The sequence below is a fragment of the Cavia porcellus genome, unplaced genomic scaffold, assembly GCF_034190915.1.
Source record: "Cavia porcellus strain 051 isolate PalLab524CR breed Dunkin Hartley unplaced genomic scaffold, mCavPor4.1 scaffold_2, whole genome shotgun sequence".
Taxonomy (NCBI): Eukaryota; Metazoa; Chordata; class Mammalia; order Rodentia; family Caviidae; genus Cavia; species Cavia porcellus.
This window is the reverse complement of record NW_026947485.1, coordinates 95,811,839-95,942,128: the sequence shown is the minus strand read 5'-3', so window position 1 is coordinate 95,942,128 and position 130,290 is coordinate 95,811,839. Positions and strand designations below refer to the sequence as shown.

The window sequence follows — 130,290 nt, the reverse complement described above, 5'->3', positions numbered from 1 at the left end:
TATTACTGGTGTTTATCTGAATTTTTATGTCTAACTATTTACTAGGAACTAGCACCACATCTGAATGAAAAAGATATAAAAACCATGAATTTATCTATTACTTCTGAAATTTGATTTCAAGGTGGTTACCCCCAGATCTGGATTTCAGCAGAATTTATTGTGGATAAATAGATAAGTTCATATGTCTAACTATTTACTATGAAATAGCACCACATCTGAATGAAAAAGATATAAAAACCATGAATAATTCATTATTAGTCAATAAAATTGAAGAAGTAATTGAAAAACTTCGAAAAGCCCTGGTCCCAACAGAGTTACTGCCATATTCTATAAGATCTCTAAAGAAGATCTAACACCAACAATCTTCAATTTCTTTAATGAAATCAAAAGGGAAGCAGTACTTCCAAAGTTATTTCTAGGAATCAACCATTACTCTGAGCAAAACCAGAAAAGGAGCTAACAAAAAAAGAGAACTATAGGTCAATCTCTTTAATGAACATAGATGCAAAAATCCTTGATCAAATACTGGCCAACCAAATGCAGCAAATCAAAAATATCAGACACCCAAAACAAGTAGCTTTATCTCAAGGATGCAGGGATGACTCAACATATAGAAATCAATAAATATACCACATAAATAGAGGGCAGGTAAAAAATTACATAATCATCTCAATAGATATAAAGAATCCTTTGATAAAATCCAACCTCCATTTATGATAAAACCCTGAAAAATAAGCATAAAAGGTTTTTATTTCAATCTGACAAAAAGCACCTATAACAAATTAACAGTCAAAATCATATTTTTTTGTTTGCTCTTTTTTTTTCTTTTTAACTTTTTATCGGTATTAGGGATCAAACGACCGCCTGCTTGCAAGGCAGGTGCTTATGCCGCTGAGCTAAATCCCCAGCCCCTGAGTCAAAATCATATTAAGTGGAAAGAAGATGAAAGCTTTTTCTTTAAAACCAGGAATAAGACAAAAGGTGTCGCTATCACCACTGCTGTTTGATATAGTTCTCCAAATATTAGCCAGAGCAATCAGGCAAAAGAAAGAAATAAAAGGGGTATTTATAGGAAAAGAAGAATTTAAATTATTATATTCAGATGATGATTATCTCTATAGAAGACCCCAAAAAGGCTACCATAAGACTCCTAGAATTAACAACCAAATTTAGTAGCACAGCAGGATACAATCAACACTTGAACATCAGTGGTGTTCTGTACACCAATAATAAACTTACTAAGATAGCAGTTATGGAAATAGTACCTTTCACAATTGAATCAAGTAAAATTAAATACTTAGGAATCAACTTGCCCAAATGAAAGGCCTCTACAGTGAAAACCATAGTATTCTGAAAAAAGGAGGGTAAAGACAGAAAATGCAGAAAGTGGGAAGTAAGGTTAGGGATACAGCTCAGTGACACAGCGCCTGCCTAACAAGCATGAGGTCCTGAGTTTCACTGCTATTCCAGAAAAAAAAAAACAAAGGAAAGATATCTCTTGTTCCTGGATAGGCAGAAATAACATAGTCAAAATATCTATATTTCTAAAACTGTTATACAGATTCAACATGATCCTAATCAAAACACCAAGAGCATTCTTCATGAAACCAGGGAAAACAATTGTAAAATTCACGTGGAACCAGAGGATACTTAGAATAGCAAAAATAATTCTGGGCAACAAGGGAAAGACAGGAGATATTACAGTTCAAGATAGACTACAAAGCTACAGTGATAAAAAACTGCAGGTATTGTAAAAAATGAAACAAAACAAAACAAAACAAAAATCCACACCAGATTTGAGGATCTATGAAACAGGATAGAGAATGCAGAAACAATTCCAGGCATACTTGGCTACCTTATCTTTGATGAACTGTCCAAATATTTTCATTGAGGAAAGATAGCTTCTTTAAAAAATGGTGCTGGGCAAACTGGCTCTCTATATGCTGAAGATTGAATCTAGACTCATGCTTCTCACCATTCAATAAACTAAAATAAAAAATGATCAAAGATCTGAATGTTAAAAAAGAAACAATTTTCTGTATGACAAAGTAGGGAAAAGTCTTGAAGATATAGGCATAAGCAAAGACTTTTCAGACAGACCCTAGTTGCACAAGTAATAATACCAAGAATCAACAAACAGGATTGCATGAAGTTAAAAAACTCACAGTCTAATCCTAGTGCTCACAAGGCTGAGACAAGAGGATTGCCACAAGTTCAAGGTCAGCCTGGACTACATAGTGAGACCCTGTTTTAAAAAACCAAAGCAATCAAAAAACCAAAACCAAAACAAAACCTAAGAAACCTCTGCACAGCAAAGGAAACCACCAACAGGAGGCAACCCACAGGATGGGAAAAATTTTTTCCAGCTACTCATTAGACAAAAGACTCCTATCTAGAATATATAAAGAACTCAAAAAAATTAGGCCCACCTGATGTAGAGACCCAATCAAAAATGGGCATCTGAAAGGAAGAGACACTTCTCAGATTAAGAAGGACAAATGACCAATTAATATGTGAAAAAAGTTTGACACTGAGGGCCATTTGAGAAATGCAAGTTTAACAACACTGAGATCCCATTTCACTTAAAAAATTGGCTAAATGCAAGAAATTTTTAAAAAATCAAATAATAACCCAGGTGTGGTGGCTCACACCTGTAATACCAAGATTTGGGAGGTTGAGGCAGGAGGATCATTGTGAGTTCAAGACCAGCCTGGGCTACAAAGTGAGCTCAAGGCCTGCCTGAACTGCATAGAGACCCCGTCTCAAAAAGACCAAAAAAAAAAAAAAAAATCAGATGATAACATGCTGATCAGGCTGAGGGAGGGGAGGAATGCTTCCTGATAGTTGATGGGAGTGTAAACTGGTACATAGTATGAAGGAGGTGTGTATTAAAGTCTCAGATAAGAAAAATGAATTGTATATGTCTAGGGAGTCTGCATGGTAACCCTTCTCAAGGCAGGGTCACAGACTGGGAAGTGCCACACCAAAAACTGTTTCTAAAACAAAGACTGTTGAAGCTGGCCATGGTGGCACATGCTTTTGTAATGCCAGCAATTGGGAGGATGAAGCAGGAGGATTGCCAAGAATTCAAAGCCAGCCTTGCCTACAAAAGGAGAGCCTGTATCAAACACACACATGCTGTTAAAAATAAAAATAATTTGTCAGGTGCTTCACTGACCAATTTGGAGCCCATCACTCATCTACAGATGTGAATAGCCAATGGGCAAAGGATTGTCCAGAAGTTTAACATTTCTCACAGGATAATAATCCATGTCAAAGACTTCACTGAAAAATACTGCAGATCTTACAGACATGCTTCCTTCTCCCTGCAACAGCCCTTGCTTTTCTCAGACTGTCAGATGAAACACTCACTGTGGAAGAAGCACATTTACAAAATTCTATAACCATTCAGAGACTAAAAAAAAACCTGCCAAAACTTTTAAAGCACTTTTACAATATTTAAAACATTAATTTAATTGGTACATGTTAGATATACATAGCAACTTTCATCACCTCAAATTTGTACCTGTACATGATATATCTTTCTTTTTCCTTTCCCTTTCTCTTCCCTCTATTCAATCCATCTTCCTTTCTTTATTTACAAATGCTTTGTTTCAATTTTTTCTTTTGGTTATCCTTTTTCCTTTACCCTTCCTTCCCTTCTCTCTCCTCCCTCTCTCGTTCCCCTTCCAGTTTGAACATCATAATATTGAGCAAATGGAAACTTCGCAGAAAAACTTAGCAGAAAAAGTGATAGTTGAGAACTGACCTGCAAAAATGGGAGAAACAAGTCAGATTTGCTGAACATTTGATTAATTCTTTCCTGATTAAGAGACTTTTAATTATTACAAGTTAGGAAGGTAACATGACTGAATGCTGTAGTCAACATTTTTTTCCAAGACTAAGCAGAAGAAAAGATACATTTATTGTTAAGAACCAATTAATCAACATAAAACATTAAAAAGGTGTTTCTTTAAAAATCTTAATTTAATAGCTGTATCCTGTAGAATCTCAGCACTTGGGAGGCTGAGGCAGGAGGATTACTGTAAGTTTGAGGCCAGCATGGCCTACATAGTGACTTCAAGGACACTCAGAACTACATAGTGAGACTTTGTCTCAAACAAGCAAACAAAATATTAATATGGAGTAAATTAACAAAGAATGTTTGGGCTAGCTTGAACAACAAGAAATGGGAAGACCCTATTTATGAGTAATATTACTTCCAAAACATAAAAAAATTGAGTAAGAAAAATGACATTGTATTTTTTTCTCTGCAGGTACCTCTACTGTCTGACTTAGAGTACAATTAGAATTTTTATCTGCTTCTGCATTGATTGTGTTGTGATGTCACATGTCATGTAGCCCCTGGAAGACCATTAAACTACATTCAAGATGGAACAAAAAAGGAACATGTTAATACTTAGCATACTATGAAAAAGGTTTGACATCACAAATCCCCTGATTGGGTCTCAGGGGCCTGCTCTCAATCTGTAAAGCATTGAGCAGATCACAGTGATGCTTCAGCCTGCCTCAGTGTAAGAATTACTTCGGGAACCTCAAAATGTTCTAATTCACTGTACCCGGAATGGGTTCCACAACACTGCATTTGATTGTTAGGGATGTGGTAGAAGTACCACTTCTCAGGAAATCCTGTACCAATACACTTCTACCCCAAGAAAATGAAGGTTGTTTGATCAGTCATGGTCAACAGAAGGCACCACCGAAGTGGGGTTGCTACGGCTAAGTTTTATCCTTGTTCCCCCAGTTTCCCTTGGCTTATCTTTTCTTAACTTGCACTAATCATGACATAGCCCGTGCGCTGTCTACAGCACAGGTGAGACAGGGTTGTGATGTTGGAATCAGGTTTTTACCAACGGCTCAGGAATCACAAAGGGAGCTCTGTACATAACTAGCTGACCTACTACCACCCCTCCAGACTACTTTAAGGTTGCCTCCTTGCCCCCCTCCCATCTTTCTACATGGAAGATTGAGAAGAGAGGGAGAGGCCTTCTCCTTTTGTCCTTTACCCTAGGAAAGGAGCAGATACATCATAGAAAATACTTACTGTTAACATTTACACAGCAGTGTCAGGGCCCTTTGTTGAAACAGAAATAGTGACATTCTTTAAAAATGGGAAGATGACAAAAATCAATGAATTTATCTTTCAGCTGCATAAAACAGCTGGTGATGATTATGAATATATCTTCAGGAATCTAAAAAAATTCATATGTACCTATCATGAAGCATTTAAATTTCATAATTATAAACACTATATGATTCGCCGTATATTTAACAGATTTCTCTTGTGAGAATGTTTCTGATATACTGAGAGAAAAGCCTCCTTTGCAGATTTTCCAGTTTCTAATGAGCCAGAAGATGCAATGAAGACTTTTCGGGTCCATGCAAAATACATCCCACTGAGAGAAAATGAGAAAGACCTATCTGCAGAATGATCTCCATTTTTTCAACTGTGCAAACTTTTGTAAGTGTAAATAATATTCTCAAAAGTTTGCAAAAAGGATAATCATCTGATAAAAGCTGTCTCTTTGAAAGTTTAAAACATGTTAATTAAATGTGTAGAATACTTAGTCAATACATGTTGACTTTGGCAAACATGAACAGAATTTGTGAAGGAGAAGAAAATTTGAAAATAAGCAAACATTTTAGATGTGGAATAAAATTTTCCCGAAGCAGTTGCTTCAAGACTTTCCTAGGTTTCTTATCTAATTAGGGTAGAAGTATAGATTACATTTCTAATTTTATTTTTTTTGCTACATTTCTTATTTTAGAAATTCTGATTTACTGGTTAAATTACTATGAATTATCAAAGAAAAAGATAACCATATTTTTCTTATTCAGTATATTTTTCATGATGCTTCAGTGTATTGATAATGCATTTATTTCTGTGCCTTAGTCTGAATGCAATATTTTGTTAATGGTTGAGAGATTCTCTTATAGATGAGAATCTGTGAAATAATTATAAAAGGGTTACATGTGGGAAAAAAATCCTAAAAATAGAAATTCTGCCCAAATCAGCTCTTCCTCTACAAAGTATCTTCCTGGAAGAGTTAAAGACATCATATTACTATAATACATGCATATCTATGTCTAGAGTAACACAACCCATAATAGTTAAATCCTAGAAAGAATCACAATGTCCATTAACAGATGACTAGTAAATAAAATGTGAGATTTAAATGAAGTACTACTCTGCCATAAAGAAAGATAAACTTGAGTCATTTGTAGGAAAATGGATGCAGCTTGAGATTATAAATTTAAATGAAGTAAGTCATACACAGAAGCTTAAATAACACATGGCTTCTCTTATATGAAAACTGCAATTTATAACTAAAGTACAGAATAAAGAATATACAGCAAAGGGGAGAACATGGTGGACAGATAGCAGCAGCTACAGAGGCTCTCTGAAAGACCCAGCTTAGAATTCAGGAATGGTGCTGAGTAAGGAATGATAAGCAAGAGGAGATATGCCCTGCTGACCCAAGAACGAACTGGGCTGAGAGAAACCAACTGGGAATGCAATCCTGGTGCTATAACAGGAACAGATAAAGCTTCAGCGTGGAAGCTGGAGCCTGCGCCATTGGAAGGCGCGATTTGGGTTTCCCGCCGCTGTGGCTGCGTCTGCATCGGCTCGGCAGGGAGAGAGACGCACGGAAGCTCTGAGAACGGGAATCGGTGAACGGAGTTGAGAGCGGGACAGGTGGGGAGCCGTGCATCCACCTCTGGTGAGTGAGGGAAAACTGGGACTCTTCCACGGTCTAGGAGACTCTAACAGAGGACATTCTGGGATCGGGCAGACTTGCGGGAACAGGGCGCTGCAGTGACTTCAGTCACCAATCCCCCTCTCAAGCCGGATTGGTGAGCAGTGCCTAGCCCACATGACGCTGCTGGCTGAAACCCAGTAGGCTAGCACAGCCCAGGTCCCAGCTCCTGAAGGTGACCTGGAGGGGCGGGCCCCGCATAGGCTGCCTGGTCTGCAACTTCCTGGTGTGCTGCAGTGGGCGGGAACACCTAGCTGGGGCAATTCAATCAGACTGTGACTGACAGGGAAGGAAGCTGGGCCTCCTATATATGCTTGCATATATAAGGAACAAAGAATATGGGAAGAGGCAGCAACAAGAAAGGGTCCTCGGCCCCCAATCCTGAGAAAGAGGCAACAGCAGACACAGCACCAAAAGACATAAAGCGCTATCTCGAGAGCCTCATAGACAAGTTCAGGAATGAAGTTATTAATGACCTGAAGCTAGACATAAGCAGAATAGTTAGAGAAATGCTAAGCACCACCCCCAAAAAAAAACAGATGGTGGAATGCAAGAACAGAAAAAGAGGGGAGAATTGTTTAATGGAGAAAATAGAGAAAACATAGAATACGTGAAGCAGGTTCAAAGAGATTACCAAGAAACTAAAAAAGTCTATCGAAAACTGGCATAACAGCTTGAAAGAAACTAAGGACAGATTATCTGAACTGGAGGGCAGATTTGTAATATGGGAGCATGAAATGAAAAACTTCTTAAAAATAACAAAGAAACAAACAGCAATAATACAAAGACTAGAAGATGATAAGAGGGTCTGTAACTTAAGAATTAAGAACATAAAAGAAGAAGTAGGGACACAAACAAATGAACTACAAAAGCTACTCACAGAAATAATCCAGGAGAATTTTCCTAATTTAGCAAAAGGTAAAGATACTCAGTTGTATGAAGCATACAGGACACCCAGGCATATAATAATTAAAATTCCAGAAATCCAATACAAGAACAGAATACTAAAAGCCGTCAGAGACAAGAAACAGATCACTTACAAGGGAACACCCATCAGAATTACAGCAGACTTCTCGGCACAAACCATCAAATCATGAAGAGAGTGGGGGGAAATAATTCAAGCTTTGAAAAATAATCATCTCCAGCCAAGATTGATATATCCTGCACAACTATCCCTGAAAATTGATGGAAAAACAAGGTGCTTCCAGGATAAAGAGGAACTAGGGGAATTTGCAACCACCAATTCAACTCTACAGAGAATACTGCAAGATATTCTAAAAAAGAAAAATACAAAGAATCCAGAAGTAGCGGCAGAGAGGCCACAATGAATGGAGCAGAAAACAAAATGAAGAAGACAAACTGACAACTAATGACAGAAAAAAGAGCTCAACAGAAATGAGGCAGAGAAGATTGGATGATAGGAACAGCTATTTTGGAGAAAATGACGTCTTAAGAGGTAATACTGATTTAGTATCATCTTGTTTTGAAGTCTCATCAAGCTTTTGTTCTTCTGTCTCCATTGGTCTAAACAGGTGGTATCTTATTGGATTTTATTATATATGATACTATAAGCAAAACCTTTTATAGACAAGGAGATTATACAGAAACCATTGTTCATTTTCTGTTAGTCGATTCTAAATACCCTGTAATACTGTCATTCTCTTAAATGGTTTTACATTGTTTTGATATATTTGATGCTACAGTATACGAAGTTATACTCAAAGATTTCAAGGAAAGAGACAATATGGTAACTACTTTTATGTCGGGATAATCTTGTGGTGAAACACTATTTTGCTTAAATTGTTATGTTTTGATCTGCGCTGATTTGCTGTTATGCCCTCTTTTATCTCAATCTCCATTTTATTATTTACTTTTTTTATCCTTTTAATTAAGGGAAAAATAAATTTAAAAATAGCAGGATATATTATAGTAACCCATTTTGACTTTCCATTATCTTGATTTAAAGCCCTGTATTGCTCTCACCATCTTGTTTTGACTGATGTTCCTCTATTGTGTTTTGCTTGATAGTACCAGGTTCGAAAGTTTAGGCAACAGCTGTGAAGATAGTGGGATTCATTATGACGCCCATTCTGGTTGACTATTATCTACTTTTGAAGACCTATAATGTCTCCAATGTTTTGGTTTTGTTGGTTTTGTTCTTTACTGTTTTGTTCAATTTTATTATAACTAATGATATAGGCAATTCTATTAGAGATAGCGGGAGGCATTATGGTAACCATTGTTGATCACCTAGTATTACGCTTTTACATTGTTTATTACGTCCACCCTTTTGATTTGACTGACTGTTCTGTTATGTCACATTTGGTTTTACTCTCTTTCAAAAAAGTAATAAGAACTGTGGGAGCAACAAAACCCAAAATGTGTAATTGTCATTGTACAAAAGAGAGGAAAAGAAAGTGCTCTAAACGGTATAACTGCATGTATATTTAAGTGTATAAGATAGATAATGATATTACTGAGTTTTGTTGAATCATTGAACAGAACTGTTTGCAGTCTCACTGTTGGAATGTCCACTTTATAAGCTTTAATTTTGTAACTTGAACAATTATTTCTAAGATGACAAAATGTAATCCATTAACTAGTGATTTCCTACTGTTTATTTCTTTCTGTAAATCTGTATAACTTATACCCTTTCTCTGATTTTTTTTTTCTTTTTCTCCTTAAATAAAATTTAAAAAAAAGAATATACAGCAAGAAATAGCATCTTTGGCAAATGGGAAAGGAGCTGAGAGAAGGGAGGGTAGGGAAAGCAGATTAATAGAAAAAAGGGGGATTGTGAAGTCTGTGTACATGTATTAAGTTCCTACAAGGAATATCGTCATGATGTACTACAAACATATCTTTCTATCTGTATATCTATCTTTATATATCTGATCTCTGGCTCAAGATTAATATCTATGAAGGTGCTCAAGAGGTGCAGGGAAGTGGGAGAAGGGGAACAGATTTTAAAAAGAGATTAAGAAATGTCACATACAAGTACCAACTCCCCACAATGAATGTAATTATACTTCACTACAAACAAGTACCAATCAAAAAGAAAGACACAGATTGGCAGACTGGAACCTCACATATGGGGCATCCAAAAGAAATTTGTAGAGTAAAATCACAGGATGGGAAACAAGATTCTGTGCAATGTGAGCATGAAAGCAAAAAGTAGATAACCTTATTTTTAGATAATAAACTTAAGGCCAAAAGTGGTCAGAAGAATCAAAGACATTTACAACATATTGGTTAAAGAAACAATTCAACAGGAAGAAATACATGTAAGCATGTTTCACTGAACATCAGAGCACCCAGCTTCACAAAACAGCACTACTGGACATGAAAGATAAGATAAAAATCAACAGAATTACAGCGGGAGACCTCAATATTCCACTACTACAAATAGGTCAAGTAGACGGCATGAAAATCAAGTATCTGGGAGTGGTGGTGCATGCCTCTAATCCCAGCACTCAGGGGCTGAGGAAGGAGGATCACTGTGACTCTGAGGCTGGCCTGGTCTACTAAATGAGTTCAAGAACAGCCTGAGATTCTACAAAGTGAGATTCTGTTTTTTTAAAAAAGCATCAACATATAAATATTAGGGTTTATTTTTATTTTATTTTATTTTATGGAAGAAAGATAAAACAAAATTTCATAACAAGATGATAAGAGAATAACAAGTAATACATTGCACATTATCTTTAAAATAGTTACTCAGAGTACAAGATACAGGCATAAACAATTCTGCAATAAATATTATTGCAGACTTTCCTTTCTATGAACTAAGAAACACTAATAGTATAACTAACTTACATTTTTCCTCTTTTTCCCCTTCCTTCCCTTGCTCCTTCTCCCATCCTAGTTCCCTTTCCTTTTTTTTTTTTTTAACAATTTCTTCCCATTTCACAATAATGATTGTACATTTTAGACATTAATTTACTCTTTCAGTTTCTCATATCAGGCAGACAATATGATGTTTATACATGTAAGTCTGATTTGTTTTACTGATTAGTATGGTCCCAAGTTGCATCCATTTACGTGTAAGTCTCCAGTTTATCTTTCTTCATGGCTGAGATGTACTCCACTGTATAAAAATATCGCTTCTTCTTTTGTGCATTCCTTTTTTGATAGGCATTTGTGTTGTTTCCAAGATTTAGTTATTACAAATTGTGCTGCAATCAACATGGGTGTACCATATGTCACTGTGGTATGATGTTTCTAATACTTCTGGGAGGATACCCACGAGGTGAATAGCTGCATCAAAGGGAACCTCTAATCCTAGCTTTCTGAGGAGTCTCCATAACAATTTCCACAGTGGTTGTACCAATTTGCACTCCCATCAGCAGTGGAGAAGAGTTCCCTTTTCCCCATAGTCCCTCCAGCATTTGTTACTGGTTGATATCTTGGTGATAGCCATTCTTTCTGGGGTGAGATGGACCTTCAGTGTTTTAATTTGCATCTCTCAATTGACCAAGGATGTTAAACATTTTTTCATATATTTATTTGACATCTGTATTTCTTCCTCTGAGAAGTGTGTATTCATCTCAGACACACATTTTTAGATTGCATCATTGAATTTGGGGAGTTTGAGTTTTTTTTCAATTGTTTATGTGCTCTAAACAGAAGCCTTTCATCTGAGGGACAATTGACTAAAATTTTATCCCACTCTGTGGGTTGTCTTTTCACTCTGTTGGTGATTTCTTTTGATGTTTAATAAGATGAGGCCCTAGTTGTTGATTCTTGAAAGTATTTCTCATGCAGTTTGGATTTTGTTCATGGATTTTTTTTTTGCCTACACGACAAGATTTCTACCTGCTTTCTCTTCTAGTGGATTGAGTGTTTCTGTTTTAATATTTAGATCTTTGATCCATTTTGACTTTAGTTTAATGCATGGTGGTAGACATGGGTCTTCAGCCTGTAGAGAGCTAGTTTTTCCAGTGAACATGTTTGGCCCTTTTGTTAAAGATAAGGTGACTGAGTATGTTTGTAATTGTGTTTGCATCTTCTAATCTGGCCCACTGATCCTTGAGTCTATTTTTTTTTTTCATTACCATGCTGATTTTCTTACAGTAGCTTAGTAGTATAATTTCAGATCAGAAACCATGATGTTTTCTACCTTGCTTTTGTTGCTCAAAATTGCTTTTGCTATTCTAGATCTCTTTCAGTTCCAAATGAATTTTAGAAATGTTTTCTCTAGTTTTGTAAGACATGTTAATGATATTTTGATTGGGATTGCACTAAATGTGTATAGAAATTTTGGCAGTATGGCCATTTTCACTATGTTGGTTTTTTCTATGTATGACCAAAGGCTATCTTTCCATTTTCTGGTATTCTCATCAATCTCCTTTTTCAGAATACTATAATTTTCAGTATATAGGTCTTTTACTTCTTTTGTTAGATTGAGTCCTAATATTTCACTTTATTGGATGATATTATGAAGTGTGTGGCTTCCCTATTTTTCTCTCAGTGAGTTTGTTTTTTGTGTACAGGAATGCTATTGATTTTTGAGTATTGACTTTGTGTCCATGTATGAATTTGTTTATTCTAGAAGTCTTTTGGTGGAATGTTTGGAGTCTACTATGTAGAGTATCATATAATCTGCAAACAATGATAATTTAACTTCATCCTTTTCTATTCTTAATCTTTTTCTTTCTTTCTCTTGTCTAATTGCTTTGGCTAATGTTTCCAGAATTATACTGAATTGGTACGGTGATACTGGGCCTCCTTGTCTTGTACTTGATTTAGAGTAAAAGCTTTCAGTTTTTGTCCATTTAGTATAATGTTGGTTGTGGATCTGTCAAAAATTGATTTTATCAGATTCAGATAAATATCATCTATTGTGATTTTCTGTAGGGTTTTTCTTAAGTCATAGTTCAGTGTTGAACTTTGTCAAAATATTTTTCTGCATCTTTTGAGATCATCATGTGATTTTGTCTTTGGCTCACTTGATAAGGTGAGTTACATTTATTGATTTGTGTTTGTTGAACCATCTCTGCATTCCTGGAATGAATCCCACTTGGTCATGATGTATTATCTTCTTGATGGTTTGCTGCATTCTATTTGCTAGTATTATGAGAAGTATTATCATTAAATCTGCTTTAAATTTCCTATAGAATTCAGCAGTGAATCCTTCAAGACATAGGCTTTCTTTGTTGGTAAGTTTTAATTAGATTTTCAATTTCATTACCTAATATTGGGTTATTCAAAATTTTTATATCTTCTTGATTCAGCTTTGGTACTTCACATGTATCTATTTCTTCTGTGTTTTTCATCCTATGAAAGTAATGATTTTTAAAGTAAGTATTGATGATCTGAATTTCCACAGGCTCTGTAATGATTTGACCCTTTTCATTCCTCAATGCATGTATTTGAGTCTTTCCTTTCCTTTTTTTGATAAGCCTTGATTAAGGGTTTATCAATATTATTTATTATTTCAAAAAAACAACTTCTATTCATTAATACTCTGTATTGTTTCCTTGGTCAATTGCATTACTTTCTGCTCTCACCTTTATAATTTCATCTCTTGTATGAACTTTGTGCTTGGCTTGCTCTTCTTTTTCTAAAAGCTTCAGGTGCAACATTAGGTTATTTGGTTCGTTCTGTCTTCATGATGTAGGAATTCACTGCTATAAACTTTCCTCTGACGACTACTTTCATTGCATCCTGCTGGTTCCAGTATGTTGTATCTGCATTTTTGTTTAATTGTAGATATTGTTTATTTTCTTCTTTACTTTCATCTGTAACCCATTGGTTGTTCAGGATAGTGTCATTTAATTTCCATTTGTTTATGGAGTTTTTGTGATTTCTTTTTTCCATTAATTTTCAATTTCATTGCATTATGGTCAATAATATGGATTGGATAATTTTAATTCCTTTGCATTTATTTAAATATATTCTGTGGGCATGTAGATGGTCTATTTTAGAGGATGTCCATGTGGAATTGAGAAGAATGTGTATACTGAAGTTTTTGGGTGGAACACTGTAAATATCTAGTAAGTCCATTTGTTCACGGGTTTAGTTCTGTTTTGATATTACTTTGTTAAATTATTTGGCCTAATTGATCTACCTCTTTGTGACAATGGGAAATTAAGCTCCCCCATAATAGCTGTCTTATCACTTATTTGATTTTTCATGTCTATTACTATTTGTCTGTATAATTGGGTGCTCCTGTATTTGGTGCACATATATTTATGACTGTTATTTCTTCCTCTTGAGGTTTCCCCTAACAAGTATGTAGTGACCATTTTTATCTTTTCTGATTATTCTTTGTTTGAAGTTAATGTTGTCTGCAAACAGAATAACTACTCCTGCTTTTTTTCTAGGTTTCTGTAACATGGAATATTGTTTTCCATCTTTTGGCTTTCAGTCTGTGAATTTTTTTTAGAATTAAATGTGTTTCTTTTTCTTTTTCTTTTTTTTTTTGTACTGGAGATCAAACTCATGACCTCGTGCTTGCCAGGCAGGTGCTTATGCTGCTGAGCTATAGACACAGGCCTAAGTGTGTTTTTTGCATAGATCATATAGTTGGATTTTGTTTTGTGATTCATTATGCCTGCCTGTTTCTTTTGATTGGTGAATTGAAGTCGTTTACATTGATGGTTATAACTGATGAGTTTTGGCCTATCTTTTCCATGCTATTTTCCTGATGTTGGCTCCCTCCTTTCCCTCCCTGTTTAATAGCTTGCCCTGACTGGTGATTCCTTTCTGTTGGTTATTCTTGGAGTTGTAGTCATTTTTATCTCTGTCTAGAATATCTTTCATTAACATATATACTGGTTTGGTGGTCATGAATTTTGTTATTCTTTGTGAGGGAAGTATTTTATTACTCCATTAATTTCAAAAGGTAGTTTTTCAGGGTACATTAATCTGGGTTGGAAGTTGTTTTCTTTCAGGATTTGGAATACTTCACTCCAAGCTTTTATTGATTTGAGGGTCCATCCTGAGAACTCTGCCATGATTCTGATGGGCTCTCCTTTATTGGTGATTTATTTTCTCTAACAGCTTTGAATATTCTGTTCTTGTATTGAGTTTCTGAGATCTTGATTATTATATGTCTGAGTGTAGATTTATTTTGGTCTTGGCTAATTGGAGTCCTACATGTTCACTTATCTGTATGTCAATTGTGTTTGGGAAATTTTTCTGCTATTACTTCTGTAAATAATCTTTTTGTGTCATTTGTGTTGACTACTGTTTTTTCACTGACACCAATCAGTGTAATATTGTTTTTCCTTGTATTATCTTGCAGGTATTGAGTTGTTATTTCTTGATCCCTCGTTATTTTTAAGAGATCTTTCCTTTTACTTTACTACTATAAGTCAGTTTCTATGGTTTCTTTAGTTATGATGAAATATGAGGGTTTCTGCCCTGCTTACCTCAAACTGCTCCTTAGTAACAAAATATTCCACATCTCACCTTTCAGTCTTTTTTTTTTTTTTTTTGAAGTACGGGAAAATGACTTTGGCATACATGGCAAATCTCTCCTTCACTATCTAAGTAATAAAATGCCTGTATACAATCAGTAATGAACTGGTTGTATCTTAACCAGTAGAATCCTTGCTTTGTTTGTGCTTGACAGAGCTATGCTACCCACCTTCTCCCATGTCAACCTTTCAACCCACTCATATATGTGCATATCTTCTTATATATGCATTCTTGGAGGAGCTGCAGAGAAGGTTTAAAAAACCAGAAATGCCACCCTATTTATTTATATTATGAATAAATAAGTCAAAACCTGCTGTTATAAATTCTACAGTAGTTACTTAGTGTCAACCATGCTTAGGTGTTGAAGTCCCAGAAGAGCTTTAGTTGTGACACCTGTTAGCCTTCTGTGGTGAGTAAAGAGAGCACTCACTCTTTGGGTTTGCTGATAGTAAACTGGCTACAAAGCTTCTATGTTCTCACACAGGTTTTTGGAGGGCTTGAATTGATATGCTTCCATGGACACCAGCAGGAGGCTTATTCACAAGGTGATTATGAGAGGCTAAACAAGTAGTACTCAAAACTCCCCTGACATTTTCTAAAATAAAGGCTATCAAAAGTCCTGAACCTTTGTCCCTTTTAATTTTACCTTGTTCTGCAATTAAATTGATCAAGGCTGAAGGGAAAAGGTAAAGCCAAGTTTTCAGTGACATTAGTTAAGTCCTTCTAAATATTTGGAAAAAAGAAACAGGCTGGTGGTGGGATGCCTGTTTATCTTATGTAAGGACCGAGGTTCAATTCCCAACACCACATAAAACAGTGGGTAACATTTTAGGGCTGGGGTGTAGCTCAGCGGTAGAAGTGCTGGCCTAGCATATGTAATGTCCTGGGATTAATTCCCCATTCCACAAAAACAACCAGTCACCACATGCATGCCCCACACACTCACTACACACAGCCACAAACCAGTTTTGGACATAATATGGAGAAATGTTTGATTTTATAGACTCTTACTAGAAGATGATATAACACAAGTACCACATGTATTTTGGTACTGTTTGGTCTATCTATCTATCTATCTATCTATAGATAGATATACATATATATCTATATTATATGTAATTTTGTCTGATAACTCAAATTTGACTAATAATTCTATATTGAGAATTTATTCTAATAACGTGCAAACATTGAAAAGCGGTTATGATATGCTTATAGTAGTAAGATATTAGAGAGGACTCATATTTCACAAGTTATATAAATTATGGTGTGATATGCTTATAATAGTAATATATTAGGACACACATTTCCACAGGTTATATATTGTGGTAAACCTGTGCAAAAAAATACCTTTAGTTACTTTTTCAAATGAGGTATAGCTATAGAAAGATACCTATGATATAAATATGAAGAAAATCTCTTCAAAGGATGCAAAGTATGATCCTACTTAAATGTATACAGTATATGCAAATATTTTGAAACTCTAAAAGGACAGATAGTAGAGGAAAATGTTTATACATGAAATTGTTGCTGGGTATGGTGGCACATACCTTTAATCCCAGCACTGAGGCAGGAGTATCACTGTGAATTCAAAGCCAGTCTAGGCTATACAGTGAGCTTAAGGCCAACCTGAACTACATAGCAAGGCCTTGTTTCAAAAAAAATTGTTAAAAATGTCTGTGAGTGGATGGATGTATTTAAAAAATTTTGAACTGTCTTAGTGTTCTGGTTTTTCTGTGACATATATTACTCTTATTATAAGTGATTTTAAGTAAGCTGATAAATAATTAAGGCCCTTTACTTAGGGCATCACTCTTCATTTTATATATACAAGTGCTTTTAGATATCTGTATCCCCATATTATTATTTTTAAATTGAATCCTACTTTTTTGTTTTGTTTTGTTTTTTATCTTTTTGAGACAAGGTCTCACTATACAGCTCAGGCTGGCCTTGAGCTCACTTTGTAGCTCAGGCTGGCCTTGAACTTGTAGCAATCCTCCTTGCCTCAGTCTCCCGAGTGCTGGGATTATAGGTGTGTACCACCATGCCTGGCATTTGTTTTTTTTGAGACAGAGTCTTGGCTATGTAGCTCAGGCTGATCTTGAACTTGCTATGTAGTTCAGACTCCTCAAAATTGTGGAGCTCCTCCTACCTCTTCCTCCCAAATGCAGAGACTACAGGCTTGGTCCACCTTGCCCAACTGCGTATTTGCTTTCAATGAGCAGTCATACCATATGTTTCTCTGAAGGAAACAAAATCTAAAAAAGAGAGACAATGAATTACATGATTTAAGGTAATATTCAGGCACTACTGTTTCCATTGGTGCTACAATATATCTGAGCATGGACTAGAACTCAGAACTCTGAAGGAGAGCTGCTGTGGAAAGAGCTGATGTCATAAAGCGTGGGTATTGACTGAGGTAGGTGTTGGCAGTCACAGTGGCTTTTCGCTCTGCCTCTCTGATGGAAGAAGACTGCGCTTCTGAAGTGAGCTCTTCAGTTTGGGTCTTCAAAGCTGGAATTCTCTTTCTCTAATTAAAGGGAGGAGAAATTTCTGGTAAGATGTTCTGTTTTCCTAAACTTTATTTTAATTGTATTTTAAAAAAAACTATTGGCCTTCATCCACCCAGCAAGAGTTAGAAGGCAGTGATTATGCCTTGGCACTCAGACTGTTTTTTCTACTTTTCTTACTCAAATTTTCCCAGTTTTCGGAGAGACAGATTAAGCAAATTGGTTATTAAAGATTGGGTTTACTATGAGGGATTAAGATTTAGGATTTAGAAGCATAACAACAGCTTTTAGTAGAAGAATTCAAAAACTTTTCTCTCCCAAAACATACAAACTTTACAAAATGATTTTTGGAATCGCTGGAGCAATAACATTTTGGAGAAGTTTATCCTCACAGGAGACCTCTGAGTCTGATATATAACGAATAGTCATTTCTGAGTGTGAATACAGTTTGGAAGGTTCAGGTATCCGTGAGTAAAACTACTGGCTCCAATGTAGGGCTTTTTTTTTTTAAACATAAAGTCACATAACTTACTACTTGTGAAAGGTAAAGATTCTTTAAATTGTCTGTTGCATACAGAAATAACCCATCTTACCTATACAGGGGCTCTAAGTGCCCCTGTTGGAAAGAGGAGTCTTTGGTTGTAGTTGGGAGGAGTCTTTGGAGGTTTAGATACATAACGATCTGTGTTTGGATTCCATTCCTTCTCTAGGTTACTCATTCCTGTATGGGGAGGGAAGTGACCTTACTTCTTGTCTGAACTTCTTTGACCAGGAATGTCTGTATCTTTTGATCTCCGGACAATGATTCTAATCATCATTTGCAGTGCGATCTTGCTGGCCATGTTAGTGCTAACAGGCGTTGTCATCTGTCTTTATTCCAAACTGTCCAAGGCACTGAAGTGAGTCATGGGGAAAACAATGAACAATACCCCTCAAATGGGACACCAGGGGTTGTCTTGTTGAGCAGGGTCTATTCTTTGCTACTGGTCATGCCCTTAGTGAGGTCAAGAACCACATACTGGTTTATAAAGGCAAGATTGGGTGGCTACAGAATCTTGGTGATTTTTCTTTCTGGTTGGGGTTGTAAGTAAGTAGAATGCTCTTAACATGGAAGGAGTATGTAACAGTAAATGGTATTCTTCTGGGGAAATGATTCGAAAGATGGGACAGAGTGGTTGCCAGAAGCAATGGTGTCCCCATTTTAGGGAGTTAGATGGTAGACCCTGGGGCCCTGGACACAGCAAGCTTCAGCCTCTTCCTTTTCCTTCCTGCATCTCCAAAGTCTGCAAAAACTAGCTGGGTCATGCCCACTTGCAAGTTACTCTCCCTTACGTGTACAGCAGTTGTAAGAGAGGAAGGGATAAGAGAGGAACTCGGCACAAGGGCATACAGCTTTAATCCAGTGCTGGTGTCACATGTGTGGTTGGCTGCAGCCCTGAGCTTCCCAAAGAGCCCTGACAATTGCCAAAAATACACTGAAAAGAAAACTTCTAAGCCTGTGCTTTGTATACATCTTTTCTTAAGGGCTGCAAAGGAATGTGAGCTTGAAGCTAATTTAGCCAACACCAGGGACAAGATCATCCTGGCTCAAACCACCGGCATGGAGCCTTGTTCTGCTCTTCAATTCTGTGATGAATGCAAAATGTATGCGGATTATGATTCCCTGCCACCTTGCTTTTGTGATACAAATGAGGGACTCTAAGATGGGAATGAAGGATACAATAATCTTCATGATTTTCAACATTTTTCTTAGTAGATTATACTGATATTCAGATTAAGTTTTGTTTTTTTGTTTTTTTTAATTGGTACCAGGCACCGAACTCACAACTACCTGCTTGCAAGGCAGGTGATTATGCCGCTGAGCTAAATCCCCAGCCCCTGATTAAGTTCTATAATTTTATATTATATACTTTAAAATGTTATTTTATGTAGTTTTAAATAAACATGGAATATTGAAATGATTGCTTAGTATTTTTTTCTTAGTTATTTATAACATACCCACACACATATGTATTACCTACTTTGAGACTTAGGGAACTAGCTTATAATATCATATGGCAATAGATACTAAAGGAATAAGGTAGAAAAGAAGAGTGGCCAGCAATTTTCCAACCCAGAAAGAAAGGGTACATTGACCTTAGGGCATTTTCAAGTTCAGCATCGTTGAAAGTGCCACATTGGAGTGTGATCAGCAGTCCTACAGAGCTTTCTTTCTCATTCATCTCCTACAGTAGGGTCAGTGATGTCACTTGAAGCCTGAGGAGGATGCCATTCTTCAAAAGAGTGAGGACAACTAGGTGGGCCATTTCTAGATGGAAGTTGTCTGACCTGAGTAAGGAAAAAATTGAGCTCAGAGGCTTCAAGAGGAAAACAGAAAAGCTAAGAGTCCCTTTGCTGGCTTCCCCCATGTTCAGAGCCAAGTGGCTTCATCCTGAGATTGTTTCCACATTGAAATGCTGATTGAAGCTTCAGTGTCTTTAACTGTGACAGGAAACTCTAGCCCAAAGCCAAAGCCTGGAGTCCCTTTACCAAAGCACGGAAATGTACCCCCATTGTCTCTCCCTCTCCCAAGCCCCTAAAACAGTGGTGGCAAATCTAAGGCACACGTGTTACTATGCTTTCCTTTTAAGAGAAAAGACATTTTAAAAAAGAAAAGATATTAATGTAGAGTTGCTTTTTTTCTAAACTGAAACTTCAATATTTAGATTTAATTGCAGTGTTGGCCCCCATTAAGAATGGATCTCCTGGGGAACTTGAATTCTAGTTTGTCACTTTGTTTTTGAAAGGTTTAACTCACTGGCCTAGAAACTCTTCTGAAGTGCAGATGTTCCACTTTAATCACAGGCTACTTCCCGTTAAACAACACCTTCACTGGTGAGGGTCCTAGATGTACTTCATACAAAGTTAACCATTAACTGGTTGCAAGAAGAGCAAGAAGAACAAAGGAGCAGGAACAGGAAATGAAAGAAGCCACCATTACCTCTAGGCCACTGAATGACAACTCTGGTACTGAGCTCTAGAAGAGGGCACAGGTGTGACTGAATTTGGTCCAGGAGTGCGACTGTCTCAGAACACAGAGGATATCAGTGTTGGATAAAAGTGAAAAGTGAGTGGGGGCTTCACTGTGAGGTAGGACCCCCCCCTCTTGGGTGACTGAGCAGTAGCCCAAGCCCCAGCCTCAGCAGGCTTTAAAAGTTGAATCAAGGCTCCTCCCTGGAGGCTACACTGAAACTCTAGCTGGAAATAACCTGCCCATTTTGAGTTTTCAGCCTACTGTTTTCATTCCTTACCTGGCTTTTATTTTTCTCTTTTCCCCAGCAAACTCCAGCAGATGGAGCATGAGGTTCCTTCTGACCTCATGCAGTGGGCGCTTGAATGTTAGCTCAGCTCTAGGAAGCCAGTGGCAGTGTGCCCCCTACACAGGCTGGTCCAGGAATGGCAGGGAAAATGAGGCAGGTGGGACAAGAGGTCTCCAGGAAACCCGATGGTGGAGAGGAAGGAAGAGTCTCTGCAGCAGCTTTAGAGTGCCATGGACTCAGTTCACCTCTCAACTCTACCTTCACTTGGGGAAGTCCCTCAACTCTCCCAGGCTTCTTTTCATTGAGGTACTTGGGGACTGAAGGATCAGTGACTGGCTATAACACTCCCTGTTCTGTGACTACTGGCCTGAAACTGACTTCTCTCTTTTCAAATCCAAACTTCCTTCCCTTCCTGCTAGGCAGTCTCCAGGGTGACCATCAGATTCTTGAATGTTGTTGTCATTAATTGTGATATGTTAACTTGCCTCAAATAAGAACCATCTAGCAGATTTGTAAAGATTTGGGTGTATCTGTGGATGACTGGCATGTATGCCAGCAAAATAAGGAGGGAAGACCCCTCCTGGAAAGAAGAGAAAGTCCGCCCTTTCTTCTTCTGGTTGCCTATGCCTTTGAATGTTGGTCTCTAGTTATCTCAGGTTTCCAGCACACTCTTCAGCCTCCAACATAGATCCTTTGGATTTCTGACTCAGAATCTTCCTGGTCTCATTAATGCGCTCCAGTACTATGACCTTCAGCAGAATCCCCTGGCCTTACACAGGTAGGTGGCCATTTTTCATTCTTTGTACCTCTGATCTAGACGATGGCCATTGGGCATCTTTTTGCTTTTGATCCTGTAAGCATACCTAGCAAATCCTTTGTGTCATCAAGCATATATTTTATATTAACTCTGTCCCTTTAGAGAACACTAATATATACGTAGCAAGGATGAAGGATCAAGGAGTTGGGAGATCCCAGCTACAGGATGGGAGTGGGGTTCAGGGACAAAGCTCAGGGAGGGGGTGTGTTTCAGAATACAACTGAGAGCAAGCAATCCTTATTAATCAGAAAGATGTCACTCTACGCCCACATTCCCAGCTTACTCTTGTTCTGGGACATCCAATCCCTGCCTCTTCAGCTCTCTTGAGACAGAGCTGTGTAGGGACATTGGCAGGTGCCTAAATTCCTCATAAGCACCACTTCCTCTTGTCATTCATAAGGCCTTGGTGCTGCAACACTGAGTGTGGGGCCAACACCTGACCCGGGAGCCCCATTAAGAATGGATCTCCTGGGGAACTGTGCTGTCCCCCAGGAAGTTCATTCTCCTGTGGGTTTATGAGGGGTCCTGGGCTGCAGAGCAGTAACAACAACAACAACACTGGAAAGTGATCAGGAAGATTCCAACCTGAAAGACTCAGTCTGTACTCACATCACTCTCACAAAACTGCTCAGATGATGCTTAAAAAACCTGCCAACTGTATCATGCTTAACTGAAAAATTTCATGTGAACCTGTAATAAATTTAAATTTTTTCTATTGTCTTAAAACAGCCTTTCCATCCTCCATCCTCTGTTTTCTCTTTCATCTTCACCTCCATTTTCCTTCCTTTTGACTCACAACCACACTTTCTCCCTTTTCTTGTACTGAAGAGCTGCCTGGCTAGTTCCCACCACAGATCCTTCACATTTATCCTTTCATCTCAGGTCCAGCCCTACACCCAAGCCAGACCACACACGAATGCCTTCTTTTTTGTCTTTGCACTGATTTCATCTTCTCAAGGTGTCTTCTTTCTACCCAGATATTGCATCCTTCCCATACTCTCAAGGCAGCCATTCTCTATCCAATCCCCTTTGCAATAATCAAGAGCTTTTCCCTAATTTGAATTTCAGTTTTTCACCTCAGTGTTATCCTCACTTACAGTGCAACTTCCATGACAGTAATGGCTATATATTCCCAGCTCTGTATTCCCAGACCCTGGAATAGTGAGAAATGACCATTTGCCAAATGAAGGAAGGAAGTAAGGAAGACAGGAAGGAAGGAAGGAAGGAAGGAAGGAAGGAAGGAAGGAAGGAAGGAAAGAAGGAAGGAAGGAAGGCTGGCTTTCTCCACATGCACATTTGCTCTTCCTCACTTACCTTGGATGCCAAGATTCCTTTCTCTGAGCCACTAATCCAGTACTAAAGGGACTCTAATTCACCTGCTTCAGCCTCCACAAACATGAATGCTTAGAACTCTACGCAGAGGGGTCTCACTTGCACTTTTCCTCACATCCTCTGCCTCCTCTTCCCACTCAGGGTCAGGCCCCTGCAGGCATCTGAATGGCCCAGCTGGGCCTAGAGTGTGCATCCCTCACTACTCCTCTGGGCCTTCTTTTTAGAAATTTCTGAAGCAGAAGAGCGAAGACCTCAGGTGTCACTGACGCTACCCCATTTGTGATCTGCACAGACAGGGCCAAGGCTCATGCTCAGGTTTGTTCCCCCAAGTTTTACTTGTGGCTGCTGTGCCAGCTGTTGAGATGGTACGGAGAGGGCACTCGAGGCAGGCACTGCCCACAGCCCTTCCAGGAGTGAGGGGAAATGAACTTACTGCTGGGCTTGCTGGTAATGACGCAGCTACACACCTGGTTATTTTCTCACATGCAACTCCCCTTGTGTGGCCAAACTGACACATTTCCCTAGATTTGGCTGGGAAGTGTGAACTCAAATAGTTACGAAACCCAGGGAAGTATAAAAGCCTACTATCCCTGCGGGGTGTCAGCCCCTTTCAAGGATGGAAGACCAAAGAAGGCTCATTTTCTTGGTCCTTGTAATCATCTCATGTCTGGTAGAGCTGAATGTGTCTGAGGCTGAAGGTAAGAAAATTTAAGTGGATTTCCCCCCACCGTTAGAGAAGACCTTATTTCATCAGGCCTCTTTCAAAATTTCAAGATTTCCTGCTGTTGGCCCTATTGAGTCTGAGTGGTCACTGCTGCTTTGCTGGAATCAGCACTAGCAATGAGTTAATGAGATGGAGCTTTCAAAAACAAAGATACTTTATTTGTAAGGAGGAAAAAGAAGATAGAAAGGTACTCTGGAGAGGAGGACAGGGGGCTCTGGAAAGATGGATATCCTTGGGACTTTGTCCCCAGCTTCTTTTATCAGGGTTTGGGAGACCCTACCTCCCCGAAACTTGCCACAACTTGACTCTTTGGCATGTCTTGGGTGGATCAAAGGCCACAAGACCCTAATCAGGGTGCCATTCCTTTTGGTGGACTTCGTTTGACATCTTCTTGTCCTCCTGAGGGCCTTGTGTCTAGGATTTCTAGGTTGGTTAGGAGGAGCCTTTTAGGAAGGCAGAGTTAGGGATTTAATTAAGGGGTGATGTATGTGTCTAGTGCAGTAATACAGTGACTAGAGTGAAATACATATGCACAATATATATGTGTACATATGCATAGATGTGAATATAGATTTTTATATACTAAGAGTTTTCTTTAGGTAAGCCCTTTCCCTCTTGTCTTCTTTGTGCTTTATTGGAGGTGGGGAGGGGGTGCTATCCTGGTTTCATGCAGCTGGCTTCCTCTGTTCCCTGCCTGCCAGCCCTCCCTCTAGCCCATTAGGTAGGTTCCAATGCCATTTGGTGCCTTTCTTCATCTGTTTTTATTTTTTCTTTCTTATCTTTGTCCTTTTAATTGTTCCCTCTAGTAAAGTTTTTAGTCAGGATTAACCAGAAAACTTAATGAACACTGATTCTATGGCTCCAACACAGATAAAATTTTAATGCTCTTGGTGTGATTTTGGCTTGGTGTTAATTTCTTTTAGTCTTATTTTATACATTGAAATATACGAAGCACATAGAGTTTTACTGGATAATTTCATTACTAAGAACTTATTTTAGGAAAATAATAATAAAATACACAAAGTTAATGTGAAAGTATGTGCTTTTACATAACCATAAAAAGAATATAAATTTCCACCAGTGATTTTGTTACTGTGAGTTCATAACCAAGAAACACTTTTATATGTGTTTTAAAAAATGACATTGATTAATTGCTGGAATTGTAAATTTAGCATGAGTAATGAGTTAGTGAGATGGAGAAAAAAACTGCCTGAAACTTATGATAGTTTTTATGGTAAGGTTATGCATTATGACCTGTATGAAATCTGTAAAGTGAAGGAAAAATGGAGGAAGGAAAACAATCTGGGTGTATTCACACCAAGGCTTTATGATGATTGGTATTCCATAGTTGGGTTTGTACAATTATACTTTTCTTCTTTAATTATGTTTGCTTTTTGAGTTTTTCTAATAAAGATCATATTTAGAATTAGATAAAAATAAAAGGTTTGGTATAAGGATATTTCTACTCATTGGAGATGAAAAAATGAGCAAGTTTGCTACTATATAAGTTTTTAATCACCAGCTCTATTTTGGAAAAAAAATCTATTTACTTTGTCCATTTGTAATTGTGCTCTTTGTCTTTTAAAGATGGAATTGTAAGGATTTGTTTCATGGTCTAGATGTAAAGCTCCCTTTTGAAACTGTCTTTTTTCAGGCCCTACTATATTCTTTTTTGATGGACCATATGTAGAAAATCTCAAGGGCTCTAAGAAGGAAAAATCTATTGCTCGTGACTTGATAGGGAATGACCAAAATAGCATTTGTGATTAGGCACATGCCTGTCTGGGTATGGCATGTGGGAGACAGCTGCAGGAGGGGGGTGGGGCTGGGACTCTCCTCAGTGACACCTGTGTTCTGTCCCAGGCATATCAAGCTGCACTGCCAGCCTGGGAGGGGCCAATCTGGCAGACACACACAGTGCCGTAATCCTGCAACTCAATGCCGCTGAGAACTGCACATGGACAATAGAAAGACCAGAAGACAAGAGTGTCAGAATCATCTTTTCCCACGTCCAGTAAGTAGAGTCTTCAGCTTTCCAAGGTGGGAGCTCAGCTCTCCTGCTGCTAGAGGTGGTAGAGATGGTAGTAATTTGCATGGTATTGATAGTGATGATAATTTTGACAGTCATCAGTATTGATGATGATGATGGTGATGGTGGTGGTGGTAGTGAGTAGTAGCCAGTGCTGATAACTGCATGCCTCACTGGCTTACAGAGCTCCTATGAAGTCATTACTAGGATTACGGATCCAGAAATTTCAAAATGCTGAGGTCACCACAAACAGTGAGTAGAATGATTAGGGTTAGTAACCAGCTAGTCTAATTTCAGATTCTATATCTTAATAAAATTCTAATTCTTAATTATACAACAGTCTCTGGAGATAGGACCCAAGCATCAGTATTTTTTACTTAAATCATAAGTGATTTTTATAAGCATCCAGACAACACAGTGCGAGGCCAATGTGAGGACACAGGGCTACACTGTAACTCAGTACTTCTAGAGATCTGTGTCAGATAATCTTACCAACCATCTTATGGGCTGCACTTTAGTGCCATTAACTAGCTAACAATGCCTAGAGAATGTACTCGGTGGTCCCAAAGTCACAAAGTAATAAGTAGGAATGAGATTCCAGCACCCGCAGCTATTACTTTTACCCCATCTCAGTGCCTTACTCAGCACTCAGGACTCAGTGCTCAGTATCTCACCCCACCTCAAGGAGGTCCCCAAACAGGGGCTTCACCAACTTATTCCAATGGGGAGGGATACCTGAGAATTTGCACAGGATACAAATTCCCAGATGACCATTCATGCTGTTGGTCACTTTGTGAACTTTATCACTGAAGTTGGATTCACCTGACACTGAAGGAATCAACAAAGAAGAGGACTTTTAAACTTCCTGGACTGGTAGAGTTATAAAAATATACATTACTTTTGATATGTAAAGAGAAAAAACATAAAAGTGGGAAGAACAAAGGTAAGTAAAAATTAACATTTAACATATATTGGGTGCTTTCTATGTGGCAGGCCTGTGGTAAGTGCTTTACGTTATGAATGGTATAAACTTGACAAAAAGTAAAAAGTATGCTATGCACTCTCCATTTTCTAGAAGAGAAAGCTGAAGTTAAGGATATCTAAATCACTCCTCCAATGTTACATAGCAGGTAAATGACTAAGATAGGAAGGGAACTCAGACTTTTAAACCCTTGTGATATTTGCCTTATGCCATCCTGGACATGCATCCTATGTGGACATTTGGAGAGAACCTGTTGGACTGGGCAGGAAACAGAAACCCTACGCTTCCTGTCCACACTATGAAACTAGCCATCCTCCAGAATGAGGAGGCATTGATACAGGGAAGGAGGGCGCATCTAGGGAGATGCTAAGCTTCTATTTACCCCGAGAGAGGTGGCTGCGGGAGAAGAGGGACTTCTCCAATCAGCAGCCTTGGATATCAAAATGTCTATGGAATCAATTCTAACTAAGAAGGTTTTCCCTAGAGTTTCCTGGGCAGGAGGAAAAGGAGTGATGGAAATAGGGTGAAGGAACAGAATCCTGGCTTTTAGGCTCATCTCCAACACTTACTTCGTATGAGATGTAGGTAAAACAATTCAGCTTCCTGATCTCACAAAGGTTGACGGTATATGGTTTGATCCTGAAGGTGGTAAGGATTCTGGTAAATCTTTGAGAAGTTTAAATAAAACAGATCTGCCACTGTTGCATACATCATCTTGCTAATACGAGTAGTTGACTTTGCTCTGTGAAGCCACTTGGCTAGTGGCTCTTCTCCTGCCTCCAGTATGTTCTGTCCACAGGCTGGATCCAGAGGGAACATGTGAAAGTGAAAACATTAAAGTCTTTGATGGACACTCTACTGATGGGCCTCTTCTAGGGGAAGTCTGCAGTAAAAATGACTTCGTTCCTATGTTTGAGTCATCATCAAATACACTAACATTTCAAATAATCACAGACTCTGCAAATATCCAAAGAAGTGTCTTTATCTTCTACTACTACTACTCTTCTGACACCAGTAAGTTGCTGTCTACACATCCTTTTCCTGTGGTCCTGCAAACACAAGTGACACCTGCTTTGGCTCTGAGGTTTTCAATCTTAGTTTGACCTATTCCCTCAGAGACTTCCCTGCTTGGGAGAGGTGCAGTTCTCTACCTCCACTATGCACACAATAATCTGGAGAACTTGTTAAAGCACAAATGTGGGGCTCACCATGAAGATTCTGATTCCTTGCTTCTGTGGGAGCATCTAGCTGGGGATGATCAGGTAGCAATAGAGTCCCCACACTCAGCCTATTCATCAATTCTGTTAAGATTTTTGCAATCATGATTTAGATCATTGGATGTAGATTGGGGCTGTGGGCCCTTCATGCTTATCAAGTCCCCCAGATGATCTAACAAGAAAACTGCAGAGTGCTGCACATAGAGTTGGCTTAAATTTTTAAAGATAGTTTTATTTTATAGAGTTCTACATTTGCAGTATTTAAGTTCCATTTTTACTCATTGCAGAATGCCATGAATTTGAGGGAGTGAGTCTGTGGGAAATATTCCACTATGGCTCTCTTTCCAAGGTGCAAAGCAGGTCTTGATAGTCTTCTGCTTAAACCACTGATTTATTGGTGCCACAAAAGTTTTAGAGTAGAACGGTTAAGATTTTCTTAAGCTAGACCCAGATCACTGTTTCAAACCTGGTGTCCAGCCCTTACCTGACATGCATGCTCTGATTTGACCAATGTAGACCACTTTACGTCCCTGAAAAGAGCCTTCAGTATTGCTTGTTTTATTTGTCCTGCTGCTTCCTTATGTACTTAATAGGGCAGAGAAGGATGAAAAGCCTTTTTATGAAGGATGCTACTGAGCTGAGCTTTGAACAGTAGCATGATTAGGGAAGGGAGAGGCAGAAGTATCCGGAAAGGAATAGATAGTAGAGCTAGTAGCTCTGAGCAGATCTGGGAAGAAAGAAGACACTGGGGCAGCAGGCCACTTTCTAGTGGCCAATGGGCCTAGAGAGATAGGCTGCAGCTAAGGAAGGACACGACTCCATTGCTGGTCCTAGCAATGTGACTTTATTCTCTACGACTCAATCCAGGTGATGGAGAATCTCTACACCTGTGATAGATTTAGTATTATTCATTTGGAGCAGGATAAAGATCTGCTCTCTGCCCTGAACCAAGGGGCAGAAATTCCATTGATAAAGAAAAATCAGAACCTAAATATGCAGCCCTTGGGAAAGACAGAGATGAAATTATACCCAGGGGAGGACATCCACCATACATGAAATGAAAAACATCTATTTTGATTTGCATTATTGACCACCTTCATATTTCTTTCAGTTATTCCAAATTGTGGTGGTTACCTGAACACTTTGGAAGGATCCTTTACCAGTCCCAATTACCCACGGCCACATCCTGAGCTGGCTTATTGTGTGTGGCACATACAGGTGGAAAAAGGTTACAAAATAAGATTAAACTTCAAAGAGATTTTGTAAGTACTGGGGCCCACTCCTGGAGGAGCAAATGCAGTAAACCCACTTGGCAACTTGGGGGGCCCAGGGAAGAGAAGTAATCATACCCAGCCTCTATATATGAAAACTTTTCAAGGAATTGACATAAAAACAAAGATACTCATCTATACTATTGCACTGAACTAGTTGACTATTTTTCTGAAGATTCAGAGGTACCATCAGGTGGCAAAATCCCAGACTTGTCATTATAAACCTGAGATGTCATTGCAAGGAAAAATCCCGAATCTCTTAAGAATGTGATGATATCTGATAGATTTGAATAGATTTTAAGATCCTTTTCACCAGGGGCTCTTTTCCTTAGCCTAGAAATAGATGACTACTGCAGATTTGATTTTATTGCCGTCTATGATGGCTCCTCCACCGAATCTGGCCTGATGGGACAAGTCTGTGGCCGTGTGACACCTACCTTCGACTCTTCTTCAAATGCTTTGACTGTTGTGTTATCTACAGATTATGCCAATTCCTATCGAGGCTTTTCTGCTTCCTACACTTCAATTTATGCAGAAAATATCGACACTAGTAAGTTATATTTTATATTTTTTTAGCAATTTTGAGCTGTCTACATAAAAAGTGCCTACCTGTGGTTATCACTTATGTGCAAACCTGTTAAGGATACTTGGAAACTCTGTCATAACCTAAAGCTGGATAATAATTTCTGTGCATTGTTAATAGAAAAAGAAACAATATTATTCACCTAAAAAAGATTTCTGTAGAGAAGAGGGGCTAGTCCTCTTAACATTGCCTGAAAAGATATAAAAATCTTAGATAGATTCTTGTCTCAAATAAGGTGAAAATGAATATTGTAAAAAGCACATCAATTGCTTAGTTGTCTCAGGCTTCAAACTACACTAGAATTTTGGCTGTTCATAGACTCACCTGCATATGGAAGTCTAAGTTTCAGAGTACCTAATCCTCACAAACATGATAATCCTTTTCCCTCTTTGTTTCCCCGGCAGCATCTTTAATTTGTGACTCTGATAAGATGAGAGTTATCATAAGCAAAACCTATCTGGAGTCATTTAACTATAATGAGAACAACTTACAACTAAATGACCCAACTTGCAGACCAGAAGTATCAAATGTCGTGGAATTTACTATCCCTCTGGATGAATGTGGTACAATCAAAAAGGTAAAGCAAAACCCTGTGGACACACAGTGCTCACAGCCACTTATGCATAAATGCCAAACTATCGCATCCATTCTCAGGGTGACTGGAGGGTGTTTTTTCTTCCTCAGAAGGTAAAGATCACTGAAAATGTATGTGTGAGACACAGTTTGAATATCTATGTGCTATGGAACACTTGCGCAGAAACCTTTTACTTCTCATATTTAGTAAAAATCAAGCTGAATTTTAAAGATCCTCTTCCCTTATAAAGCGAAGTTGGCAAAACCATTGCCCTTATTTTAAATATCAAAGATTTTTATTGGAACTCAGTGATTTGTTCTGCATGTTTTAGAACTTGGAGTCAAGATTTTAGGCATTTTCAGCCTGTCGGTCCCTTTAGGATGTACATTGTAAACTTTTTACTCAGGATGCTAAGCACCAGTCTAACTGAAAAGAATGAGGGCCTCACAAGAGGAATTGACAAGGACAGAAGTGAATATTTTTTTTGTGCCCAAAATGAGCACAGGTTCTACTACACTAAAGAGACAGTTGAGGGAACTCTGCAGAGCTCCTGTCTGTGCACGCTTGGGAAACTGCCTGGTTGGCTACATTTAGTGCTCTTTATGTAAAGAACATGTTGTAGGATTTAAAGTCTTTGTAGGGCTGTAAATTTGCATTCAAATTTGATCTTTTCTTATTTTGATTTTTATATTTTTTATGTAGTTCAGGCTGATCTCGAGTCTGTGGCAATCCTCCTGCCTCAGCCTGCTGAGTGCTGGGATTACAGACGTGTATCACCACACCTGGCCCAAAGTTGATTTTCATGTAACTGAAAAACGTCCTGTTCAATTCTGTTTCCAAGCTGTGTCTCTCTTCTCACATTGTCATTGCTCATGTCCCAAAATACTCTCGTCAGTAAGACATTTAGAGTATATAGTATTTTGACACAAAAGCAGTTATCTTGCAGTTTAAAAAAATTATTTCTCTATCTGCAAGAGTCATTCCCATGTATTCTCTAAAGTATTACTGGACTAAAATATGTAATTTGAATTCCATCTTGTTCTGCAGGTAGAGGACCATACAATTTCTTACACCAACGTAGTTAGTTTTGTGGTTTCCCCGATGTCTGCGGTGATCACCCGTCAGAAACATCTAGAGATTGTTGTGAAATGTGAAATGGAATATAATTCCACTGTGGAGATAATGTACATCACAGAAGACGATGTCATAAAAAACCAAAATGCACTGGGAAAATACAATACGAGCATGGCGTTTTTTGAATCGGATTCATTTGAAAACCCTATATTGGAGTCTCCGTATTATGTGGATTTGAACCAGACTCTTTTTGTGCAAGTCAGTCTACATACCTCAGATCCAAACCTGGTGGTATTTCTCGATGCCTGTATAGCCTCTCCCACTTCTGACTTTGGTTCTCCAACTTACGACTTAATCAAGAGTGGGTATGTAGCAAAGCAGCTGATGTCTGATGTTCCTTCCCAAGAGTAATAATGATTTTAATAAAATAATATAATTTTTGGTACCAGGGATTTAGTTTTCTTTGTGCCATTACCATGGAATTAAATTAAATATCTTATCTCTTCAATTTCATTAAATTTATCTGAGTCATTTTAGGGAATACAGTTTTTGTGTACATGTCACAAAATTTTAAGTTAAACCATTTTGTGGACATAGCCCATATGTAGCATTTAAAAGGTAATTACAAGATATTAAAACATTTATTTTATGTCAAGCGGGACCTATTTATGTTTTTGATGTTGGTTGTTTTTAACAAAAAAGGGATATTACTTAAAGATGTATGTCATCTTTAGAACATAATATCATCAGGAAAATGTATGGAGCATTCTTAAAAGTATAAAATTTTTATTTGAAAGGAAATGTTTCCCTTTTCCTTTCTAGAAGCTGATTTTACCAGATCAGCCAGGCTGATATATTAATAACAAGCATGAGAGGATGTATTTGACTTTCCATATGCAAATGTCAGTTTTTTTATTAGTTCACATGGACAGGAACTTTAAAGGCAGAAAAAACCTTAGTATGTTATCCAGGAATCAGATCCCTAGTTTTAGCTCTCTATAGTGTGAGCCACAGCTGTCTTCCTAGAGAAACTTCTGGATTTGCAAATTAGTTTTTTGAAAACTTCGTATCATCTCTTCCTGGTATGGGGAAGATGAATCACTGTGTATCTTCTGAGTGTGTTTGCGAATTCTGTTTCAGATGCAGTCAAGATGAGACTTGTAACGTGTATCCCTTATTTGGACACCATGGAAGATTCCAGTTTAATGCCTTTAAATTCTTGAGAAGTCTGAATTCTGTGTATCTGCAGTGTAAGATTTTGATATGTGATAGTGATGACCACGAGTCCCGCTGTAATGAAGGCTGTGTCAGTAGAAGGAAAAGAGATATTTCTTCATACAAATGGAAGACGGATTCTATCATAGGACCCATTCGTCTGAAAAGGGATCGCAGTGCAAGTGGAAATTCAGGTAAGAAAAAATATCTGTCACCACCTCCTGGCTTATAAAATGCAGTTGTTTTTAAGATGTGCATTTCAGAGATTTGTAATAGGGCTTTTAGTAAATAAGTGTTGACTTTTAAGCACACAGGAGAAATATTTTTTTTCATCAGTTGATAATGTGTATACTGGGTATGCTGATTCACCAGTGTATCCTATAGCTTTTGAGTATACAAGTATTGTCCTCATTTCTAAAAACAAGTTTCCTTTAGCTTCCTGTTTGCTATAGATATCATAGCCAGAAGCAATGTATATTTTCCTCCAAACAGATTTCATTGGTGCATTTTAGATTTACATATTGATGGCATTCATCACAAGGAATTTGTACCTGTACATGATATAACTTGTTTCTTTTTCCCCATTCCCCACCCTCATTTCAATCCCTTTTCCCGTCCCCATTTACAAAAAGTTTGTTTCCATTTTTCCTTCTTTTCTAATTTTTTTTTACTTTTCCCTTCTTTCCTTTCCCCCTCCCCATTCCGTGTTCCCCTCCCCATTTGAACATTTTCTTCCTATTTCAAATTCCTGTTATACATTTTGGTCCTTACTTAAACTTTTGGTTTCTCACAGCAGAGAAACAATGCAATATTTACCCATGTATGGCTGACTTATTTCACTTGGGGGAATGATCTCAAAGTGCATCCATTTACTTAAAAATGCATCCAGCTTACCCTTCCTTATGGCAGAGTACTATTGCATTTCATAACAAAAATCACATCTTTTTTTTTGTCCTGGGAATGGAACTCAGAATCTTTCACTTGCCAGGTTGGTACTTGTGCCACTGAGCTATATCCCTGGCCTCAAATAATTCTGTTTTTTTTTCCCCGTCTTTTTGAGACAGGGTCTTGCTATGCAATTCAGGCTAGCTTTGAGTTCACTTTGTGACCCACACTGGTCTCAAATTTGTAACAACCATTCTGACTCAGCCTCCTGAGAGTTGGGATTACAGGCATGCAGCACCATGCCCACATCATCTTTTATCTATTCATCAGTTGACAAGCATTTGAGCTGTTATTAGGATTTGGCTATTACAAAACCGTGCTGCTATAAACATGGGTGCATATATTGCTGTGATTGATCTTTTCATTCTTTTGGGAAAATACCAAGAAGGGAAATAGCTGGGTCAAATGGAACATGTACTCCTGGTTGTTTGACGAATCTCCACACTGATTTCCACAGTGGTTGCATCAGTCTACAGTCTTATCAGCAGTGGAGAAGGGTTCCTTTTCCCCCCAAAACCCCACCAGCATTTGTTGCTGATTGATTTCCTGATTAAAAGTCATTTTTTCTGGAGTGAGATAGAATGTTAGTGGGTACTTTTGTGTGTGTATGGTATTGGGGATCAAACTCATGACCACACACTTAGCAAGGCAGGTGCTTATGCCATTGAGTTAAATCTTCAGCCCATCAGAGTTCTTTTAATTTGCATCTCTTGAATGACCAGTAATGTTGAACATTTTTTCACATACCTATTTCCTGTTTGTAAGAATAGATATATTTTAACCCCTAAATAAAACAAAAAGTCAAGCTATTGTATAGAAGGCAACAGCTTATTGTTTTGTTTTGTTTTTGGTTTTGTTTTGTATCAGGGGTCAAGCTCATGACTTTGGGCTTACCAGGCAGGTGCTCATGCCACTGAGCTAAATCCCTAGCCCACAATACTTATTGGAAAAAAATCATTTTTGGGGTTTGCTTTTTCTTTCTTTCTTTCTTTCTTTCTTTCTTTCTTTCTTTCTTTCTTTCTTTTCTTTTTTTTTTTTTTTGTTTTGATTGTACTTAGGGTTTAATCCAGCACACTGAGCTACATTCTCAGACCTTTTTAAATGTTGAAGCAAGGTCTCACTAACTCACTAGGTTACACTAGGTTACACTAGGTTAACTTACTAGATTATTTGGGATGGGCTTGAACTTGTACTCTTCCTGCCCAAATTGCTGCTGGGATTACAGGTGTGTGCCACCATCCATGCCCAGCTAAAGTTTTGTTTTGTTTTGTTTGAGACAGGGTCTTACTCTGTATGACAGACTGACCTTGAATTCAATATGTATCCCAGGCTGGCCTTGAACTTGCAGCAATCCTCCTGCCTCTGTCTCCCAGGTGTTAGGATTATAAGTGTGTGCCACCATGCCTGGCTATTTTTTAAAAAAAATAGAGTCTACTCTATTGACACTGGGTAACTCAGCTCTTTTTTAAGCTGAGATCAGCTCTCTTCTTGCCTGAGATCAATAGGTTGAATGAGAAAGAAAGTATGGTAACTATTCAAGGATAATCTATAATTAAATAGTGTAATATAAGCCATAATGAAATAAAAAAGTTGTTTTAAGAATTTATCTTAGGTGCGATTGTGGCATTAAAGAATCTTTTTTTTCTATACATTTTCTTTAGTCAGCATTAAAGAATCTTATAGCTCATCTCTTTATTTATTATTAGTAGAATGGATTAAAAGGATTGATTCTGGCTTGCAGCAAAACATTTCTTTGGCAAAAATAACAGCACCAACAAAAATTAAATTCATTAACTTTAATAAATACATTCACTAAAAGGATTCATGATGAATTTATAGTTGTATAGCATTTGTAGTATAGTATATACATAGCAATCTACAGAAGTCTGAAATTAGTTGAAAATTTGTGAATCAAAGTCATTATAGAAATGACTATTCTTTTCCTGTTTCAAAGTAATAAAATTGTTTCCTATTGACAAATATATTTTGATAACTATGGAAAAGAAATGACCATTCATATATGAACCTGCATTTCCATTTGATTATTATATTCAAATTTTACATTTTTGTGTTATATCAAGGAGCCAAATTAAATTGACCACTTAAAACAAATAAATTTAACATAAACATAAGTTAATAAAATATTTGATAATAGTTCCTCAATATTAGTTTGGAGCTATGTATTAGTTCATGCATAAGATTCAAAGGATGTGTAGAGATGCTATAACTGTTTCCAATGTTTTGTAATGGTACTAGTTTTGTTTTGTTTTGCTTCCAGGTGCAGGAGTTCTGCGTCAGACACCTGCAGAAGACACTTGGAGCCAGCCTTTCAACAGCCTGCATGTGTTTTCATTCGTGGTACTTGCTCTGAATGTAGTGATTGTGGCCACGATCACAGTGAGGCATTTTGTAAAGCAACGGTCAGACTACAAGTACCAGAGGCTACAGACTATTAACTAATTGGTTTTGGCTCTAAGCAAGACACAATTTATCCCAGCATGTTGAAAGAAATGATTCTTCATGGCTATCCAGGATATGAATAAAGTAGGAAGAGACTGAAAAAATGATAGACTTTTATGTCACTGTGTCAGTATATTTCATTAAAAGATGATTGAAATAAACAAATATTCTATCCATTAACTGCCATCTTAGGAACTGAAGTTATTACATGAATTATGAGCATCACTTTTCATATGCATGAAACACTTTAACCAAATATCAGATGAACAGAAAAAGATTTATTTTATGGTTAAGAAGAGTAGTCTTTAAAATTTATGTTATTTTTCAAGTTTATTTTTCAGGTGCTAAATAAACAGTGCAAATGTAATATGCAAATAAATGGCAAATATGCTACCTTAGAAGTATTAAAAGTTATAAGGTCTGAAACAAAGAGTGCAGAAGAGTGCAGGGCAGTTGCTTGGCTTCCCATGTTTTACAGATGCAGTCTCAATGTTTCTCAGCAGCTCCGAAAGGGGAAGAACCTGACTGTAAAATGAAGGACTTCATACATTTTCTAGATTAATGAAATAAAAATTTTTCCTCCTATATATCATCAGATATCAAAGCCAATGATTAATCATACTAGCAAGGAGTAACCAGGTGTGGTTTACAAGTTCCCATGTATAGTGGGTAAGCGAATATTAACATGCTGAAGCTAATTACTTTAGACGAGCTGTGCTGTACAATGCTTCCTCATCGCCGAGGAACACATGCAGTTTCAGGTTCTATAAATCCAAACAGGTAACTACATTCCTGAACCCCCAAAGATGCCCTCTTTACACTGTAAATGTATCCACATACACAGGTTGCTGGGGGAATGCACAATGGATATGATAGACACTGTACTTTCCCAGAACAGTTTTTCAAAGATCTAAAGATTTTCAGCTTCATATCAAACCAAATTGTCTCCATTTTGTTTTTAATATCTCCATGTAGATCTTCTAAATATTTTTCCAAGTAGCCATGTTGTGGGTCTTCTATATGTTCATCTGTAAAACTTAAATCCACTGCAAGCTTCTTTTCTAACTTATCATCAAGACACCTGAAATTTAGTTAGAATGGGCAGACAACATTCAGTATTTAAAACAGCCCAAAAGCCCGGTTTGGTGGCCTCCTTTTAGTGGTCTCTCCATCAGGAAATGACTTGATGGTTTCTGCTGGCTAATGGAGCTGGCCAACAGGGCAGGTGGGCAGAAAGTGTAAGAAAGAAAATTATTAAAAATTAATTTTTAAATTATTAAATATTGTGACTCACTAGTATAGAAAATTATATTACCATGAGCCCCTAAAGGTCTTTTTGTAATGGAGATATAGAGCTATACCAATTCATTGTCGGCTTTCTCACCATTACTTTTTTTTTCTGAGACAAAGTCTCCCTACATAGTTCAAGCTGTCCTCGAACTCATTGTGTAGCTCAGGCTGGCCTCAAACTCAGAGTGAACTTCCTGCCTCAGCCTCTCAAATGCTGGGATTACAGGTGTGCCACTATGCCAGCTGAATACCTCTCTCTCTCTCTCTCTCTCCATATATATATATATATATATATATATATATATATATATATATTTGTGTTGCTTTGTTTTAGGAAGAAGTATAGTGATGCCCTGGAGTTGGTGGTGGCCTGGCCTATAGTTCTTCATATTTGCCTGGTCAAGGGTGCTCCTGGTCAAGTATGCTGTCTAGGTCTCCACAATTTAAAAAAGAATTGGAAGCAGCTACCATCATTCTGGGTGTGGCAGGGACTAAATGAGAGAATACCTGAGCTGTCAGGGCATCCACATTTCATCCCTGACCAGAAAGAGTTCTCACTCAGTTCCAGGGCCCCAATCCCATTTTAGAACCTGTTTCTTGGGCCACACTAGTCCTGACTGCCATGGGTGGGGATTTGGGAAAATACACCTTATCCAGAGGTTTCGTGGAAAAGGTGTTCAAGGTGATCCCCTTGATGAGTGAGTGAGGCAGGACCGGGAGCTGGTGATCTAGAAAGGACCTGCCATAAAAGGGCCCAGCCAATTTCGGGGGGAATCCTGGGGACATATTGGCCCTTCAGATGTCCCACTGAGGTGCAGTGCTCAGACTTCATACATTTCTGTTGGCTCAAATTATGGCTATAAACTTGGACAGGACAGATATCTTGAGTGGAGGGAAATTTGGGGGAGCAGTGGCACTAACAACCTTCAACTATCAGTGATCCCTGGCAGCCTGGAGAATGGGTGACAATCTGAAGTGGCATCTGGGTGTCACCCCTGAGGAGCCACTGCATTCACTTCCTAAATCAGCTAATAAACCACTTAGTAAGCAGGATTTCAGTGTCTCACAGGCAAATTTTCCTCTGTACTGTAGACAAGAGACTTCCTTAAAGTATTTCATGAAGTATTTCTAGTAACAAAGGGATGGTCAATAGAATACCAGACTCATGCAAACTAGAGGGACCAAGCTCTCCACTTGGGCTTAGCTGCCCTGAGGGGTGGCATACAGGAATGAAAGACCTACCCCCATGCCCTCATCCTTGGCCTGGGCCTGATTTCACAAGCACAGAATGAAACGAGTTGCTCATCCTTTCCTCATAAGTTGGGAGCCATTGAAGCTGAAAACTGACTGTAAGTGGAAGGCTGGAGCATGACCACCCTAAGATCAAAGAGTGCCTGGGGCAAGCTTCAGCTCAGAGAACACCTAGCCCAAGACAATCTGAACAGTGGGTTGCTAGGACAACAGGGTGTCATGTAACATTAAGTTGCTGAAAGATATAAATAAATGCCCCTGCAGTGAGGGGCCAGTTCCTTCTCTCCCATCAGGAGAGCAAGGGCTCAACCTCACCCTAGCTTTGTCTATTTTCTCACCTTTTTGTGGTCCTTCACCCAAGGAACCTCAAGGGCTGCATGGGTTATGGCACCCATAGGACTGCAGTGGAAGTCCAGTCTTCCTACTTAGTCTGTATCTGACAGGGGATGTGCAATTGAGGGTCCTGCCATTCTCTGGAGGTGATGTGCACCCAGGTTCCCACCTTGCCTTTTGACCTCACCTTTGTGAGGGGAGGAAAGAGTGAAGGAGCACTAGGGAGCACAAGGGCTAGGCTCTGCACTCAACCTTTGCAGGCTGGGGGGTGGGGTAGGGCTTAGGATTTTCTGGTGGTTTACTACAGCAGGACAGCTTTTGTCTAAAAGTTTCCTCTATTGCTGGATTGTCTCTTTGCTGGTCTTCTTGGTAGAGACAGTAGGCTGTTTTTGGACCTTTTTCAGTGTACACCCTTGATGTTCCCCAACTGGAGGATTCTCTTTGAAAAAAGGTGCATTTTGATCCATGGGGCATGGGATGCTGACCAAATTTAGCCTGTCTTTAAAGCTTCACTGTTCCTAAGAATCACCTGGAATACTTTAGAGAGGGCTGCTTCCCGGATCTGGTCCCTTAAACCACACCAAGTAACACTGATCTAGAAGTTCACTGGGATGAATTGACTGATTTAAATATTAATTCTTTTACTTCCAGTGCTTTTCACAGTAGGGATTTGTTGAAACTCTTAAAGTATTAGCTGTTTTCTTTCTTTTGGGTGGATTTTTTCCCCTAGTACTGTGTATTGACCCCAGAGCCTCACACATGCTAGTCAGGCCTCCTATCCCTTATCTAGCCTATATGCTGGGTTTTGGCAGTTAAGTCTCTGTTTACATCATCAACACATTATGGGTAGGCACGGTTAATGGGAAATTGAACCTTGGAAAGTGGAAACTCTATAGCACTCCACGACTAGTTGGAAAAACTTCTTTATTCCTTTGAAGGATTTATGTAAAATAGATGCCTGATGCTAAAATCATTGTTTAATGTGGCTTAAGATTAACCTTGGTTTACAGATGTCTTGTTCACCATATTGACTGGGGTCCATATTTCATCAATTTCTGTGTATGAAGGAATTTCATCAAAATAAATATCAGTGATAGAACTGTGGGGGACCTGCGGCTGAAAAGATAAGAAGTATGAAATATAAATGACCTTTATTTTGAGACTGCAGGGAGAGACACCCCCGATCCCCTGGGGCATGGCATCTTCCCCCAGGCATGGGCGATCTCTCTGAACATGTGGAGTGGGGGCACATGTAGCTTAGGTTAGGGGTGGTGCCTGAAGGACATTAGGGATGCACAGGCAGCCCATTGGTATTCTTTTGGCGCCATAGATAAATTCCTAGGGGTGGGGGAGATAGGAGTTCCTTGGTGCAGGCTTGTGGCTTCACCAGCTACAGTGTCTGGCCTGGGCCAAAATTCTTTTAATCAGTATCATTAATCATTATCAATATAGTTCTCAATGAAGGACATGTTGCTAATAGAACCAAGGAGTTCCCATTAGAGGCAGCATCCTTTTAGGGCAACTGTCAGATTTTTGTGTCTTAGGATCTGAGGGGTGGCTCCCCAGGCTGATCAGATAATGCCTATTGCCTTGTGGGTCTTCACAATACAGCAGTCTCATCTCCCACACCACTATTTGTTAACAAAAACTAGAATAACTTCTTGGAATTCATATTTTAAATATTGCTAATAAATTTTGTTAACAAGCAAAAACAAACAAAACCATCAGTGTTCAAGTCTATATATTTACAGGAGATTCTGAGAGTGGTAAGGCTGCCAGAGGCGTCTTTCTGCACCAGGAAATAGATAAAGCAGACGCTGCTCTGTTTAACAGAAATACATTGGAATATGTGGTTCTTTCCTTGTCTGTTCGGGTATTTCTCAAATTTCCTGGGTGATGCAAGATCTGAGAAACAGACTGAAAACACTACTACATGGGGAGCTGGTAGCACAGAAAGCAGATACTTGATATCCCAACCCCATAAAGCTGTGCTCCAGTTTTTTCCCTTTGAAACAAAACCAATTAAAGCTTGGGTAAATCAATCATACATGTGATTCAACTTTCCCATTACTGTAAAGAAAAATGAACAATGGCTTTCTTACAGACAGTTTATTTTTCATAAGACTCTTAGGAAGATCAAAAAATCCTCACAATATCAGACTGACAGAAACAGAGATCTACTTGCTAGTATCTTAATAACAAGTAATTGATTTTTTTAAGTCTTTAAATTGCCCATGAGGTAAAGGAAGACAAACCTGTTTTTAATAACATTTCGTACACTTAAAGATGATGATCAACTTCTTGAAAAGGAAGAATTAGAAAATCAGCATTTGTAGCCCAGAAAGGTAATTGCCTTAGAAGTGCAGTAATTAGAGATTTAATTTAGTCACAAACGTCAGAGAAGCAATACTTTTGTTTCTTCTGCCTGTGTAACAATTCTTTCTCATTTACTAAACAATGCTTCACTGCAAGAAGTAGACCGCTCCTAATTTCTAATATATTCACATACAAGTTGAAGAAATCATATTTGTGTCTTACTCTGACTGACTGTTTTATGGATCTCTAGTGGTCCCACTATCTGGAAATGCTCGGTCTGCTTTTCCTTGGGCTCCGACGGATCTGCATCTCTCCTTTTTCGCTCTGCACAGCCCTTGGCACAGTGAGAGTAGTCCCTTTCTCTGCACATGACAATCTTACATTGCAGGTAGACCACATCATAGCTGTCCAGCACGCTGAAGGCATTGAACTTGAACTGGGCCACATTCTTCTGTGGAGAGTGGAGGTTGACATAGGTATTGTCTTTGATACACCTGATGGGGAAAAAATCAAGGCCAAAAAGATTAATTAATGTCAAGCATGATGTAAATTCATTCTAACTCAAGTAACCAGGGTTGGCCCCAGGTTTCTCAGTTTCAACTGAAGCTCTTCCCACTGTACACTCTCTCTTTTATAAAGAAATTACTACTACTCCTATTCCAACTCCTAGTATGATTGTAATATGATTGTATTGAAAACCCATTATTCCTATACATAAATAGAAGGGAAGTGTAAAATAAGCACAATGAAAACAAAATAAGGTAATTAAATTCTAGTTAGAACTCTTGTCTTCCAAAGGCCTCCTCTATTTTGTACAAAAGGAAGATTATAAATTATTTATTATTTGAAGGTGAACTTTGATTTTTCAAAATTCAATATTGTAGACCATAATACAACTACTGAAAAAGTTAATGAAAGTAGTACAAATAATATATAGAGAGGAGGTAAAGTGGAATCACACTAAAATGCTCAATTAAGATTAGAGATGGCAGCAAATAAGAGGGTGGTGGGAATGGAGTAAATAGATTTTGGATTTTAACCTAATTCAGTTAGCAATCATTTTAAACATGAATAGTCTAACTATATCAATTTAAAGACACAGTAGATTGAAAAACAAGATCTAACTATATGTTGTCTGCAAAAAGCCTAATTTAAATATAAAGACACAGTTAAAGGTAAAGAGATGGAGAATGACATACCCTGCTAATACCAATCCAAAGAAAGCTGGAGAAGCTATATTAATTTTAGAAAGTAGTACCTAGAACCAGAGTAACTACAAGTGACAAAGGGAGATTACATAACAATAAAAGGGTCAGTTCTCTAAGGAGACAATCCTTAACCATGATAACCAAGATTATAATTAATATTTAATTTAATATAATGATCCTTAATACATATTTACCTAAAAAACAAAGCATTAAAATATATGGGATAAAAACTGATGGAACCACAGAGAAATGAATAAATTTATGATTGTGCTTGAATAGTTCAGTATCCTTCTATCAGTATTAAAGCCTGTATTTAGATATTCCCCCTTCACTCTAAATCTTATGTGCTCATAGGTGGGGCTTTTTGGAGCTGGGGGGATCCAGGGCATGAGATTAAAGGTGTTTGGTACTAAATTAGCCCACTGACCAGAATTAGTATAGTTCTGGGTGGGGATAATGGGAAGGTCATTTGTGACATCACTCAAAATGCTTGTAGCCTGGGTGGTGGGATAAAAGGGTAAAGGAGGATTGCTTCACTGCTTGCTGCTTGCTGCCTTCTGTCTGCCATAGCATGAACTGTTTTTCTGCTGTAATGTCACTCTGCTGTACTACCCTGCCTTGAAGCAAGTCATCTGTGGACTGAAACCTCTACAAACAGTGAATTGATGTCTTTCATCTTTCAACTTGTGGGTGTTGAGCATTTTGTCTCAGCAATGAGAAAAATAACAAGACAAATTTTGGTACTGGGAGTGGGACTATTGCTGTGACATTGTCTAATCGTGTGGTTCAGGAGTCTTTCAAACTTGCCTTACAGTAAGAACTTAGAAAGATTAGGAAATGATAGCTGAAGAAGCATCCCTGGAATGCTGTAAAGTGAATTTGATGGGAGATTTTGGTCAGAGGTCAGAAGATTAAGATGCTGAGAGAAATGCACCTGGTAAAGACCAGGTTCAGAAGGTTTCAGTTAGAAACAAGGACTGCATTGGCTTTTGGATTTCAGATCATGTACATTATGCTTTGGTGGGAAATGTGTCTGCATTTTTTTCTTGTCCAAAGATGTTGCCTGAAACTGAGATTAAGGGTGGTGGACTAATTAATATGGTACAAGAAACTTCAAGTCTAATGTTGAACAGTGGCATGGCTACTGTTGGGGACTTCTAACTAGATCTATGTTGAAAATCAAGAGCAAAGAACCCAGAAGAATGATTTTAAGCACTGTGAGTTTGGGCAAAAAGGAAGCTCTGGTAAAATTGTGGATGGTAAAGATGAAGCAGTGGAAAATTTGGTTGCTGGAAACAAACAGGACAATAGAAAAGATGGCCTGAGGACATCAAAAGACCCATCAGGACTCCTCTTCACAGCCTCAAGATTATAAAACTGAAAGACTTTGCTTTGAGAAGAGAGCCTTAGAAAACCAGGTCCCAGAATGACAGTGGCCTAAAGAATTTGTTCTTCAGGATTGGGTTCATAGTACTCAACAAATTGGCACTAGTGCCTACAACAAAGAGAGTAGGAAGCTTAGCTACTGCTCCAGCTGGCAGCAGACCTTGGTGTCATCCGCATGGTGCTAGTTTTAGGTGCACGCAGAATGCAAGAGTTGAGGGATTAGGAAGGCTTCCACTCAGATTTCAGATGAAGGCCTGGTTAGGCTAGGCACTGTGCCCCTGAGAGGGCAGTGTAAAGCTGTGAGTGTGAAACTGAAGATGCAGTGGAGACTCCAGAAGGCTGGAGAAGCCAGGAATATGGGTCATCAGGGGAAAGCCACAAGGATTGACCAAAGTTTGCCCAAGAGAAAATTTGTAAGACCTGCAACAAATGACAGTGACATAGGGGCAGAGCCACCCAAGCCCTTTGGAGTTCATGTCTTGCCACAGATTGCTCCTGATGCTGGACATAGAACTACAGGAGTTAATATTTGCCCTGCTGGATTCTGGGCTTGCATTGGCCCCATTCTTGTCTATCCTCCCATTTCTACCTTTTGGAATGAGAATGTTTATACTGAGCCACTGAATGTTGGAAGTGTTTAACTTTGTTTTCATTTGTACAGGGACTCACAGCTAAGAGTTTGCCTTAATCTCATAAGAGACTTTGGACTTGGACTTTTCAGCAGTGCTGAAACTGTTACGACTTTCAACTCTTAGAGATGGACTAAATGCCTTTTGCATAAAGGGATGCATATGAATCTTTGGAGGTGGCTAGATCTAGGGTGTATGATGCTGGGATTAAGGGTGTGTGATAAATAAATGAGTTTTAGCACAGCTCTGGGTATGGGTAATGGAAGCCTCACAGTAGGTGGCACCAATCAATAGGCTTATATCTTGGACAAACACTAAAGATTTAGAGGGAAGGCAGGTGGCTGTGGCTCACTACTTGCTACTTTCTGCCTTTCATGCCATGAACTGCTGCTTCTCTGCTATGTCACCCTACTGTGCAGCAAGCTGACTATAGACTGAAACCTCTACAAACTGTGAGCTTAAATAAACCTTTCTTTCTTTAAGTTGTGGGTGTTGGATATTTTGTCCCCAGAATAAAAAAGCTACTAAGACCATCAGCAATTGACTGGCTCAGCAAGCATAAAATCAGTAATGATACAGATAATCCAAAGAACAATATTAATTCACTAATCTAATTAGATTTTATAGAACACTGTATCCAATGACAGCAGAATATACATTCTTCTCAAGCCCACATGGAACTGTCATCAAGATAGACTCCATTCTGGGCCATAAGAGATACCTTAAAAGAATAGAAGTCACACAAAATACATTCTCAGGTAACAATGGGATTTATATATGAATCAAAAGCAGAAATATTGTTGGAAAATTCCCAAATATTGGAAAGGAAACAACATACTTTTAAGTAACTCATGAATTGGGGAAGAAAATTGTGAAGTAAAGTCTGGTAGCATACCACGACCTTTCAGGATCCGCAATCCAGACACCTGGAAATCAGCAATTTAACGAATAGGTAGTAAGGGCCGAGTTCTTACACCCTGTTTTTCAAACTATAGATAAATCAGGTAGAAATATGAGAAAGCAAAAGCAAGGCAACAAGATGCCCCTAAATCCCTACGTTTGGCCCTCAAAAGCTGGTCTTACAGACACTGAAACAGAATGAAAAACCAAAATGAATAGTCAAAATGTTTGAAGAACCCATAAGCAATTTCATAAGACATATAATGAGTTAAAAGAAGATTTTATTAACCATATAAAAGATTTTATTAATAAAATGTTTGATGAACTTAAAGAAGAAATAAACAATAAACTAATTGATTTAAACAATACAATACAAGATACAAATCACGAGCTTGGGAAAGAACTAGAAATTACAAAAAGAAAGAAAGCAGAAATACAAGATATGAAAAATTCAGTAGAAAGGTTGACCAAATATGAGGACAAAAGGTCAGCAACAGAAGACAAGATGATGTAGGAGATCATAAACTCAAAGATCCTATAAACACAAGATACCATGCAACTGGTACCCAACAGTGGCTAGATGACTCAGAAACAAACACACAAACACCTAAAATAAGAATTAAAGGAAAAATGGAAGACAACTCAGAAGGTACAAAAAGTTTAGTCACTAAAATCAGAGGAAGACTTTCCAGATGTAGGGTAATAATTCAATATTCAACAATAAAATGTATAAAGAATCCCAAATAGCTGTAATTGAAAAAGAACTTCTCCGTGAAGCAGCATAATCAAAATTCCACAAATTCAACAACAGGAGGAAAGACTAAAAGCTGTTAGAGACAAGAAGCAAGCTATTTATGAAGGAAAACTACAGTGGATTTCAGCACAAACTTTAAAGGTCAGGAAGGCTTGGAGTGATTTTTTAAACCTGAAGGGAAAAAAAATTGTCAGCTTTTGCCTCTATATCTTGCAAAATAAACCTTGAAACTGATGGAAAAATAAAGACTTTCCATGACAAGGAAATTCTAAGGAAATATATTATCCCTGAAGCGCCATTCTAGAAAACAGTTAAGAGAATCCTAGAAAGAGACAAGGTAACCGCCAGCACCAAAGAGCTCAAAGGAAACTGTATATCTAACTGAGAGAGTAGTTAAAGATGAAAAAAAGAAAAAGAAATCAGCACTGGAAAAATAATCAATGAGATATTCTGTAAACACCTTACAAAAACAACTCTCCATGTCAATGGTCTTAATTCTTCTGTCAAAAAACACAGATGAGTAGATTCAGTAAGGGAAAAAAATGCAACCATATATTGCTTATAGTTCACAAACTTTATCAAAATGAAGCTCACAGACTGGTAAAAGGATGGAAAATGATATGCAATACAACTGGAACCAGAAAGCAAACAGAAGTAGTTATTTTGCACTCGATATGGCAGATTTCAAACCAAAACTGTCAGAAGAGACAAAGATGGTCACTAGACACTAGTAAAGGGCAAAATTCAACAGGAAGAGGTAACAGTTACAAATATCTATGCATTGAGTGTTGGCACCCACAACTTAATAAAACAAAAACTACTGGACACAAAAGGAGAGACAGACACCAATACACATCATAGTGGATCACCACCCACTCATAATTAGGTAGGTCAATCAGACAAAACATGAACAAAAGATATCAGAGTTCAGTCATACCATCAAACAAATGAACTTAACAGATATCTACAGTGTTTCATTCAACAACAGTAGAATACACATTTTCTCAGCATTATGTGAGATTTTTTTTTTCCAAAAAGACCACGTCTTAGGCCATAAAGCATGCTTAAATAAGTATCAAAAGAACTGAAATAATCTCTGCACCCTACAGAATCATAGTGAAATGAGCTAGAAATCACAATAAGAGAAATTACAGAAGCATATAGCAATTAAACAATAGTGAATAACCACTGGATCACAGGAGAAATCATAAAACAAATTTAAAATTTCCTATAATTAATGACCGTGGGAGCACAACATATCAAAATCTGTGGAATATATAAAGCAGTTCTAACAGGAGAGGTTATAGCTGTGGAAGCTATAAGAGCAAAAGAACAGTAAAAGATTTGAGCAATTTCAAATAAATGACACACTGCATCTCAGATCCCTAGAATACTACATCACTCCAAACTCTACACTTAATAGAAGGAAAAGAATTATAAAGATTAGAATGGAATTAATGAAACTGAGACTATGAAAAAATACAAAGGATTAATTTATCCAAGAGTTGATTCTTTGAAAGGATAAACAAGATTGATAAAGCCTAAGCCAATCTTACCAAAAAAGAAAAAAATCAACGCAATTAGAAGTGAAACCCTAATCAACACCAATAAACTCCAGAGGATTATAAGAAACTACTTCAAAAATGTACATTCCAATAAATTAGAGAATCTATAAGAAATTCCTAGACACATATGAAGTACCAAAATTGAGCTAAGAAGATATAAAAATTTTGACTAAATCAATAACAGGCAACAAAACAGAGGCAGTAATAAAGTCTCTTACAATCCACCCCCCTCAAAAAAAGCACAGAACCTGCAAGATTAACAGCAGAATTCTACCAGAATTTCAGGTAAATTGAAAGGGAAGCTAACATTATCACATTATCCTGAGATGAAAAACAGACAAAGACTTTAAAAAAAGAAACCACAAGTCAACTTCCTTAATAAATATACATGCAAAAATCCTTAATAAGATATTGGCAAACAGAATGCAGCAAATCATTAAAAAATCATATATTATGACCAAGTTGGCTTCATCCCAGAGATACAAGAATGGTTTAACAAACAGGAGTCAATAAATGTAATACATCATATAAACAGAGGCAGTGACAAAAATCTCAAGATCAAGTTGGGCATGGTGGTGCATCTTTGTAAACCCAGCACTCAGGAGGCAGAGACAGGAGGATTTCTGTGAGTTCAAGATGAGCTAGGCTATAAATTGGGCTACATAGTGAGTTCAAGGCCAGCCTGAACTATGCATATAGTGAAAGCTTACCTCAAAAAAACAAACAAACAAACAAAAAAACACAATCCAACCAATCACAAGATCATCTCAATAGACACAGAAAAAAGCCATTGACAAAATCCAGCATCCACTCATGATTAAAAACCCTAACAATAATAGGTATATAAGGGCCTTACTTTAAATTCATAAAAGTCATTTATGAAAACAAACACTGCCAATATCACACTAAATCAAGAAAATCTGAAAAATTCTCCTCTAAAATCAGGAATAAGATAGTTTCCACTTTCAACCATTTCTGTTCAACATAGTGCTCAAAACTTTAGCCAAAACAATAAAGCAAAAGAAAGAAAAGGGATTTACATAAGAAAGAAAGAAGGAAAACTATTCCTATTCATAGATGCCACAATTATTTACTAAGAAGACCCAAAAAGTGCACCAAGAAGACTCCTTGAAGTAATAAAGTTAGCAAAGTTTCAGGATAAGAAATCAACACACAAAAATCAATGTTTCTATACATCAACAATGAACCTACCATGAAAGAAATTAGGAAAACAGTCTCATTTACAATAAAAATTGAATACTCAAGAATTAACCCAACCAAGGGAGTGAAAGACCCCTGTAACAAAAACAATAATGTCAGGGACTGGGGATTTAGCTCAGTGGCATAAGTGCCTACCTGGCAAGTGTGAGGTCATGAGTTTGATCCCCGGTACCACCAAAAAAAAAAAAAAAAAAAAAAAAAAGAGAGAGAGAGAGAGAAAGGACATAAAACAAAAGAATTCAAGAAGGTCATACTGTTAATAATACAAAAACAATAGTGTCTCTGAGAAAAGAGATTGAAGAGGACATCAGAACCAATATTGTCAAAGTGCTACATTACCAAAACTGATTCAGATTTAATGCAATCTCAATATGATATCAAACAGCATTTCTCACAGAAGTAGAAAGAGTGATTTTTATGGAATCCAAAGAGACCTAGGGCTGGGGATATAGCTCAGTGGCATATGAGCCTGCATGCCAGGTGCCAGGTCCTGAGTTTGATTCCTGTTACAAAAAAACCAACCCATACCAAACCAAACCAAACCAAATCAAACCAAACCAAACCAAACCAAAACAAAACAAAACAAAACAAAACAAAAGAAAAAACCCAGCACAGTAAAAGTAATCCCAAGCAACAACAGCAAACTAGGGAGGATAATCCTGTTGAAATACAGCAGCACTTGAAATAGTTGTTACAAAGTCACAATGATAAAAATCAGTACAGCACTAACAGAACAGAATAGAAGACACAGGAACATTTAGTCATCAGACCCTTGATAAATGGACTAAAAAGACACTGGCTGGAGAAAACATAGCCTTTTCAACAAATGGTGCTGGGAATACTGGTTACCTACATGCAGAATGAATCTAGACCCATATCTCTCACCTTTTACTAAATAAAATCTAAATGGATCAAAGACCAAAATATTAAAATGAAAACACAGAATCTTCTGGACAATGAATTAGCTAAAACTCTTGAAGACAGACATACCTAAGAACTTTCTGAACAGAATCCCAACTGCATAAGACATAATATCAAGACTCAATGCATGTGTATGGCAAAGAAAACAACTTACGAAGTGGAGAGACAACCTACAAAATGGAAAAAAATTTCTGCCAGCTACTTCTTAGACCAAAGACAAGTATTTAGAATATATACAAAAACTCAAAAAAGAAAGACAAGAGAAAGTGAGAGATTATACTGCAAAAAAGAAGACAAAATAAAAAAATGAGCAATTGAAATGAATAGATATTTCTCAGAAGAAGTAAAAATAGCCAATAGGAACATGAAAAACATTCTTAGCATTTTTGGTTAGTAGAGACCTACAAATCAAAACACTGAGATTCCATCTTACTCCAGAAAGAATGGCTGTCATCACAAACTCAAAAAAAAAAAAAAAAAAAAAAAACCCAACAACAACAACAAAAAACAGATGCTAACAAGATCATGGAGAAAACAAGAGCACGACATATAAATTTAAAGAGTGAAATAAAATACAGACAATAGACAGTGAGAAATAGGAAAATAAACATTTTGCAGAAGGATAGGGCATCAAGGAATGAATGGAGGTGGGAGGAGGGTAAGACAAAGGGAAGAAAAAGGACCAAGACACAATATGCATACTTACCACTGCTCCACAATGGATGTACTCATTATATGCTGCAAACTAACACTAATAAAAGTGGATGAAAAAACAATAGAGGAGAGAACAAAAGATGTTTTCATCAAGGAAACACATTAGAAAAAAAGTTTAAGAAAACATGAGCACAGTGTGTTCTATGATGCTAAAAGCATCCTGATTTTAAAATCTCAGAGACAGCATCCCTGGAGAGCTGGGATGCAGTGCAGATCAGTGCCAGGCAAAAGTGCCTTAGCCAAATCCACTCTACCTCAGATCGTTGTGTATAGACAATGAGCTCAGAATGCATTTTATAGGATTTTAAATCACTAACAAAATACTATTTCACATGACATGTGAAAATTATGTAAAATTCTAATTTTAGTGCCCTTAGAGAAACTTCAATTGAAACACAACCAAAAATATTGTCTATGGCTGCTTTAGCTACAAAGTACAGGTAAGTAGTAACCATACTGGCAGTTAATCTTGATTGCCAACCTGAGTGGGTTAAAAGACTCTTGAAGAGGTAATTGGATTTCAAGGGCACTCACTTCACCACTGAATGAACACACCAACGAGTTCTTAGTTGAATGTATTATTAGGGGGTGCAGCCTATTCAGAGAAAGGGGTTGCACCTGTATCTGGCAGTTTAGTGCTACTCCTGTGTACCTTTCGTGTCATGCATAACACCTTTTATGCCACCTGTGGCAAGAGCTGTTTTGCTCCTCCCCTGGCCTTTAGAACAGGTATGACAGTGCCTTCCAAGGGCTTTACACTGTTGTCAGCATGCCCTCAGCAATACGAAAGCTGCCCTTGAGTGAGTGAGGAGTTTTTGTTATTTTTTAACTGGTTGCTCACTCATAAATATTTTGCCCCTGTTAGAGCACAAAAAAGGTATAAAGGCAAATAGCTTGCCAAGCTTCTAACTTGGGAAGTCATTTGGCTAACCAAAGGAGTCACAAGAGGTCTTAATATAATAATTAAGAGCTCAGCTTGGAAAATTCCATCAGCCTTTCAATGTCAAAAGCTCTAAAGACTTGCACTTTAAGTGAATAGTCAATTAAAAGTCCTCAAACTAGAAAAGAAGAGAAACATGGGTATGAAAAAGGGGGCAGGCAGCAAGGACACTGCCCAGGGCTCTAAGGGGAATCAAGGGGGGTTGTCCAGGAGGCCCTTTACTATCCGTGCCTGGGCTCAGAGCACTGAAGAGAGGCCTCACTTGGTCTCCGGGGCATGGAAAAAATTCTTACAAAATGTTTTGACTTAGGATTAACTGGCTCAGAAGAGAGAGGTTCCCTAAAGGAATGCCATGTTGGTTATAAAAGCCCACTGCAGAGGATCTTCTGTTTTTCTTACCCTTGCCGGATCAAATCATATGTGACGGTGGTAAAATCACTGGGATCTGGAGAAGTCACACAGGTATCCACGAAGAGCCACACATTAGGGTTGGAGCTATGGAGGGTGACCTGGAGGAATACCTCTTCCCTCTGGTTGTCATAGTATGCCATGTGCCCACCATGTTGGGATGCAGGTAACTGACGAAATATAATGGACACATCGTAGCTGGCACCTTCTGTCTGGGTGTCATCAGCCTCATGAATGACTTCAACAGCAGATGGGCTGTCCACTCTGCAGGTGAGCTTCACCTGGGGCACCTTGTGCCGAACAATGACTCGGCCAGGGTGGTCCCGTAGATGGCCTCTGATGGAGTTGGAGTAGCTGAGAGAGCCCAGATGTTTCTGCAAGGATGAGAGGACAGTTTGATGGCCAGGATTCCTGGTTCCCAAACAAGCTAGTGAAAATATTTCACCTTTCTACTGCAGCCCAGCACCAGTTGGTCGATATCCTGGGAGGCAGGAGCACCTGGCCAGACCTCTGTGGTGCTTAAGGCCGTGAAAGGATGACATAATGTGTGAGGAGCATTTCCCAAATTGATAGGTTCCTTCCTTCCTAGGTTAGGTGGTGATGCCTGAAGCTATGTCTCCTACCTCTCTCCAGATACCCTATTGTTTCAGAGGCTGAGGAGGAGCTGGGGACTTATAGGCAGGGGCCACTACCTCGCTCTGCTTTCTTCCTATGCCTTGTGTGGACACTCAGAGGCTCACTTTAGCCAGAGGCCTTTGCTCCAGGGAGTTTCAGCTTTCATGACTCAGATCCTGTGACTTTCTGTCTCACAACTCTCCAAGGACTGCTCATCTGTTAGCATAGACCAGTCTTGTTCCACCATTTCCCTTTCATGGCCCTCAGAAAGAGTTTTGTAGATTCTTCTTTCTTATTCCACCTGTTGTCTCTCTCAACCCAAGTATGAAAGTTTAATTCGACAAATTGTTTGTGAGATATATATAACTGCTTTGGCCCCTAAGAATGAGCATACATTCCCCCACGAGGGCTATATTGCCCTCTTTGAGAATGCACAGTTTAGAATAAAAGCCAAATTCCAAGGCCATTTGACCCTCCCACTTCCAATCTGATGCTGCCCCCAATCTCTTCTTCAAGCCCTCCAGCTTCCTGCTGGCCCTGGAACCTGCACTAGCCAGAGTCCTACATGGCATGCTCCTTCTGTCCCTTTCCTAGCTTCTTCAACTCATCATTCAGTTGTGATTCTTTAGCTTCCTTTCCACCCTCTCAAGCTCTCTGTTTTGCTGTCTTCTTTACCTTCTTCATCATAAAAAGGATTTTCATTTGTATGCTTGTGCAGTACCTGTCTCCATTTGCTTGAATGTAAGAGCCATGGGCCAGGGATCCGTATCCTCAGCCCCTACGAGGTTGTTCACTTACTGACTCAGGACCTTCCCATGACACTGTTTCCTTAGGGTGGCCTGGGACCAGGTATCACCCCACATGGTTGCTGACTCTGCTATGTTTGGCTCCAGTGCATAGGCCCTTCTGGGGGAGCTGGGCCAGACAGGCCCTTCTGGGGGAGCTGGGCCAGACAAAGGACATTTACAGGGCCCTCCTTGTGACTTCTGGGAGCCACTATTCTCCCAGACACTGGGGACTTCCAGTATGTCTCCTGGGGTACAATCCTCTGAGGTAAAGAGTAAATTTTCAGAGAAAGATGGTAAGAATGATCATGATGTACACACTCAAGTAACAGATAAAATGTGAAGTATGGAGTTAGATTATTTAGCATTATGCACTATTTGAATGAATCTAACTTGCAAAAGTGAGATTTGGGGATATGTCTAAACAGAGATGCAAAAGAACAAGAACAGCATGAAGAGTTTGATTTGGAAAATCTTTCATTGTTAAATATACCAAGACAAAAGATACCATATCTGTATACTTTCCTTAGGTCTTTGGTAAACTCATTCCCTTCTTTTGCCATTGTTTTGTGAAACAAGCATGCATTCAAGGAAAACTGAACAGACATTAAGCAGGCTTATTATTCACAAGTATTATAGATGCATATTTTCTGGAAATGTAGAATGTAGCTACTTAGTTAGAAACATAATCAGATAGATGGACACTCTATGGCTTCCATTCATAGATGGTACCACCTCCTGGTCAGTTCCTTACCTGCTGGACAGTACCACAGTGGCCATAAGGAATGTTGAAGATCAGGTAATTCCCAGTGACTTGGGGACGACACAGCTTATCATTTAGGTGGATGTCCCAGGAGGAATACCCCAGTCTCCGGAGGTAGCCTCGGTCAATGACAGCTTGGAATTGATGGGGCAAGCAGGAGAGCTGAGCTGTAGGAGGAGGAAGATCATCACAAGGAGAACCTGCTGTATTGTGTGTATAAGCCATGGATTGAGTGAATGTTTATTTTCTAAAAGTCTCATGGATAGTGCTCTGGGCTGGTGCTGGCTCAGTTCTCTTCACCCTCTAGCCTGCCCTTCACTTTCACTGATTTTATTTACATCCCCTCTCTTCAAAAAGGCTATTAGCCCATCCTACATCCAGCAGGAAAATCCTACACACAGCATGTGTCCCATTAGTCACAAGTCAGAGCCCATGTAAAGATTAAAGGACAGCTCACTTCCCATGGTGAGAACACCTGAACCCAAACATGTGTTCATCTGGGCCTTTACATGGAAGGAAACTGAAGAATTAGAGGAGACACAGAGGGAAGGAGCTTGGGAACAAAGGTACGACTTCCCCAATCTCCTAGAGCCCCACACACAGATGAAAGTGAGAGATCTCAGTGGAAACACAACAGCCAATCCCCCCTTGAAGCCTGTTCTTTCTTCCACACTGGCTTCTCTCTTAGCTCCTTCTTTCTCAGGGTGAGAGAGTGACTTTACCTTTGTGCTTAGGTACAACAGAGTTAGCTGGACCTGGTTACGGGAGATAATAAAAACAAGTGTCAACAGAGCTGAAACACTGCAAGAGGTCATTATAACTAGCAGTAGATGAAAAACATACGTGAATGGGCTCACTATTTAGGCTAAAATAATCAGGGCATGAAAATATTCCAGATCATGCAGAGGAGAAGAGGGCCCAGAGTCTCCTGCTGGAGCCAGGTTCTGGCATATGTGAAGTAGTGTTGAGAACACACCACTTCCTCAATTCCAAGATTTGTTAGAGCAAAAAAATAGTAAACACAAAGCTTCAAAGAATATAAACACTGTCATATCTATAAACTCTATCTGGTGCCCTTTTCCACACATGTGGCATATTTTGGGCCTCAGACTGGGAATGACTGAGTCTATGACCCTCAATCTATGCTCCTCAAGGGCTGCTCTAGCTTAGAAGCAAGACAGGACAGTTTCCCAGGGCAAAGACTCAGCTTAGGAAACATGACCAGAGAGATTCATTCTACTCCTTGAGACATCCTGGGCCCCAGACTATTGATACTTCAAACACTGTACTACATGGAACGAAGCTTCATTGGTATATAATCAGAGAAAGGAAAATGAGTTGTCATGGACAGTGGGTCCTCTGACAGCACCAGGACTGGACTGGACTAAGAAGAGACATCGTAAAAATAAGGCTCTTGAAGGTTGACTCCAGCAACAAACTCAAACCACTTGGCTCTCTGCATGATTAAAATCTTTAGGTGCTTTGACAGCTTTCCTATTTGGGTCCCAGGTCTAATCAAAATACCTACATAGAGGTAAAAGCAAGGGTAACAATTCCTTTGATCACTTGCAAAAAACTAAAAATGGAACAGACAAGGTGAGCTTAGACTTGTGTGAGTCTTAGAATTTCCTAACTTCTTGAGATTTGCACAGATGAATTTAGGGCAAACTTAGGACAAACAGGAAGTACTATTGCATAGAGCAGGCAGTGAACCTATGCAAGTCAGATTGTCAAGAAGTTGGATGACAATAAAATGTATTTCAGAAAAGATACAGGCCAAATCTTGTATGCACAGAGCACAGGAGAATCTAGGGCACTGTAGGGTATCCCTGGGACTTCTGAGAGTTAAGGCAAGGTGATGCAGTGTCCTCTGAAACGGCTGTGTCCTTCAAGCCCTCCTCAGAGTTTGAAAAGGGATCTTAGACAAGCTGTAGTTCAATACCAGCATCAAGTTCTATGCTCCTGATCATTTCATGACACTGTCACCTGTTCTTTTGATCTCATAATCTTTTACCTACTGCAGAACGAATGCTGCAATTAGATAAAACTGATCAGTTGCCAACCTGGATGTTGAAACTCTTCATGACCAGGAGGAGTATTTAGCCAGTTCCCTTCGTTATGCTAAGAGATGGACACTTCACCAAGCCTTATGCTACGGGGTGGGGGGTGGGGTGGTGGTAGTGGCGGTGGTGAATGGTGGTGCTCAGGGACCCCTAGGGCCCCGGGGAGCACCCTTGCGAGCTGCACCTGAGCAGACCACGCCCGCATCCTCCTGGTGCCGGCAGTCGTGGCGCGCCCAGCCCGCGTGGCTGCAGCGCTCCAGCGCGTCCTCGGTGCCTGTGCAGCGCACGTCGTCCAGCAGAATGGGTCCCGAGCCCGGGCCGAAGCGACCACGACCCGGGGAGCCCAGGGCGCGGCCGCAGCCCAGAAGGCGGCACACGACGCGGGCATTCTTCATGCTCCAGAAGTCGTCGCACACGGTGCCCCACTCGCCCTGGTACCGCACCTCCAGGCGGCCCTCACAGCGGTTCTTCCCGCCCGCCAGGCGCAGGGGCTTCTCTGTAGGGCAGGAGAAGTCGGTGGAAGAATTAGCGCTGGGTGAATTCCATTTCTGGCTTTGCTGTCTGCTCCCGCCCCCGTATGTTAATTCTTATCCCGTCTCTCTGTTTCTTTCTCTTTTTCTGCCTCTGTCTCTTTTCCCTTTCCCTCCTCCCTTCCCTTTCCAACCCCCCACCCCCATGCGGATCCGTTTCCTAGACATCCAAGTACCTAATCCAAAACTCAGTAGCTGAGGGTGGGGTAGATGCTTGCAATCCCAGTGCTGTGGGAGGCTAAGGCAGAAAGATCACAAGTTCAAGTTCCACCTGAGCAACTTAGCAAGATCCTGCTATAATAATAACAGTAATAATAAAGGAGCAGGGGACATAACTCAGTGTGAAGGACTTGAGTTCAATCCCCAATACAGGATGGGGATGGGTAAAGGATATGTATGTAAAAATCAAACAAAACCTTCCAAATCCTTGAAATATAATTGCTCTAAATTGAGGCACTAACATGACTCATCAAACAAAATATGTTCTATGAAATTATTTTTACTCTTAGGGAGTAACTGTGAATAAATCTACGTTACATAACCTGGTTGTCCCACTCTCGTGTATTCACCAAGCAAGAGCAAACATATGCCCACAGAAAGATTTGTGCATAGCAGATTTCTCCACAGTAACAAAAACTGAAAACAGCCCAAGGCCTATCTACAGAGCTATGGATATTTTGTGGTCTATGCGTACAGTGGAATATTACTAAGTAATGAAAGAAATACGTCACCAGTATGTGGACCCACACAGATGAATCTCAGAAACAATGAGACTATGAGCATGGCTCAGTGGTAGATGCAAGTAAGCCTGGGGCCCTGCATCCCAGCACCAAAAGAAGAGGGAGATGGGGTGAGGGAGAGGAAAAGAACAAAGAATGTGAACTGTGTATCCAGGTAAGTACCTTCTGATTAGGGCCTTGGGAGGGTGAATTTAGGCTTCTAATCTATAGTGTGTATATCTGCACATACATACTTACAAACTCATAATTATCTTTTGCAAATAGTAGGGAACTTAAAATAAAAAAGAAATATAATCCTAATGGTATTAATAGATATAGGGTCATTTTAATGATTAGGAATAAAACAAAAATTACCAGGTAAAGGGATCATTTCTTCGATTGAAATTGTAACTGTAAAAAAAGTAAAGAAATAAAACTTTTAGAAATGCTTGCCTTCAAACTCATTTAGGTTCAAACCCCAGAACCAAAGGTTTTCTCTAATTTCAGACATTAATACTTTTGTTTTGAATACAAAAATCCTCCATTATTGTTAGCATCAAAATGTAACAAGTGGTGTCAGATAGCCTTTATCCTTCAAAAATAAAATGATTAAGTAGTCATAAAGAAGTCATAATGAAGTTTTGAAAAGAAGAATTTAAAAACCACTAGATTTTATAGGAGACATTTTTATAGAGGCTGAAAATGAAATCAAAAACTCAAATAAGAGAGAAGTCATGTATAAAAGATGTAATTCTATACTAAAGTATATGAAGCAAGGCAGGAAATTTAACAGTAGATTTTATAACAATAAATTATAAAATTTTAGTGTTAATTTAGCAATAGACATATGATCATTACCAGGTGATGGTGTCATTTGCATTGAAAGTGAGTCTTTGGCTGCCAAAAAAATTAGTGAAAACAAAGCATTAAGTTTGATTTCATTGACATTTTTTATACTGTAGACTACAAATTTATGAAAACCAGCCTATTTCATAAGCAGTGTACATTCATTTTTTGTGAATTTGCTTGTTCGGGAATGAAATAGTTTTACAAGAAATTGGTGTTTTGCATGGTGGATCAATAACAATTCTCATTTAAGCAATGGCAATGCATCAGATCATTTATGACTCTAGTCCTTATGACTAATCCAGGTACATATTACCACCATTTTAGAGATAAGGAAATAGAAACTCAGAGGAATGATATAATATGATCAGGCCACCTATCATTCAAACCTGTAAAGTCTCAAAATACATACTTTTTTCTAACTATTCTGCTTTTCAGAAGCGTAGGGTGTGAGATTTTCATTCACCTTGGATTCCCTGTGGTGAATCAGGGCTGAGAAGGAAGGAAGGTAAGGATTATGGCCACATATCTGCCTGCACACTCCAAGAAGCACTTCCTCCTACAGGAACAGGAAGTGACTTGGGCTGCCATATTTTCATAAAGGAAGTAAGATTTATGAGTGTCACCTAATCTATGTGTAAGACCAGGTTACACAGTTGCCATGAACCAGGTCTACAAAGAAAAACTCACTTCATGGGATGTCAAGAGTCAATGAAGAAATTTCCTGACCAAAATGGAGTCATGACTGGAGTGGGAAAAAAAAAGGGGGAGAAATGGGGCATGGAATTGGGGTTATGAATAAGGCAAGGGGGGCAAGAAAGAGGGAGAGAAGGGGAAAAAGGAGAGAAGGAAGGGAGGCTATTAAATGCAAGTAAAAATGAAATACTAAACTTTGGTTTCACTGAGCTTTATCCCTATATATCTTCAGAGTAACCAGGATTTGAAAAAAAGGAAAGGTAAGAAAACAGTAGAGCCTTGTTTCTAAAGACATCTGAAGGAACACGCCTGCCACCAGCCTAGCTGAAGATTGGCAAGTAGATTTCAGTCATGTTCTTCCTGTTAAAAGAACAGGTTATTTACTGCTATTTTTACTGGACAGACAAAAACCTTACCCACTACCAATGAAAGGGTTTCTGCCGTGGCTAACATTCTTTTAACTGCGATCATTCTCAGCCTTCTCACAGTTGGATAATGGATCAGAATTTCCCTCTCAGATTTCTCAACATCTAGAGAATCACTTAACATAAATTGGCGTTTTTGTATTCCTTTTCATCCCAGTCATTGGGAAAAATAGAAAGGGCAAAAGGGATCTTAAGGAACACAATCACTGAACGCACAATCCAAACATAACCTTGGATTCACCTCCTACCCGTGGCCCTCCTTAAGCTGAGAGCTCTCCCCTGGAAACTCACCATGTTAAGCCTCTTTAAGATGATGCACAGAAGGCCACTTACCACTGGACAGTTAGATTTCAAATCCTAAGTGGACCAGAATTCCTCACTCTAAGTTCTCTACTCTTATTCCTGTTAAATACAACCCGTACCTCATTGCGGTCATATGCATCTTACCTTTCCCAAGGAGCCCTGCTGCCTAATGGGTTCAAGCTGTCATTCATGCCAGGCAAATGGGTCTACATGAGGGCATCACTAGAACCCTTGCACCCTAAATGGAATGGTGGACTTCAGCAAACAATCCTCACAACTCTGGTAGGCTCAGTTCTTTGTTCTAAAACTGATTAAACCTCCCCTTGTCTGCTCCCTCATAGGTCTCACTTTGATCAAGATCTCATACTTACTTCCAATAATAGAAACTGGTGACTGAGTGAATCTTTTCCCTCTGATTTATTTTAAAATATTTCTCATTCTGGCATAGGAATTACCCCTTTACTACCCCCTCACCCTGTATGATCTTTTAGAGATTCTTTGTGATCTCTAGCTTCAGGGATCCTTTATGTGACTCTATTTCCATACAAATTGTTTCTTTTCCTTTTGTATTCTCATTTTGTAGCAGAAAATGCCCTACCTTCAGCCAGTCTGTTAGTTGTCCAGGTAACAATTCCTGTTACAAGTTCCTATTACTTCTGTCTCCTAGAAATGGCTGGTCACTGTGATGCATATTATAGGAACTAATCAATAACTGGCAAACACTCTGCTTGTGTACTTCCTGCTTGCTTATCCCATATAAGCCCTAAACTTCCAAGGATCAAGGCTTGATATTTTGGGAATGATCTTGATTGCTATCAGTTGGTGAAAAGCAAATCTGCCTCCAAATCCCAGGTATCATTTCAATGTTTTTGTTTGCTGTTACAAATCTGTTTTCTGCCACTCACAACTCAGATTTCTTTCAGATTTAAAGGCTGCAGCAGCTGAAGTAACAATGAGAATGAACAGTCACTGCCAAAGAGTGGCAAAGTTCTTGCTAGTTCTTGAGAGTTGTGTGATTAGGGAAAGTATGGCAAATAATATGGTTTCATGCACCCATGCTTATGCACAGGTCCATGATGTCTTCCACTGCTAGGTGTGTGTAGAAATTCCCACAAGTGCAGAGGGAAGTCTCTCCCCTGACAACTTGCTTCAGTGACAGGTGAAAATTGAGCAGCTTTGTCTTGCTGAAACATGCAAGGAGCTGGTGGGAGGAACACTGCCAGGTCATAGAAACTTTGCTCCTATGTAGTAAAGCAGGTCAGCCACTCATAGGATATGCTTTCTCCAGTGGCTGGGGATGAGTAGTATCTAAATATGCTACCATAAAGAACCCTATTACATGGTGAACAATATTCTGATCCTAAGTGCATGATAGGATAGGTACGTGATTACCTGTGTCTTAAGATCACATATGCTACTATTCTTCATGTATGGTGGAACAGAGAAAAATATCATGAAACAGTTCCCACAGATATGGTTCCATCAGGACATATATGTGTGCAGCTAGTACAACTGACCTCATCTACCTGAAAATTGGGCAGAAAGATGCACATGGGTACATCTTTATATTCTTAGCTCTCTTCAGAACAATCTAAAAACTGGGATGCTGTTGTGGGTACCTACCAGAGACAAGGCTTGAGAACATACAGGGAGTTGATTTGCACTTGCAATGGGATACCACTGCATCCCAATGTAAAATATGTTTACCATATAAAACATACTCCTTGGTGGTCCTACCTGTGATCCTTCCAGGCACAGCTGCCAGTAAGATGGACTTGGATGTACAGGACTTTGCCTAATCCCTAGCCCATGCATTGAATGCCACTTGCAAAACTGTAACATTGTTAGCAGAAGAAACATACCAAATTAAAAAAATAGTTTTGCAAAATTGCATGCCTTTAGATCTCCTTATAGCTGCCCAAAGAGACACATGCTCCATGCTTCACAAAACATGTCATACTTTTATCCTAGATACTCGTGACAATGTGACAGCTCTGAGGAGAGAGACACAGAGGTACAAACAGGATAATAAATGTCCCAGGACCCCCTGCATGGACTCATAGAAGTCCACTTTCATAGTTCTGTTCTTTTCTTATTCACCTGTTTATTGGCATGGCTAATTAATGTTTCAAAGTTTTTTCATCAATGGGATTGCAGCTATTTTACAGGCAGTCTCTAAAGACAATGTCAGTATGGTCTTTCTTCTTCAGTCCAGACAAAATTTCAGCTGTCAGAGTCCCTAATTAGCAGTAACCAATTAAGGAGGAAATGCGCTGCCCATTTTCTTTATTTAACCATAGATCCTGGAATGAAGGAATTCAACCACCACCATTCTAGGCTGAATAGCAATCATGTTAAACCTCTTCCTCCTGCTATGCTTGTACACCTGCTGAAAATGTACAGTCATGGGTTCATAAGGCTTAGTCAGTACAGGTGTAACCTATAACTCCCATCATTACTTAGCTCTCTGTTGATAAGCAATAGCAACTCGCTGTATGTTCTCAGGTTCTGTCTCTGGAAGGTAGCCACAACTTCTTTCTAGTGAATTTTTTGCCTTGAAGGTCCTATTTTGGTTTTCCTTTCACAGCTCCCCGTTGTACCTGTGACCTTATAAAAGGCCTTCTAACCTGCACAAGAGTTACCTGGCGTGGTCCCAGTGCCAGGATGGTCCCTCTCAGGTTATTCTGAAATAAACCTGTCCTGTTGAGCTCATACCTTTGTTTTTTCATCTTTTTCTCCTGGTAGACATCAGTACCACAAGGACTTGGAGGAATCACACCAATGGATTCATTAGCAAAGCCTAGAATCTGAAAAGACCTTGAATGGGAGTTGGGAGATTTGGTTTTTGTCTTTTCTCGTTCTGTGACTGTAGGCAAATATCTTTTTTCTCTAGGTCTCATTTTCCTCCAAAATTAGGATGGTTGTTCAATTTATCACCCTTCCAAGGAGTCCATAACCAACAGCTGTGACATCAGAGAGGCATCTGATAGAAATATTTAAGCTTTTCCCAGAGCTGGTGAATCTGTATTCAGCAATTGTCCAGGGGACTCACCTGCAAGCTTTTAAAAATAACTTTTTAAATCATCTCTAGTCTCCTTCAGGGTCTATGTCTGAGGCCTTTTTATCCTGTTCTTCTGGTGCCCAGCATCTATACTCATTGTGTTCAGTTTTATAACCAGCGAAGGGGAGGGCCTGAAAGCTGGAGAATTATTTGATCTCTCCTTACCTCTGCCTCTCACTTAACCTCTCCTGGAGAAGCAAGAAGTGTTTTTTCTGGATGTTTTAATTCCTGCCAGGCTAGGAGTTCTCAGACAGTCACTCATCAAGGACTGCGAAGGCAGATAGCATACCTGCTGAAAAAGGTACTTCACTTGATGTGGGGGTAATATCTGCCAATGGAGAAGAGTATTCTGGATTGACTAACAGTAGAAAGGAAAACAGAAGAGCAAATCAGTAAGTTAACATTGTCAGAAGCCAATTTTTTTGTGTTTGTATGGGGGAGTATGCTGATTAATTTGAAGTATGACTTATGACACAACACACACAGACAAGCAGGTTAGGTATGGGCCCTTAGCCCTGGCATTCCTTGGGCATATCTAACCGAGACCAGGCAGGAGGCAGCAGGTGATCCCTGTTGTAGGGGCCATCTCTATGTCTTTGACTGAATTCCGGGGGTGTGGAATTTCCTGATAGACAGGGTATTCAGCACATCCGTTCATTAGTCAACTAGAGGAAAAGTTGATCATGCTGACATTTAACTTTAGAAATAGGACAGGCAGAAAACCTTACCAGAGGGAGCATCTATTTCTGCTAGGGTTGAAGATGCATCTGCATGTAATTAAGACACTAGTTAAAAATGAGTGTAAAAAAGTCCAGTGTATCATTTCATTGCGATTTATTTTGTGATCAATATGATAATTAAATAAATGTGTTTTCCATATAAATAAAAAGCTCTGTTCATTAATTTAAATAATATAAAGACAAAGACTTTACCTGATGGAAAGCTTATTTCCGGTAAGATTGAAGAAAAATCTATAGATAAAAGAAAAAAGAGTGAATGGAGTGGACTCTCAACCTTCCACTTTTACTGAGGCTATGCTGGGGACAAAGTTTTTGTGAAACAGGCTAGTTTTATATTTATAACCCCAAGAATAGGCACTTAACAGGACCCCTGACAGTTCCACCTGAAAGGGAGGGTATAGGGGTTGAGCCTGAAGTTGGAAGCAAACCAAAAGGAGAAGATAGAATTAGTCATGTCAGCATACATGCTTGTAGAAGATACAGGAGATGTGACGCTGAATCATAGATCAGTGTGACTGTCCAGGCTTGTCTTTCTGTTCAGAGAGAACTGGGGCAGCCCATCTCCCGATCCTCCACTGCCTCCAAGTCACACCCTCCACTCCTAGGCTAGCCTCCAGGAGAAATGCCTGCCATGAGTAAGTGATGATGTAAATGGCCACTTGGGCCAGTGTGTATTTTCATGGGCTTGATTTGGTTTAATTAGCTGAACAATTTTCCCCCTTGGCCCATTCATCAAGCTGGGCTTCCCAGAATTCATTCACTGTCAGAGGATCCGGAGATGGCCTTTATGAATCAGACCACTATAAACATATTTGAAAACTCAAAATAAAAGATTACTAGAGAATCAAAGAGTTTGACTAAGATGTAGACAACTGTTTAATAAATTCACTTGAAATTAAAATAATTTGTATCAAATCAAGATAGAACCAAAAATAAATTACTAAAATTCAATTACTCATTAAAGTGGTTATAGCAATATCCAAAGATTCTGGAAATAAAAAATTCTGCCTTTACTGTGGTTTTATTTACCAGTTCTTGTTAGAAAAATTTTAGCAGGAGGACTAGTTATTGTCTATCTTCCTAAGAGTTAACTATCCAAATTAAAAGCACATGCCCTGTGATATTACAAATCAAATCTTTCCTAAAATAAAACCTGGTTCCCAGTTCTTTTAAAGAAAAGATATCGAACATATTTTAACTTGTACAATTGAGGTCCATTTGGAAGAATGTCATTGTTTTTCTTAGGACATAATGCAGAGGTAGCTCAGAAGGCACTGAGGCTAACGTGGCATTTTTGCTCTAGATTGTTACATTCAGATGACATTGAATCTTTATTTCTGAGTGCTTCTATGACAACTGGAGCATTTCCTGGCATTTCCTGCCATTGCCAATGTGGCTATGCTATCAGTTTTTACCCCTCCCTGTACCTTCACCTTACCTGCAACCTGTTGCTTCTCCTAATACACAGTCTGTAGGGAGGCCAGAGAGCCAACTTTTGAGTCATTATGTGTGTGCAGAAAGCAGGAGAGACAGGCTCTGTAGATTACCTCCATGTACATTCAATCACTTTACTTGGATTTGAACACTGGGATCTCAGTTTGGCTGCATAGAGGCTGCCCTTGTCTACTTCCAATTTCTGGACTATTTACCAAGGGTATATTCCAGTGAATGACTCCTTTTTTTTTTGTACCAGGGATCAAACTCATGACCTGGCAGTTGCCTGGCAGGTGTTTGTACCACTGAGCTAAACCCTCAGCCCCCTATTGAGTACTCCTAGACAAATAGAGTGTAACTGTCTTGGTAGAATCTTAACACAGTGATATCCCTGAGATCAGTAGTAAGAGGATGAGTCAGCAGAAAATTTATTACCAGTTGAAGGGACCAAATCTGTGACTGAAATTGAAGTAGGATCTGTCAAAACAAGCAAAAGTTAAAGGAAATTATACTTTAATACAATCCTTATCAAGAAAGCTCATTGGTAAAGATTTTTTTTTTGGAATCAAACTCAGGACCTTGTGCTTTCCAGGCAGGCACTTATGTCACCGAACTATGGGTAAAGAATTTTTAAAAATGACACCATTAAAAACTGTGCCCCAGGACATTTTATTATGCTTGGTTCCTATTTGATTCTTCTGTTCTCTGTTTCATTTAGCTAAAAGAAATAAATACTGGTGAGTTAGTACAAGGGGCTAGGATTCAAATGCCCTGTGTTCTAGTTTGTTTGTGCAATGGGATGTGTGACTTTGGGCACATTATTTCCATCTCTGGGCTTCAGTTGCTGCATATGAAAGGCTGTTCTATGGGCCAGCAGGATCTCTATCCCACTGTTAAAATTCCAGACTCTCCAGAATCCACTGAAACAAAATATGCATTTTAAGGACATATCGAAGTGAGTTAGGCACATAATAAACCCCGAGAAGCATGTACCTGGAAGGATAGGAGGACACAGAGAGCGTATGACCACATAGAAGGGTGGTCCTATCCTACTCAGCCCCAGCCTACTGCTGCCTTGAAGAAATCATGCTACTATGGTTCATTCTTAGATTTCTCAACCAAAACTGGCTATCTTGGGCTGCAGATATAGTTCAGTGATGGAGCACTTGCCTAGTATGCACAAGGCCTTGAGTTTGATCCCTAGGACAACACACACACACACACACACACACACACACACACACACACACACAACACACATACACACACACACACACCTGGAAATCTGGATGACTGATTATGATGATTTTGTAGAACTAGAGATCATTCATGGGGCCTCACACATGCTAGGCAAGAACCATACCACTGTGTTGTTGGTGGTCTGAATTCTTACATGAAATCTTCCATTCTTAATATGTTGGACTAAGATAATTGACACATGCATAGACAAAATTAGGTTGTGTGAATGTAAACTCATTAGTACATCAAGACTGACCTATGGGCAGCCCATGCATGACTTTTTTTCTAAACAATCTCTAAGGATTTTTCCAGTTCTTAGGACAGTGTTACCATGATGCACCATATCTACCTTGTCCTTGCCAAGACACTTGGTGGGCAATTTTCACAGATCCAAGCACAAAAAGAGAAATATATGTCATCATCTGATTTCCTTTAGAATTTAGTTTCTGTCAAGCCTGACAGAGGAATTTTGAGATTTTGAAAATACAGACCAAGGGTCACTTTTATAACTGCTGACACTTCAGAGAAAACTCCAGTTGAACTGCCGTGTGTTGAACAGGTATTTCTAACTTATTTAGTCACACAGCAATCAACTCAAGCCCCAGGATGGTCCCCAGTGTGTCCAGAAGAAGTTTACAAAAGGACACATGTGTAGAACACCTAGTTTCTAGGACACAGGTCTCGGAGAGTGCTTCCATCCTCCCTTTCTATAGATTAGAGAAACAGAGGCTCCAAGGAGTAAGAGAACTTGCTCCAACTCTGAGTCCTATATCACACTGTCAGTCAAAAGGTCCCAGTGATCAAAGAAATTTGAGTAAAATTGAACTTAACCAAATTTTAAAAAGATGTTTTATTTAGAACTTACCAGAGCCTCTAATGTGCTAAGAACCCAAATTACCAAAAGAGGATGTGATATTTCTCCCTTTTATCTAACCATGCAAATCCTCATTTGAAATTTGCTATCACTGAAGTAGTGTGTTGTGTTGTGAAACATGCTTGGGAGATGTGATGGTAATCTGTTACTCTCTCAAGATATAGATTATAGATCTCAAAATATAGATCTATAGATTCTATCTATAGATATAGACTATAGATGGAAATATATAAATATAGATGGGAAGTCCTATAAAATAGTTGAAAAAACAAAACAGAAGAAATACACTGAAGCCATGTCACTAAATGTGATCTCAGAGACTAGCTGTCACACCACAGCATAAAAGACAGGGAGGCACACTTCCCTGTGCTCAAAGGCAGACCATCTATTCAATCATTTCAATCGATGGATATATAAGCCCCTTACATTAGTCCTTGACATGAACTTCACACTTAGTTTCACCTGAGATAAAACTACAACCCTAATCATATTGAAGGCAATCTGTACATGTCTGATTTATAGAAGGCAAGAAAGAAAATATTACCAGGTGAACTGGGCATTTCTCTGGTTGACGCTGAAATTGTAAAACAAACAGAAACTTAGAAAACACATTTTACTTAGAACTTCAATACCTCAGATACATTTAAAGTAGATACAAAATAATCTCTGAAATACGAAGCTAAAAGTTTGTGCAATGGGATGTATGATGTTGGGCACATTCTTTGCATCTCTGAGCTTCAGGTGCTGCACATGAAAGGGTACTCTATGGACCAGCAGGATCCATAGACAGAAACACAGACAAAAATGTTTGAAGGCAGGAACTGAGAAATGTTCCTTGGGTGAGGGGAAAATATTCCATGATGGATCAGGAAGGCCATTCAATGCAGTGATGTATAAATATTTCCTGGGCAAAATACTGGGAACCTTCTTAACTCTGACTTTAGGCTTCTATCATTAATTTCTCATTTTTAAAAATCAAAGTAGGTTTATAACACATAAGCCTGATCACTAGAGGAAAATGGTTCCTTAGCATAATAAAGCATATTATGACCCCTAATTCAACATTTTTTTTCTTCTCACAATCTATCATGAACTGCACAAGTGATTCCAATCTTCTCACTGGAATGTTTGATGGTAATCTACATTTGGTACTAAATCTTCAAGACCTGGACTTGTGTCTGGCACACAGATAAGTATCTGTTGAATAAGTGGGGGAATTAATTAAGTTCAATTATTTTAGTCTCTGACCTATAAATATACTGGGTTGTGGATGTTTTCATTTCATTTGATTTCCAATTTACTTTTTTTAGCCAGAGAAAGAAGAAAACATAGATAATGCAGAAATTGAGGTGAATTAAACAAACAAATAAACAAACAACAACAATAAAGAAAGCCGTTTCAACCGGAGAGGTAAAAGGGAGATAGTACTGCAATAGATGAGAGGAACCGGGTTTTGTTTGTGGAATTCCTAAGAGCAGCACTATGAGGTCAGCTTTAAAGTTCAAAAAAGATGTGGGTGGCTGTTGGAGAGAATCTGGGACGTCCCTGAAGATTACTATTAGAAGATTGAGAGCTAAGAGCTCACAGAAGTTGGGTGAAGCCCAGGGCCAATCAGCACATTAAGAGCCTGAGAAAGATGGAGCGGTCTTGTGGAATCAAGGTCAGGCTGTGCTCCGCTGTGCTACACATCTTTATACATCGCTGCTCGAGTGAGCCTTGGAACTTTGATAATGGGCATTGGGCATCTGTTTGAAGGATGGGAATAGGACCCAAACCTCCTCATGTTAATTTCCAGATTCTCACCAAAGCCATAGCTCTGCCAGCCTCAAGAGAAAGCTGGGGTGCGTACCTGAGCAGATGACCCCGGCGTCCTCATGGTGGCCACAGTTGTGTACAGACAAGCCCAGAGGGCAGCACTGGCCTAATGACGTCTCATTGCCTTGGTACCGCACATCATCCAGAAGGATGTGTCCAGCCCCCTCCCCAAAGTGGCCACCCCCCGGGGCACTGATGCTTTCTCCACAGCCCAGCTGCCGGCACACCACGTGGGCAGCTCTGAGGGCCCAGAGATCATCGCACATGGTACCCCACGTGCCATTGTGGTAGACTTCAACTCGCCCTTCACATCCTCCCATCCACCAGCCTGATGTCAGAAAGATCTGAAGAACACTCAGGGGTTATTGTTGGAGTATGACAGGTAACTATGAATGAATTTTTCTTTAGTTATTAATATAACATACCCTAAACAACAAAGCTTTAAAAATGTTTGCATCCTGCTTCTAAGTTTCAGAGAACTAAGTCAAACTAGTGTTTATAAACGCAGTGCCTGGGTTATCTGGGCTATTTATGATTCCAGTGTTTTCTTCCGTCATTCTCATCTTTCAGTTGAAATATGGTAATTACAAGGCTAAGGATAAATATCAATGTTGGAGCTAAGCCATCAAATTGATAGGAATTGACGTCAGGCTGCCTATTTTAAGTTTTCATTGTTTCCTTCAGGTCAAATTTGTCTATTGGCCCAAGTAAACTAAAAACATTTTATAAGAACTAGAAAGTATCAATCCCGGGTTTCGGCACCAAAACAAAAACAAAAACAAAACAAAAAGAACCAGAAAGTCGATGAGCAGCAGTTGGCCCTGCGTAGAGCCTCTCCTTGCATTTAGCACTTATTTTCTCAGTCCTGGGGAAAGCATGGATCTCGGTAAATACTGACACCACATCTGTATCTGCAGCGAGTCCCTTAGAAAGATCTGATAGCTAAGAAGCTTCAAGACAAACAATGAGAAGTTTACCAACGGTGGGAGCTGTTTCTGCCAAAGCTGGTTCAACTTCTACAGCTGAAAGAGAAAAGCCCACACACTCACATTAGTGATGGTGAACTTCAATAAAATGCCACAAGCAATTGGGTGCACAAGTTTGTGTCAGTGCCAGTGTGGTAGGTTAGAGCTTCCTGGCACAATCACACTGCCACAGAGAGATCAGACGTGGGACAGTGTCTTTCCCTTTCCTGAATTACTAATGCTTAGTGGAAGCATCTCTCTGAACCTTACCAGGAAGTGTCACTGATGGTCATTCAGGAGATTTGAGGCTACAAAATAGGGAAATGAACATTGGATACCATTTTATTGAGAGATTTTTATCCCTATATACTGTGAAAGATTAAATATTCAGATTTAAAAGAAACATTGACTGAAAGAGTAAAATAGAAATAGTCTCTCCTTCACTGACATCTTTGCTCCATTGAGGCCCCTCACCTCTGCCTGGTCTTCTGAGGAGGTTATGGTGGCGCTGGGCTGTGAGGTCCCTCAATGGAGCAGGAATCACAGATGTTCATTGCATGGAGTTAATTAGCAACAAAAGGTACCAAACAGGGATTAAAATTTAATTTATATTTTTGAATGGGCTTGACTTGAGCAATCCATAATCAAAAGGGTATTTAGATAATGTAGCTTTCTTTCTTTCTTTTTTTTTTTTTCTTTTTGTCTTTTTAGTTTTTATCGGTACCAGGGATCAAACTCACGACTGCCTGCTTGCAAGGCAGGCGCTTTTGCCGCTGAGCTAAATCCCCAGCCCCGATAATATAGCTTTCTTGGAGAAATTTCTGAGCTTGACACACACAAAAAAATCATTCCTGAAAGTTACAACTGCCCCAGAGCAGGACACAGCTCTCTGATTCAACATATGTGTGTGCTCATGGGATCTCTTTCTTCTTAGAGACATGGGAATAGGCTGTGAAACTGGGCAGGGGACCCTCTTCTCCTGACACCAGGGTGACAAACATCTAAGCAGTTACCAGGATGTGGGACTTGGAGTACTAAAGCCTGGACAGTCCCAGGCAAAGCAAGACAAGGCATTCACCCCACCTGAGCCCCCTGTCAATTCAGAGTCAAGCTGCATGGCTGAGAGGGGGCCCGGGAATGGGAGAGTTCACAGAGGTACCTGAGCAGATGGCTCCAGCATCCTCGTGGTGCCCACAGTTGTGCACTGACAGGCCGCGGTGGAGGCACTTTCCCAGGTTGATCTCTCCACCTGTACACTGCACGTCGTCTAGGAAGATAGGGCCGGAGCCATCGCCAAACGGGCTGCCCCTGGGGGCTGCCAGGGCCGTCCCACAGCCCAGCTGCTGGCACACAACTTGGGCAGCAGGCAGGTCCCAGAGGTCATCACACACAGACCCCCAGGTGCCATTGTGGTGGAGCTCCACACGGCCCTCACACCGGTTCCTGCCTTCAGCCAGCCTCACCACCGGCAGATCTGCAGGAGCCAAAAGCTGAGTTTGCATGAAAATCTTCCTTCAAAGTGAAATGAGGCAATTGCACCACGCTGGAGAATCCTACCCTGGTAGGAAGCCTGCTGTCGGGGTAGCATGTAGCTATCTAGATAGGGAGATGCTGATGCTGGACCTTTGTAAGCACGGGAACAGCTATGACTGCTTTCTGCACCTGCAATTTAGCATGTACCCTAAACTACCTTTCTGCACTGGACAGTTTCATTATGGGACTGCATTCCCCATGTTGGCTTGTGGAAGACTCACTTAAAAATAACATTCTTTGGGTGTCATTTTTATGTTGCTTTTCTAAATTTGAAATAATGCTGCCCAATCAGACTGCATTTTTAAACGAGGTCTCTCAAAGAACACGCTGAGAATCTCAGAACAAATTTAGTATTATTTTACTTGAATTGACAAAAATGTGAATTATATCTTTGAGAATGATGTAGGAGGCAGAGGGCTGGGAAATACAGCAGAAGATAGAGTATTTCTGCTGTGAGAGGACTCAACTGTGTACATTTTTTGGATTTTTTGGATCCGAACCAGATGAAGTTGCTTCTCAGGGTCTGAGCCTCCAAGATTGGTGCTGATTCATGGGGTTCCTTTTTAAAGGTGCTACAAGAGTACATCCTGCAGTGTGGTTGTGGTTCTGGCCTTTGGATGCTGTACCCAAGGTGATGGGGAGTTGGGTTTATCTTTGAAAAAATTACTACTAGAAGAACTCATCCTATAATCCCTGGCCTCTAATAAACACAGCTACTTTTCCACATAGCACCAGGGCCACAGAGAAAATTTTTCTACATTTCTGTTATTTACAATCACCAGATCTCAGCTTCAGAAAAAGTCACAAAATGTAAGAATGGAAAAGGTACCTATTGGATTGAAGACATGTGGATGCTCTCTAGGAATTGAAGAAACTGTACATGTAAAAAAGAAAAATAGTACAATCTGAGCAAAGGCGGTGAAATTTCATATTCTTTTCAAATACCATCTAAATAATGTAGGTGAGTTTACCTTTAAAAAACCCTACCCAGCCTTTATCAAATAGTCACACTTAAAATCTGATGGTAGCTCATGAATGTGTGTGCATTACTTTGATTAAAAGGAAGGCAGATCTTTTGCAAATGGGAAAGATGTAGGGAGAAGATTTAAAGTGGGTCATATACATGTACAGACTCTTCATGATGAATGTAATCACTATGTACTGAATACATATACTAATAAAAATTAAAAACTTAAATAAATACCTTTGATTATACTCTAAAAAATTAAATAAAATTCATTTTGGGATAACAAACTTATGACTCCATAGACAGGTGATTGAAAATGTAAGAAATGAGATGGGGACTGATTGGAGAAAGAGGGTCCTGGGAGGAATATCCTTGGGGATATCTTGTCTCCCAGCTCATTTCTTTCACTCACTGGTTCTCTCCTCCCTCTCTGCCTTTCAGTGAGTAGCTTTTTTCCCCACAATGATGTTTCTGCCTCATGATAGGCCCACAGCAATGGAGCCAACTGACAGTGAACTGAAACCTCTGAAACTGAGTTAAAACAAACCTCTCCTCTTTTAAGTGGTCATTCTCAGATATTTTTTCACAGTAATGGAAAGCTGACTAACACACCTAATCTTGCATCTCATAGCCCTGTCTTCTTCTTACATTCCAATCACAGATTTTTCTAGATGAACTCAGACACTCCCAATGCCAGTAGAAGTAGTTGTTTGTAGGCCCAGCCTGAGATTTTGGAGAAAAGTGGAAATGGATGGTGTGTCTAGGAGGAATGCTTCTTTCCACAACAATGCTTGCGTATTTCTGACCTCAAACTCTACAAACAGAAGGCAACTGAAGAAAGAAGAAAGGATTACCTGTTGATGTGGGCACCTGCATAGGCTTTGGAAAAGATGCTGAGAATGGATAAAAAGCAAAAGAAGAAAATTATACATTTTGGTTAAGCATTAAGAAGAGGCTAACCATTATGTATTGCATTTAAATCTTAGTTGATTGTCTCTAGTACAGAGTCAAGGCTCTCCAGATTTTGGTTCATTTACTGACAGTGTCTGATTCTAAATTGAATTATTTTCTCTGTAAGGTGCATTTGTTTCATTCTCCAGCTGATGTGTGAACAGTAAATATAAAGCAACTCATACAAGCTGAGGAAAACCAAAGGTTGATGGTTAATAGTTTCTTTTTCTTTCTTTCTTTCTTTCTTTCTTTCTTTCTTTCTTTCTTTCTTTCTTTCTTTCTTTCACAGGGCTTCACTGTAGTTGGGCTGGCATGGAGGCTACTATGTAGCCCAGGGCAGCCTTGAATTCATGGTGATTCTCCTGTCTCAATCTCCCAGGTGATGGGATTACAGGGGCATACCATCACATCTGGCTGATTTTGTTTTTTTATTTCAAAAAGACATTTTACACTCAAGAGAGCATCCTTTAGAGATCTCTGCTATGAAGAAAAATCCACCCTGGTGCTTCCTCTGAAATACTGAGGTCACTTCTTTCTCCTAGTTCTCCTTTACGTGTTTGACTTTTCTCTCAAAGACATGCCATGGAAGATCTGCTGGCTAAATTTGAAACATAACTACTATTTAGGCCAAAGGAGCCAGGAACAACTGAAAAGTGTTGTTTTTAACATCTTCATCCTTAACAATTGTATAGGTGGACTGGCTTTTTTGAATCACCAATGTACAATGCCTTGTTCTGGGAATAATCTGCACCCTGCCTGGCCTCCAAGGCTGGCCTTGAGTTACAATGGGTAGAAAGCATTACATAGACATAAATCCCCATGGTGCTCAGGTGTAGAATGAGGTCAAAAGGTAACATCTAAGTAGCAAGTCCTACTGTTGAGCAGGTGTTCCCTCAGCCTTCTGCACTGGGAAATCTCTCACAGCTTTCAGTTAATGAGTCCCCATCCTCCTTGGCTCCATCATCAGGGGGAAACTGAGGTGTCCTGTGGTTCAGAGATTTGCTAGAGGACTCAAGGCTGATAAATCATGAAGACATGGCATTGGGCCCCAAACCATAATCTATTGCCCAGGGTTAAAGCTGATTAGTTAAGAAGAACTAAAATTACCTGAGGTTGGATAAATCACAGCCACTGATGGTGTTGGGTAAGGCAGAGAGTCTGTGAAAGACATAGGAAGTATGGGTAGGTTGTTTCCATTACACTGCATTCCAGAGGTAGACTTACTCAAATCAGAAAGATAAATGTCTCATTTGGGGAGAAACTTCACCCTCATCTGGACATCTAAGAATGCCTTTGAGTTACCATGATTATAAACACGTTTTGGGTCACTGGGCTCATTTTTTGTCCTGCTGCCAGACACGGCAATGTCATTTTCTTTTCCTTGACAAACTGTGACTACAGGAATTGTGGCCTTGTGTAGAGTATCTGCTCAGTTGGTTTGGTTTTGTAGTTCTGTCTCTGTCTCTGTCTCTGTGTGTGTGCATGTGTGTGCATGCGTGCGTGTGTGTGTGTGTGTAGGTCCTGCCTCCCAGAATAACTGTCTATTTGTAAAGAATAGAACCAAATTATCTTAAACACACTCAGTGCAGGGAGGGTGTGGAAAGGCCCTAGGTGGGCTATAGCACTGGGCCAGGTATTCCAGGGGGAGATGAAATAGGACTTGGAGCTGCTGCTTCATGACTCTTATGGGTGTCTCTGATCTATACATGACAGCAAGGGCTCTGGTTTCCAAACCTCCTGGACCTTTAATCCCTACCCTTGTCCTGTGATTCCTACTGGGTTTGTGGCTTCAGTTCCTGCTTCATTCAGAACTCTGATTCTGTCCCCTGACTTCTCTCTTCTCAGAACTGTCCAGCACCTCCACCTTCCCTATGCCTTTGTCTTATCCTATCTAGCTAATAAACCATTTAGCCTCTTCCCAGTAGAATGTAGAGATAGGTGGGAATTTTTGACTTCAACTAATGAATTTACTTGGAGACACTCAATTGGAAAAAAAGGAATCATAAGGGTCCTGGGCTAGAAACTGGGCTTCCAGCTGTTAGGAAATTTCTTTGTGTTACCTATAAAATGAGGGAACATTCCCAGAGGTGTGACTCATCACTGGTGGGACTGAGATAACTTGAGGAGTGCTTCTCCTATTTTAAGACTTGCTTATTTATTGTATTACAATGTGAAATTCATGTTTAGTTCTACTCTGAATAAGGGTATTTTCAAATAGAAGTGGGTATTGATTAGATTACAAAAGTCACTGTTTATTTATAAAATATTTTAAGTATACTTTGATTTCTTTGTTATGTATTGTCTTTTGTGGCAGCTGGTCCTGACTGTTTATAAAGGGCAAGTTATCAAATTTTCTTTTAAAAGGACTTTATGTAGTGAAGCAGAAGAGCCAGTTTAAAGGAAAGTATTACGATGATTATAGTGTGAGTAACAGATGAGCATATGGGGCTCTGGATGGCTGATGCCTGAGAAACAGTGCCTCGGGATTGCCCAGGATCCCTTGCTTCCCTGCAACCAGCTTTCCAGGAGGCTCTTGGAGCCAGAATGTCACCAGTTCACCTTGGGCTCAAAACCAAGACCCACCTGAGCAGATGACACCGGCGTCCTCATGGTGGCCACAATTGTGGATGAACCAGCCACTGTGCAGGCACTGCCACAGCCTGGCTTCTGTCCCCAAGCACTTCACATCATCCAGGATAATGGGGCCCTCTCCTCTCTCGAAATGTGCTTGGCGGAGGGCCGCAATGGCCCTGCCACAGCCCAGCTGCTTGCACACCACCTGGGCATCATGGAGGTCCCAGCTATCATCACACACTGTGCCCCAGGTGCCATTATAGTGCAGTTCCACCCGACCCTCACAGTGGTGGCTGCCTTTGGTGAGCCTGAGGGCCACATCTGGGAAAGACAGACATGTTCTATCACCTCTTTGCTATTGCTAGAGGGCAACAGGCATTTCTGCTGACTCTACTCACTTCTGAGGGTTCTATCCTCACACTTGGGGAGAGAACCTGCGGCTCTGAACCAGTTGCAAAAGCACCTTGGGTTTGCTCTACAACAGCAGTGTAATTGGAGGGAGGGATACTTTTAAGTTTGTTTCCCATACTGGATTGTTTACTTCATGCAGATCAAAGAAGATCCCTACAAGCCTTGTATAAAGTGATGATCATTAAGTATTCCAACACTATTCCTATTTTTAGTGTGTAATAACAATTTTTTTCTTTCTATATGGTTTTGAATAAAACAAGCTTCAAGATAGAGTAAACCAGCATTCTTTCTCAGTACTGTATGCTGAGCCTCTAACATGAGAAGCTATGTGAGGCTATGGTATTCCACAGCAGTGCTGGTGTCAACCAGTTTCACCAAGATAGATCATGTGAACATGAGTAGGCCCCTTCAGGTCAATATTGCCCAGTAGACACAGCCAGCCAGCTTTATCATCATTACCAAGTAGTATCTGAAGGACCTACCTGTGTCGTTCTCATCTTGCACCAGGGACTCATAGGATGCATAGAAACCAACGTTGGTGACAATTGCATCACTATGGAACACCACGGTCATTCGGTTTGATGAGGAGATAAATACTGGGGTTGTCCTGGAACAGAACCTCCCCAGTGAAAAAGACTCACTTTGTGGGCCATCAAAGATTTCAATGAAGTCATACGGACAGCCATAGAAATTTTCCAATCTGTGAAGTGAAATGGGATCATTCAAACTTCATCTGTTAGAGCTCAACTCCTTAGTCAACAATGGCTAGGAAGGGCTGGGAAAACTATAGCTTGGGAGAAGGGATAACCCTAATGACACTGGCAAGATGTACCCTCCTGTTTCTAAACATGGTTTCATTTTTAAAGTCAGAGTTATTTTATGAATATGCATTATAAGCACAGGAGATAGGTTTTAAATTGTACTGAGAGAAAAGTAAAAAAAAAAAAAGTTTTCTTATCCCTGATTTGTTTTCCCTCACTTCATTCTCCTTCCCAGAAGTAGGATCAATGAACAGTTTCTTTTTGTTTCCTTTCAGAGAGGCTCTTTGCAAAAACAGCAGCAGACTGCACTACCATTCACGGTTTTCCTGCAGCTTGCTCCCCAGCAGCACTCACTGTGTGGATGCAATCTGTGTAACTGATGCCATCCTGATGGACAAGTAGACAGTTTCCACTCTGTTGCTACCCTATGAAGATTGTCAGGATGACCTTTACTGCACATGAGAATTTACCTGTGGACCAAATTCCTGGGCTAGAATTGCTAGGTTAAAATATCTATGCACTTAAATTTTTGATCAATATTGCAGTAAGCCATTGGGATAACTCACTCTGGAAAATTAAATAGGAAAGTCTTTTGGGAAGGATCGAGGTAGGGAAGCAGTGAAACAGGTGAGCATAACGAGTAAAGACAATAATGCAAGTGGGGAATATTTACTCACTTGATCACTTCAAATGTAAGTTTGACACGAGCCCCTAGGTCCACTTGTATGTCCCAGACACATTCGATATTTATGGGATACTTTTTAGGATACCAAGGACTGCTGAAAGTGCCTGAACTGTTTGTGAGCAAACCACCACAATGTAAATCTTCGCCTATAAGAAACAGTGAAGAAACTTCATCAGTAAGGGACTCTGCTGGTGTTTTTAGTGGGATCAAGAAGGGATACAATGAGAACAGAAAAAAGAAAAACATGATGATTTTACTAATTGCTAAACAAGTTAGCTTTGGAGTGTTCCCTAAACGCAAAATAACAGTTTCTTAGGCAGATGAAGATCACTGCACATTTGTATGAAGAGAAAGTGATAATGCTGTTGAAAGAGCTCTGTGAACCCATGTGCACAGATAGGTATATACATTCAAAGACAATACAAGAAAGAAAAAAGTGCAAAGACAATTTAAGCTACAGTACCTTTTCTTAGAAGAGCATGTATAGAAAATCCTTAGTTGTGTTTGTTAAAATAAGTAATTAGGGGGATCATTAAACTGATTGAGTACTCTGGGATCTTAATAAATAAGAAAACAGAAATTCAGCTCTATGTAAATGGTCTCAGGCAAAAAATGTAGGGACATTTCCCTGAAATGATCCAAGGAAGCTGCTGCATCATATTCATCAATGGAGTTTTTTTTCTTTTTGACTTGCCTCAAAGTTCATCCTATCAAAGCCTTCCCCTCTGCCGCTCAGTAAAGCCCAAATCACTCCACTTTAGAGCTGCTCAGTTAAAAACTGTTCTCTTATCAAATATGTCACCTTAAAATTTTAACCATTACATGCAAATTCTAGTTGAAGTTATCAAGTTTGCTTAAAGCCTCCAGTTGTGACTGAAATGTTAGATATGGGTGGGATTCGTCAAATGGCCTCACTGCAGAAGCTTCTCATATATAAAAGGAAGAAAGGGTATCCAGCTACTGGGTGAACTAAAATTAAACATAAAGCACATGCATAGCTACATAAAGTGCTTACCTAAAGCTGAAGTACCTGTGAGTGAGCTGTCATCAGTGAGATCTGAAAATACACAGAAAGAAATAATATTATGAACAAGGACCTCTATCCAGAATACTCCTTGAAGATACTCAAAAACATCGGCCCTCAAAAGCTCTAATTTCTTTGTGCCCAGTGAACAGAGATAATTCTGGCTCCTCAAGGGTTAAAATATTTGCACTGCAGTTGTGGACAGGGACGTCCCTCCATGTGACTTGCTGAGGGCTGACCTGGGATTTATATTTCTTTATTTCCTGCAGCATGTCAGAACATCATCACTGTGGCAAGCAGACAGCCCTCTCCACAGACGACACTGACCCAGGGAGTCTCAGTGGCTGACAGATTGAACTCTTCCTCCTTCCCACTTCTGTCCCCATCCTCTGTTGCCCCTTAGTTCACCATGCTGTCAATTCCAAAGAGAGGCACTGCTCTTGTTCACTAACAAGAAAGAGTTTAATTGGACACTCCAACTTCAGATTTTAATGGTAGCCAGAATGCATATTCATCAGGAATCTGCAACTGACTGAGCTGTATGGAAACATTACCTTTTGGTCCTCCATTTTTATTGCCGTCAATACCTATTCAAAGTCAGAATGAGAAATGAACTGAGTTAATATTTTAAAAAAATCAGATACTCTGTTCAAGATCAAACATGTTCTAATCTGGGAAGCTGGGAAACAGCATAGTATCACAACTAAAAGATTAGTGGCCCTGACACTCTATTCTTGGTGGCTCAAGTGGAACTTGGTGTTTATTTGCTTTTGGTCAGTTATCAGACTGACCAAGCTTTTGTAACAAGCGTTGAGGTCAGTTTTTTACATGGGACTTAATTGAGGTGATACTTAGAGTAGTGACCTGCATGTGATCTTGGATGTGCTTCTGTTGCCTTATCAGTGAAGGATGAAAGCTAATAGACTCTAGTTTATTACAGGTTGTGAAGATTAAATGAGAATAGGAGTGCACCAGTTGTAGCATACAGTCGAATAGCATTATGCACTTGTCAGGCACCCTGGTGTCTGTCAGGACCCAGTTGTCATCGCATACTGTGTCCTAGGTGCCATCCTAGGAAACCTCCATCTGGCCCTCACACCTGTGACTGCCATTCACCAGTCACAGGAACATACCTGGGAGACAGGAAAATGGGAGCTACTGAGCTTTGGAGTTATCTTCAATCTCTAAGACCCTCTGCATGTAGAAAACATTTTCCAACCCTTGATCACGTTTCCCTTCTAAACTCCTGATAGGGTGGCCCTGTGTCCTAATTTCCCTGGAATTGTCCTGGTTTATGACTGTTGAGGATCAATTAATACTTATTTAGTATTTCTTAGACTCTCTCAAACTCTTAGAAGTATCCCAGCTAGAGGATATTTTGCATAGCCCATCTAAGCATAAGCCACTCAGAACCCTCAACTGTACTCTGCTGTAGAATCCAAGAAGTCTGTAAGTGTCCTGTATTGGATTCAACTGGAAGCAGTGGGCTACTTTGAGATAGTTTTGCTCCAGAATGATTTCTCCTACTGCATTTTCCCTTCACTTAGAGGAAGGTACTCTCACTTGGACACCTGTTGACACATAGCTGCCAATGCCAGACAGAAGACTTTAACCACCTACTTTTAGGATGCTCTTTGGAGGATGAACATTGGGTGGCAGAGCAAGGGTGAGGATGTGGACAGGTGGCCGAAGTTGTTAACATGGATGTCAGAAGCGAAAGCAGACTGTGTCATCAGACTCCTCTCTTAGGGAAGAAGAACTTGGGTTAGATACAACCTCCCCCCAAGCAGGTGTCAGGATACCCACCACTCTCGCTTTCATCTTGCTGCACAGTGTTGTACAGGGCATAAAACCCTGTGTTGGTGATCATGGCATCACTTCTGAATACTGCAGTCATGACATTTGAAGAGGAGAGGAATGTGAGCTCTGTCCCAGTACAAAACCTGCCCATGGAGAGTGAGGCAGCTTGCTGTCCATCGAACACTTCCACAAAGTCATAAGGGCACCCATAGATGTCCTCTAGTCTGAGGAGATGAAGGCAACATTAACATCCTTGAAGAAATCCGTGCAATCATCGCTGCCTCCTCCTTCCAACTAAGCCTTCCTCTAATTACTAGATTTTTTAGGAGTCAGTGACTTCCTTCCCATCCTTCCTTTCTGGGGCTGCTTCCATCCATCAGACTCCTGATCTATTTTACTTCATCTGTTCAGCAGACTTCTACCTGGTGTCCTTGCTTTCAGCCTCTCCTACTCAATTCCTCTCTACCTTGAGTGTCCTTACAGTGATGGTAGGTGTCCAAAAGGTTCTCGTTGATAAAACCTTAAGGAGAGCCTAAGAAGGGAGAAATCCTGACAGCATAAATAGCTACAGGTCCTGTTAAATGGTAAAGCGATCCTTTTACCAAAGTCCCAACTGCCTGGTTTAAACCTACTGTTTTCACAAAATGTTTCATCCAACCTGGATGATGAGAGGACCTAGAATCCTAACTTTGTTCTCTAGCTCAGTCACCATAAATATATATTGTTTTTCTTCATACCACCTTTCATTTCATCACAACTTGAAATTGTCCACTGAATTACTGATTCATTTGAATACTATTTGTCTTTTAGAATGTGAACTCAGGAGGGTAGAAGTATTGTCCATTTTGTTTGTTACAGGAAGCCTATCCCTAGATCATGACACAAAAATTCAATAAATAAATGTTGAAAGCATATTAATATTTATCCATCATGCTACAAATATGAAATATGCACATTTGCATCTAAACAGTGTAAGCAGCCTTCAGTGCCTATATTATGTTTTCATTGTGCAGTATACACAGAAATCAACGGACATAACTGCATTTCTCACATACATTAATTAGGTATTGGATTGGAAAACCTTTTACTATGGAACACATCTATTTCAGTGCATCAAAATCCAAAAATTCTAAAATTAATCTATTTAAAAAATGAATAAATCATGATAAAAATTTTGTGTACATTTATAATAGAGTAGCAGTAACAAATGGGAAATTAAAATGGAAACCAACTCTGAAGAATCCCTGAGCACACAATACAAGTAGGTCTCATAAATGACTTCAACCTTGCTTGGTTTTCAAATACTGTAAGCAAAACTTAACTTGAAATATTTATTATAAATGCTTGGGTTAATAAAAAGACACCATAAGCCCAACCAGAAATAGTTCACAAACTTGTAATTATATAACTAGAGACTTTCCAATGGACAAATCAAATGAAGCAATTGTGTAATTTTAGCCATGTAAATATTTTCTTTTTCTTATTATATATCTTGTAGAACCTTTTCCCTTGGGGAACCAGGAAGGATCTGAAGTGAGAACTGAAGCCCTTAAGGAGAGTGAATAGAGAGACTTCAACCCAGAAGAAAGAGGTGCAAGCAGCACTTTCTTCCTGAACCCCAGCTCACTGCATGGGAAGGGCAACTCACCTTCAGACACAGGCTGCCTTCTAGAGACCCCCAAGACCTTTATGGAGAAATGTACAGTGGAATGGAGCAGTGGACACTGCAGGCTTCAGGGCCTGGTGAGTTACTTGGGTTTAGGTATTTCCCAGGAGAGGATGATTGGGTGGTAGCCATCTCAGAAATGGGCCAGCTGAAGTCAGAACTCAGAATGGCTGTGAGTTCCATCTCGTGGCTCCCAGTGACAGGGTCAGGGAGCCAAGTTCAAGTTGGCAGGAGGTCAAGGAGCCGAGTTTAAGCCAGCAGGACTACTGCAGGCTGAGCAAATCTGGTTCCAGACTTACGGCCAGAAGCCAGCCTGAACTTTAGTGGAACTAAAGATACAGGCTTGCTGGGATTAATCAACACCCTGCTGTAAAGCTACAATTGACTTGCTGAAATTAATCAACATGGATCTGGACTCCACCCATATTATCTACCAGTGAGAGCAAAGACACACCTTGAGGTGGACATTTTTTCTTCTTTTTTGTCTTTTGTGCTTTGTTTGGTTTTGTTTTTCTTGATTATTTGTTTTTTTATGTGAATGTGAACATGTTTTCTAGATTTTTGTCTTGCTCTCTTTCTTTCTTTGTCTTTTTTCTTTCTTTCTCTATTTCTTTCTCTCCCGTCTTCACCAATTTCCCAAAATTTGTGTGATCTTCCTTTGTCCTCCAGTCTTATTTCTAATCTGTTTTCTGCTTCTATTTTTCTACTTTTCTCCCTAACCCCTTTTAAGTTTTTTCACCCTAGGGTAAAATCACCATTTTGAAGATTTTTTTTATTGCACACAATTTCTGGTTCATTTTAGATTTTGCTATATAAACACAAACCTAGTTTATATGGTTAAAGGTGGCAAAATAATAATTACCTCATTGTGTCATTTTCTATACTGTGTTTGATGCTATTGTCACTGCTGATTGTGCCACCTTAGCCAAGTAACATAACTGTTCCAATCAGTTGTTCTTTCTGATATACCAAGACTGAGATTGCTTAAGGGTCATAAAAAATGCTATAGGATAGTGCAAAGAACCAGAGACTGGACCAAATAGGCAGCAACTTTTCATCCCCAGTAAATTGAAGAGGTAAGATTTTGCAGCAGATTCAAAACCCAAAAGTCAGCTGTCTCTGGAAGACATCTCTGAGAAGCAGTCATTTCCTAAGGGTTCTAAATATTAGCAATAAAGCTACTCACTATAGGCAATTTACAAGCATCAACCCAGGAATTAAACTTAAAAAAAAAAAAGAAAATGAAAACACTTAAACAAGATGTAACCCAAGTTTTTCAATTTACCGAAGGCAAACTCAGGGGGCAGTGAGGTAACAAAGGCTCTAGAAAAATTCAATTTCTATTTCTAGAAAATTTCAATTTCTAGAAAAATAATTTCTCAGATGACTACAGAGATAGTAACTATTATAAAAGATATGCTTAGTGATTCTAGAGAAGATACATATAGAAAAAGATGAGCTTAGCAAAGCAATGGAAACCATGAATGCCCAACATAAGAAAGACATGGAATTTTATTTATTTCTCATTTTATCATGGTTAGTTGGAGTTCTGTATACTTCACATATGTATATGTCAAATTCATTTTGTCTGGAAAATCTTCTACCATGACTTCTTTGAACAATTTTTAAATGTCATATTCACTATCTCTTATTTTTTCAGTCTTTGATTAATCTTATGTTATTTTTCTTTGCATCATCTAGCAGCTGCTGATTGATTTCTTGTGTCTGTTGCTATTTTTATTTTTTCTTGCTATTTTTAAGAACTCTCTCTTTTCATGATCTCCAACCACAAGCACATCTTCTGTATCTGAAATTCTGTCCTCACATTGGTTCATTCTGATGTGCATACTTTCAGTGGGATTTTTTAATCTCCAGGATATCTGTTTGATCTATTTCATGGATTCCATGTCACCAATTTATGTAAAGCAAATATTGATGGCCATGAAAAATCAAATAATCACTAAGAAAATTGAAATAGGTAACTCCAATATCCCACTATCACAAATAGAAAATCCAACTAGACAAAAAAAGAGTCAAAATTATCCCATGTATGTTATCAGACCATAGTGCAATGAAATTGGAAGTCAATGGCAAAAGAAACCACAAGAACTTTGGAATCACATGGAAATTAAATAGTACCTTCCTGAACAACCAGCAGGCCACAGATGAAATTAAATAAGTAATTAGATGTTTATACAATTAAACAATAATGCCAAAATGTGATGGTTAGTTGTATAAACTTGAGAAATTTAGAAGCTTAACTAAATCAGCTCAGCAATTCTACACCCTACGATGTAGAGAAATCACCCTAGGATATAAAGGGAAAGTGAGGCAGGACAGACTGGCTTCTGTTTTTGGTAGGAGCTGAAGTCTTTGCCTTCAGCTTAGGGATCATCTCCTAGCTTCCAGCACAGACTCACTGGTTTTTGTCATAGACCCCTGGCTTCTAGCACAGACTTCTTAGCTTCCACTATGGTGTCCTTCAGCCTTTCTTCCTAGACTCTTCAGCTTTCCAGCATAGATCCTTCAGTCTTCTGGATTAGACCTTGCAAGTCTCCTGACACAGACTTGCACAGACACTGCAGTGAACTCCAGAATTAGGACTGAAATCTTCCATCTCCAGTGTACAGTCACCCTTTTCACTCTTCTTCATCCAACTCTGAGGGTGACCATTGTAAGCTGTTCTAATTTCTAATACATTAGTATGACTTATGCAATATATTTCTGTAGTCAAGGTCTGTACTGACTGATACACAGTACAGTGTACTGGAATTTATGAGATATGATGAAAGTAGTCCTACAAGAGTAATTTATAGTGGTGAGTTCTCATATCAGAAAAACAGAACAAGCTCAAATAAACAACCTACTGTTGAACTCCAAGATTCTAGAAAAAGAGCAAGTAAAGCCCAAAACTGTTATGTGGGAAGAAATTATACAGATTAGAGCAGAAATTAATGCAATGGAGACTAAGAAAATAATACAAAAAAAGAAAGAAAATAATACAAAGAATCGATGAATTGCAGTGATATATGTGTACCCATGTTGATAGCAGCACAATTTGTAATAGCCAGATCTTGGAAACAACCTAAATGCCCATTGATGGGAGAACGGGAAAAAAAAAAAAGATGTATTTTTATACAATGGAGTACTAGTCAACCATAAAGAAGGATAAACTGGAGACTTTCATAGGTAAATGGCTACAACTTGAAACTATACTCATTATGAGTGAAATAAATAAGATATACATGTATAAACACTGTATTGTCACAGTGTAAGAAGCTGAAAGAAACAAGGCATGTATATGTATACTAAAACATAGGATAGTTATACTACTGATTTCTCTGAGTTCATTGAAGAGAAATATTTTTGCTGGCATTATTTGGATAATTGAATGCAGTTGTGCTCTGGTTGAAGGATTTGGGTATGACAATGTACAATGTATCTACCATTGTTGCCCCTGATTTATGTGCTTTGAAATATTATTTTAGTTTTTTTCTTTTTATCATTGAAATAAAATGGATTTGAAAAAAAACGAATTGAACAGTTGATTCTTTGAAAGACTAAATAAAATTGATGAACTCTTAGCCAATCTAATCAAAAAATGAAAATAAAAGACTCAATTCCACGCAATTAGGAATGAAAAGGTGAAATCATAGCAGGATTTGCAGAAAGCCAGAAGGTCATCAATACCTCTGGAGAACCCATATTCTGGTAAGATAAAAAATGCAGAAGATATGAACAGATTCTTAGATACAAGTGAATTATCAAAGCTGAATCAAGAAGATATAAAACATTAAATAAACCAATATCAATGAAATTGAAGATATTAAAATCCTACCAACAAAGAATAACCCATGTCCTGACAGATTTACTGTTGAATTCTAAAGGAAATTTATAAAGGACTTAATGCTGCTACTTCTCAAACTCTTTAATAAAATTGAAAGGGAAGAAATACTCCCAAAGTCATTACTGGAAGCAAACATTACCCTGATATCAAAACCAGAGAAGAATCCACCCCCCCCAAAAAAGAGAATTACAGGCCAATCTTACTACATGGATACAAAACTCCTCAATAAGGATACTGGCAAACAGAATATATCAAATCATCAAGAAGATCATGCACCATTACCAAGTATGATTCATCACAGGGATGCAGAGATGGTTCAACATATGCAAATCAATAAATGTAATACATCGTATTAACAGAACCAAGGAGAAAAACCATATAATCATCTCAATAAATGGAGAAAAAGCTTTTAGCAAAGTTGAATACCCACCATAAAACCCTACAGAAAATTGGGATAGATGGTCTTTATCTCAATCTGATGACAGTCATCTATGACAAACCAAAAGCCAACATCATACGAAATGGACAAAACCAGAAAGCTTTAAATCTAAAATCAGGAGCAAGACAAGGATATTCACTATTGCCACTTTTATTCAATATAGTTCTGGAAACATTAGCCAGAGAAATTAGACAAGAGAAAGAATTAAAAGGAATAAAGATAGGAGAGGAAGAAGACAAATTATCATTCTCTGAGGATGACAGGACATTCTGCACAGAAGGTCCTAAAAGCTCCACCAAAGGTCTTGTAGTCTTGTAGCTGAATTCAGTAGTGTGGCTAGATACAAAGTCAACACTTAAAAATCAATAGCCTTCCTGTTGCAAACTTACTGAGAGAAAAATTATGGAAATAATATTTTTAAAATAGCATCCAAAAAAATGAAATACCTAGGAACCAATCTAATGAAGGATGTAAAAGACCTCTACATTGAAAATTATAGTACTCTGAAAAAAAAGAGATTGAAGAGGATATCAGAAGATGGAAAGATATGCCTTAGTTTTGGGTAGAAAGAACTAGGATAGTGAAAAAAGACATATTTCCAAAATTGTTATACAGACTTAGTGAAATTCTGATCAAAATTCCAAACCACAGAAGAAGAGGAAGCAATAGTAAGATTCATTTGGAACCAGATAAGACCTAGAATAGCAAAAGTAATACTCGGCAACAAAGAGTGGTCATAATTCTAGACTTATAATTATCTTACAAAGCTACTGTGGCAAAAACAGCATAGTACAGCCAAAAAAGACCCCAGTATCAATGGAATGAACAGACTAGAAGATGCAGAAACAACTCCAAATGCACTCAGCCACCTGATCTTTGACAAAGCCAAACACATTCCCTGGAAGAAGGATAGACTATTTAATAAATGGTGCTGGAAAAACTGGTTTTCCACATGCCAAAGACTAAAATAAAAACCATGTCTATCACCATTCTCTAAAATAAAATTGAAATAGATCAAAGATCTAAATAATAAGACAGAAGCATTAAACCTGCTGGAAGATAGAACAGGTTGAACTCTTGAAGGCATCAGTGTAGGAAAAGACTTTATGAACTAAATTCCAATCACACAGTAACTATTGTAAAGAATCAACAACTTGATTCTCCTCTTAGTAAAAAGATTTGCACAGCAAAAGAAATAACCAACACAGTAAAGACACAACCCACAGTGTAGGAAAAATATTTTCCAGCTGTTCCTCCTTAAACAAAGGACTAATATCTGGACTACATAAAGAACTCAATAAAATCAGACCTGCCAAATTTAAAGGCCCAATCCAAAAATGGGAATATGAAATGAGAAACTTCTCAGATGAAGAAATAAAAATGGCAATCAAGTAGATGAAAAATTCTTCAAAATCATTGGTGATTCAAGAGACACAAATTCAAACAATTCTGACATTCCATCTTATTCCAGAAAGAATAATTGTTACCAAGAAATCAGCCAGTAACAAAGACTAGTGGGGGTTTGGGGAAAAAGGAATCCTTCTCCACTGTTGGCAGGAGTGTAGACTGATGCAACCACTGTGAAAATCATTGTGTGATGATTCTCAAAATACTAAAACTAAGTTCCATTAGACCCAGCTAGTCCCCTTCTTGGTATCTTCTTCAAATAATTAAATGCATCATGTCATAGAAATTATGCACATCCATGTTTAGTGGCGAATTTTGTAATAGCTAAATCTTGGAAACAGCCCACATGCCTATTACTCAATGAACAGATTTTAAGAAGATGTAGGTTTTTTAATGCAATGCAGTACTACTTAACCGTAAAGAAGGATACACTTGAGACATTGCTAGGCAAATGGATGAAACTTGCAGCCATGCTTTTAAGAGAAATAAATTGGATACACGTGTAAATACCACATTGTTTCTTTGGTGTGAGAAGCAGACAGTGTAAATAAGGACTAAAATACACAATAGATATTCTGAAATAGGAAGAAAATATTCAAATGGAAAGGGGAATCAGGGATGGGGTAGGGGGAATGGAATGAAGGGGAAATAATGAGAAAAGAAGAAAAATATGGAAAAGGCTTTCATAAATAAGGAGGGGAAGGAGAATAGGGGAATGGGAAAAAAGAATCAAGATTCCATACACATACAAATTCCCTATGATAGATGTGATCATTATTTGTACCTAAAAGGTACCAATGTACTCAATTTGAAAATCACTAAACTTTTTTTGGGTCTCAGTTTACCCCTTTTAACATGGGTGACACTGTGTCTGAGAAATTATTTAGTTACTTTTATTACCAGGATACTTTTAGTAAGAGTGAAATACCATAATTTCAGTGTGGATATAATTCTTACAAATCAAGTGTAAAACAAAATTCTATAGGAGTTGAAATAGAAAAACAAATCAAGCTTCACATAAATCAGGTTTTCTTAATCTGAACACTAGTGACACTGATGCTGGATAATTTTTTGCAGGACTAGTGAGAAATGAGGAGTGGAGAGTTGTCTTGAGCACTGTAGGACACTTAGCAGCATCCCGGACCTCCATCCACCAGCCAGCAGTGGCATCCCTCATGACAATCAAAATGTCTCCAAGAAGCAGGAAGATTGCTGCCAGTTCAAGGCCAGCCTGGGATATGCAGTGAGTTCAATGCCATCCTGAACTACATAACAAGATGTCGCCTCAGAAAACACAACAAAAGCAAAACAAAGTAAAGCAAAGCAATGCGTCTCCAGACTTAGCCAACTGTCCTGTAAAAAGGTATAATCACACATAGAGAACTGCTTAGCAAGCAATGAACAATTTTGTCTTGAAAAAGAAAGCAAACATAAATAAAATTAGACTTATAAATATCAAAATTCCCCAATTAGCAATTGTGCTCTGGTTCTAGGCAACACAAAACAACTACTTGATCTGTGTGCTTCAAAATTGTGGAAAGAAGTTTATGCTGGAGTGGCTACTTCTAGAGTACAGAGCATGCAGGCTACTATATCTGTTTGGAATAAGTTTTCTAGAAATAATAAAATGATAATTCTGTGCCCCAAAACATTAGAACTGTGAATTTTATAGATTCAAAATATATGACACCAAATCTCATACTGCTTCCAATAAATAAATGCCAGTTAAGTGAATGAGTTAATGATGTAATTTCCTCACAATACATAATTTCCTCTATTTACATCTTCTTCATCAAGAAGGAATGTAGCCACTAGGTAAGCTTAGTTCAAGTCACCCTTCATTGCTCACAACTTTCACACTTTTAACAACAGCATTCAGACTCATAACTGCTGTGGCCACAGTATACAAATGGAAGGTAGTGGCATAGTTCTGGGATACACCGTGGGACAAAGTTAGAAAGGGAGAATGAGCCAGATGCAACCCAGTATAGAAAGACAAAAGCAGAGTTAGACATTATCAGGAAAAGTAATTTTGCCATAAGAATTTTCAAACTTTTACTATATTAGTAAAATATATTTATTTATACTATTTTTTCTTAAAAAATATACTCATTTATATGTATGTATTATATATGAACATACACATGTCTGTACAAGTGGGCTTTGGCATCTGTGGGCTGTATCTGAGGATTCAACTGACTGTGGATCAAAAAATATTTTTTTAAGAAGTGCATCTATATTAAATATGTACAGATTTGTTGCCATTATTCTCTAAATAATGCAGTATCATTACTTATACATAATTTACATTGTATGCAGTATTATAATAATAAACAATGATTTAAAGAATACAGGAGGATGTTTTTATGTTCTACATAAATACTATATACCATTTTGTAGAAAAGACTCAAGCGTCACGGATTTTGCTAGCCAAGAAGGATCCTGGAACCATCCCACATGGACACCAAAGGATGACTGTATATACATGCTTTTAAATATGCATTGAAATAACATAAGTTCCTTTAAAATGAGTGATAGTTGAAGAAAGAAGCAGGATGCATATAGTGCATGTTGGGTGAAGTGAATGAGGTGTTTAATTTGTAGGCGAAATATCCTGAGGAGACATGATAGACATTCTTGAGGAGATGAGGAAGTGGATCTGCTTTGTGTAGTATCAGAGGGGAAAATGACCAGACCACAGCAATGAGGAAGAACAGATCTGGATTCAGCCAGAGGAAGAGGCTTGTATCTCAGGTGGAGCTGGCTGAGGGTAGGGGTGAGGTCTTTATGTGTGGGCTGCTCCATCTGGGTTCCATGGCCTGGTACCAGGATGCCCTTGGGTTATTCTCTTATTGCACAAGAAACTGAGCTAAAGGTCTAAAAGACTCCCACAGCTTAGATGATCTGACATATTTTCACCTAAAATTGAAAGAATTTATCCCAAGGAAAGGCCACCTCTGAGGAAAGCACAGATTCCAACCTACTCTGGCCTTTAAAGTAGTGGAAGGAAAAGCTGCTTACTTCAGGCTTGGGATCATCAGTTCTATGTGGAACTTCTCATCCACGTGTATCACCCACACACACTCTACATCCGTGGGGTAGTTTGTAGGATACCAAGGACTGGAGAAAGAGCCTGAGAGACTTGAAATTAATCCTCCACAGGAGTTACTTCCTCCTGTGAAAGCAAACAAGAGGCCCACGGTTGGCTACTTTAAGCAAGCACTTTGCATTTTTCCAGGTAGAACCTAAAATCCCAAGTTCAACAGTGGAATCACAAAATTGGGTGGACAGAACATGGTTGTGGCTTGGCTGGTGTGAGCAGTTTTTCCTCTAAGAGGACGCTGAGAAGGGATGAAAGATGTCTAAAACTGGTTGTAGGTGAAACTGAGATTGGCATTGGGCATCTGTATGTAGCATATATGTGATGTCCAAGCTATGTTTCTTTAATGCTCTTCCAAGATTCCTGTTACAAAACCCAGCTCAACCTAGAAGTGGACAAACTGTTACCTGACAGTGAGGGATCCAGCATACCTATTCCTTTCCCTCATGGCAAATAGGATAGACTGAAATTTATTCTGCTTTTATGAGCTACTGGACATCATTCCACTCAATATTTTATAGGTCAAATTTTAACAAAAAGGTTTACCTTGTACTGGGCCTTGAGGAATGGAAGCTATAAAAATCAACCAGAGAAAGAAGAGAGCTTAGTGTCACAAAACTATCTTATACTTAATTACAAATGAATGAACATATTAGTGCTTCTGAGTTTTAACAAGTGGTGTGGACATACTCATTTCTCCTTTTTCCCTAATCTAAGATAATATTTCTCTCCTTTTAGTGGACTCAACAGGCAATTACAGACAATACATAGCTAACTAACTTATTTTTTGTTATCGGTTATCCACGAAACCAAGGGCTGCCCCAAGACTGACCAGTTACTAGGAATTACCACAGTAACGTCACATGGCTCATGATCGTGCCACTGTGCCTTAAAAGTTCATCAGGTGCCAGAATCCATAAGACAAAATACAGAAATCTTAGAGCCAGGAAGTGAGGGTAAGCTGGAAAAGTGTCCTGCTGAAGGCAGATGGGCCTCAGTAGAGGGCTCTGATGCATGTTTGAGGTCCTTCTTCTTTCATATGTACTGTTCGATTTGATTTCTATATAGCATACATTTCCATATTCAACATTCCATGTCCTCAATTCCCAACATAGTGTTGCCTGAGGGCATACCAGCTTTGAAAGCCCATTGATTGGAATCCTGGTGCCTACTTGATTTTTACATGAAGGATTTGGTAAGGAAAGATTTGAAGCAGAGAGGGTAGGTGATTTGAATGTTCTTTTAGCCTCAGTGTCTCACTCCTCTTCCAGCTCTGCTGTAAGGGGCAGAACAGGGAAGGTGATGGATACTATTCACTTGCCTATTCTTCTTGTTCCTTTGCCAAGGACAAGAATGGATAAAAGCAGAAAAAACCCTAATCTAGGTGTCCCAGGAGCAATTTTCTCTTGTTAAAATGTTTGATATACATACAATAATCTCCTCAGATAATTAAACGACAAATGCTATAGCTTTTCATGTGTGGGTAGGTATATCATGTAGGTAATAAGTGGTTCACCGAATTAACAGAGTGGAATGCTCTTTAGGCACAAAAGGTTTGCTTTCCTTGGATAATTTCTTTAATCCCCTGATCTCTTCTGCAGCCAACCATGCATGTGTGCCTCAGAAAATATTATATTACAGTAGGGAGAAAAGGAAAAACTCTCTCTGCAGTTTGAAACCTCAGGATGTAAGAGAATTTGAGCACAGAGCCAGTTGACAAACTGAAGGTGATACCTGCTCTCATCCTGCCATCCCTTCCTCCTCCCTGGACCCAGCTAGAATGGATTCCTCACTGAGAAAGAAGATGAAAGCCACAGGGAATCAAAGGAATCTCAACCACTTGTTAGACCCTGAAAAAGGCTTCTGTGTGCCCTACCCTCCCTCCACAGCTGTTATATAATTTGTGGCATAGTGAAAAATGAAAATAGAGGATATTAATCAGCGGTACATAAATCAGTCTCCCTTCCCACAGTCTACTGTGCCAACCCATAGCAGCTGGGCAACCCTCAAGGAATGATGCCCTTCAGCCTGGAATGCACCCAGAACTTGGATACAGATGGGCAAGAGAACTCCACTGAGTTTGATCAAATATATAATGATGCTGCTAGCCCAGGGTAGGGAAAGCTGCCAGTGCTCATGGTGAACCCTATAGATTGTGCCCTTTGACTTTGATATCTTCCTGATGCTCATACCCTCACTGGTAACCCAGGTTTGAAACAAGCACTAGGCAGTGTTGGGGAAGAGCTATGCCCAGGACTCAGGGGCAGGGAAGAGGGCAGCTGAGAACTCATCTCTAGGAAGCAGGCAGAGGCAGGACCACAGGTGTACTGGATTTAGATGGGAAGGTTAGCGCTCCACATCAACACTGAGTGGATTCTAGAAGGTCTACCCTGTGTTGACTAAGTCAAAAGGCTCTTATTTAAGGGCCCAAAATGAATCTACTCTTGACCCACAGGTTGATAGTGAATGCAGCTTTGCTTATTGGCATGCTTTCATTTTCTAGCTTGTTTCCCTGTGATACAAGTCTTTCCACCTTCTCTCCTCATGTCAGACCCTCTTTTTGCTTAATGTGATTTGGGAAATGTGACTCTTATCCCTTCGGCTGAACCACTGTTTTATGGCACAATGGACTCACATGGGGAGATTTAAATATAACTGATGTGATCAGACTGGGGTACAGCTTTGGGATGGGAAATTTCAGAAGCTCCCTGGATGATTCTAGTGTGCAACCATGGTTAGAAATCATTAATTGGTCCACCAACCTGGTCACTGTCCACCAGGATCTATATCGGGATACAGATTTGATTTCTCCTTAATTTTGCAGAGATGGAAATATACACACACCTACCTGAGGGTGCAGGTGTCACATCTGCTGCCCAGTTCCCAGCATCTGCACATGTGGAAAATAAGTAAATTTAGGAAATCTAAATTCTTTGTAAACAAAGACATTGTGGTTTTGCTACCACAGACAGGTCTCAACCAGACAGGCTTTGTGTTACTTAAGCAAGCATTAGGACATAACTTTCTAAGGAAAAACAACTGCACAACTGGGAAAGGCACAGAGAACAGGACCAGATAGTTTATGGCCCAGGTGCATTTGTCTCCAGGAAAGTCAGTCTCAGATTTCTTTGTCTACCTGGTTGAAAAGATGTTCGTCTGTTGGCCACTGTCCTTGGATTCCCTGGCTCTGTTCTGTGCATGGATTCCAACCATCATTGAGATTTCTTGTACCAAGAATGTACAGTGCAGGGAGAGGGTACCTGAGCAGACCACACCAGCATCCTCGTGGTGGCCACAGTTGTGGTCTGACCAGCCGGAGCTGGGACACTGGCCAAGATGGTTCTCACTTCCCGAACACTGGATGTTGTCCAGAAGAATGTCTCCAGAACCTCTGCCAAAGTAGGCATTTCCAGGAGCAGCAACTGCCTGTCCACACTCCAGCTGTCTGCACACGACTTCAGCTTCATTCAGGTCCCACAGGTCATCACACACGGTGCCCCACGCCCCTTGATGGAGGACCTCCACGCGACCTGAGCATCGATTGGAGCTGCCCGCCAGCCGCAGCACAGGTGCATCTTCTAAATGGGGAAATTTTTTTCTGAGTTTGGGAAGCTTTACATAAGAAAGGACTTCTGTCTTCTGTGGTATGGCACAAAGTGAGAGCAACATCTAAAAGGTGTGTTGATTACATAAGAGGTTTAAGGGCTTTACAATGAGACAGAAGTGAGTTTGAATCCAATTTCTATGGTTTTAAGTTGTGTGACCTTTGAAAAGTTATTTTGTATCTCTGGGCTTCAGCTCTCTCATCTATAGAATGGGCGGCCCCAGCAGAATCTAACCCAAAAAAGCAAGTCAATGAGAGTTATGTGCACAAAGCAATCAGTTTATCACAGCCAATGCAAATCTTGCCATGTGGTTGTCTGGGTTGAAATGCCAGTAACTGGAGAAAACAGCTGTTTTATTTTTTAGGAAATGTTTCTTGGAAAAGTGTAGATTTAATTATATGAAAGGGACTGTGAGTGTAGATTTAATTATATGGAAGGGCTGCACCACCAAGGTTACCATGACTTCACAGAGCCCAATGACACTATTTCTGGGCTAAGCAGCTATGGTCAGTTGGAATTACATAGTGGGTTTTACATCCCATAGAGAGCTTCCCCTTACTGTACCCACAGACTTTTTTACACTTCCCTTCTTTCTGCTGCTGCACTATGTCAAACTCTTCTCCAGAAATCCTTTGCATTGATATTTTCTCTGTGTGGAAACCTCTTGCTCTTCCTACATGTCACTTCCTCATCCAGGTCATTCATTCCCACCCAGTCTACGTGAGTATCTCCATCCAGACACACTCCACTGTACTGCCCGCCCAGGCTTTATTTTTACTTTTTGTCATCCTTCTCCATAAGCCATCTTACTTATTTGTTTCTTGTGTCATCATTGATCTTGCCATCCTTACTCATATCTACAGTAGAATACATTGCAGGGAGCTGTGTTGTTTTCTGGGTTACCGTGAACTTGAGTCTGCAACATAGTAGGACCTGCTTAAATATTACTGAATGAGTACATAGTAGTCTTGAGCTACTGAGCGGTCTTTTAAAACTCAATTCCAGAGCTCTGCTAATGGAGTCTCTCAAGTTGGAAATCCTTCCATCACTATAGATCAAAAGCTACAAAGGATTCTCACCTGATTTGCTGTCACCCTGTGGAACCACATTGAACAGAGCATGAAAGCCAGTGTTGGTTATCATGGAATCACTTCGGAACACCACTGTCATGATGTCTGAGGAGGAGAAAAACATCACAGCTACTGGAGCACAGAGTTTCCCCATGGACAGTGAAGCAATTCTGGGGCCATCAAAGATCTCCAGGGAGTCATAGGGGCATCCAAGGACATCTTCTAATCTAGAGGAATGGAAGTGGAGGGTTAGTGACAGGTTAAAAATTTCCCAGACATTAATGCTTGAAAAGGGTGATAACCACAGAGCTCAAATATTTGGATTATAGTATAAATAGAAGAGTAAATATTTATTAACTTTTCAGATGTTTTATAAGAACTCTATTTTCTTTGTCCAAGGAATGTATGAAGTTTATGGTTACAAACTTATAATAAGTTTTAGAATCATAATGGCTTTGGCCAGTCACAACCTATATGAGGCACTAATAAACAATGATTTACACTTGAACTAAATTCTTTTTTTTTTTTTTTTTTTGTCTTTTTCCTTTTTACCGGTACCAGGGATCGAACTCACCACTGCCTGCTTCCAATGCAGGCGCTTATGCCGCTGAGATAAATCCCCAGCCCCCTTGAACTAAATTCTTAATAGGTCACTCTAGCTCAGCATGTAACAGATATCAGAGTCAGATTTTTCTGCCTCTGTATTCCACAGTAGTTTCCGTACCCAAATACTTGGGAAGAAAAACATACTTTAAAATGAAAATAATTGCAGTATTAGAAGATTGCTTGCATTGTAATAATTATTTGTGGATGATGTGATCAGGAGTAATTTTGAAGGAATAGATAACTAATATCAACACGATATGCTTGGGGGGTATGGGTAGCTTAATTGTGGGTTGATGGAGTTCCTAAGTTCCAGTCAAAAAAGATAGTATGGTATCATGGCTTAAAGTCTTTTTATGGGGAGAGGTAAAGATGCCTGAATCCATGCTTGGTATAGTTGTGACTCAACAATAGCTCAGTGCCTGGCTGAGGCTAGTTAGTTTACTATGGAATTCCATAGTCTTGATGTATGCATAATATGATGTATGGCACATAAAACAGAAAGATTGTTTTGAGTGGACTGCTCACAGAACCACATATTGGTGAAGACCTAAGTCTTTGACCTCAGACAGACTATGCCCGTTAATCTTAATTATTAGCTAGATGGATTAAGGGACTCCTGCATAGATGACTGGACGGGGGCACAACACTTATCAGTGGATTAGTCCATTGATTGCATAGCTGAATGTGCTGTCAGGAGATGTGGCCCAGGTGGAGGAAGTGGGTTGCTGAGAATGCCTTTGGAGGGTGTTTCTCTTGCTGGTGCTCTTCCCCTGACTTCCATAAAGTGAGTGGTTTTGCTCCACTGTGATATGTCTGCCTTAGAGCCTGCCAGTCACAGACTAGACCCCTGACACCACAAACCAAAATAAATCTCTTCTCCTTTAAATTGCAGAAGTCAGGTATTTTGTACCAGCAACAAGAAAAGTGACTATTATATAAACCTACATGGGTTGGTTTTGGGCAAGTTAGTTATCTTATCTGAATCTCAGTTTCCTCATCTTTAAGAAGGATGATGAAGAAACTCTAATGATCTCAGAATATAGTAAAGCATAAAATTGTATACTATAGAAACTGGGCAAAAAATCAATATTTTAAAATATGAACTATTATTTTATTTAAAAAAATGGCAGTGGCTGTGGACCATCTATTGTCTTCATGTCAGAGATGAAGCAATGACTCTGCTCTGTCACTTTGTGGAATATTTCATAGCTGCACAGCTCAAGGTTGAAGTAGTTGGCTAATGTATGTATACATCTCTTTCTGTTCATTTACTTATTTTTAATAATCTAAAGAGAATAAAATCAAGCAAAATAAAACAGAAAAAAGCCAATCAAAACAAAGCGGGTAAGTGATACAGCATTTTAAAACAAAATGATAGGAAATCAACAGTGGCTGCCATAATACCTCTTGTTATCTTCAAAATAGCTGCCCATATCAGACATAGTAAAATCAAACAGAACAGAACAGAACAAAACCAATAAAAACAAAACAATGAATGCAATACAGGACTTCAAAACAAGATAACAGTAAATCCAAAATGGCTATCACAATATATCTTAACTTTGAAATAGCTGCCCATACCATCAGATAAAATAAAGTCAAACAAGACAAAACAGAATAAAACCCAACCCAACAAAACAATGAAAATGATGCAGGACTTTAAAACAAGATAATGGGGAATTAACAATGGCTACCACCTTCAGAAGGCGATCCCCCATAGATGCGATATTGTATACTGTTATCCCCTAACTAGATGATAAGACTACCAGCTTTAGGCCTGCAAGCTCAATGAATCACGAAACACTACAAGAACTAAGTTGTATTTTACTTCAATCGCTATCATCTCAGCCTGTGTTTCTCCGGACCAGCTGGTTGCTTATGGAGGGGATGTGGGGAGAAACTTGGCTTAGCAGAAGCTGGCGTTTGATTCTCTCTGCAGCCTGTGAATGGTGCTAACAGGAAGCGGGTGATGTCTGGTTATTCTCCTTGTAGCCTGTGCATGGTACCGACTCACAGGAAGTGCTCTTATTGTTCATTTAAATTTAGATTAAAAGAGATATCAAAGAGGACAAATATAGGTACCTAGTGCACCACAGGGGAAAAAGTGTTAAGTATTTTTAGGGAAAATAAAAAGGAAAGCTACCAAGTTAGGTTAAGTCAAATATGTTAAACTACTTGCTGAATTTTTTAGGCTACAAATGACTCACTAGTTAGCACTGCAAAATTAATCTGAGCGTTGACCACCTGTGTTCTTCTGAGTTATTCACCCTTAAAAGTTTCCCACTAGAAGAAATATCTTTGTTATAATTTCATGCACCAATATTCTTATTTAGATAAAACCTTCCCTTTGAAAGTTATTGTCTTACTTCAAAATTGGAATCGTGAGTTCTATGCGGAATTTTTTATCCACATGAATCTCCCAAATACACTGGATGTCTGTTGGGTAGTTTTCTGGATATTGTGGGCTAGAAAATGAGCCAGAGAGACTAGAAATGACCCCTCCACAAGAATTACTTCCTCCTGAAAACACAGAAAAACAATGTCAGGATGTGGTTACATGGTGTCCAGCTCACGCTCAGTGGTCAAGTGAAGTTGAGGGTCCTCTGTAGATTTCTCATTGATCACATTCACAGATAACAATAATCAGACCAGGACAGCTTGACCTTGAAGCTCTTATAGTTGAATTTCCTGTAATCACTATGGGTGTATGGCAGACGACGATGGAGCACCTGCTGCAGTGCAGGGCATGAGTCAGGTGGACAGAGGAGCTGTCTTCTCCCCTCTCTTTCACCCTGCTGCCTACTCTGACCTGGGCATATCACAGCCCTTCCGCCCAGCCTGCTGCTTGTTAAAAGTCAGCATTAATAGTGCCAGCAGAGACGTAGGTCCTTTGCTCACACTGGGTCAGTGTCTCCTTTGTGCCACGTTCCTGACACATTAACGTTTGCTGGGAGGAGTTTTTGACATAAAGATACCATTTCAACCTTAAACAAGTTACTACCTGTTATATGATCCTGAGAAGCTGTAGAAAGACCTGGAAGGGAGAAAAGGAAATAACAATGACACACAGGAAAAAATTCATCTTATCTATAATTAAAGAAGTGTAAAAATTCCTCAGAAACATCAGTGAATTCATTGCAAAGTGAAAAGTGTCTGAAGATACTGAGTGAATATTTTCTATGGTCCTGTGGTGAATTAAACCAAGCCCTACATTCTTGGGTATACTTTCTGTTGTGGTCTGGGGTCCAGGTTTCCTTTCATAAATGTGGCTGGGCTCTGTGACTGTTTTGAATAACAGAATGAGCCAAAAGTGATGCTATGCTTGAGGGACCAGTGGTTTCTACTTCTTGTCTCTGAATGCACTGGCTCCTGAATGCAAGCCCTATGGCACCCTGCTGAGACCACTTGGAAAGAAGAGGGCCTTACCTCCCACCTCTCTGCACCCAGCGACCAAATATCAGTGACACTACTGTGAACTCTTCAGACAAGTCACCTGATGGACATCACTGAGTGACTCTATCAATACTCTCGTGGACAAAAGAATCTCCCAGTGAAGTCCCGCCCAAGTTCTCAACCCACAAAACGTGGTCTTTATCTAAATGGTGGCTGTTTTAAGTCACTGAATTTTGAAGTAGCAGATATCCAAAATGGTTTCTTTCACTCAACAATATTCTCTTCATTTTTCTTGGACTTTGTATATCTCAGGCTATTGTACAGGATGGTAAACAAAACTGATAGTTAAAAGCATCAGAAGTTTGGGTTCAAATCCACTGGCTACCTTGGTTTCTTCTTTCCCCTTGCCTCTTCCTCTTTCTCTTTCTCCTTCTCCTCTCCTTCTCCTCCTTCTCCTCCTCCTCTTCCTCCTCCTCCTTCTCCTCCTTCTTTTCCTCCTCCTCCTTTTCCTCCTCCTCCTCTTCCTCCTCTTCCTCCTCCTCCTCCTCCTTCTTCTTCCAAGACAGGGTCTTGTTATGCAGTTTAGACTGGCCTTGAACTCATTAAGTAATCCAGATTTGTCTTCAACTTTAAAGGCACAATCCTCTTGCTTCAGCCTCCCAGATGCTGAGATTACAGGCATCCACCACTATGCCTGGCTATCGTTTGGTACTTTCCTGACTTTCTAAATCTCAGTTTATTTGGAAAATGTAAATAATCAGTGCACTTAGCATAAAAGGTTATTGTGGAGATTAAATGAGTTACTGCTGCTCCCTGACTGATGAGGGATTTAACTAGGAGTTTTCAACTTTACTCTGGTATGAAAAGAATATTCATTCATTAGAAACCATACTTGAAATTCTGAATTTGAATTTTTTTCCTGGGTTAATAATATGTAGTATGCTGTTCTCTTAAAATGCTAGGTATGGGCAGTGAAGCACAGTTCCAATCAGCCACACTATGACAAAGGTGACACTCTACAGTGTGCTGGGTTGCTAAGCTATGAGGTTCACTAGGTTAGGTATACAAAAATGAACCTTTTTTTTTTTGGTACCGGAGATTGAGCTCAGGACCCTGTGCTAGCCAGGCAGGTGCTTTTGCCACTGGGCTAAACCCCCAGCCCCACAAAATGAATTTTTTGACTTGTAATACTTTCTCCTTGCAGTGGGTTAATGGGCAAGTAACTTCAGTGTAATTGTTGGGGCATCCGTATATATGTACATATTTTAAGACAATGCCTGGTACTTACTATTTGTACATATTTACTGCTCTTATTATTGTTGTTGGAAAGTTGCTTGAACTAGAAAAAGTGCACACATACCTGGAATTGTTGGTAGAAACATGTCTTCTGCATCTGTAAGCACAAAGGAAGGTATCAGGTCACTCTATTTAACTACAATGTATGGAGGAAGTGAGATGACAAGGGTCCCAGCAGAGATGGAGACAGGACCATGGCCTTTCTGGGTAGAGGAACCCAGAGTACCAGAACTGCCCCCAGGGGAACATCAACTCTCCCTTCACAGCAGAGTCCTTGATCTAGAGACTGATACACAGCTGGATCTACTCAGCCCTTTGACAGCAGGGTAGGATCACCTTTGGCTGCTCCTATGTGGAATCCCTGGGCTTCCTGTCAACATGCACATGTCTGAACCCTTTTCCAAACCTTCTTAGTCACAGTCTGTGAGGCCATGGCCCTGGAATCTGCATTGTAATGCGCCAGGTATGCTGTGCTCATGGACACTGAGGCCTCCTCTATGCAAATCCAGAACTGCTCACACAGGTGTATGTTTGGGCCCAGGGGCTGGCCTTGAAGAGACGCTCAAAGAATGAGTGGATGAATGAATCCAAGAAAGAACTCCAAAAGTTCTTAAATCCTAACAGCAGAAAGTTTTGCCTAAGAAAGTGGATACCTGAGCAGATGACACCGGCATCCTCATGGTGGCCGCAGTTGTGCTCTGACCAGCCCAAGTGGGCACACTGGCCCAGGAAACGCTCCATCCCAGAGCACTGGAGGTTGTCAAGGAAGATGCTTCCTGTGCCAGCACCAAAGTGGGCCTCACCAGGGCTCGAAACAGCTTGACCACACCCCAGCTGCCGGCACACAACTTTGGCTTCATTGAGATCCCACAGATCATCACACACAGTGCCCCAGACTCCCTGGTGGAGGACTTCCACGCGACCTGAGCATCGACCAGAGCCACCCACCAGCCGCAGCTCTGGCCAGTTCCCTGCAAAGAGAGGTGTGTGTGAGGTCCCCAGAAGTTCACATGTGGGTCTAGCGGTATTAGACTCCAGCAGGGGTTGGGAAGGGACCTCCCCAGTCTTGAGCCTAGGGGCCTGTTTTTCACATTTCCCATGGGCTCCTGAGTTTCCAGGTGTGAGATCTATAGCAAATTTAATTTTACTTCAACAGTATCTATTGATTGTCTTCCATATTAGTTGCTGATAATTCAGCCATAAACCAGAGATACTGTTTTTGTCCTCAGAAAACCCAGAGGCTACTTACTAGTGAAATATAGACACCAGTACAATACAGTATTCCAGACTGTGATCAATGCATTAAGGAATTAGGCAAGGGACAAGCAAGGAAAGGTCTTTGAGCTAAAGGGAAGATGTGCAAAAAGACCATGAACTTTCTTTGTGTTTTGAGACAGGGTCCCACTAAGCAGTTCAGGCTGGCCTTGAACTCACCGTGTTCTTCTACCTGAATCTCCAAGTGCTGAGATTTACAAGGGTGCATTTCCATGCTAGTGGTTTTTCATGAGTCTCTGAAGATATACATGGTTTGTGCACATGCACACACACAAACACAATACCATGACACATGAAAAAATCAAAATTAATGTCAATAAGACCTTCTAATGGCAGTTTAACAAAGTATAAATCTCTACCATTTGGAAAGAAGTGGACAGTGAACTCAGAGCAGGAGGAACGCATGTTTTTTAGGACAAAGTCAAGTCCAACTGGTATTTAACTTGCACCAACAAAAGGTACTACTCACCTGAACTGTTAGACAGAGATTCTTCAGCATCTATAAATAAGGAAAATAAACATGTCAGTGTTTTCCAGAAATCCTGATTTTAACAACGCAAATGAAGTTTTAATTAGATTCTTATTCATGTTTATTTATCCAATACAGGAAACATTAATCCCTTTAAATACATAGTGCAGGAAAAAAGAGTTTCATCTATAAGAGTAAGCTTTCCTCTGGGTGTTGATTTGCTACTGTGTTATAAAAATGGCCAGGTGTGGAGGGATGTATTTGGGGAGTCTGACTTACACTATTGATTTTATAGCAGGCAAGTTTTGCTTTGGGGGCTGTTGGAGGGAACTCAGATTAGACTATCATCTTCTAGAATATTGAAACTTGGCAGTAAGTCATGCCCATGTATATTTAAGTAGATTATAGGTGACACTGCAATAAGGTGTCACAAGGCCTGCAGATGGACCATTGCCTATACCAATACCCACAACAATGCTTTTAAATATATACATCAAATTAAAATCCACAGGTAGGGATATACAATGGAGCTGCTGCCCATATGGGAAGCTCTAGGTAGTTAATACCACTTTAAAGTAACATTTAGAATTACAGCTGTTAGTTTACCAAGGGCAACTCGTCATAAGAGAGGGTTGTCAGGGGCTGGGGATTTAGCTCAGCGGCATAAGCACCTGCCTTACAAGCAGGCAGTCGTGAGTTCGATCCCCGGTACCAATAAAAAAAAAAAAAAAAAAAAAAAAAAAAAAAGGAAAAAGACAAAAAAAAAAAAAAAAGAGAGGATTGTCAATCCACATCACAGAGTGACTTATTCTTGACTGTTTGCACCTAAGTAAGTACAGGTATTTTAAAAATTGCTGTAATGCAACTAACATTAGTTAACTTTAGCTCACAGATTTTCTTAGAATTATGACAGTTTAAGAATGATCAAATATGGAGCCTTTTTGTCAGTTACTATGTGATTGCATTGTGAAATACATCCATGCTTCTTTTGTCAATCCGGCAGAAGAACAAATAGTCTAATTTTATAGCTTGAGGTTCTGAGTGTTTAAACGCGGCCCCGACAGTGTGAGTGCTCACACCAGCTCTAAGAGCCACATTCATATCTAACCCTTCTGAAGTCTTGCCCTGTTTTACTGCATCCAGCTGTCTCTTGGAATTCCTTCAATTAAAAATATGCTTTGAATGTTAAGCTAAGCATACACACACTAGTAATTCTTACTAGTGCCAAATAAGAAAATCAGGTTTTAGTCTGGAGGTCAACAGTTAAACCGTATCTACTTAACCAAGTTGGAAGAACAGCAAAATTGGATGCTGCAGGTTTGAGGATACTGTCTCTGTTGCTGGCTAGCAGGATGACCTTGGAGCACTCTGGCACTGTCAGTGCCCACCTGAGAGGGTAAAGGGTACCTGAACAGATGACACTTGCATCCTCGTGGTGACCACAGTTGTGCTCCAACCAGCCTGAGTGGGCACACTGGCCCAGGAAGCGTTCCACTCCAGCACACTGGAGGTTATCCAGGAGGATTTCCCCTGGCCCTGGGCCAAAGTGGGCCTTCCCAAGGGCAGAGATGGCTCGACCACACCTCAGTTGTCTGCACACAACCTCAGCTTCATTCAGGTCCCACAGATCGTCACACACGGTGCCCCAGGTTCCCTGGTAGAGGACTTCCACACGTCCTGAGCAACGTCCGGAACCATCCATCAGCCGCAGCTCTGGCCAGCCCTCTGCAGATGGAAACCTGGTGACTGTTCTCTGGGAGCGTGGCACCATTCCAGGAGATGCTTGAGCTCCCCACCCCATACACTATTAGAGACAGAGAACCTGCTGGAGTCAGTCAATAGTGAACCATCAATTAGAGCTCTATGTCATTAGGCTTGTCAATAATATTTAGCTTAAATCCATCAAATGATTATCTATTTTGGCAGAAATATATGGCAGTCTGTTTTGAGTAAATGCAGGAAAACACTTTACATAATTTGCATGGTGATTTGTAATTTTTAGAAACACTTTTATATATGTGTACCATATTCATTTTCACAACACTGGAGGATAAACAGAAGACTATTGGTATGTGCCATTTTTACCTATGAGGAAACTGGGGGTTGGAGAAGCAAGATGATTCAATCCAAATCCTATATCTAATAAGTAGCAGATCTCTGCTCAGGTCTGACTTGAAAGTTCACTATTTTGTCTCTGGTATTTTAATTCATTGCCTCCAAAATTGTTCTTACAGATGACCCAGTTGGCAGTCATTTTGATATTGGCATGGGAATCCACAAATGGTATGAATATGAAATTAGCTATGATCAAGGTTAGCAGAAGAATAAAAGAGAATCTTCTACTGTAAGGTATTTATAAGTTGCTCAAGCACTGAAAAGTGAACTTTGTTTATCTTGAGATGCAGAGCCAGAAGACTCCCCAAAGTTTTGAATGACCCTAAAATCTTGGGTAAAGCCAGCTGGCCCACTTGTATATAGATAAACTATTTGAAGTTGGTGTAATTTCTGCACCAGAAGCAAGTACAAATGCAGGTGCTGAGAGGCAAGGACAGCTGGTAAGTGAACAAAAGCATATGAGTGCTTACCTGGCTTTGCTATCCATGTATTAGGAGTTGTTGTTGGCATGGTTGTTGCTGTTGGGGAGGCTGTTGCTGTTGGGATGGCTGTTTCTGTTGAAATCATTGTTGTTGAGCTGGTTGTTATTGTTGAAGTGGTTGTTAGGGAGGCTGCTGTTGTTGGGGTGGCTGTTGTTGCTGGGGTGGTTGTTGTTGGGGTGGTTGTTGATGTTGGGGTAGCTGTTTGTGTGGCTGTTATTGGAATGGCTGTTGTTGGGGAGGCTGTTGTTAAAATGGCTGTTGTTGCTGGGATGGCTGTTGTTGGGGTGGCTGTTATTGGTATGGCTATTGTTGTTGGGGTGGCTGTTGCTAGGATGGCTGTTGTTAGGGTGGCTGTTGATGTTGGGGTGGCTATTGTTGCTGGGATGGCTGTTGTTGGAATGGCTGTTGTTGCTCGGCTGGCTGTTGTGGCTGTTGATGTTGGGGTGGCTATTGTTGTCGGGGTGGCCATTGTTGGGGTGGCTGTTGTTGCTGGGGTGGTTGTTGTTGGGGTGGTTGTTGATGTTGGGGTGGCTGTTGTTTGTGTGGCTGTTATTGGAATGGCTATTGTTGGGGAGGCTGTTGTTAAAATGGCTGTTGTTGCTGCGATGGCTGTTGTTGGGGTGGCTGTTATTGGTATGGCTATTGTTGTTGGGGTGGCTGTTGCTGGGATCGCTGTTGTTAGGGTGGCTGTTGAAGTTGGGGTGGCTATTGTTGCTGGGATGGCTGTTGTTGGAATGGCTGTTGTTGCTGGGATGGCTGTTGTTGGGGTGGTTGTTGCTGGGATGGCTGTTGTTGGAATGGCTGTTGTTGTTGGGCTGGCTGTTGTTGTTGGGATGGCTGTTGTTTGGGTGGTTGTTGGGATGGCTGTTGTTGCTGGGATGGCTGTTGTTTCTGGGATGGCTGTTGTTGTTGGGATGGCTGTTGTTGGGGTGGTTGTTGTTGGGCTGGCTGTTGTCATGGCTGTTGATGTTGGGGTGGCTCTTGTTGTCAAGGTGGCCATTGTTTGGATGGCTGTTGTTGGGGGAGATGTTGTTGCTGGGGTGGTTGTTGTTTGGGTGGTTGTTGATGTTGGGGTGGCTGTTGATATTGGGGTGGCTGTTGTTTGGGTGGCTGTTGTTAAAATCGCTGTTGTTGCTGGGATGGCTGTTGTTGCTGGGATGGCTGTTGTTGTTGGGGTGGTTTTGGGGGTGGTTGTTGTTGTTGGGGTGGCTGTTGTTCTCAGGGTGGCCACTGTTGGGGTGGCTGTTTTTAGGGTGGCTGTTGTTGTTGGGGTGGCTGTTGTTGGGGTGGTTGTTGATGTTGAGGTGGCTGTTGATGTTGGGATGGCTGTTGTTTGTGTGGCTGTTATTGGAATGGCTGTTGTTGAGGAGGCTGTTGTTAAAATGGCTGTTGTTGGGATGGCTGCTGTTGGGGTGGCTGTTATTGGGATGGCTGTTGTTGTTGGGGTAGCTGTTGTTGGGATGGCTGTTGTTGCTGGGATGGCTGTTGATGTTGGGGTGGCTGTTGCTGGGATGGCTGTTGTTGGAATGACTGTTGTTGGGCTGGCTGTTGTTGGGGTGGTTGTTGATGTTGGGGTGGCTGTTGTTTGGGTGGCTGCTGTTAAAATGGCTGTTGTTGCTGGGATGGCTGTTGTTGTTGGGGTGGTTTTTGGGGTGGTTGTTGTTGTTGGGGTGGCTGTTGTTCTCAGGGTGGCCGTTGTTGGGGTGGCTGTTTTTAGGGTGGCTGTTGTTGTTGGGGTGGCTGTTGTTGGGGTGGTTGTTGATGTTGAGGTGGCTGTTGATGTTGGGATGGCTGTTGTTTGTGTGGCTGTTATTGGAATGGCTGTTGTTGAGGCTGTTGTTAAAATGGCTGTTGTTGGGATGGCTGCTGTTGGGGTGGCTGTTATTGGGATGGCTGTTGTTGTTGGGGTGGCTGTTGTTGTTGGGGTAGCTGTTGTTGTTGGGGTGGTTTTTGGGGTGGCTGTTGTTGTTGGGGTAGCTGTTGTGACTATTGATGTCAGGATGGCTGTAGTTGCTGGGATGGCTGTTGTTGCTGGGATTGCTGTTGTTGGGATGGCTGTAGTTTCTGGGATGGCTGTTGTTGTTGGAATGGCTGTTGATGTTGGGATGGCTGTTGTTGGGATGGCTGTTGTTGTTGGGATGGCTGTGGATACAAGAAGACATGCTTGAGTAAATAGGAAGGATGTGAGTAATCAGGAGCCCACCTTCCAAGATCAGTCTTCTTTAAATGCCCAGATTCTGACTGACTCACTGCTCTCTCAGTATGATAAATGATAGCCCAACTCAAACTGTCTTCATGTGGATCTGGACATTTGGAATCACAAAGAGAGCTGGCAGACTCAGGATGGCACTTCACTTGCTGTGGTCATGATGAGTCTTCTATGGGTAGGTCAGTGTATAGAGAAGTTGTTTAGAATAATGATCCCTGAGTAGGGTAAAAGAGATATGCACGTGTGAGAGAAAGGTTGTATGGTTTGTACTGCCTCATTTGGGTTTCTAAGATTCGCCTGATTCCTTCCATAGACTGCTTCAATTAATTTTGCTTGAGTATAGCATGACCCTCACATTCCTCTTCCTTTTTTCATACCCTCTACTTGCGTTGAAGTACACAGTTCCATTATTCCTATCCTTCTAAATCTTTCCATTATTCAAGTTCTATTCCAGATGTCTCTATTCCATGAAGCTTTTGTGATCACAAAAGTCATTTTCCTTTTCTAGCTCTTAGTTGCGTTACTCCTGGACTTGGACACAGGATCTTACATAAAGCCAGTAACATACGTATCTCATCTCTCCAGCAAGGAGGCACTAGAGCAATGAATGGAGGTGGAGAAGTGGAGAACAAAGAGCAATGAATGTTGGGTCATGGAGACTGGGCCTGAAGTCCAGCATCCCTAAGTAGCTAAGTGGCCTTGAGGATAATAGTATGTACTTCAGTTGTGAGGGTAAAGAATATAAAAGCACTCAGAAGAGGGCTTGGTAGGTGAGCAGGAATGCAGAGATGGGCTAGGATCCCATCAGTAGTGGGTGAGATGGATGTGGAGACTGAGTATGATCATGACTCTTGCAGAAGTACATGCAGAGCATTTCCCTTGGGGCATAGAACCACAGAAACGACAGTGTGAGGGGCCAAAAGAAGTGTGAGAGGGTCTCCATCCTGTGGAGAGAGACCACTGTCTCCCTGCATTACAGCATTCTATGTACAAGACTTGTCTCCTGCTAACCTACGTTCTCCCTGAGAGCTAGAACTGTATTTGAGTCATTTATGTGTTTACTACTGGACCTGGTTAAGGGCTTATAATGTGCTAGGCATGCAAAGTAAAAAGTTATTAAGCAAATAAAAAAACAAAGATTTAGAATGTGAATTCAGGAAATTGAAGGTCATAAAGCCAACAATGGTGCCTTTGGCTTTTGCCAGGTTCCCAAGGCCATGGACACTGACTAGGAGTTGTAGCACATGCTAAGCATATTCTGCCAGAGATCTTCTCAGTCCTGTGACTGAGACTCAGTCCAATGACATGGCTCCCCTCAGTCCTCCTCGACTCTTGGCTGTACACTAGAGTAAGGGAATTGGTGAGCCCACTATTTTATTATTGTTTTATCTAGCCTCAGTTTGAATTTCTTTTGTAGAAATCTGAGTTCCAACTAAAGGCTGAATACCTTTATATATTATTCATTCCTTATCATAGCAAAAAGCCATGTCAGAGAGCCCAAATCACCCCACCCTTCACTAACTGCACGATTATTGACCGAACTTAGGGTCCAACCTGGGAACTAGATGAATGTCACCATTCTACAGTTCATAGGGTGTCTAACTACCTGGAATAGTCCCACTGGCCCATCACCCTTCCCACCCTGGATTAGGTCATGTTTCCCACTGTGTGATTCCTCAGCTCTGAGAGCAGATGCTCTTCTAAGCACCACAGCACCACTATTCACCACATAGTCATAGTGCCCCAGTGTGCTTAGCTCACGTGAGGGTCTGTTTTAGTTCAGTGCTCTACCAGTCCTCAGTGACACCCATTCATTTCGTCATCATCAAAATTGCTCAGAAGACAATACAAAATGACACAACCGTATTTGATAGTATAGAAGGCAGTTTTTGAGCCTCTGATGTCACTGATGGTGTGGGAAACAGGTTTTCATGGGAAAATAGAAAGAATATGTTGCCAGCAGGGATGATTCACAGCACTGGAGAAGAGATACTGGTTTTTCAAGGGGTGATTGCCTCCTGCCACAATTGAACAGGAGAAATCATGGCACTGCTTTCTAAGGCCATCTTTTGAAGGGCACCATTTAGAGAAGAACATGGCATTGCTTCTTGTAGACAAATGAATGTGCACCTTGTGGCCACTGGAGAAAGGAAAACTCACAGTTAAGTGGCTCTGCGTGATATGATGTATGTGAAGCCATCCATTGGCCACTGTCTCTCTCCCTACACATACTACAACCACGACCTCATCTGGACAAAGCAAAGAAGGTTATATAATGTTTCTGTAGGAGAGAGGGTGTCAACTCAGAAACAGCACAGGGAAACCTTGTTGGGTTGACTATGTAGGTGGTTATACAACTGTGCACAGATCTAAAATTCACAAAACTAGATCATAAAAATGGCTGAATTTTATCACATATAAAACAAACCCTAATAAAAATAAAATGGATTACCATATGAAAGGATGCTATATAGATTTACAAATTCAGTATAGAATCTAGGTAGGATTTTTTGTTAGATTCTTCAGGTTTTTGTATATTTGAAAAATTTCAAAAACTCTTGGTGTGGGGAGCATCCTTAAACATTTACAACAAGACCTGTGTCTCTGGTCTTTGACAACAATCTTTTCTTTCCAGATGTTATTCAGCCCATCTGTGTGTCTACTTATTGTGTCTTTGTGAGTCATAGAATGTTAAAGGCATAGAATTTTCCCTATAGCTTCTCCAGCATTTGTTGTTAGTAGTTTTCTTGATTCTGGCCATTCTTTCTGGAGTGAGATGGAATCTCAATGTGGCTTTAATTTGCATTTCTCTAATGAGTAATGATGATGAACATTTTTCATGTATTTATTTGACATTTGTATTTCTTCATCTGAGAATTATGTATTCTTCTCAGATGCCCATTTTTGGATTGGATCCTTGAATTTTGGGGGTCTGATTCTTTTAAATTCTTTATATGTTTTAGACAGAAGTCCTTTGTCTGAGGGGCAGTTCACTAAGATTGTTTCCCAGTTTGTAGGCTTTCTTTTCAGTATGTTAGAGATTTCTTTTGATGTGCAGAAACTTTTTAATAATACATGATCCTAGTTGTTGATTCTGGGAAATATTTCCCATGCAGTTTGATTCCTGTTCATGAATTCTCTACCTACCTCTATGTCTTCAAGGTTTTTACCCAACTTGTCTTCCAATAGATTTAGTGGTTCTGTTTTAATATTCAGATCATTGATCCATTTAGATTTTAATTTAGTACATGGTGATAGGCATGGATCTAGTTCTAGTTTTCGGCATACAGAGAGCCAGTTTTTCCAGCACCATTTATTAAAGAGACTGTCGTTCTTCCAGTGAACATGTTTGGCCCCTCATCAAAGATAAGGTGGTTGAGTGTGTTTTTAGTTGTGGTTGTATCTTCTAATCTATTCCATTGATCTTCATCTCTGTTTTGATTCCAGTACCATGTTGATTTTACTACAGTTACTTTGTAGTATAACTTCAAGTCAGGGATTGTGATGCCTCCTGCCTTGTCTTTGAAGCTTAGAACTGTCTTTGCAATTCTAGGTCTCTTCTGGTTCCAGATGAATTTTAGGAGTGATTTCTCTAGATCTATGAGGTATGTTGTGGTATTTTTATTGGGATTGCATTGAATCTGTATAACAGTTTTGGGAGAATGGCCATTTTCATAATATTTGTTCTTCTTATCGATGAGCAAGGGATCTCTTCCCATTTTATGAAATCCTCTTCAATTTCTTTTTTCAGTGTATTATAATTTTCCCTAAATAGATATTTCACTTCTTTTGTGAGAGTAATTCCTAAATATTTTTTTGGTTGCTTGTGTGAAGGGTGTGGCTTCTCTTATTTCTCTCTCTGTGATTTTGTTGTTAGTGTATAGAAATGCTATTGATTTTTGAGTATTGATTTTGTATCCAGCTACACTGAATTTATTTATTATATCTAGGAGTCTTTCAATGGAGTTTTGGGGGTCTTCTATGTAGAGTATCATGTCATCTGCAAATAATGATAATTTAACTTCTTCTTTTCCTATCTTTACCCCTTTTATTTCTCTCTCTTGTCTAATTGCTCTGGCTAGTATTTCCAGTATTATATTAAATAGGAGTGGTAATAAGGGACATCCTTGTCTTGTACCTGATTTTAAGATAAAGGCCTTCTGTTTTGGGCCATTTAGTATGATGCTGGCTGTTGGTTTGTCATAGATGCCTTTATCACATTGAGGTAAAGACCATCTATTCCAATTTTCTGTAAGATTCTTTTCATGAATGAATGTTGGACCTTATCAAAAGCTTTTTCTACATCTATAGAAATAATCAAGTGATTCTTACTTTGGCTTTATTGATATGGTGGATTACATTTATTGATTTACATATGTTGAACCATCCCTGCATGCCTGGGATGAATTCTACCTGGTCATGGTGTATAATCTTCTTGATGATTTGCTGCATCCTGTTTGCCAATATTTTATTGAGGATTTTTGCATCTGTGTTCATTAGGGAGACTGGCCTGTAGTTCTCTTTTTTAGTTGAGTCTTTCTCAAGTTTTGGTACTAGTGTAATATGTGCTTCCAGGAATGATTTATTAATGGATTGCTTCCCTTTCAATTTCATTGAAGAGTTTGAGGAGTGTCAGCATTAAGTCTTCTTTGTATTTCTTGTAGAATTCCACAGTGAATCTGTGTGTGCCTGGGCTCTTCTTTGTAGGTAAGGACTTAATTACGTTGTCAATTTCATTAATAGAAATTGGGTTACTCAGCAGTTATACACCTTCTTGGCCTAGCTTTGGTACTTCATATGTTTCTTGGAATCTGTCTATCTCTTCTGTATTATCAAGCCTATGAGTGTTGGTGGGATTGTAGACTGGTGCAACTACTGTGGAGGTCAGTCTGGAGATTTCTCAGAAAGCTGGGATTGGAAGTTCTATTTGTTCCAGCTATTCCATTTCTAGGCATATTCCCAGAAGAACTGAAAACATTGTAGCACAGTGCACCCATGTATATAGCAGCACAATTTGTAATAGCCAGATCTTGGAAGCAACCTAAGTGTTCATCAACTGAGTAATAGATAAAAAAGTTGTGGTATTTTTATACAATGGAGTACTACTCAGCTATAAAGAATGATCACATTGAGATATTTTATAAATAAGTGGACGTAGCTTGAGACCATACTTATAAGTGAAATAAATCAAACTCACATGTATAAATACTGGATACCCTAGTGTAAGAAATTCCCTAGTGCAACAAATAGTTTCCCTAGTGCAAGAAAATAAAAGTGATAATCATGATTCCCCATTATATTGCTTTGAAGCCTTATAATGTTTCCATTCATTAACTGGAATGGTTTTTTTTTGATTGATTGTTGTTGGATTTTATTGTCTATGATGGCATGAACAGCTATTTTGAAGAAAAAAAGACATTATAATAGCTAGTGATGATTTAATATCATCTTGTTTTGAAATCCCACTAAGCTTTTGTTCTTCTGTCTCCATAAGTTTTATCATGTTGTATGTTACTGGATTTTATTATGTGTGATAGTATAAACAAAGTTTTTGTAGACAAGGAGATAATATAGAAACTATTGTTCATTTTCTGTTAGTTGGTTCTGAATACCCTGTAATACTTTCATTCTCTTGAATGGTTTTACACTTTTTATGTTTGATACTATAGTATATGAAGGTATACTCAAATATTTCAAGGAAAGATACACTGTGGTAGCTACTGTTATGTCACATTGTCTTGTGGTGAAACACTATGTTGCTTAAATTGTTCTGTTCTGACCCATGTTGTTATGTCCTCTTTTATTTTTTTAAAATAAAAATAATCAAAGGCATAGAATTTTAGGGAACAAGGGATCCAGTGAGACTGCTCTCATGACGAAATCAAGAATCAAAGTTATTCATTTGGTGAGAGGTCAGCCTGGATCAAATGCCTGTATCTTGGGCCCCTTTACACCTCCCATATGCTTTCCCCAAGTCTGCATGTGACCAACATGGGAACCAGTGCTGTGCAAGTGCTTCCATGTGCCAGGTACTTTTATGCATTGTCATACTCAATTATTTCTTCTTTCATATGGGGAAAAATGAGGACAAGAGACCATATAACTGGGAAGAGGTCAGATAACTGAGGGATATCACATACCACACTTGCCTCTCATCATCAAGTTGTAAATCCCATGAAGGGAAAGCCCAAGGAGTTTTGGGTCCTGCTGTGTGCTCTGCACTTGACAGAGCATGGCACAGCACGAACACTTAGAACTATCTACTGAATGAATTTATGGTATGAGTGAGTGAATGGGAAATAAATGAAAACCGGACTCTAAACTTCACAATATTTTTGTTTATATGCTTTATCTTGTATATGTCACTGAAGGTAATGTCATCTTACCTGTAGGCAGAGCATCTGTGGAATCTGCACCTGTCAACATGAAAAGAGATCGCGATTGTTATCGTGTCTTAGTCAGTCAGTGTCTAGTGAGTGCTTCTTATGTGTTACGCAGCAGAAAGGAAAAGAAAGCACGATACTGCCCTTGAGAATCTTGGCATTTCCTGGAGATTTGAAATATGAGCCATACCTAGAACAGCTCAGCGTGGGCCGCATGGAACCCACAGAGCTCATCTGTCATGGAGCCAACATTTAAGGTACAGGGTCACAGGACCAGGAAAGACTGGGAGGTACTGTGGGGCAGTGTTATGGTTGATGCATTGTGTCAACTTGAGAAATGTAAAAGTTTAATTAAGCCACTCAGCAGGGAGTCAGGGTCCTTACTTTGTAAACATCCTTCACTTGTGTAAGAGGAGGACTTGGAGATGGGTGCAGTAGCCTTACAATATAAGGGAGGAGAACAGGCTTGCTCTGCCTTTTTCCCCCCTCGCTCTTTCTGCTTTTGCTGTCTTCCCCCACCTTGAACTGTTGCCCCTGTGCCATGCCACCCTGCCTTGAAGCCAGCTGGTTTCAGACTGAAACCTCCACAAACATTTCCTTCCTTTATTTGGTGTGTTGAATATTTTGTCTCAGCAACAAGAGAAAAGTACCTAAGACAAACAGAGAGCCAGATGAGGAATAAATAAGTTTGAAGAGGTCAGTAGGTCCAGATTATGAAGGCCTTGAACACCAGCTGACAAATTTGGCCACTACCCAGAACCACAAAAGGAACAGTTCTTGAGACCCAGGCTGATAAGATAAAGATGGGATTCCAGGAAAGGTGACCGTGTGAACTGGATAGTTGTTCTAGGTCCACAGGGGCAGCTCCAACCAATTAAGGCAGGAAAGAATTGCGTGTTTTGTGCATGAACCATATATATTTTTCTCACAAAATGTAAGAACTTGTATTTTTATTCCAAGTAGTTTGACTTATAAATTCAAGTTCAGTCTAAAATTTCCAACTGATCAGCAGCCCATGTCTGACCCTGAGTCTAGCTTGTGAGCCCTGCTTATAAATCTCTGTAGCCAAGAGGATGGTTTCTCTGGTCACCTGCAATCTACTACATTCTCAGGCAGAGTTATGGTGTGTGCGTGGCATGTGTGTGTGTGTATGTGTGTATGTGTGTGTGTAAAGGAGGAGAAGGTTACTGAGAGAACCTCTCAGGAATAGTTCTCTAAATGCTGAGAGCTAGTCCTTTACTTACACAGATGACACCAGCACCCTCCAGATGCTGACAGTCATGCCAGCTTGACCCCTATGTAACATGGCCCCACCCACTACACACTGACCAGCAGCACCCTCCTGGAGCCTGCCCCACTGCCTGGCCATACCACAGCTGGAAGCACACAACAGTGGCCTTGGCAAAGTCACAGAGGTTGTTATACACTCTTTCCCTGTGTGCTGGATAAGGACTTCCAGATGGCCTAAGCACTCCTTGTGCCATTCAGCAGCTTCATCTCCATCCAGGCTCATGAATGGACACAACTGGTAAGTAAGGATGGAATTTTAGCAGAAGACAGTGTTCTTAATGTAAAGGGCTCCCAAGTGTTATGATTTGTGTCTAGATGTCCCTCCAAGGCCTCATGCAATCACAGTTGGGGCTTTTTGGAGGTGATTGGATCTAGGCTCTATGATGAAGGGTTCAAGAATTTGATATTCAATTAAGGGTGTAAGTGCTACCCCTTCTAAGGGAAGGTAGCTTGAATACGACGCAAGGAACAGAAAGAGGCTTGTTACTAGTTGTTGCTGGCTTGTGGTTTGCTGCTCGGATACTTTTGCTGCCTTCTGCCTGCCATGTACTGTTTCTCCTCTGCGATTCCCCTCTTCTATACCACCCTGCGTCAGAGCCAGCTGATTATAGACTGGAATCTCTACAAACTGTGAGCCAAAATAAACCTTTCTTCCTTTAACTTTTGATGTTATTTTGCCTCACCAATGAGAAAAGTAATTAAGACAACACATTGGTGTGGCTGCCCATCTGTTTCACTGAAATGATAGCAGTTGTCCATCAGGGTGAAATTTGTTCTTCCTTTCTTCTGATACAGAGAATGAGGTCAGCCTAGGGGTGATTCTTTAGACTCTGTGGATGCCGGCACACCCATTACTTCTTAACAGTAGTTTCCTGGCCCACTTCCTCAACCTGTTTGATTTCTCATTTGTGACTATGGTGGTAACAATAATGCTTATGTAATGATATTGCTCCAAGGATCAAATGGCTGATGAAAGTAAAATACTAACATAACATTTCATAGACGTTATCTATATTCAATGCCCTTATTCTTTGTGGCAAGCCAGAAAACATGGCAGGGGTTGAGGTGCTGTCAGGCCAAGATACCCTCAGAATAAGAACTTAAGGCCTAAAGCTCAGTGCACTTCCTGGTGTCCATCTGTCCCCTATGAGCTTTGAAATGTCAGTTAAATAAGACTGCCTAGTGGTCATTCCCTATAGCAAAGTCAAAGTCCAGGTAATTCCTTTCCTCCTCATCTGAAAAAAGCTGCACAGTCTGTATGACCTCCTATGAGTCGTGATAGGACAGGGGAATGTACCTCAAAATCTCCAAAAGATACCTGAAGGATCCTAGTTGGAAATCATTTCTTTGAGTACTGTCCTTCTCTCTCTCTAGAAGTTATCACCACCCACAAGCGAAAATTCTGTTCATCTGTCACTTCACAGATTCAGGCACAATCCCTCATTCCCCACCACCACTCCCCATCATCCACACTGACAGAGGTGGACAGAGTGCGTCTTTGACATCTTCACTAGATTACAGATAGCTTTAGGGCAGGGACTGAGAGATGGGGTAGTTAAGAGTGCTGATTTTGAAGTTAGAATAGGACAATCTATTGAGCTCTCCAAGCTTTAGTACCTAGTTTGCAATATGGGTATAACAAGTGAAACAAAGAGGATGACACAGATAATGAGCTGGACACAGTCCCTTGGGCACAGTAAGTGCCCACTGGTGCTACTCCTGCTGTTACTACTGTCCCTGTGTCTGGTCCCTTCCTTCATGTGTTGTCTCAACATGGCTATCACATTTGTAAATGCTGTTTAAGTAGCCATGCCAGGTGTCTGAATATCCCAGTGAATGAACATGTGTGCGTGCGCACACATGCGTGTTTGGCAGAAGAGTCAAAGGACAAGTGGCTAGGAACTTACATATATTGTTGCATCTCAAATTATGCTTTCAGTCAGGTCCTAGTATGACCCCATATTATATATGAACCATCTAAAGCTCATAAAGTTTATTTAAATAAATAATTTAATTAAACTCAGCTAAGTGGCGACATTCAAATGCAGCAGAGATATCTCTCTATGATTTGAACAAATATTTCAAAGGGTGCTCAGATAGGCTAGGCCGAGACTGAAGCTGGGGACATGCTGGGGAAGGGGACAAGGAGCACAGAGGCGGAGGAGAGATGATCATGAAAGTTCAGATGTTTCTGTGCCTCTAAAATCCTATATGAATCTATGCTGGTTCTGCTGCCCCACGGTCAGCAAATGACTCAAGAGTAAAGACAGAGGTAAAACAGCCTTAAGTAAGCAAGAATGCATTTATCAAGTACTATTTTTATGGCAGGCACTATGTCAAATATTTTGCCTGGTTTGCAATATGAGTATAGCATAGAATAATCTTACTTTATCCTCACAAGCACCCAGGGAGGAGACTATTTTATCCCATTTCAGAAATGCAGAAATTAAGGCTGGAGGAGGGTGAATTATTTGTCTATAATGTGAAAACTTTGAAATGTCTGGGCTGGAATCTGGAGTCAAGTCTACTTGTTTTAAAAGTTAACCCCAAGCTGCTTATTTCTTACTGAAATGACAGGAAAAAGAAGGCAACGATATAAAATCTAACACTTTTATTGCCTAATTTATTTTCTTTCTTGATGTAAAAAGATAGGCATAACCCACCTCAGAATTTTCATGGTACTCAATCCAGAAATCTACCCAAATTTAAACAGTGTAAGCTTTTTGTCACTTAGAAAGACAAACATCAGGGTCCATTGTGACTGGTCTTTATTAGACAAATATTTGTAGGAGGACACTTTTGTGAACTAAAAATGTCTTGGTGAAAAATATAAGCTGATATAGGGACTTTAGTACTTGTGTGACATTACACAAAAGACTGATTTCACAAATATGGTTTAGACAACAAATCTGGCAACAGTCAGCTGACGATTTGTTATGAAGTCTTGTTAGTGAATGGCTTGCATATGGATTTCCATTTTTCAACTCTGTGTCAGATATTTGGATGGATAAACACAAATATCACTTACTGAACACCACTGTGTATGAGGGTTTGTTTAAACTCTCCATATTCATAATCGCTTTGCACACTCAACACACATCTGAAATAACACTACTAATTTCTCTACTTCTTAAGTGAGGCAACTGAGCCTCAGGCAAGGCGACTGGATTTGAAGCTTGTGCAGCCAGATGCAGCATACAGGATTTGAAAAGTTTTGCTTATAATTCTCCTGTTAGGCTTCTTTCTTAACTATTTAGTAATGGGTGATAGATATCTATAATTCAAAGCAAAAGCTGTGCTGTTCAGGTCACAGTCCAAGTGTAAGATGACCACAGGAGATCTCTCAGTTTTGAGTGGACAATGTTCGAGGTAAGTTCTCTGTCAGTTGGAAAGAATATAGGTCGTTAAATTTATCAGTCATAGTGGTATATACTTATACTCCCAATCAACTGAGCAGGCTGAGGCAGAAGAATTACAAAGCTGAGAACAACCCGGGAAACTTAGCAAGACTTTGTCTCAAAATTTTGCAAAAGTTGCCTGGGACTATAGTTACTGATGGAGTTTGCCTAGCATGTACAAAGCCTCAGGTTCAATTCTCAGTACCACAAAAAATGGCTAAAATCAGGGAAATGATATTTTCTGAGCTCTGGGAAAATAAGAGGGCCATGTAGCCTTCATCCTTTGACCTCTGTCTCTAAGAACAAGAGCAATGCTTTGGGAATCAGGAGTTGAATGGAAATCTGCTTAAGTTTTCTCTGCTGGTCTGTGAGGAATTAAATCACAAAAAGGGTGATTCCGCTGATTAGGGTCTAGAAGAGATCTGACTTTTATACAGACAAACTCTTGTAAATTCTGTATGTTATGTCATATGATTTGCTCTGACTCCAGTACCCTTGACAGGATGTTGCTAGGAGTCACGAGATTTGCTGGTTTTGGTATAGTTGCTGGGATTCCATGATCAGGAGTATAGGGGAAATTGGAGAGACATTGTGGAAAACAAAATTGTCCATTGTCTCTCTCTTGTCATCACCAAGAAGGTGCACAGTGGGTGCAGTGAGTCCTTGGTCACTATAAGTGGAACTGCTCAGGAGCAGTGATAGGAAGAGGATGTGGTGACTGAAACAAGACTGCATCTTCTGTCTTTACAAAGGTCCATGCTTTTTGTTTCTATTTTCGTGCCTGTCCACTACTGTACAGGAGAGAGACAGAGAAAAGCATTTTAGTACCATGAGATAGATAAGGAAACCATGGCACAAAGACCTTATGTGACGAGCTTAAGGAAGCCCCAGCAGTTGGCACACATGCCAGAGTAGGAACCCCTGTCCCTCTACTGGATGTAGGCATCACTTGGCTGTCTGTTGGTATGATGTTCTCCCATCATCTCCTGTGCCCAACTAGAAGAGATTGAACAGGAAGATGTAATGGTCCGGTGCATACACTTTGACCTACTTTCTGATGGTGGATAGTCAGCAGCTACCAGGGTAAAGAGAACTTGAGTGACCCACACAGACTTAAAATGCATCTAAGTTGGTCAATAGGCCTCTACAATGCTAGTATCTTGAGTAGAGGTGTGATTTAGGGCCTTCAACACTATTCCATGAACTATGAGTCCCAGACGATGCTCTGACATGTTTAAAGAGACCTGGAGGAGCTCCCAAAGAGAAGGGAGACGAATAGACATAGGGATAATATAAACCATCAATGGAAGTTCTACCTCTCGGCTTCTGGACACAGAAACTGTCATCTCTATGACATGAGTTGTCCTCCTCCTTAAAGAAGCATGTTCCTTCTTGTCACTGATTGTTTCTCTCTTTATCTGGCACCCAGAAAGCTCAGAACCTCATTTTTTGGCCATGTGCACTGGATCTTGTGAAAAAGTTTAGATAGTGTCTTTGGCTTACTGCTTTCCTTTTATGTGTCCTAATTTCTGCAAGTAGTGATTGTATTCTGCTCTGTTCTATGTGTTTTTCCATCTTTCTCAAACTTGTCTGCATTCATCTCATTTTGTACTTATGCATTTTGTGTGATTGTTGTTTAAATGATCTGGCAATATCATCAAGCTGTAGATAGGGTAACCTGACTCGACTCCATAATTCCAGTGCCTAGCATAGCATTCCAAAGTAAGTTGATATAATCAATATGCTTTCTAAAGAAATGCAATAGGTAGGGTGTAAAAAAAAAGTGGCTAAGTGACACAGATCATTCTTCCATACATTTTGACTCACATATGCAATAAAGGAAATGAAAGTGGAACCTGCTTTAACACAGATGGAAATAAAACACACAGGGTGAGTTTTGTTCTCTTTCCTAGTATACAGAGAAATTCCTACTCCTCTGTGAGCTCAGATACTACCTTGGCTGATAAGCAAGCTGCATAAAGCCAGCCCCTGTAGGTGAAGAACTCTCTCTATATATAGCTGCAAAACACATTACTTTCACAGGGAGGGCAAAGAACACCTGGCAAGATGAACCAGAAAGAAGACAAGGAGGAGTCCTGGTCTCTCAGTGGAGATCCATAGGTGATATCCATGAGTGTTTCATCTGGTTAAGAAAGTATACTTAGAACTGTCCATTGGAGAAATGATTGAAGACTGTCACCTTTCAGGTATGTTGTGGTTTAGACCTAAAATGGTCCTCAAAACCTCATGTGTTTGGAAGGTGCTTGGATTATGGGTGTTACAACTGACTTGCCTTTAGAGGATTGCTCTTGTTGGATGATGCAGCTGTGGGAGCATGACCTGAAGGGTGTGTTTTCCTTTCTCAGTACTTCCTCACTCTAGGCTTCCTGGCCACTATGACATGAGCAGCTTTTCTCCATACCAAGTCCTTCTACTGTGTTCCCAACAATGAAAGGACTGAAATTTCTGAAATGTGAGCCAAAATAAACTTCTCTTCCTTTAAGTTGTTGGTGTTGGGTATTTTGTCCCAACAATGAGGAAAGTGACTAAGATAGGGCATGAGTACCTGTGTACCCTGTACGTAGTCTCACGTATCATGCTATTTGTGACATCACTGGTTATTTGAGGTAAGGTGCTGTGAAGCTGACTTCCTCTTTGAAATGAGCACTGACAGCCAGCACCTCACCTGCACAGATGACACTGGCATCCTCTAGGTGCTCACAGTTGTGCCAAACTGGGCACTGGTACACTGCTCACACACTGTCTATTGTCCAAAAGCATCTTCCCAGAGCCTGTCCTGAAGTGGGAGCCTGGAGGGAATCCCACCACCTGGCCATAGTACAACTAGTGGCACACAACAGTGGCTTCAGCCAGGTCCCAGAGGTCATCATACACTGTCCCCCACTTGTCCTGAGTGAAGACTTCTGCATTTCCTGGGAACCTCCCTGTGCCATTTAGCAACCTCTGCCCTATCCATGCTCCTGGGGTACAAGGAAATAAAGGGAGGACTAGCCTCTGGGGTCAGAATATTGCTTTTATTCTGTTCTATGGGGCTCTTAGGCTACTGTTTCCATATACACATACCTCAAAAATAGCTATGATAATGATGATATAATTATTATACTGCTCCATGAGTGTGATTACACTATAGGCATCACCATACGCTCTACAGGATTTGATCCTGATTGACCTTCACAACAAGTTTTTTATAACAAGTTTTTGATCTTTTTGCTAATGAAGAAGATATAACTCAATAAGTTCTAGTAATCTGCACAAGGTCAAATAGTCTACATAGCCTTCTTGAACTTGAATGCAAATATTCTATTTTTTGTTTTTATTTTTTAACACCAAGAAAATCTATCAGAAAAGAAGAAAGTGACAAAACACCCCAAATCATTCCCTGAGAAATTAAGAATAAAATAAAGAATGAAACCAAAAATGAGCAGAAGAAAACAACAAAAATCAGAAAACAAAATCAATCCCTCACCCAACAAAAATCATATGATCATCTCAATAGATGTAAAAGGAGCTTTGGACAAATTCCAGCACCCATTCATGATAAAAAAAAAAAAAAACCTTACAGAAAATTGGAATGGATGGTCTTTATCTCAATCTGATAAAAGCCATCTATGGCAAACCACTAGCCAGCATCATAATAAATGGACAAAAACTGAAAGCTTTCACTCTAAAATCAGGAACAGACAAATATATCCACTGTCTCCACTCCTATTCAACATAGTCTTGGAAACTTTAGTCGGAGAAATTAAACAACGGAAAGAAAAGGAATAAAGATAGGAAAGGAAGAAATTAAATTATCATTATTTGCAGATGACATGATGCTCCATTTAGAAGACCCCAAAGACTCCACCAAAAGACTTCTAGATTTAATAGGCAAGTTTAGTAACGTAGCTGGTTTATAAAGGCAACACTTAAAAATCAACAGTCTTCTTATATACAAATAACAAACTTACTGAGAGAGAAATCAGGGAAACAATACCTTTTACAATAGCATCCCCCCAAAATAAAATACGTAGGAATCAATCTAATGAAAGATGTAAAATACCTCTACATTTAGAACAAATAGTACTCTGAAAAAAGAGATTGATGAGGATATTAGAAAATGGAGAGCAAGAAAGCAACACGCCCTCCTTCCTGGTGGCGGTGGCGTGAGTGAGCAGTGGGCGTGCCAGGAAGAGAACAAGTCAGTGCCTTCCTTGAGCCTACTGGCGGTGTACAGGCTGCAAATCAAACGACCCATTCCAGCCCTCTAGTTAGCATGGCCAGAGGCCTCTGGATGGCCAGAGGTCTGACCATCTCTTGGGAGGATGACCATAAGCAATATAGTAAATATGGGGGATTTCCTTCTATCTTCTCTTTGAAGGCAAATATCGTTTTCACTGTTTTGCTTTGTTCTGATTAATTGTTTTGCTTTATTCAATATTCTGTCTTGATAGGTTTTATACTGTTGTGTTTTTGGTTTGATATTGCTATACCTGATTGAATGGACAACTATTGTGAAGATACCGAGATATGGTATCTATGAAGTTCTGTACCAATTTCACTGCATTGTCTTGATTGGCTTTGTTCTGTCTTGTTTTGTTGTATTTTACTATCTTCAAAAAGAAAGGAAAAGAAAATGGAGAGATATACCATGCTCTTGGGTAGGAAGAACCATTACAGTGAAAATGGCCATACTTCCAAAACTGTTATATAAATTCAGTGCAATTCCAATAGCGTATCTTACATAATTAAAACTATCTTAAAATTCATCTAGAATCAGAAGAGACCTAGAGTAGCAAAGGTGACCCTGGGCAACAAAGACAAGACAGGGAGCATCTCAATTCCTGACTTGAATTATACTATAAAACTATTGTGATAAAAACAGTGTTGTACTGGCAAAAAAAAAAAAAAAAAAAAAACAAAAAAAAACAAAAAAAAAACCTGAAGATGGACTAGCTTAGAAGATGCAGAAATAGCTACAGACATACTAAGCTACATTACCTTTGACAAAGGTGTCAAACACATTCATTGGAAGTACCTTTAATAAATGATGCTTGGAAAACTGGCTTTCCAATGCCAAAGATTAAAAATGGGCCCATATCTTTCACCATGAACTAAGCTAAAATCAAAATGGATTACAGATCTTAATATTAAAATAGTAACATTAAATCTAATGGAAGATAGAGTAGGTAAAACGCTTAAAGACATTTGTGTAGGCACAGACTTTATGAATAAAACCCAGAGTGCACAGGACTTCTTGCAAAGAATCAACAAATGAGATCTCATCCTACTGAAAAGCTTTTGCACAGCAAGAGAAATTGACAGAGTGAAGACACAACCCACTATCTGGGAGAAAATGTTTGCCAGCTCTTCCTCAGATAAAGTATTATTGTCAAGAATGTATTAAGAACTCAAGAAAATCAGCCCTCCCAAATTTAAAGACTCAGTTCAAAAATGGGCATCTTAGATGAACACATACTTCAAATATGAAGAAGTACAAACAGCAAATAAACACATGAAAAAGTGTTCAATAGATATAAATTTCAAAACTGAGATTTTACCTCACACCAGAAAGAATGGCTAGTATTAAGAAATCAACCAATAATAAATGCTGGAGGGGCTGTGGTGAAAAAGGGGCTCTTCTCCATTGCTGGGGGAATGCAGACTGGCACAACCACTGTGGAAATCAGTGTGGAGATTCCTCAAAAAACTAGGATTGGAGATCCTATTTGACCTAGCTATTCCCCTTCTGGGTATCTTCTTAATAGAATTTAAAACATCATACTACAGCAATATATGTGCACCCATGTTTATTGCAGCTCAGTGTATAATCACCAGATCTTAGAAACAATCTAAATGCCCATCGGCTGAGGAATATATAGAAAAGATGTGTTGTTTCTATATAATGGAATGCCATTTAGCCATAAAGAATGATAAAATGTATATTTTATAAGTAAATGGATGTGCTTGAGAACATACTCATTAGTGAAATAAATCTATCATTTATGCATAATCATCACATTGTTTCATTAGTATGATAAGGGAAAAACATGTATTTTGTCCGAGAGGGAATGATATCAGCCAAGCAATGACTCAGGTCACACCTGCCTTTACTTTAACTAACTCATTGTGAGACATTTTGAATTGACTTTTGGATGTCTTAAGAAATCTTTGATGTGCTATAAAGTTCGGATTTTTTGTATGTGGATATCCACTTGTTCCAGTATATTTATTGAAGGTACAATCCTTTCTCCATTTGCATCTTTGCCAGAAATCAAATGTCTGTTGTGTGGGTATCTATTTTGGAACTTTATATTGGTACTTTGGTGGTTTGTTTATCTGTGCCATTTTGTCATGACTGGTGTAACTCTGTGAAAAGTCATGAGATTGGGGAGGTTGGAGCTCTAATTTGGTTCTCTTATTCTGAGTCTTTTTTATTTTTACAAAAATGTGAGAATTAACGTGCTAATCTATATGAGGGATGATGTTGGTGGTTTGATGAGAGCAAATATTCTAAGAGAAATTTAAATTTTAACCAATTTTTACACTGTTTTTAAGAACATTAGACTTGATTTTGCTACTGAAAAATAAATCAGATACCCTAATTTGCATAATAAACTAAAATATGATTCACAGATGGATAAATTACCATGTTATGAAAGGAGACACTGGTTGAGAATAGATAGAAGAGTTTTTGATTTTTCCCTACCTACAGATGGAAAATTTATTCTCTGGAGAAATTAATTCCCAAAGATTCATTTTTTTCAGACATCAAGCAAGCTGAGAGTCACATGTGCTACATGTAACTTCCCACTGATGTTGTAAAACTAGCAGATAAACCTATCACTTCACTTTCATCAGCTCCTTAGTATCTCATTCTTAAATGCAGACAAACAGCTGGAAATGCCCTGATCTTTGAGAAATGACTCTATTATAAGAAACATAAGTAGAAAAGATAGAGAAGTATAGAGGAGAACCAGGAACAGCAAAAAGATCAGAAGAAAGTTTTGAGTAGAAAGCAATATGGATACCAAGAAAGTTAGAGAAGGTACAACATCTGTGAAACAGGAACAAGAAGCTCTGAAAAAGGAAAGGTCAGACAAAAGGAGAATGCTTTTGAAATTGAAGAAAAAAGGACCAAACCTTTAAAAACATTAATAAAATACCTCAAAGATGCTGTTAACAAAACTTGAGTACAAAGAAAAGAATTTTAAAGTTGCAAAATTAAATTTAACTCACAAAATTTAGCATATCAACATAGGAAATCCAACATCTGCTTAAAGAATTTTAAAGAAAACAAACAGAACTGATAAGGAGGAAATTACTAAATAACTCAAGAAAAATCTGTAAGAACTGAAAGATATGCACCTCTAGACTAAAAGCTTAAATTGCAAGCAGGACAATATATGAAAGACCCAAAATAAGGTACATCATCTTGAAACTCAAAACACACAGAACTAAGAAAGGTCCTAGAAATTTTCAGAAAAAATGATAACACATGGATTGTCCAAAAGATATCAAGTTTACAATCTCCTAATTAAGGTCTTGCACTTGCATCTTAGAAATTAGGTCTACAAAGTTCATCTCAGTCTAACCATAGTCTCCCCCAAATGCATTTGGTTAAGTAGAAGCCTGTAAGTTTAAGATCAGACAGATACATGCTAAGTCTTGACTTTACCACTTTCTACCCAATTAGTTCTGAGAAAGTTAATTTTTCTGTGATCCACATGTTAAAAAGTGAGGGTGAGGTATGGGTACCTTTTGTAGGTTTCTGTGCTCACAGAATGAAGTGTTAGTTATTTGCAAGCATCTGATTCTCTCCTGACCACATTTTGGTTCCATTAGTAATTGTTCCTTTTCTCATTTTCCCAAGGACTTACCAGCCAGGGGAGCAGATGTGGGTCTCAGTGTCACAGGATCTGTTACTGCTATGGTTGCACCTCCTTTTCTGCCATCATCTGTCCCAAGGACCATCACAAGTGTCCCTATTAAGTAAGACATCCATAAACCCTACTTGGGAAAGAAGGTTTGAAAGCATACACAACCCAAAGTTTACAGTCAAATATGCAATTCCTGACTCAGCTCTTGAAGAGGTAAGTACTCGCCACAGGGATCCAGCTGGCACTCCTTGGTGTGGCTTCAGCCTGGGATGTGTCAGCTCAGTGCTAGGCACATAGTTTCTTTCTTTACCACCTTCAGAATAAATGCCAACTGACCTGCTGGAGTTGCATTCAGAGGAAGTGCAGCAGGCTCTATGGTGGACCCAGGGGTCAATGATGCTTGACCTGTGAATGCAAAATAAAGGGAGGCCTTGTTCACAGCTGGACACCTCCTTGACACCCGTTGTAACAGCGGCCCAGAGAATGGTTGGTCAAGTAGAAACAGATACTTCTGCCTAGTCTATCCTATCAATGTTTGGTTGGCTCCTCCACTTCTTTTTCTGCCATATTCATCCAGTCGTGGATGACACATCCCATAGTGGGATGAGCAGCATTAGAACTTTGAGGATATACCCTTGGTTGGGACACTGCAACTCTCTAAGTGCCCAGAAAACCATTTGAAGGTTGCTTCTTCTTTTTCCTTTAGCAGCAATCCAGATGTGTTCACCCAGGGACATGGCAGTGAATGGAATGGCAGGACATTTTGCTTTCTGCCTAGGACTCCAGTGGCTGTGTCTGGGTTCTCAGTAGTGTCAGAAAAGCATTAACATAGCCAGCTCTATTTTCATCTTATTATGCTTTCAACTTGTTGTAATGCTTCCTTTTAAAATGCATCTCAAATAATGAGGGGAAAACTGGGAAGTGGGCTCCCTGGCATTTATTCTATTGTTTTAAATATTTGTCAATGACTTTGTTACCTACCATGATATTCTTTGATATATGTATGTAAATGAAAACAATTGCATAACCACTTTATTACTGCAATCAGTAGTGTAACATACTGCAATCAATTTTAGTAATTTGTGACTAACTACCCAAAAGTGATTAAATGTATTAACATACTAATTTTTTTATCTGACCCACATGGTTCAATGTAAAATCATTCATAACACTGGAAATGTATAGTTTTTTTTTTGGTACATTCAACAGTGAAGGAGCTGTTGGTGCTGTAGTCAGGAAGAAGAGGGCATGCTGTGAACATGCGCCCCCTGCCGGGACAGTCTCACTGACCATCATTTGGTTTTGTTGCCTGGGTTATGAAATACTGAATTTACTGCTTTCCTATCAAATGCCTGTAAAGTGAGGAAGTATTCATTGTTAAATGTTCCCTGAGTTCTCTTCCAATCACTTGTTTGATTGCTTCTGCATTTTTCATATTCTCAAAAGTAAAAGAGGGGACTGGGAATTTACCTCAGCGGCATAAGCACCTGCCTTACAAGCATGCAGTCATGAGTTCAATACCCAGTATGGAAAAAAAAAAAAAAAAGTAAAAGGATGACTTGCAAATATCTACCAATTTGTAAACCTATGAGCAGTTTTGGTAACCTCAAGTATCACCTAGGAGATATTAATTCAATCCTAACTGATACTTTTTTTCTAATTGGCCAAGCCCATGTGGAGACAGCTAAACTTTCCCAATGTACAGGTGTTCTTTAAACAAGTCAAGTAATTGTTTAAGAAGTCTAGATGATGAATGAGAACCTTTTTTTGCCCTCATGCTCTGTGCCCCATTGTGTGATGAGTGGTATATAATGCATATTAACTTTTCCAGCCTGGAGGGAAGCAATCATGTAGGATCATCAGCTGTGTGACTACAGGGACCATTGTTAGCATGTGACACACAGATCACCTGTCAGAGGAGGCAATTCCCAACATCCTAGGAGGATGATGTGCTGAAAATATACAGTGCAAAGACTTTTCTTCCCTTAGGAAAGGCACACTCTAGAGAGGAAAAGCTGCCAAGAAGAAGAACCAGGTAAACATTAGGCCAACCCAGGTATGATGGGGTGGCAGCTTCAGGCTCTGTTGTTGGAGTGGGGTTTGGTGAATGGTCCGTACCTGCTGGTCAAAAGAAACCAACATTTAAGTTCTACAGTGCACTAATTGTTACATTATAATCTTCAGTGACTTCTAAAAACGTTAAGTTGAATATTTCTGGGAAAAAAAAAACCATAAAAGTAACAGCCTTGCACCAGAAGAGACAATGCCAGAGTTTCATGAATTAAATTAGTGCTCATGAGTTATTTGGAGACAATTGACATTTTCTAACTCATAGGGGCAAGGTTAGAGATCTTGCTCTGCTAAATGTGAGAAAAGCTTCATAATTAATTAACAAAATGAGTTTCAGAAAGGAAAGGTTAAATAAAGGGAGAAGCTGGAGCTTACCCACAGCAAACCACCCACACATTGGACCTACCTGTTTGTGTGTGAGAAAGCGGTATAGCTTCAGGCTGTGCGGTGGGGTCAGGAGCTGGTGGAGAACCATCTGCACCTGATCAAGAGGTCAAGGCCTGTCAGGCTCTTTGCAATGCTCTGTCCAATGGTTCTGTTAACTTGGCCGAATGTGGCAGTTCTGAAGTCCTGGGACTTCCAGCCCTTACCTGTGCAGACTACCCCGGCATCCTCCAGGTGCCCACAGTTGTGCCTGGCCTGGCCCCCATGCACGCACTGCCCCAGGTGGCTCTCACTGCCCTCACACTGCATGTCATCCAGCAGGATCTTCCCAGAGCCTGCTCCAAAGTGGGCCCCTGTGGGTGCTGCCACTGCCTGGCCACACTGCAGCTGGCGGCACACGACAGTGGCCTCAGCCAGGTCCCAGAAGTCATCACACACTGTTCTCCAGGTTCCCTGGACAAGGACTTCCACGCGGCCTGAGCATCTCCCTGTGCCATTCAGCAGCCTCACTGCCATCCAGGATCCTGGAGGGGACACAAAAGAGAGGGACACGGGGAACTGGCCTCTGGTGTCACAGGTATTTCTAGCCTCTCTGGATCTGAGTCTGTTTATCACAAGAACCTATGTTACACACATAACTAGGAGAACAAACCACAGTTATCTTCAATTAAATGACAAATTTTTGTTTAAAACCTCCAATTAGAAAAAAATGATTCTGACTTCAATTTTTTTCCCTCCTTTTAAAATTAGTATATGTTTAGGATACAAAGTAAGTAATTCATTGGAGGGAATTGGTACATACACAGCATATCTTGGTCCTTTTTACCTCCCCTTCTCTACTCCATAGTCTATCTCCATTTCCTATATATTTAAAAAGTTTATGGTGGTCCCCAATGTACTCCAAACAAGAACACATTAACCATAAAGTAAGTTTATTGCATGGAAAGACAAAAATATATAAGTACATTAGATTGATAGCAAAACATCTACATCTTGACTCTGTGTTTACAGAGTCAATTACAGTTAAATCATATCCTGATATGAAGAATGCCTGTGCTCATATTAACCTTGATGTTTGCTAATACCCTGGCTCTCACACCTGTAATTTGTGAATTTGTGATGCAGGAGACAGCTGAACATAAACATGTCTACAAGTTTTACCATTCACTTTTTGTATATTATGTCTCCCTTTCAAAAAGCTATTCATTCACCATCCCAGAAGGGATAATATATTTACTTTAGAGAAGGAAATAGAATCA

General features: G+C 39.7%; 3 protein-coding genes across 5 annotated transcripts; 2 read left to right on the top strand and 1 right to left on the bottom strand.

Moving 5' to 3' along the window:
• Window positions 1-18,427: 18,427 nt before the first annotated feature.
• On the top strand, window positions 18,428-19,437 carry LOC101787050 (protein FAM24A-like). The gene is made up of 2 exons (XM_005008185.2): window positions 18,428-18,609; window positions 19,235-19,437. The coding sequence occupies exons 1-2, from the start codon at window positions 18,485-18,487 to the stop codon at window positions 19,410-19,412; spliced, it is 303 nt and encodes a 100-aa protein (XP_005008242.1). The 5' UTR covers window positions 18,428-18,484; the 3' UTR covers window positions 19,413-19,437.
• Window positions 19,438-25,711: 6,274 nt separating this feature from the next.
• On the top strand, window positions 25,712-36,796 carry Cuzd1 (CUB and zona pellucida like domains 1). 3 transcript variants are annotated; one of them, XM_063244888.1, is made up of 8 exons: window positions 25,712-25,896; window positions 27,770-27,907; window positions 29,222-29,372; window positions 29,714-29,931; window positions 30,369-30,541; window positions 31,586-31,977; window positions 32,753-33,021; window positions 36,051-36,796. In XM_063244888.1, the coding sequence occupies exons 2-8, from the start codon at window positions 27,802-27,804 to the stop codon at window positions 36,230-36,232; spliced, it is 1,491 nt and encodes a 496-aa protein (XP_063100958.1). In that variant the 5' UTR covers window positions 25,712-25,896; window positions 27,770-27,801; the 3' UTR covers window positions 36,233-36,796. The 3 variants fall into 3 exon arrangements, with proteins under 3 accessions (XP_063100958.1, XP_063100957.1, XP_063100956.1); XM_063244887.1 differs by having other exon boundaries at window positions 27,677-27,907; XM_063244886.1 differs by having other exon boundaries at window positions 27,693-27,907; window positions 36,051-36,795.
• Window positions 36,797-41,343: 4,547 nt separating this feature from the next.
• Window positions 41,344-129,547, bottom strand: LOC100715944 (deleted in malignant brain tumors 1 protein). Its single transcript, XM_063236094.1, is given in 27 exon segments — window positions 41,344-41,916; window positions 52,060-52,442; window positions 54,223-54,398; window positions 54,954-54,986; window positions 56,479-56,855; window positions 63,415-63,499; window positions 69,011-69,288; window positions 69,290-69,320; window positions 69,954-69,998; window positions 71,101-71,415; window positions 75,976-76,287; window positions 76,860-77,077; window positions 77,816-77,969; window positions 78,839-78,880; window positions 79,834-79,980; window positions 80,654-80,871; window positions 91,028-91,181; window positions 93,955-93,996; window positions 94,367-94,684; window positions 95,791-96,008; window positions 98,754-98,907; window positions 101,141-101,173; window positions 101,730-102,047; window positions 102,821-102,850; window positions 104,228-104,543; window positions 106,949-107,010; window positions 129,238-129,547. Coding segments are annotated over 27 exon segments (5,058 nt in total). The 3' UTR covers window positions 41,344-41,627.
• Between the last annotated feature and the right edge of the window lie 743 nt (window positions 129,548-130,290).

What these genes read in the sequence shown, in the direction of transcription:
- LOC101787050 (XM_005008185.2), top strand. Translation starts at nt 18,485, where the DNA reads ATGTCTGTATCTTTTGATCTCCGGACAATGATTCTAATCATCATTTGC. An exon ending in AAACTGTCCAAGGCACTGAA is followed by an intron (nt 18,610 to 19,234) that starts GTGAGTCATGGG and finishes TCTTTTCTTAAG; the next exon opens with GGCTGCAAAGGAATGTGAGC.
- Cuzd1 (XM_063244888.1), top strand. Translation starts at nt 27,802, where the DNA reads ATGTTTGAGTCATCATCAAATACACTAACATTTCAAATAATCACAGAC. An exon ending in TGCAGAAAATATCGACACTA is followed by an intron (nt 29,932 to 30,368) that starts GTAAGTTATATT and finishes TTTCCCCGGCAG; the next exon opens with CATCTTTAATTTGTGACTCT. An exon ending in CAGTGCAAGTGGAAATTCAG is followed by an intron (nt 33,022 to 36,050) that starts GTAAGAAAAAAT and finishes TTTTGCTTCCAG; the next exon opens with GTGCAGGAGTTCTGCGTCAG.